Source organism: Anabrus simplex, chromosome 2, assembly GCF_040414725.1.
Source record: "Anabrus simplex isolate iqAnaSimp1 chromosome 2, ASM4041472v1, whole genome shotgun sequence".
NCBI lineage: Eukaryota > Metazoa > Arthropoda > Insecta > Orthoptera > Tettigoniidae > Anabrus > Anabrus simplex.
In genome coordinates, this window is record NC_090266.1 from 286439278 (window position 1) to 286583456 (window position 144179).

General features: G+C 40.0%; 1 protein-coding gene across 1 annotated transcript; it reads left to right on the forward strand.

The window, feature by feature from the left end:
* Positions 1-3507: 3507 nt before the first annotated feature.
* On the forward strand, positions 3508-112059 carry LOC136863515 (uncharacterized). The gene is made up of 8 exons (XM_068225979.1): positions 3508-3674; positions 60563-60693; positions 61104-61346; positions 79003-79233; positions 83783-84022; positions 88529-88784; positions 104368-104527; positions 111946-112059. The coding sequence occupies exons 1-8, from the start codon at positions 3508-3510 to the stop codon at positions 112057-112059; spliced, it is 1542 nt and encodes a 513-aa protein (XP_068082080.1).
* The last annotated feature ends 32120 nt before the right edge of the window (positions 112060-144179 follow it).

Consider the following 144179-nt stretch of genomic DNA (forward strand, 5'->3'; position numbering starts at 1 on the left):
TATTTGTCTTTAACAACCACTTCTTATGGTTTTAAGCTTATATCGCAGCGCGTTCATATTGGTGTCCCTGCTGCTGCCTCATTTTTTCCTCGCGAGGTCTTTTGTAATTCGCTGGTTTGAAAGTTCTGCCATCTTAATTTTAATATCTCTGTCGCATGTTGAGCTCACGTTTCTCTCTCTAGAGGGGAAGATTCCATCGCCTTCTTTCTGATGCAATATCCACTGTGCGCTGTCGAAGATATAATTTTAGCAAGCTGGATTGCGACATATATCCTGCTTCAAATTCTACCTCATATAATATAACTTTCGTCCAACTACAACAATTATATGCCAATGATATGAACCAATTGGTATCAGTATGTATGTATGTAAGTATATAAGTTCACCGGACAAATAATTAGTTAGTCACCCCAGTGCGCAGGTGGAACATTAAGCCTTTACAGTTGGCGCAGTGAACGAGTTCTGTGCTCAACCACACGCGTACTGCCTCTACGTGAGCATAAGGCAGTAGTGATCAGTGATAAATTGATGTTTCAAGCGGACAGTGTATGTCAACATGAGTAGATGTAAGGATGTGACAGAGTGGCAAAAAGGACAATCGTGTTTGGCCGTGCCCATGGCCATACGTTGCGTGAAGTTTCCTGATTTGTTAGTGTTTCGCAGCAGACTGTTCAATGTGTCTACAAGCAGTGGTGTATTACACGTGTCCACGAAACACGATGTGAGAATTGTGGTCAGAGGGCGAGCGATGGTGTGTTTCACGGCTTGTGAATGCAAAATCGGTTCCAAACCCGACAGGAATTGCTGCAGGCAGTGAATGAATGTCCATCCCAACCTGTTAACAAGTGAACAATGCGACGGGTACTGCATGCAATGAACATTGGGAGTCGGTCATTTCGCACGAGTCCATTGCTCACACAGGCACATAAAGCTGCGCGTCTTCAATGGGCTAGCAATCACCGCACGTGGACAGCAGCTGGCTGGCAGAACGTAATGTGGTCTGACGGATCAAGTTTTTGCCTGTATTCCAATGACGCACGTCGCTGAGTGCACCGAAGACCAAATGAAGCATTTCATCCTGGGTGTGTACAAGGTCAAGTTCAAGTCGGAGGTGGGTCTGTGATGTTTTGGGGGTGTTTCTCGTATCATGGATTGGGCCCGCTCACTGAGGTGGCCACTAACATGAACCAGTATGTTTATTTAAACATTCTGGATGATCACCTGTTGCCTTTCAGTCAATATCTGCCTGATGAGTATGCCATTGATACCCTGATTTTTCAATATGACAACGGCAAAGAGGCTGAACGAATATTGACTTGTTTTATGAACACTCCCCCACCATATTACATCTCAATTGGCCTGCAAAATTACCTGTCTTGAACCCCATTGAAAATCTGTGGCACATGTTGGGACAGCGGGTAAAACGCCCACATCTGCTTCCCCAAAATTTGGTGGAATTGTGCGATCAAATCCTCAGCGAGTATATTAACCCATATACGACGTACCTGCACAACCTTGTAGGCACTCACTTCCTAACCGAGTCCAGGTTGTTATCAGGTCCAGAGGAGGAGTTACGCCGTATTTAATGATGCCTGTAATGATTTCTCCAGGGTTGACTAATTGTTTGTCCGGTGAGCTTATGTGTGTATGTTAAAAGAGACTTCATTCAGAATTATCCGATGTTCAAGAGCCCTACGAATCATAGTTTATTTGTTTATAACCATTAAAACGATTACTTACAAGGTCAAATATCAAACTTAACATTTAGTTTACAAGATAGTGGACAGATAAATTGATATTCAACACTATGGATTGTACAAGCATGATTTATCTTCTACATGAGTTCACTGCTGGCTTTGGCAACAGCTAAAAGGAAATGTTATTAAGTTGACGTTACAATAATCCATTCTACAAAAAGGGAAAAACTGTAGAAAGCCCGTGAACTGAAAAAAAGTGTTTGCATTTAAAATCCACCAGTTATCCATGATCTCATCAGCAACCTGAATGCGTTGTTAAAAATGTATTCCTCAATTTCAGAAGTAAACCTAACTTATTTCGCTAATGTTACTTAAAACCATAATGGAACATCTACCGTCAAAGGAGTCTCTTCGTCAATACAAAACTGCTTAATTTCAATTAAGAACATTTTCTTATCATTTTATATTCAGTTCACATCGTCAAAGACGTCACTTTTCTAACTCATAAAATAATACTCGAGTTAATGTAATTTACTAACCTAAAAGGCATCCCGACTACTGTTGGGCTGTTGACTGGAATATTTAGTTTTAAGGCGGACTAAGTGGCACAGACGGTGGAACATGATCCCCATCCTGCATCAGTTCGATGGCATTTCGACGGCTTACTTCTAGTACCTCGTATCTCCCAATGTTCTTCCTATCCATTATTTTCCTTAAGAGTGGTCACGCCTCCCAGCCACAAATGGATACGCAACCCATCAGAAAAATTTTCGTTGTGTTCATTTTCCTATGAGAATATGTGAAGGAAATTGGATCTTCAATACATTATACTAAAGGAATGTGTAAATTCGCCACGCAAACAATATCCCTACAATACGGTTTAATAAGGTCCATTTTCTTTTACATATCAGCATAGGAAAATGAACACAACCAAAATTTTTCTGATGGACTGCATATTCGTATGTGGGTGGAAGGCGGAACTAGTCTTAAGGAATATTATAGGTAGGAAGAGCATTGGGACATACGAGGTTTTAGAAGTAATCCATCGATTTGGAAGTTTTATGCTATTATTTATTTATTTATTTATTTATTTATTTATTTATTTATTTATTTATTTATTTATTTATTTATTTATTTATTTATTTATTTATTTAATTGATTGATTGTTTATTATTTTCTAATAGACCAAACTAGGGACCACGATATGTTTCATTATATATGCTGACGTTTACTCAGTTTTAGATTGATCCAGTAGGTATCCATTAGCTCGCTGTGTCGATCACGGCGTTCATCCCACCACTTTGCATTAGCTGTCCACTTCACATCCTGGCAAGTCCCAAAAGTCACGTTGCTTGTTCTGGAAAGGTATCATTTGTGCGCGTCTTCTGGTCGTAGGCCCATTACTTCGAGGCATTTCTTGATGTTAACTTACCAGGAAATTATTGTTTCTCGTTTTGAGTCAAAATGATGATTATTATTATTATTATTATTGATTATTAATCATTTATTTATTTGGAACTTACGTCAGAATGATCAACAAGCGATTAAACGAGATTCTGACGGAATCATATAACCTGCCACCAACTCAATTCGTGTTCCCCTATCAGTCTTCACTGACTCTTCAATGGATAATACGTATTGCACGACACATTGCGCGGAGTAGACTTTGAGGAATGTGAAAAACTGAGCTTGTTGAACACAATATATTGTGGAGAAGAATAGTCAAAATATTTCTTGTAAATCAATTTCTTTGAATCTCTTCCAGATGATCCCCTGTAAACTTTGATTCAAGTAACCAAGAGTGGCAGCCATGAATCCGTTCCTCAAGGTGATGAAGCTCTTCCTGATGATGACGGGGACAGTCCTGGGAATGCTGCTCCTCCTGTTGGTCACTCCGGACTTGGAGGACTCCATGCTGAGGGCTGTAGAGCGATATCACCGAAATTACCGCGTGCCTGACCCAGTTCAACCTCCGCCGTAAGTAAGAATTTCATTTTCTTTTTTAAAAACTTATGTTACGGACAGGTTCAGCAGTGGAGTCCCTGAAAGGTAAGTTCTTGACAATTATTAAAAAATAGTTAGAAATCTCTCAAGAATACTGTATCAAATTTAATTCCTTAACATGTCGTGTATGTGACAAGCGACATGAAGGGTTCCATATGTATTCCGTGATTTCGATTTGGTACATGCGGCAGTTAGTAAGGAAAAACGTGTTAATTTTGACAGGGGAGGCCTTGTTGTTGTATGGAAATGGTCCGAATTTTAATGCACATGCAAATATTTTCCAAGCGACTCCGAGTAAACAAAATTCATTGACATATTGAGCAGAGAAGGTACACACACATCTGAATCACGCATGTATGGACAGTAAGGAATCCAGGGTGTAAGGCTGTCAACTAGATGATTCCTGCTATTATATTGGATTTTATGACATACCTCACTGAATTTCAGGTTTTAGGACGAGCGCTGTGAGTCAGGCCCTAACATTGTAACCTTCGTCTTTGGTAGTGATAAAAATTCTCCATGTCGTAGAAATAATATTTTTAGTGCCTCAGTGAGACTCACCGTATTGTTACAACAACCGTCTTCCCAGATTTACATCTCCTACAATCTCCCGTCACCCTTCAGTTACTCTACCTAAATGAGGATTGCTATAAAATGTTTTGCTCATTTCCTGTTTTGGAGACCTCAGTTACCAAAGTGATCACATTCGTCCACTTATTGAGCTCGTGAGAGCTACCTGATAACGTGTACCCTTGAGGTGTTCGTGGTGGTGGAAACTAGCGACCGCATTTTTAAACTAAGAGAGGAAAGAGAGAAGGAGATGACCGTATTTTTGAGAAATGTCAGGATAAGAGACAGAAATCGAAGAAAAGTTATTTCTGGTATGAAAGACAGTGTGATTCTCAATAACACTTCGTCGCTTAAGAAACAAAGCCTCGTATCTCACAATGCTCTTCCTATCCATTATTTTCCTTAAGACTGGTCACGTCTTCCAGCCACATATCATCCCTTAAGAAACAATAACGCGTATCTGACAGTGCTCTTCCTATCCATTATGTTTCTTAAGATTGGTCACGCCTAGCAGCGACATATGGATATGTAGTCCATGAGAATAATTTTCGTCAAGTTCATTTTCCTATACCACCCCTTAAAGGAAAATGAACCTTACCGTACCATACCGTACAGAATATTGGCATGTAGTATTTGCGAATACCTACAGTAAAATGAATTTAAAGTTAATTTTCCTTTATACACCCGCATAGGCAAATGAGCACAACGAAAATTGCATGTCCGTATGTGGCTGAGAGACGCGACCAGTCTTAAGGAACATGATGGATACGAAGAACATTGTCAGATATGCGGTATTGTTTCTTAAGGGGCGATATAGATATTCAGTGCATCAGAACAATTTTCATTGTGTTCATTTTCCTATGGTAGGCTACTGTGTAAAATAAAATTAACTTTTACCGTGCCATACTGTAGAAATATATGTTTGCATGACATTTTTACGCACTTTTACAGTATACCGTATTTAAGATTCATTTTCCTTTACACACATGCATAGGATAATGAACACAAAGAGAATTGTTGATATGGACTGCTTATCGATATGTGGCTGGGAAGCGTGACAAGTCTTAAGGAAAATAATTGATACGAGATTTAGTTTCGTAAGCGACGACTTGATTCCCGAATCTATAAAATTAGCCGCTCTGGACCGGTTATTAAGGGAACATTTAATTGGACACAGTGTTCAGTCTTACGCAACTTCGTGCATACCACCAATTCGCCCTGTGGTACGTGCATCACAACTTATTTCTCAACGTGAAGTTAAGTGAACCATTCAGAACTCCCCAGGACATAGCAGCACAGCACGTGAAGCACATTCCTAGAGAATGATATGAACAGCAAATAACGAAGACGAAGCCATAAGAATGCTTCATTCTAATTGAAATCTGGCCTTCTTAAAAGGAAACAAGCAGATGCTTCCTTTCTAGTGAGGATAAATAATTTTACTACTTAGAGGAGTATTATTAACTGACGTACTGCAGAATATAGTGTAGTTAAGTAACAGAGGAAGAGTGAAAGAATGATAAGTGTTTATTAGATTATGACAGTCCCTTCAGGCCCAAGACCAGACGAAATGGAACAAACATTTCTTTCTTAAAACTGAATGACCTAAATATCTTAAATTTAGCATTAGAATGAGTATTCATACCACAGGATCGTCGTGATAGATGTTGCACATATCGTCACTGCTGTGCCAAAACCTTAAAACTAGTCACGCCTCCTAGCCACATATTGATATGTAGTTCATCAGAACTGTTTTCGTTGTGTTCGTTTTCCTATGCTGATGTGTAAATAAAAATGAACCTTAAATGCATTATACTGTAGAACTGCGTAAATACGTCATTGAAATATACATTCCTGCAGCACGGTACAGTAGGGTTCAATTTCCTTTACACAGTGGCATACGAAAATGAACACAACGAAAATTCTTCTGATGGACTGCTTATCCATACGTGGCTGGGAGGCGTCTCCCTTCTTAAGGGAAATATTGAGTGGGAAGAGCATTGTCACATTCGCGGTTTTGGCACAGCTGTGACGACATGTCCACCCGAAAATTTTCATTGAATTACAATATTTTAGAATGTATTATTGAAGCCATTCTTGTAGTAATGTAGTAAATGTAGTAAAGAAATGGTAAAATGTAAGAAACAGTATCTGAAAGTTAAAACAACAAAAGAGCATTCAAATGACATCTCACCTGGAAGGGTCCCTATCCGTCCGTCATCTTGGATATTTCCCTCGAGTATGCTCTTGCTCTGCTGTAATCTGCTGCTGGTAAATATTTCATGAACTCAGCGGCTCGTAAATGTCATGGTTTATGTAACACAGACCACATGATTAAGAAGTAAATGTCCACGTTTTATCTGTCTAGGGTCTGAAGAGGATAATTAAATGAAATACACGGTATGTGCCTAATTTTCTGGCCTTACATCACCTGTTTAACTCTGTTACGTAAAGAACCATATACTAATTCATGATATTGGGATAACAAAAGTTCATAAAAATAGTCACCATTTGTTTCGCAAACATGACCTCCACTGATGAAATGTGTTTGACAGTTTGTACGCTATAAACAAACAGTTTTACTTCCTGAAATGCATATCCTACTCATATTCTATTCCTCTTGTGTGTTCACAATGTAATGTCAATTTTATTTATACCTTTCATTAATGATTCCTACTTATCAGTGAATTGTATTACATAGCACAGTCCTGCGTAGTTCCTTCTATGAACAAAATAGGGTAACCGGTGTCCGGCGCATTTCGTGACATATTTTTAAGGAAAAGTTCTGATTACGGGTAGACATTCTCTCGCAAATGTTCGACTTAATAAAAAGTATTATTATTAACATAAACTTAGACAGATTATTTTAGTCCTCCGTACAGAAATATATTTACGGAAGTGTCGACTATAAATTTTATGAAATAGTCATAGTCCATTCTCACCTCAAAATAATCTTCATCAAATATGAAGGAACTTTTCTGAAATTACAGGCGTAGAAAATCGAAATATATAGACACATAGAAGATCAGGTCAAACGCTGAAGGAGGAGTCAAACTATTTCACAGTAACCCCTTTATTGACCCTAAAAGTCTCAGTCGAATATCAAAATAAGAATTATTATACCTGGACACTCAGAAACACGCATATAAACAACATGTTGTCATGTACTACGTGATTCTAATAGTCAGACTCTCAATCCATAAATTAATTAACATTATATATGGAGGGCTTAGGTCTAAAACCTCGTATCTTTCAATGCTCTTCCTATCCACTATTTTCCTTAAGGCTGGTCACGCCTCGCAGCCACATATGGATATGCAGTCCAACAGAACAACGTTCGTTGTGTTCATTTTCGTATGCTAATGTGTAAAGGAAATTGAACCTTACGTACCGTACTGTAGGAATATATATTTTAATTACGTATTTACGTAGTCCTACAGTATAATGCATTTAGCGTTCATTTTCATTTACACATCAGCATAGAAAAACGAACACAACGAAAATTGTTCTGACGGACTGCATATAAATATATGACTGGGAGGTTTGACCAGTCTGAAAGAATTTCGTCGCTGCCGGTACAAAACCTCGTATGTGAAATATTTTAGCTTAGAACTTTGGCCGGTAAGGTTCTGTCATCTAAGGTGCAATATTGTGTGAATGTGTTCAAAGCATGCTCGCTCTTCATAATGTATGTACTGAGGGTCAGTATATCTCCAAAAATATTATCACATAGGAGGTTTTGCCCCGGCAAAGACGATATAATGGGTAGGAAGAGCATTGGGACATACGAGGTTTTAGAAGTAAGCCATAGATATAAATATCGAAATGTCTTCAATGCCAGTTCATGGTTTTCCTTCCAGGGAGATATTTATTGTACATTATTCAATACTAAGAAAGAAAACCTGGAAGATGAGCAATTCACAATCAATCCCTATACTGTAGGCTGTTCAATAGCAAGTGTCAAACAGCTAATACCTAATAGCTTCCTCTACAAACCTTGTATGTCCCATTGCTCTTCCTACCTATTATATTCCTCAAGACTGGACACCCCTCTCAGCCACAGTCCATTTCCCTTTACACATTAGCGTAGGAAAATGAACACATCGACACTTATTCTGACGGACTGGATGTAAATATGTGGCTAGGGGCGTGACCAATCTTAAGGAATATAATTGGGAAAGAGCACTGGGACATACTAGGTTTTAAAAGAAAACCATAGAAATACAGATAACCTTGTATTTTAGGAGCGCCAGTCTCAGCTGAACCTGTCTCAGCAGAAATGTCTTCTTCGAAAATGAGAATTTAATTTGCACGCAGAATTTTAATGCTCACAACTAGCCTTCGACAAGCAGAAAGAAATAACTGAGTAAGGTGCGGAACCTTAGATACACAACGCTCATATAACTAATTCGATATTCAAAGTGTATTCTCGCCTGCAACAAATCTAGACATTATTGTAAGTTCATTGAATGATATTATTATTATTATTATTATTATTATTATTATTATTATTATTATTATTATTATTATTATTATTATTTTACTCGCGGACAAAATCTCAACTGTGACTATCACCACAAGACTCGGAGATAACCGAGCTAAATGAACAGTACATTGAAGTGGGCAATAAATCCGTTAAATGGTATATGTAAATGAATAAATAGTCGTGGTAGGAATCCTCAGTAAAAATTTGTTTTCTTTTCTTAATTAGTGGTTTAACATCGCACTAACACATCGATGGTTTTCAGCTACGCAAGGATGGGAAAGATCTCGGTGTGGGAAGGAAGTGGCCGTAGCCTTAATTATGGCACTGCCTCGGTATTTGCCTGCTGTGAAAATGGGAAACCACGGGAAACCACCTTCAGGGCAGCCCACTGTAGAATTCGAACCCTCCATCCCCCGAATGCAACCTCACAGTTAACCGCACGGCTAACGCGCTCGGTATTTAAAAGTATGGAATGAAATAGAGATAGATACGAAATAGTATATTTTCTTCTCAAGTGAATAAAATTTGAAACGAGACTGAAATTCCATATTAGCTGAGTGAACCAAATAAATCCGTGAGCCTTCCATCTTATTTACCTCTGTTCCTTCCTTTCATTTTCTTATTAAATTCTGTCAGGAAAGGAAGAACTAATATTTTCTCTATCCTGTTCCTACCACATGTTTCCAGCTACAAAAAACATATTGTTTACTACGTCTTAGTGTCTTGTTATGAAGCTATCGGATGACACATGGGCCAGATATGATTCCGCTCTAGCTGCAAGTGAGATAGATTTCCGAAGGGGAATGTAGCCTGGACGAGTTGAACCGAATGCCCTTCCTTATATTTAGAGACGGAAGTTCTTCATGTCTGGATGACAAAATTACAATATCTCTAATGCAATTAGAATAATATTCTCTAAAAGGAGATTTAAAAAAACTAAAAATATTACCGTGCTACGTTACTCTGAATATTGTCGTGTAATACGAAGAGGCCAGCGTGATAATAATAATAGTGCTATTTGCTTTACGTCCCACTAACTACTTTTTACGGTCTTCAGAGACGCCGAGGTGCGAGAATTTAGTCCCGCAGGAGTTCTTTTACGTGCCAGTAAATCTACCGACACGAGGCTGACGTATTTGAGCACCTTCAGATACCATCGGACTGAGCCAGGATCGAACCTGCCAAGTTGGGGTCAGAAGGCCAGCGCCTCAACCGTCTGAGCCACTCAGCCCGGCAGGCCAGCATGATAAAAATATGTGACTTACATTCAGAAATGTTCAAAGACATGACATGTAATTGGAATTATGTTTACCTAGTTGGCTGTAGATTCACTGAACTATTTCGTCTTATAAATTTTCAGATCGTATTACCTTGGCATTGCACAAAAGCCGGATAGTTGTTGTTTTACAGAAGAAAAATTTAATTGAACAAGAGTCAGCTCAGTTAGAAATGGTCTATGAACGTAAAAGTCATCATCATCATCATCATCATCTGTTTACCCTCCAGGTTCGGTTTTTCCCTCGGACTTAGCGAGGGATCCCACCTCTACCGCCTCAAGGGCAGTGTCCTGGAGCTTCAGACTCTTGGTCGGGGGATACAACTGGGAAGTATGACCAGTACCTCGCCCAGGCGGCCTCACCTGCTATGCTGAACAGGGGCCTTGTAGAGGGATGGGAAGAGTGGAAGGGATAGGCATGGAAGAGGGAAGGAAGCGGCCGTGGCCTTAAGTCAGGTACCATCCCGGCATTCGCCTGGAGGAGAAGTGGGAAACCACGGAAAACCACTTCCAGGATGGCTGAGGTGGGAATCGAACCCACCTCTACTCAGTTGACCTCCCGAGGCTGAGTGGACCCCGATCCAGCCCTCGTACCACTTTTCAAATTTCGTGGCAGAGCCGGGAATCGAACCCGGGCCTCCGGGGGTGGCAGCTAATCACGCTAACCACTACACCACAGAGGCGGTCAACGTAAAAGTCCCGTGTTGATATCTAGAACATGTCCGCCGCCGTAGCGTAGCTGTTAGTGTTATTAGCTGCCATCCTCGGGGACTCGGGTTCGATTCCCGGTACTGTCAGAAATTTAAGAATGGCAGGAGGGCTGGTATGTGGTTGAAATGGTACTTGCAACTCACCCTCATTGGAGGTGTGCCTGAAAAGAGCTGCACAACCTCAGTATGAGGACAAGCACAAGAGTCTTTTTCCTCCATAAGATTTGAAAAAAATCTGTAATAAATCCCTAAGAAAATAGTAAAAATAGCATTATTATATTTATGAGTGGCCGATAAACTTTACTGTTCTGTATTGTGGGAATGTATTTCAACATGACCTATTTACCCACTTATAGCCTATGATGTATTTAAGGTTCATTTTCCCTTACACACCCGCATAGGAAATTTAACTCAACGAAAATTGTTCTCTTTTTTTGCTATTTGCTTTACGTCGCACCGACACAGATAGGTCTTATGGCGACGATGGGACAGGAAAGGCCTAGGAATGGGATAGAAGCGGCCGTGGCCTTAATTCAGGTACAGTCCAAGCATTTGCCTGGTGTGAAAATGGGAAACCACGGAAAACCATCTTCAGGGCTGCCGACAGGAGAATTGTTCTGATGGACTGTATATCAATATGTGGCTGGAGGCTTGACCTGTGTTAAGGGAAATAATGGATAGGAAGAGCATTGTCACATTCGCGGTTTTGGCATAGGAGCAACGATATATAATGTATACTGTGCATTAACCAGAAAAAGGAAGTAAATATAATGAGAATAAATGGTTTAGAGTCCTAAATATAATTACACACTTGCAATCTAACCTTTTCCCCATTTATTTGAATCTGAACGTTGATAAGCACAATAATTGCTCGGCTTCATGGTTCAACGATTAGCATGGTGATCTTAGGTTCAGCGGGCCCTGGGTTCGATTCCCGAACGGGTTTTAAATGGTTAATTCTGTTGGGTCTTTGTGCGGTCCTCAACATCCCTGCAACTCTATACTCCACCAAAGTCACATGCATTTTCCTATACACGACAGATGAAGCCCACCTTCGTTGGAGGGTCGACCTTATAAGGACTGCACCAGGCTAGCATGATAAATCGTCACTGTTCGGGCAAAAGGTCATATCATACAATGCTCTTCCTATCCATTATTGCCCTTAAGACTTGTCACGTCTCCCAGCCACATATGTATATTGTTATTGTTATTTATTGAACTGAACATAACAGGCTTTCGCCCAGTTACAATGTTCCAATAAAATAAACACTCACAAACTATTTATAGCTAGACACTAACTACTTACTACTTAACTACTTCTAAATCTACTTTGTAGCATCTTGCACATGGGCGGATCGCCAGCTCCACATGCAACACGCCACCTAACTAAACTAACTACTTTACTACATGAATATACTACTTAACTACTTCTAAATCTACTTTGTAGCATCTTGCACATGGGCGGATCGCCAGCTCCACATGCAACACACCACCTAACTAAACGAACTACTTTACTACATGAATATACTACTTAACTACTTCTAAATCTACTTTGTAGCATCTTGCACATGGGCGGATCGCCAGCTCCACATGCAACACACCACCTAATTAAACTAACTACTACCGGGCGAGTTGGCCGTGCGCGTAGAGGCGCGTGGCTGTGAGCTTGCATCCGGGAGATAGTAGGTTCGAATCCCACTATCGGCAGCCCTGAAAATGGTTTTCCGTGGTTTCCCATTTTCACACCAGGCAAATGCTGGGGCTGTACCTTAATTAAGGCCACGGCCGCTTCCTTCCAATTCCTAGGCCTTTCCTATCCCATCGTCGCCATAAGACCTATCTGTGTCGGTGCGACGTAAAGCCCCTAGCAAAAAAAAATACTAACTACTTTACTACATGAATATATACTAAATCTATCCTAAATCTGTCTGGCCGCGACATCACCCCTGGTGAGGAACTCCTACCACCCTTCCCTGGGATGTCACGACCAGAAATGTCTCATGAGGCTCGGAAACCGATACCTCATAGACCCTTTAAGCTGTCAATGTTATTTCCTCACCACTCCTTCCTGTAACAGCCCACATGTGTGCGGATTGCCTAGCTCTACATGTAGGCTGTCACACCTGCATTTCACTGCCGAGACGGATTCCATAACTCGGCTCATCTTTCACTGTCTCATTGACAACTTACTTCCTCTAACCTAACACTATTCACGATTTTACTCTACTTTACATGTGCAGACGTACCGAATCAACACTTTAGCTTGAGATAGGTCAGGCCTATCCCGCCCTCTTCCAACTCTACTGTATGTCAGCAGCCAAAAACAAACAAACAAACTAACAAAACCAAACTAAAATAAAACCAAAATAAAATAAAACGGACAGACAAACAACCAACAATCTCATTAGAAGGTATACAGTACGGCTTACATATCAATGAATTGAATCTATTAATTAGAAATATACAATATCTAAGGAACAAAGAGACAAAACTGAACAAATATTTTAAAAAAACGAAACATAATACTAAACTTATAATTATTGTCGCCCTTACTTATTCGTGAGTTATACTATATAATGTTCCATATCTGTGAATAAATCGAATATATTAATTCCACACGACCGATTGAAAACAATGAACGGACATAACCCCCTCCCCCTCCATCCAAGGATGGCCACCACTACGGGGGAGGGGCCGTCCGATCATCGCATCCATCACTATCACATGTCACTGGTTCTATTCAGTTTCGAACTGTCACTTACTTGTAACTTGTACCATATTCAGTTATAATCTACTACCACAGACATATTCATTAATAGTTGCTTACATATATCTTTGAACGTAGCTACATGCAATTATCTCTGTTTTCTTTACATTTTTTTCCCAAATACCTCTCATAATATTAAATAATTTGGCTACCTTTCCCGGTTTCTTCCATTCTCTGCTTAATAGACTAGAGAGTGTGTACAGTTCATTTTCATTTAGAATTTTATCCAATTCTTTCCTTTCTATGTATTTCTCTGTAATGTTTCTTTGCAGTCCTTAATCAAATGAGCCACTTCCATATTTGAATTACATAAAATACATTTATTTTCGTCATTTTTTTCTCTTAAAGCTTTATTTTTATACACTCCCATCAGCCACCAGATTATTCCTCTCATTACCCTTTTTGTTAACATTTGTGTCCTTATTGTCATATTCTCACTTATTTTACAAAATTCTATTAGTGTTCTCTTACTATTGCATTCTGTCCTAATTGTTTGTCTTTCTATATCTTTCACTCGTTGAACTACTTTCTTATGCAATCTCCTGTCATCCCTTTCAATATTAGTCACCCAGTATGATCCCAACATATGTATATGCAGTCCATCAGAACAATTTTCACCGGGCTGAGTGGCTCAGGCGGTTGGCCTTCTGACCCCAACTTGGCAGGTTCGATCCTGGCTCAGTCCGATGGTATTTGAAGGTGCTCAAATACGTCAGCCTCGTGTCGATAGATTTACTGGAACGTAAAAGAACTCCTGCGGGACAAATTTCCGGCACCTCAGCGTCTCCGAAAACCGTCAAAAGTAGTTAGTGGGGCGTAAAGCAAGTAACATTATTATTAATATTATTCTTTTAGAACAATTTTCTTTGTGTTCATTTTCGTATGCTAATGTTAAACAAAATATAAATAACCAATGAACAAAAGAAAATGAGCAGTAAATCTTTCAAACCAAGTAATGTACGGTGGTATTATATATTTGTAAGGGCTTCCTCTTCTCTAAGACAGTAACGTATTAAGAAATAAGCTATTATTGTATTGTAAATATTTTGTAAACTCTGCCGATATTTAATCTTGTGTTGCGCCGCAAGAACCTCGGCTCAGGTGCCCTTTCTTGAGTAACTAAATAAATAAAAAGAGAAATAGGAAAATGAGCCTTAAGTACATTACACTGTAGAAGTGAGTAAATAAGAGTGCGGTACGGTAAGGTTCATTTTCCTTTACACATAAGCATAGGAAAATGAACATATTGCACCTGTCCCGGGCTCATCAGGGCATCATTTAAGTAATTCAGTTCCACAAGTAAATATTTGAATGGAAATCTTTGGATGAGAAATTTCGGACATCACTTCCCGGGCGTCGAAGTCCCATCTTCCCTACTTTCACTGTATCAACGGCTACGCTCAGGAGCATATGGATCAGTGGTCTGTTCGCTAAAAATGGGCACTAATTTAAATATCGATGGCTTACTTCTAAAACCTCGTATCTCCCAATGCACTTCCTATCCATTGTCTTCCCTAAGACCGGTCACGCCCCCCAGCCACATATGGATGTGTAGTCCATCAGAACAATTTTCGTTGTGTTCATTTTCCAATGCTGAAGTGTAAAAGAAAATTAACCTTAAATACATCAAACTGTAGGAGTGCATGAATTCGCCATGGAAACAACATCCCTACAATACGGCATGTTAGGGTCCATTTTCCTTTAGAGAATGGCATAGGAAAATTAACACAACGAAAATTGTTCTGATGGACTGCATATAAATATGTGGCTGGAAGGCGTGACCAGTCTTAAGGAATATAATGGGTAGGAAGAGCATTGTGACATACGAGGTTTTAGAAGTAAGCCAGCGATATATTGAAAGTAGTGTGTTCTCTAATATAAGAGGAATACACTAATACTACTAAATGAGAAGATTTTTTGTTCCCAACATTTTCAAACATACAATTTTATAAACTGATAAAGTCACAACATCAAATCGTACGAAATAATGCCATGTTATTACATACATAAAAATCATTTATATGCAGAAAGCCTGAATGTCTTTGCCAGCTCATATTCTGTTTTGGCTATAATTTGGCATGCCTTAAATCGCCTTATCATACGCACTTATAATTTACACTTTATACAAATCACAGGTTTATCCTATCACCTCACAATGATACCCCATGGTATCTGTTCACTGAATGTATTGACAAAATATGAAAATGACATTTCTCGTGAGGCCGTACTATTTTATCTGGCCGTCATGGTTATGAAGTATTTTACAGATGTAGTTGTGCACATTTTCCTACCCACAAAATCACATCGCCGCATATTGAACATACGGTCTACTGGAACAAATCAATTACACATTACATTAATCGCATATACGTGTTTTTTGGGCTTACCTTACCCTATTATTTACAAAGCGGACCAATGGAACGTTGGTTTCCTGCCCGTCACCATAAAACACAAATACACGAACACAGTATACAAAGAAATAAACAATCACTAGTAAATACACTGACAAACAATACATCTTTAAAATATGTCCTAGTTAAGCAATGTGGTGTCAGCCAAATTCATCAGACGCAGGTCGAACCCGCGTTCATCAGTCTCTGAGGCGCAAAATCAGAAACTCCTATTACGAGCTAATTTAATATATAATAATGGGGAGGAATCCGTATTGTACAGACTTATTAAATTCACATCGCTGGTCATAGTATATCATATGCATGGGATTATTAATGCAGTGTTAAATGGAGACCACCAGTGCTAACATTCCGAGAGCTGTGACAGACGACTTAGCCCGTACCACAGGACCTGACACACCTTCATATCATAAATCTGTCCCTTTTGCAATGGGCAGCGTTCAACTAGCTGACCCACACGGACAACTTTCACTGTTTCTTCTCTCCGTAATTCTGACTTGCTCCCTTCCAGGTACATAATTATTCAGAGGCTGCCAATTCTTATTTCTCGCCATTCTGGCCATATTCAGCCTAATTCAATACGTCGCGATAATCATAATTATTCTAATTCTTTGTCATCTTTCATTCTGTCATCTCGAACATTTCACAAGTATCATATCCCCTGCCTTCACACTGCTGCATCTCAAATCCACCTTATTCAATAATTTAGAGGACTCTACTCAACAGGTAGTTAACTAATACCACCGCACTCGCGTAATTATACCTATAATTCATGGGTTGCACCTCGGAACTAGAAATCTTCGATGATCAGCATTCTTAAATATTAAGGGAATTATTAAAATGAATGGATTACCATGTGAAGCGAATATGTAATATGTGGTCAAAATATTGTGAAGATCCATACCGGCTAGTGAGATAAGGAATGAATTATAAAATCAGCTGAAGTGCTGGTTCCACCCTTAAAAATATGCTTCACATGCATCTGAGTCCAATGGAGTCTTGCATACTAATTTATGCAAATAAGTTCGCGGAAGAAATGAGTGATTATCATTAAATCACAGAGGAAAATACTAATAAAAATCGAATTAATAAATAACTTTTCCCATTAACACGCAGATAGCGTCCACCTACATTTAATAATATTAATTACATTATTTTCTTAATTTCGTGTGGCTATTTCTAGCCGATTGCAGCCCTTGTAAGGCAAACCCTCCGACGAGGGTGGGCGGCATCTGCCATGTGTAGGTACCTGCGTGTTACTCTGGTGGAGGATAGTGTTATGTGTGGTGTGTGAGTTGCAGGGATGTTACGGAAAGCACAAACACCCAGCCCCCGAGCCTTTGGAATTAACCAATGAAGGTTAAAATCCCCGACCCGGCCGGGAATCGAGCCCGGGACCCTCTGAACCGAAGGCCAGTTCGCTGACCATTCAGCCAACGAGTCGGACATTAATTATATATCAAAATAAAACAAAAATATGTACAAATAGTATTTTATTATGCGGCTATGCGAATTTCATGCTTAGTATTTTGAAAAAATGTACTCATCAATACTGTGTGCAGTCTGTTGTCATCTTGAGGGTTCACTTAGGGATTTTAGGCCTCCATCACTGCGGCCTCTTTAGTAGGTAGTCCTTGGTTCCTCTTCCTTTTGGTGCCGCCAATGTTGTCTCAAACTGTGGTCTCCTGCAGTTGGAATTTCTCGACGTTCCCTGAAGAGATGAACGCTGGCACTAAGGCGCGACTCTAGTTGATTCAAATCCTGGCTTCGATGACCACTCATGAACATATAGGCAAAAATGGGAAATGGTTAATAAATACTGTTTATGTGTTTTATAATAACCTACTGGTGATTAGACCCACTCATTAACTCAAGTCAACTAATCTGCATAGTAGTAAGTCTGTGTAAGTCACTATTCATTAACTTTTTGTCACACGGCCTGATTAATGGTTCCCGTAAATTAATGTGTCACTGGAGCAGGCAGACGCTCTTCTCTTAAAAACACCGTTCTATTAGTTTATTGGGTGTCAATCATTATTCAACTATCTTAATTTCGGCCACTACTAATCGCTTAAGTGTAGTCAGCGTCTCACTAACTCTCAGTGACTTTAATCGTTTGCTCGTTCTATAATTATTACTTTGTGAGCCGTCACTGAAGTTACAAAAATCTACGGGATTAAAGAAAACACCTCTATTCAAACGCAACCGTATTTGTCTCATACCACATAGCCTGTTTTCGCGATACTTGCACCGCGCTGATATATTTTATTCGATACTGCACCTCACACACTATTATCCATGTTGCACTGGATCACACTAACTACACACTCTGGTTCACAACGTTTCGTGCCGACACGTAAGTACTACGGTCGCACAGATTACAATGGACTGGTGGAGCTAGGTCTGGGTTTCATTTATAGCGATTTGGGCGGGTGGCTAGGAAGGTGGCAGGCCACGCCCCAAGGTTAAATTTCGCTTCGCTAATCATAATAATTCCGCGACGTGAGAGTAATCAAATTGTAGCTCTTGACTCCTACTTTACACTGATCTAATTTCATGTAGATCCGAACGCTGGGTCGCTCGTAATCTCGAAAGCTTCCTTTTCGTAAATCCACGCGTCCTGTATTATCTCCTGGTGAATCCCAGTTTTCTCTCGCACAGCTAAACCCTAACACTTAGCCTCAATCTACGCACTGCTGTATAACGCGTGTAATTACCGCTCCATTCATAAAGTATTACCTTTTCATACATCATTAATTTGCATAAATACGCCGGTTCAAATGAGTCCTTACTCGTAATTTTCCATAGGTTACAAAAATATTATTATTATTAATAACAGTTGAATACCGTGGGTTGGCACCAATGAATATGCGGGTAAATCGCTGAGAATTTCTATCTCTTGGGTTAACACGCCGTGGTAAACCCCACTTTCTGACCCACATACTCTTCTGCGCTTGGCGTGGTACCTGCCTTCTCCGTCTCGCAAAGCGAGAGCGTAATTCCAAGGTTCCGCTGTAATGAGCCTTCTCCCTCTCGGTACAAGCAATTAGACCTGCACTCTTCGAGCTTGCGTATGGCAACTTGCATCCCGGTCTGGGCATAAATAGATGAAATGAAATGAAATGTCGTATGGCTTTTAGTGCTGGGGTATCCCAGGACGGGTTCGGCTCGCCAGGTGCAGGTCTTTCTATTTGACTCCCGTAGGTGACCTGCGCCTCGTGATGAGGATGAAATGATGATGAAGACAACACATATACCCAGCCCCCGTGCCATTGGAATTAACCTGTTAAGGTTAAAATCCCCGACCCGGCCGGGAATCGAACCCGGGACCCTCTGAACCGAAGGCCAGTACGCTGACCGTTCAGCCAACGAGTCGGACGGCATAAATAGATAATTACGACACTATATGTCGCAGAATGTCGCAGAAAACGGCATATATTGTTAACTGGGCCTGGATGGTGATGAACGGTTACAATATCGAATATTGTTCTGATGGACAAAATATCCATCTGTGGCTGGGAGTCATGACCAGTCTTAAGGAAAACAATGGATAGGAAGAGCATTGTCAGATGCGAAGTATTGCTGGCGCACCGTCGATAAGCGTCTTACAATATTCTCCACAACCAGGCTTCTTTCAAGATTAGATCATTTAATCGCGTTGGTGTGTGTGTGTGTGTGTGTGTGTGTGTGTGTGTGTGTGTGTGTGTGTGTGTGTGTGTGTGTGTGTGTGTGTGTGTGTGTGTGTGTGTGTGTGTGTGTGTGTGTGTTAAGAACGAAGCCTTACTTTTCAGTATCAACTCAGTTAATGTAACTTCAAAGCTTTTCAATATGTCGAAAACAGTAATCATAACACATCGTCGCTATGCGAGCAATACTGCGTATCTGGCAATGCTCTTCCTATAGGCCCTACACGACTCCTAGACACATAGCCTATGGATATGCAGTCCATCAGAACAAATTTTGGGTTGTGCTCTTTTCCTTAAGCTTTTGTGTAAAGAAGAATTACATTATATTACAGCACTGTAGGAATGTATGTTTGCAAGACGTATTTACGCACTCCTACAGTATAATGTATTTAAGGTTCATTCTCCTTTACGCATAATGGATTAGAAGAGTATTGTCAGATATAACTCTATGACATACCTGTAAAATGTTACTTGTGTGTTATTTTACAGGTAAGATGTAGTGTCAGATGTGTTGTTATTATTAGCGTTTACTAGAGATTGAAGAGCTTTAAATTTAAATTACAGATGATGTTGTCGCCCAATATTATCATGCCCAAAACAAGTGAAAACTGTATAAAAGAATATAACCAAAGTGTGAAGTTGCAGCAATGTCCCAGATGATTAGAGTGATATTCTGAGCATCTTTCTTCGCAGTCCTCGTCTCCAGCCGTGAAGAACTTACTCTTCTATCCCGTGATTCAAATTTAAGCAATACAAATAAACATTCCATTCTAATTTCTGAGGTTGAGGAAAAATGGGAATGAAAAAAATATTATTATTATTATTATTATTATTATTATTATTATTATTATTATTATTATTATTATTATTATTATTATTATTATTATTATTACCAAATGCGTTGGTTCATGGCGTGGGTTACTCTAGTCACATCTTTGTTCGTGAACCATGGGCAACAGCTGAGTGGCCTGGTAAATGGTCCTGAGAGTTGGGGTACCAGTTGCTATGGAATGGGAGTGGGCATCTCGGACATATTCAGAATCATGGCCACTCTTGTGCTCAGGCGGCTATTACTATGCAATCCACCGGTGATCCCTAACCCGTTAGAGTAGAGATCCTCACTTGAACTATGCGCAAGTAGGGTAGCATTCTGCTTAAAAAAATGTTCATCGAGCACGCTCAAAACGTTTTAAGCAAGCCTCGGACCTATGGGAGTAAAGGAGCCCCACTCTCATTTGACAGGCCAGGAACTGATTGGAAACAAATTGATGAATGAAATGGAATTCGATGGGGAGCTATCAGTATTAATGGGGCTTATGGGAGAAATAAATTAGAACTGGCTGTGTCAGCAAAGATGATATGTCTGGATGTGTTAGGAGTTAATTATATTCGTGTAAGGGGAGATAACGAGGAAGACGTAGGAGATCATAAAGTGTACTTGACGGGTGTTATAAAGGGAACGACAGAATGTGGGGTAGGAATGTTCATTAGGAAAACTACTGCGCAACATGTTTCTGTTAGGCACATAAATGAGCGAATTATGTGGGTTGTAGGAATTAGGACGAGAGTTGTCTCAGTGTATTCACCATGTGAGGGTGTAGATGAAGATGAAGTTGACAAGTTTTATGAAACATTGAGTGACATCGTAGTCAGGGTCGACAGAGAGGCTAGAATAGTGGTAATGGTCGATTTCAGTGCAAGAGTTGGAAATTGAATTGAAGGATACGGAACGGTGATTGGTAAATGTGGGGAAGACATAGAGGCTGATAGGAATGGGAAGCTAGACTTCTGTGCTAGTATGGGATTAGCAGTTACAAATAATGTCTTCAAGCTTTAGGCTATTCACCACTACACATGGGAGAGTACGGGCACCAGATGCATAATAGACTATAACATAACCAACTTTGAATTCAGGAAATATGTCAGGAATGTGAGGGTATTCCGGGGATTTGTTGATGATACAGACCACTATCTCATATGTAGTGAACTAAGTATCTCTAGGCTAGGATAGAGAACCTAAAATCTGGCTGTAGACGGATAAGCGTAGAAAATCTTCAGAACGAGGAAATTAGACAGAAATCCATGGATGTGATTAGTGAAAAGTTTCAAACGGTGGACAGTAAGCAGATATACGAAACATAAAGGGAATGGGTGACATACAGGGATGCTGGAGTAGAAATTGTAGAGAAATATCTAGGAACAACCTTGTGTAAGGGTGAGGAAAAGCTAACCTCTTGGCGGAATGATAAAGTGAGAGCAGCTTGTAAACGTAAAAGGAAGGCTTATCAGTAACGGCTCCAAACAAAGACTAATGAAGACAGGGAACTGTACGTAGAGGAAAGAAGCAGAACGAACCAAATAGTTGTTAAATCCGAGAAGAAGTCGTGGGAAGATTTTGGTAAGAACTTAATAAATTGGAAAGGCTGGTCAAAAGCAGGAAAACTTTTCTGCACAGTAATAAAGAATCTTAGGAAGAGAGGGTAAAAGGAAATGAATAGTGTTTTGGGTAAATCAGGTGAACTCATAATAGATCCCAGGGATTCACTGGAGAGGTGGAAGGAATATTTTGAAAAATCTTCACAACGACATGTCGCAAACAAACGTGTTCATGGGGAGGAGGACAATGTTGTCGGTGAAATTACACTTGATGAAGTGGAAATGATGGTAAATAAACTCCATTGTCATAAAGCAGCAGGAATAGATGAAATTAGACCTGAAATGGTGAAGTATATTTGGAAGACAGGGATGAAATGGCTTCATAGAGTAGTAAAATTAGCATGCGGTGTTGGTAAGGTACCTTCAGATTGGACAGAAGCAGTAATTGCACCTATCTATAAGCAAGGGAACAGGAAGGATTGCAACAACTATCGAGGTATTTCATTAGTCAGTATACTAGGCGAAGTGCTCACTGGCGTCTTGGAAGGGATGGTGCGATCAGTGGTTGAGAGGAAGTTGGATGAAAACCAGTGTGGTTTCAGACCACAGAGGGGCTGTCAGGATCCGATATTCAGTATGCGCAAGGTAATTGAAAAATGCTACGAAAGGGATATACAGTTATGTTTATCTTTCGTGAATCTAGAGATAGAATATGACAGAGTACCGAGGGAAAAGATATTCCCCGCACTGGGGGCTATGGGATCAACGGTAGATAATAAGAATTAATCAAAGGCATTTATGTTGACAATTGGGCTGCAGTGAGAATTCACAGTAGAATGAGTTCTTTGTTCAAGGTACTTACAGGTGTTAGACAAGGCTGTAATTTTTCACCTTTATTGTTCGTAGTTTACATGGATCATCTACTGAAAGGTATTAAGTGGCAGGGATGGATTCACTTAGGTGAAAATGTAGTAAGTAGTCTGGCCTATCCTGACGACCTGGTCTTAATGGTAGATTGTGCCGAAGGCCTGCAGTCTAATATCTTGGAACTTGAAAATAGGTGCACTGAGTATGGTATGAAAATTAGCCTTTCTAAAACTAAATTGATGTCAGTAGGTTAGAAATCCAACAGAATTGAATGTCAGATTGGGAATTCAAAGTTGTAACAGGTACATAACTTCAAGCATTTAGGATGTGTTTTCTCCCAGGATGATACAGTAGTATAGTAGGTGTAAGTGAGATTGATTCAAGATGCAGTAAAGCTAATGCAGTGAGCTCGCAGTTGCGATCAACAGTATTCTGTAAGAAGGAAGTCAGCTCCCAGACGAAACTATCTTTACATCGGTCTGTTTTCAGATCAACTTTGCTTTATGCGAGTGAAAGCCGAGCGGTCTCGGGATATATTATTCATAAGCTAGAAGTAACAGATATGAAAGTAGAGAGAATGTTTACTTGTATAAACAGGTGGGAACAATTGCAGGAAGGTACTCGGAATTAGTAAATAAAGGCTAAGCTAGAAATGAAATCGTTGGATGAAGCTGCACGCATAAACCGGCTTCGGTTGTGGGGTCATGTGGGGCGAATGGAGGACGATAGGTTTCCTGGGAAAATAATGGTCTCATTATGGAAGATGAGAGGGGTAGAGGGAGACCAAGACGACGATGGTTAACGAGAGGTATAGAACTAATCGAAGTCACAGAACTAGTTGCAAATAGAGGATTGTGGCGGCGATTAGTAAATTCATAGAGGATTGCAGACTGAACGCTGAAAGGCATAGGAGTCTATAATGAAGGTGTATGTATGCATTGCAGTTGGGCGATATCCCGTGGGCATATGAAGACTATTACTGAGCATCATCGCTGACTGAAGTGGACTATGGCTCAGGGAAGCACAACGCTGTTACTATCTGCATTAAATGTCCCACGGAAGATGGAATGGCGAAGTTTACGTAGGTCAGGGCTTGGAAAACGTGTCAGATATAGAGGCAACTTGTGTTATTAAGGATTTAGTTTGTTCTCCAAAGTCACCCCCCTGAATCACCAAGCTTTCTAGTTCGGAGATCGGAGGGATGAATTTCTTGACAAGTTTGTCTGAGCCTTTGCTCCCTGAGATGTCATATTATTGGACATCCTACATTTCATTTACACTATTTTTGACTGTCATAGAGATTTTCGTGTCCGTTCCCCCAAATTCACATCAGGTCGTCTGTGCGAGCTGTCATGAGAGGAGACTAAGAACAATGTACACTGACTGACAGAGCAAATGCAACACCAAGAAGGAGTGGTTCGAAAGGGATGAAAGTTGGGGAAAAACAGAGACGGCACGGACGAATAATTGATGTTTATTTCAAACCGATATGCAGGTTACACAATGCGCACGGCATCGACTCAGTAGGATGTAGGACCACCGCGAGCGGCGATGCGCGCAGAAGCACGTCGAGGTACAGAGTCAATAAGAGTGCGGATGGTGTCCTGAGGGATGGTTCTCCATTCTCTGTCAACCATTTGCCACAGTTGGTCGTCCGTACGAGGCTGGGGCAGAGTTTGCAAACGGCGTCCAATGAGATCCCACACGTGTTCGATTGGTGAGAGATCCGGAGAGTACGCTGGCCACGGAAGCATCTGTACACCTCGTAGAGCCTGTTGGGAGATGCGAGCAGTGTGTGGGCGGGCATTATCCTGCTGAAACAGAGCATTGGGCAGCCCCTGAAGGTACGGGAGTGCCACCGGCCGCAGCACATGCTGCACGTAGCGGTGGGCATTTAACGTGCCTTGAATACGCACTAGAGGTGACGTGGAATCATACGCAATAGCGCCCCAAACCATGATGCCGCGTCGTCTAGCGGTAGGGCTCTCCACAGTTACTGTCGGATTTGACCTTTCTCCACGCCGACGCCACATTCGTCTGCGGTGACTATCACTGACAGAACAGAAGCGTGACTCATCGGAGAACACGACGTTCCGCCATTCCCTCATCCAAGTCGCTCTAGCCCGGCACCATGTCAGGCGTGCACGTCTATGCTGTGGAGTCAATGGTAGTCTTCTGAGCGGACGTCGGGAGTGCAGGCCTCCTTCAACCAATCGACGGGAAATTGTTCTGGTCGATATTGGAACAGCCTGGGTGTCTTGCACATGCTGAAGAATGGCGGTTGACGTGGCGTGCGGGGCTGCCACCGCTTGGTGGCGGATGCGCCGATCCTCGCGTGCTGACGTCACTCGGGCTGCGCCTGGACCCCTCGCACGTTCCACATGTCCCTGCGCCAACCATCTTCGCCACAGGCGCTGCACCGTGGACACATCCCTATGGGTATCGGCTGCGATTTGACGAAGCGACCAACCTGGCCTTCTCAGCCCGATCACCATACCCCTCGTAAAGTCGTCTGTCTGCTGGAAATGCCTCCGTTGACGGCGGCCTGGCATTCTTAGCTATACACGTGTCCTGTGGCACACGACAACACGTTCTACAATGACTGTCGGCTGAGAAATCACGGTACGAAGTGGGCCATTCGCCAACGCCGTGTCCCATTTATCGTTCGCTACGTGCGCAGCACAGCGGCGCATTTCACATCATGAGCATACCTCAGTGACGTCAGTCTACCCTGCAATTGGCATAAAGTTCTGACCACTCCTTCTTGGTGTTGCATTTGCTCTGTCAGTCAGTGTATGAAATAGGATTGCTGAAACAAGGATAATTGTACCAGTTACGTATGACATTTATTTTAGGTATTTCCGCTGAGAACCACCGATCTGCTCCGTGATAGAATGCTTCGATCGAGCTGAACCCTGCACAGTTACTTCCCCTTGAACTCTCGTGATAGAAATGTTGAAAGACCGCTATGGCCAGTAGCTGACCACATCGAGAGCTTGGGAATACCCCTTGCACCACGCGGTTAATAAACATGACGGTAATTTCAGGAAGCCAACATTGGGTAAACCAGTATATCGAAGTACTATGCCGCAGATGAGCACGCATAGTGAACTGTATGGTTTCTAGTACATGTACTGTACAGAATAGGGAAACACCAAGGGGTTAACAACATACACCAATGCTCAGAATGACTAAAAAAGTACATGTACAAGCAGTCTCGTATGCGTATCGTCCCAAATATCCGGCGCTCAAAATATCCGAATTTCCAATTATGGTACTGCTTCAAAACACCCTGCATGTATACAGTATTGTTATAATAAACATAAATTAATACAACAAGGCGCGAAAAGGTTCATTGTTAGCACCAGCTGGGGCTACGTGTTCGCTTCTAAAAATGATACCGCAATCTTGAGGTGTGCCAGCCGTAGAGCCTCCCACAAACATACACTACAGGGGTCAGTGGACCCACGGACGCCATAAACCCGCGCAAAGTTAGGCCTAGTCTCATTTTTTAAAATGCAGCTATTGTTTTGTCATATATGCAGAATCTTGAGGTCTACAAAGTCACACGTGGTCCCATTTCTTTAAATGCAGCTATTGCTTTGTCAGATATGAACAACCTTGAACATTCACAAATTTTATTACGAAAATATTTATAATAATTTCGTCAGAAAATTGCCACAGGTTTCAGTCCGTTTTGATGACGCAAGAGATTATTCTGAAAAATACTCGATGTCTCCCGTTTCCTCGTATTTACCTGTAACGATTTTGATTCTTTCGTCTAAAATGCAATATTTATTCCTTCTCTTCGATCCTTTGAGATTTATATCCATCCTGGCTATTTCAAAATCAGATGCTCTGACTTCTTTTTTTTTCGGAAACAAGATACCAACTTCCTGAAGCGGGGACGAGGTCTTTTTATCAGACGGTTCAACTTACAATTCCACCATTCAACGGCATTGTTTGTTCGGTGTCGTTTTCTTTGACAATTCCACGGCTCAAGTAGCATTTGTAGATTGTCCAGCCACTGGTCGTCAAAGAAGTCGAAAAACATTTCAAATAAAATTAATAGCAATTAAAACATTCACCCTCAACGTAGCGAAGTACGTCACCCGGCTAGTAAACTTAAGAACTGCTCCCTGTCACCTATGCAGCCACCTACACTTCTCGGATATTGTGAGACTGCAGCAGTGTCAGTGCTGAAGTAAACTCGACGTTTAACAATATCGATGGCTTACTTCTAAAATCTCATATGTCCCAATGCACTTCCCTCCCACTATATTCCTTAAGACTTGTCACACCTCCCAGCCACATATTTATATGGAGTCCATCGGAATAATTTTCTTTGTGTTAATTTTCCTGTGCTAACGTGTAATGGAAAATAGACCTTACCATACCGTACTGTAGGGATGTTGTTTGCAGGCGAATTTACGCGCTCTTACAGTATAATGTATTTGATATTCATTTTCGTTTACACTTCACAATTGGAAAATGAACACGTCGAAAATATTTCTGATGGGCAGCTTATCCACATGCGGCTGGGAGGCGTGACCAGTCTTAAGGAATATATTGGGTAGGAAAAGCATTGGGACATACGAGGTTTTAGAAGTAAGCCATTGATATTCAGTACTTTTAAAATATTTAGTGAAATATAGTGACTATTTAGTGAACTTCCTGAAAGTATGGTCTGAAGATTCTTGATTTCTCGTTTCGTCATATTTTGGCCTTAAAGTATATCCTCTTCTCTTTGAAAACAGACGATCGTCAAAATAAAGACTAAGCTAAATATTGGTTGAAATTAAAAAGATGAACATTGAAATCAACTGTCTTAATTAACTTTCAGTCCTTGAAACACTTTGTCTGGCACTCGTTTACTACTCGCGGCGTGAAGTAATAAATATGCAGCTCAAACTTTCCTTTTTACACACTCAGTCTACAGTATATGATCGGACCGGAATCTCTACCCGTCGACAGTCTTACGTCTACATATCAGGAAGTTTCTGGAAGTTACGCGATGACTCCTTCACCGCCGCCATCACCTGCGCGATCACGTTCACCCAGGTCGCCACCAAAGGACATGGAAACTACTCAAACAAAACAACCTCGTCGTTTATCGGAGTCTGGTTCGGGAAGTCCTGATGGAGAAAGGAAAAGAATTTGTCCGACACAATCCCTGATACAACGTTCTCCAGGCTCTGTCGAAACCTCACCGGGATCTAATGCTCGTCTGGAATCTTCTGGAACGGACCTTGGGATTCATTTGCTGGGCCCTGGACCATCGACCGCCCACCAACTGCCCAGCCTGCTGGACCAACCTGCACCGTACATGCCTGCACATGTACGTAGTTATGCTCAGGCGGCGCAAAACCCAGCAATACCACCTAATATTCGCCAGCGCAGTATTGTTACCCCAACGCTCCAGCCAACTGTTCAACCGCCTTTCTATCTGATAAAGCTTACAAATTTGGACATCACCAAGGCCAACGTCAGGTGCATCTATCAACTAATTGCAAAATTCACGCCCAATCTTCAGGATTATAAACTTGAAATCCAACGGACGAGAGATGGTTATAATCTTAAAACCTGCCAACCATTTTACCATCACTTCACGAATAACATCGGAGCTCATCAACTGGGGACACATGCACAGGCCACTAATGTCACCACACAGCGTCCAGCACAACGTCCTGCACCGCCCACCTGACCAGCAACAATTCTATCTGTGGTTGCTTATGGAGTCGATCGAGACTACACCGACGATGAGGTGGCTGCTCAAATCCAACTCGAGGGCCACCACATCTACCGAGTCATCCGTATTCGGAACGCTCAAGGACCCAATTCATTGGTTCGCATTCTATCACGCGACGTCTCGACGCTCGACGCCCTGCTCCGTGACGGCGCCATGATCTACGCCCGGCGCCATGGGGTGGAACCCTCCAGAACATCACCACCTCAGAAGATCCGCTGCGGGACGTGCCAGAGGTTCGACCACGCCCCAGGGACACCATGTGTTCATCCGGAGGTATGTGCCATCTGTTCACGTGAGGAGCATCCCACTCATGCTTGTCCCAATAAGTCGAATCCAAAGTGTGTTAATTGTAATCAAAATCATCCTGCTTTCAGTTATAAATGTCGTTCCAAACCTGCTCCTGAACCTGATCATCCTGAAACCGTTGTCCCTGTTCATTATCAAGACCTACCTACCCCTGCCTCTTCCTCCTCCCTCCCCTCCCCGAGTTCTGAGAACATCATTCGTTTTATTACGATGGTGTTACAAAACGTCCTCCCCTTCCATCGCCCACACATCCTAAATCAGATCCAGCTAGCGGCTCGATTGGTTTTGAACACTCATGTCGACGTGGCGTACTCGGGGAATAAAATGCATTTTGCATTTTTCCCCCTAAGTACTGTTCACTTTATGCGTTAGCGTATTGAAGCTCTACTATGCCAACATAAGATCTCTTAATTCCAATCGGCCGCTGCTGGATACCTCCCTTTCATTGTATGCCCGGATATTTTTGTTCTGAATGAGACATTTCTGACGCCGGCCCAAATGCCTCAATTTCCCCGGTTTACTTTCTATCGCGCTGATCGTCCGACTCAAGGCCGTGGTGGCGTGGCTATCGGCGTCAGACGGGATTTTACTGTTATTCAGCATTACTTTCACTTCCCTACTAATTTCTCTGAATATCTAATACTCGAAGTAATTACTCCTCAGAAAACTATTACGGTAGCTAATATCTACATACCGTCTAAACCTTTCATTCCCTATGATTTCATTAAATACATAGACGCTACATTTTCTGAATATATTATAGTTGCAGACCTTAATGTTACTTCATATACCCCTACTCAAATCTCCGAGTTCACTAATTTATGTACGTCTCTCCGGGGCATGTGCTTCCATTTTCCTTTCCACACCCTCCCAGCCAATAATTCCACCCCTGATGCCCTCCTTCTTTCTCCCTACCTTGCCACATCTATCACCATCCAGCAGCTCGTTTCTATAGGTAGCGATCACGCCCCAGCCCTTCTCACCTTTCCTGGTGTTCTTCCCCGTCAGACCTTACCCCCTCCTCGCCCTTCCCCTACTCATCGTTTCAATCACACTAATTGGAATGCTTATCACACTACTCTCACCAACTTACTCCGTGATGCTGTACCGCCTACTAATATTCCCACTCTATTCGCCCTAATTTCTAAAATAGAGCGAGCTATCCTTACCGAAGATTCTCTTCATATTCCTCGTCACTTCTACCACCCCTCCAAACCTCCTATACCCCCCAAAGCTCTCCGTTTATTGCAGCTAGCTCATGACTACTTTACTGCATATACTCGAACCAAGGACCCTACTACGCTTCAACAACACCGCCGAACTTTACGCCACGCGCGCTCATATATTAAAGCTATTAAACGTAAACTGTGGATGGACAAGTGTACTGAGCTAGCTGATTATCACGACCCTCGACGTTTTTGGACGACTTTTCGAAAACTAACCAAAACTACCAACCCTCTTCCTCGCTACCCTATTACACATCCCCCCAATCATCCACAAACTGACCAAGACAAGGCTAATCTTTTCTCTGACTATTATCAAACTGTGTTTTCCCCCTCCCACGCCCCTAATTTCCATCATCCTCACGAACCCACAATCATTGCTTACTCTGATCCTACCCTCCCTGAACTTCAACCTTCATTCCTCCATTTTTCTCATGTTGATTATACTCATCCATTAAATGCTCCCATTACACCCACTGATATCCGGATTTTCCTGAAACATCGGAAAAACACCTCCGCTGGCTCAGATACCATCTCATATCGTCATATTCAAGAAGCCCCTCCCATTCTTTTTGATCTTCTTAGCATTATTTACACCTACATTCTCTATACAGGCGCGTACCCCGATCATTGGGGTAACGCCAATCTTCTCTTATTCCTAAAACCCCATAAACTCCCATCTGACATTCGGTCTTATCGCCCAATCTCCTTACTCCCTGTCCTCAGCAAGATCCTAGAAGGGATTCTGAGTAGGAGACTTTCCTCCTATCTCGACTCTCTAGGTCTTATTCCATCCTCTCAAGCCGGTTTTCGATCCCATCATTCCACTCAAGATCACCTCTTTCACATCTCCTCTTCTCTCAATGCCTATCTTCGCCCCCGTAAAACTGCCGCTTTAGTTTGCCTCGATGTGAATAAGGCTTTTGATTCAGTCTGGCATGCTGGGTTGCTTTTTAAGTTACGCCATCTTCCCATTCCTATCACTATCATTCGATTTATTTTCAACTATCTTCAACATCGATCAGCACAGATCCTCATCCGTGGTACCCGTTCCTATTCCTTTCGTATGACTGCGGGCGTAGCCCAAGGTTCCCCCCTTTCCCCACTTTTATATATTTTATATACTTATGATATCCCACATCCCGACCCCCTTTAAGACTCTATCAATATGCCGATGATCTGGCTATCCTTGCATTTACACCTACTACTGTTACTCTTACCCGTTATTTACAGACCTACCTCTCCGTTCTCGAATCCTGGTTCGACGCCTGGCATATTGCTGTTAATCCCACCAAGACCCAATTTATTGTATTTCGGAAAAAATCCCGCCTCACTAGACCCCGTCACCGAGTTCTTTTAACGTTGTATAATACTCCACTAACAGAAACTAATACCCTAATCTACCTTGGTATTCAGTTCCAGAACAACCTTCATTGGAAACATCATTTAACACAAGTCTACAAACGTGCCCTTCAGCGCTTCCGAGCCCTCCGTATTCTTACTGGTAAAACGTGGGGCCTCCGTCCTTCCCAAATCCTCACAGTTTATAAATCTTTTATCCGCCCTGTCGTAACATACAGTTCATTGACCTGGCTCACAGCTGACAAACAACAATACGTGACCTTGCTTAAACTTGACAGACATGCTATGCGTATTGCATACTATCTCCCCTTTGGCACCCCTTCTGCTGACTTCCAACCTCTTTATTCTTTCCCCACCAACCTTACTCATGTCCATGATCTTCGTCTCAAATACTTACAACCTGCCCTAGCCATCAATCATTCTGCGATTAAAGAAGCCCTCAACCTTTCTCCTCTTGCCACCGCTATCCTTAATAATGACCGCTCTCCTGCTATCTCTTACCTTTTCCCCACCCCTATCACGTAACTTCCCCCGCTGTCCCACTGCCTTTTTATTCTAACTTTTCTTTTACTGGATATTATGATGCTCCTCGCGGCAGTGGTACCGGCCTCCAATATCTGTGTCTGAGTGCTTTACGACACTACCAGTGTCATCTCTATCCGTGTTCATTTTCAATCATTCTGTGTTTTTCGCGTCCTCATAGTTTCACTAGTGTTCGTCCATTTCTTTCTGCTTCCACCATAATGTTTTTCGTATCGTACGTCAAGATGAACTGAAGACATTTCTCTCTCAGTACGATGTGTTGGGCGTTTATACTTTGTGTGCTAACCGAAATCAATGAAAAATAGGCTGACATGGAAGAAATCACATAATATTTCCTTGTTCTATACTTGTTTATGTTTTACATTTTCTGTGTTTCAATCTGTATTTGATTATGTTTTGTTTTCAGTATGTACGAGACATACTTCTATGTATGTGTTCCAAAATTCAACTTTTATGTACTCACTCACCGGCCAAAGAGCTACATGTTTAGCTGGTGGCCCGCCTGCCCCTTACCGGGCAGGAATGAAATAACTATTTGAATAAAGAATGAATAATTCCTTTTTACGATCTACCAGTACTGCCCACTGGTAATACCTTTAAAACTGTCTTAATAATGAGTTGTTCATAACACGAGTTATCAAAAATCCATAAATCCTGACTGATATCAATATGTATATTGTTCCTTTTAATTTTGGAACATCTGGTACAATTTTTCATGCACCACCTGATGTAGATATGTATCTCCCTTCGGGCTGTCCTTTAGGAGGTCAGAAGTTAAATAAATCTATTTTGTCAATGATATTAGAGCGATTTCAGGATGATTTGTACGGTACTAATATGATATTAGTCTATAGAGATTATTCCTACTTCTCAAGATCTTGATACTTACCGCGTTATTAAAGAATACAATCAACCAGTACTGCACACTGGTAATACCAGTAAATTATCTACATAAATTCCGACTGCTAGCAATCAGCACACTAGTGCAGTGTATCCCGCTGAGAAATATAAATAGCCTATCTAAAATAGCCTACTCTCAAATAACAGGGAATTATATAAAATAAATTGAAATAATCATATGAAATATCTAATGACGTTGAGTTGACGTAAGCCTGTCCCGCGGCGTAGGGGTAGCATGCCTGCCTTTCACCCGGAGGCCCTGGTTTCGATTCCCGGCCAGGTCAGGAATTTTCATCTGGATCTGAGGGCTAGTTGGAGGTCCTTTCAACCTACGTGATTATAATTGAGGAGCTATCTGAGTAAAGATGGGCCACGTCTTCAAACACTAGACTCGCCTACGGGTGTCAAATCAAAAGACCTGCACCTGGAGAGCCGAACTTGTCCTCGGACACTCCCGGCACTAAAAGCCATACGTCATTTCATTTTTTACAGTACTCTTGTGTACTAATCCTTCAAAGGTGAGGTTTTCCATTCTCCACGAACCTTAGCCTCGAACTGTTCTGTCCTTCTCAACAGATTACATGTAGTTAATGTCATTACATTAACATCCGTAATAACCTACAGATTATTCTTTAATTACTCGGAGTTTTGAGCAGAAACAACGTGTTGTCAACCGACGCATCTCATCCCTTTTACTACGTTCAATTACATGTTTCTACAAAATTTCTGAAAAACTATGAGATACTTTATATGCTCTAACGTGAATATGCGTGTTCTCAATAGAGCGAGATTCATAATTAAAAGAAAACCGACCGAGTAAGTGGCCGTGAGGTTAGGATCGCACAGCTGTGAGCTTACATCCGGGATATAATGGGTTAGAACCTCTCTGTCGGCAGCCCTGAAGATGGTTTTCCGTGGTTTCCCATTTTCACACCAGGCAAATGCTCTGGCTGTACGTCAATTCAGGCCACGGCCGTTTCCTTTCCACTCCAAGCCCTTTTCTCTCCCATCGTCGCCATAAGACCTATCTGTGTCGGTGTGACGTAAAACAATTGTAATAAAAGAAAACCGAGCGAATTGGCTATGTGGTTTGGTTAACGTAGCTCTGAGCGTGCATTCGGGAGATGGTAGGTTCAAACCGTAATATCGGGTGTCCTGAAGATGGGTTTCCGTGGTTCACCATTTTTACACCGGGGAAAGGTTGGGGTACGAATTCATCACGGTCACGGTCGCTTCCTTCCTAGTCCTAGCCTTTTCCTATCCCATCGTCACAATAATACTTGTATTTGTGGATGCGACGTTAAACAAATAGCAATAATAATAATAATAATAATAATAATAATAATAATAATAATAATAATAGAAGCGCTGTGGTACCTTCTCTCTTCCCATCACACTTGAAGGCATTGACAAGTGCTAGAATTTCTGTTCCAAGGAATTCATTAGATAACGCTGTATGTTAAATTGCGCTGGATTCTTATACTTTTTCATCCCACATGTGTTTGATATTCAAATGGGAAATGTTAAACACAATACTGATTTAAAATCTCTTGTTTTGAATAATCTGGTTGGAGCTTTAAAGAGACCAAGCCAAGGTTACGCCGCAAGTTCCGACAAGGGGTTCAAGCCGGAAAAGGTCACGCCTGGCTTGGAAAGAAAGAAATCAATATATTAACATTTTTTGCACTGGCAAGTAGAAGGTATGCGGAGCGCTTTTCAATAGAATTCAGTTCGCAATTGTAGTAATGACAAAGGGAAGGATATCTTTGATAGTTGAGCCACTCCAACGAGCTCTGCGACAGGCGCCGAGTATTGAATCTCAAGGATAGGGATGGGATTATCTAACTTGCGATCGAGTGTGTGACAGAGGGAGTAAAGCGCGTTCTGTTTTCGTTTCTAAACCAAATTTGTCCAAGTCACTTACAAAGAGATTTTGTTAGTACAATTCACAGTTGGATTTCATCGTGCATTCGCTAAAACTGTAACTTTCAAAGTAGCATCGCAAGACATTCCATGGGGAAAGGAATATTAATGAACTCTACAGCTGTGAAAATTAGAGGTACAAAGTAATATGTGGCCAAATTCATTAAAATGTTTAAAATTGTTGTTTATATGGTCGTGTTGATAAGCAAACATTCTTCATTTAGAGTTTTACTTATTTATATAACCACGGCAAACCTTTCAAAGCACCGACCGAAGGTTAAAATCACGTGGTCATTGAGATGTTACGTAATGTCACTATCGTTTAATCACAATAGAAGCATTGAACAAATCGATGGCTTACTTCTAAAACCTCGTATGTCCCAATGCTCATCCTATCCATTATTCTTTAAGACTGGCCACGCCTCCCAGCGATATGTGGATATGCATCCCATCAGAGCAATTTTCGCTGTGTTCATTTTCCTATGCGTATGTGTAAAGGAAATTGAACCTTAAGTACATTATACTGTAGGAGTGCGTAAATTCGCTTGCAAACAACATCTCTAAAATAAGGTATGATAAGGTCTATTTTCCTTTACACACCAGCACAGGAAATTGAACGCAACGAAAATGATTCTGATTGACTGCATTTAAATATGTGGCTGGGAGGCGTGACCTGTCTTACGACCTATAATGGGTAGGAAGGGTACTGGGACATACAAGGTTTTAGAAGTAAGGCATCGAAATAAGAAACACACACTACATACAACCTACCGAAAATATTTCAATTAGTATATATATATATATATATATAAATGCTACTCAATTCATTTCCAGGTTTATTGTCTTAAAGGTTTGCAGCAGTCATTTAAATATGTATGAAATGTTCATAACAAATAAATAGGGTTATTCGGAAACTTATCAGCCAGTGTTACCCTACTAATTCTTCTTATTGTCGAGCAGTGTGTGTCCAGTGTCCTCCATGTGGCTCCACTGCCTCCATTTCATTCTGACGTGAGCGATAAATTGGGTCTTCGTCCATTAGAGTTTTGGAAGGCCACACCTACACTGTAAGGTACGACTGAGATACGTTAGCTTGTTCGTACCCCAGACGAATCATCTGTGAGAAATGTGTAACAGATATTGTACTTAATAATTGCCGGGAATGTACTGATAATGCTCCTTCTTCTTTTACCGCTTTTCACACACCTGTTTGGTAAAGGGTTCATTCACTGTTTTTGTTTTATTAGTTTTATTTGTGTTAGAATTGTGTTTATTCTTCATGGCTTTACCCATTTTAGATTTGTTTTAATCTTCCATGCCTTTAGCCATGTTAAATTCATAATGACATACCATCGATATATGTTTACCATTTTCCTGAACTCGACAAATAAAGCCATGCAAGTAAATGCCCGTGTTCTATTTTGCCGACACTTTCTGGTTTGACTCGCTTATTTAAACTATGCCATTACACTCGTCGTCTTCGTTAACGATACTTCATTCTACAACACTCTTAAAATCCCACAGGGAAAATGAGCGTAAACCTTTTTCCGCGCTTCGCCATGCGTGCGTCCTCGTAATGTGCGCAAGGTTGGATTGGAGTCGCGAGGCTTCATGCGAACCGACCCCGGTGGTCGGAGTCGATAGAGTCGACAGTCTCCAGTCCAGGAATCAGTCGGGCACATCCCTAGGACTCACACACATGAAATGTATGAGTTCAATTTACCACTGAGGTCATAACTCGAAATATATGTAGTCCCGCTTTCTGATGCGTGATCGGAGGCGAGGTGAGATAAATTATCCAGAAAATATACAAATGGTTTATTTATGTATTTTGCCTGTGTAAGTCCATATTATGTTATAACATTCACCTCTTTGAACGGTTCTAAGCAAGGATGTGTTACTTCGGAGAAAAAACGTTCGGATGTAACTGTCAACTCATACTTTGTACAATACTATCATTGTCAGACTGCTCGTTGTACGAACTCTTGACATGTTTTATTTCAGTAACTGCGAACCATTATGTTAGAAAAACCTAAACACTTTTAGTAACATATGTTTCTGCCTTATACTGATAGACAGTGTGAATCACTTAAAGATTTCATCCCAAATATTTCTGAAATGGAAGGTGCTATTGATGTGTTTTCACAGAATTGACATGTAACCAAGGACTCACAATTGTAGCGCGCAGGCAGATTTTAATAATGATCACAATGTATTTTTACTTTAGAAAGTTATATTTTTCAAAAGGAACAATGCCTATCGACATTAACAAATTAAGATTAGGTTAAATTATAATGCCAATAGTGTTCCTTTTTCAGGATTCTATTACAAGTATTTTACTAGCTATTGTAGTTTGAAATTTTAAATACCGGCAGTTTTCTGTTCCAAATGTCAGAACCAACTTAAGGAAAAAGTTAATAAAAACATCCTTTGGATTCTGAAGAAGAAAAAGAATTGGCCTTCAAACGTTTTGTTCAAAATGACGACCACCAGCTTCAATATCAGCTTACAGTCTTCCATGTAGAGTTACGCACACGTTCTAGCATTTCACCATTTCCTTTCATATCATCTGTTGTAGTCGGCATGTCCTCGTATACAGTGTCTTTTAGCTTTCTCCAGAGAAAAATCTAAAGGTGTCAAATCTGGCTAACAGGTCGGCCAAGGTACAGGTTCCCTTCGTCCCATTCAACGTTTTGGAAACAATCGGCGAAGACAAGATGTGATACGCTACACACTATGCGCTGGACAACCATCATGCTGATACCATATGTTGCTCCTATTCTGCAGTGGAACATATTCATGGAAGTTGATCTATTAGGAGGTTGAGATACTTTTGAGAATCTACTTGTCGCTGCGGGAGCAATGCCGCGTATCAGACAATGCACTTCCTATCCATTATTTTCCTTAAGTCTGGTCACGCCTATCAGCCATATACGAACATGTAGTCCATCAGAACTAAAACTAAAAAGTTATGTTCATTTTCCTGTTTGGTAAATTAATCCTACCGTACCGTACTGTAGGAATGTATTTGCATGGCGTATTTACGCACTCCTTTAGTATAATGTATTTAAGGTTCATTGTCCTTTACACGTTAGCATAGGTAAATGAACACAACGAAAATTGTCTAATGGACTGCATATCCGTATGTGGCTGGGAGGCGTGACCAGTCTGAAGGAAAATAATGGACAGGAAGTGAATAGTCAGATACGCGGTGTTGTTCCCACAGCGACGTAGTGTTCTTTCTATGAAAGAAGGTCCATGAGCTGATGGTTCACTTTTCCATACCACACATTTAAACTCCATGGGCGCTGACATTCCACCTGACGAAGCCAATAGTGCATATTTCGGAGGTTTATTTGTCCATGATTTGTGAATGTTACTTCATCACTTAACAAGATAGTGATAAATTTGGTGTATTTTGTCTCAATGCCCATGCACAAAAGTTAACACCATTCTCGAAATCGCGCTTGATGGAGGGAGTCATGATACGGATAGAACTTAAGACGGTGGAGAAAGTATAGTACAATAGGGATGTATCACGCAAAACTTGTCCGCAAGGCAGCGTAATGGTAGTACCCGGTATGCGATTTCCGCTGCTCGACTGTTTTACATGAGACTTATATGGAGTATTCCTACATTTGCGATCATCGAAACGAAACTTTTGCTTTAAATGTATTAAAATGGAGTTACCATATTCTGCTAATGTTCTCGACAAGACGGGATATGGTATAGGTGCAATGACGATTGCGGATTTGGAAGTAGAATTGAAGAAAAGGGGCGAAAAAATATCCGGAAAAATGCAAGAGTTGATTGAAAGGTACCAGTAAGGAATAAATGCAGCAACTCCTTCTTTTAGCGTTTTTGTTAAGATTTAATTCTTAAAGTACAAATAGCATTTTGAAAACATTCTTAATACGGTATTTTTTCTTTTCTTTGCCGGTTATAGGCGTACATAAGGCACGACATTGGTGTGACAGCAGTGCCTGGGGCTACATCCAGTACGACTGAACTTCATTTCCGTGTAGCGCACGAGTTTCAGGATTATTGTTTCGGACCATAAGACAAATACCGGTATAAAAATTTCAAATCTGGAAGTAATGTTCAGGAAGTCTGAAAATGATGGTGCTCCAGTGTCAAATTATAGGCCACTGTGTGATTCAGGTTCCGTACCGCACACGGTGTTATGGCTGCTTTTCTACTTCTATATCTTCTTGCTCTGCGAGTTATTTCCAAGGTACCGGTGCTATACCATGACAATATCGAAGGTACAGCGTTCTCCTTAAGTCTTCGTCTTTCGCCTAAAATTATTGAAATAGTTCATATTAACTTTTCAGCATATACTACCTTATTATAGAATTATTTCTTAATTAGTACTAATTAGCTTACTTGCCAGTTTCAGTAATGACATAATCTTCAACTATAAAATGTTTCGTGCAGACTTTGATATTAGGAGTCACTCCTAGGTCCTGCCTACGAATCGCATGCAACCACCTTTTACGGATAGCATCTTGCTTAGGAAACTGATGGTATGAATACGGTCGACCTTGATTTTGGGACATTGGGACACAGCAATAGTCAGGCATTACAATTTTCTTGTCATCTTTGTTGTCGTAACGATATATTAAATATTTAATTTCAGCATTTCACTAGGTAACTTCCATTAAAAACACATTCAAACAAATGACGATCGACAAGCGCATACCGGGTACCACACGTGAGACATCTATCGGTAGTGTTTCAGTACATCCCTATTGTCTGACTCATGCTAGCCACTTCCTCGTGCAATTGCACGGGAACTAACCTGCGGATCTAAAGCAACAACAGCTAGAACATGAATTTCACCCTCCTCTCCAGTCACGTTTCTTGTAATTGGTTGAAGAAGAGTTTCAGGTATAATTGTGGAGATAGGTGACGTCTATTGGGATATCGTTCCACGTACAGAGCACAAGAACGAACAGCATTCTTCATACACCGTTAATATGTTGGCTTTTTCAGCATTCCACAACGTCCTACTTCCTGAAGTATCACAAAGTAAGTGACAAGGAAGTCGCAACGCAATCATTGCTCTGTAAAGGAAACACACATTCACTAAGAACATAATTGCCTCGCAAGTAAGCAGTTAAATGGGTGTCGATATTTACAAATGGAGAGTGTTATACCATAGTGAACTATGTGAATCGATTTCAATTTTCAAATAAATCGCAATGAATTTTACGACTTCACTACTTCTTAAATAAGATATACCTATATTGACATAATATTTCGCACAAAGATAACTCTGTACCTGGTGTACAAATGCCGCCTTTACATTTACATTACTTACACAATTTGGCTTTAAAGAAGCATGTGTAAATCTTGATTCTGTATGGCTGAATGCAATATAACAACACTGTCCTCATAGTTCACTATGGCTTAACACAGTCTTAACACTTTTCAGTTGAATTAATAGAAGGAACATACTGTTATATTGAAATGTGTATATATAATAAATATTATTTAACACAACATACGTCTGGAAAAAGTCGTAATTTTATTACTTCCTCAGTGTGAATAGTTTATGTTTATGTTCAACCATGTACACACTGTCACTGTATTCTAATGGTCCGACGCCAGCTTCTTGGTGAGATTCATCCTCCAGTGATGGTAGATCCTAGTGGAAACGATGAGGTACTGGTGGCATATATTTCAGTAAATGGAGTATGTCATTTTCCTACCAACTGGAAATAGGGTGTCCAGCAGGGTATAACACATCAAGAAGAATTTCATTGAAGCAAGGCGATGATCCGCTTATCTTTTTCTTTACACTGAATTGATAGTATGAGACAAATTCTTGGTTTGAATACTTGTATTTAATCACACCTGTGTTTGATTCCTCAACACGGGTTTCTCTTATCTTCAATCAGTTCACTTTTTGTTTTTCTTCATCAATTTTCCGATAATTCACTCGCGTCTCTAATGCCTTAGTGCTTACAAAACCCTTGGAAGACATTCGATGTACCTGAAACCTTAGCTTCTTTTGACGACAGCCGGGCTGAGCGGCTCAGACGGTTGAGGCGCTGGCCTTTTGATCCCAACTTGGCAGGTTCGATCCTGGCTCAGTCCGGTGGTAGTTAAAGGTGCTCAAATACGTCAGCTTCGTGTCGGTACATTTACTAGAACGTAAAATAATTCCTGCGGGACTAAATTCCGGCACTTCCGCGTCTCCGAAAAGCGTAAAAGTAGTTAGTGGGACGTAAAGCCAATAACAATATTATTATTATTATTATTATTATTATTATTATTATTATTATTATTATTATTATTATTATTATTATTATTATTATTATTATTATTATTCGACGACATGACTTTACAATGTTTAAAAAGTCATCGAAAAAGTATATAGTTTCCTTTCGTCGAATTTTGTTCTCAATCTGACTGAAGTTCCTATCATTAGGTAAGTATGCCCACTTACGCAAAGTTTGTGAACAATGAAATCAAGAGGACAGTTTTCTTGAGTTATAAGGTATATCCACATCAAAGCAATTTTGAAGTTTTTGTTCTGGCCATCGCATGCATCAGACTAAGCTATCATCCGCAACAAATTTACATGTTGCGTACTTCATCACACACGGGCCTATCTTTCGAGGACCTCCCTGTAGCTATACCATTATGCCAGGTATACAGTACATGTACGCTTGTTGAGTTCGTAAGTCATGAATCCTAAATTGAAGGCAGAAAGTTGGTGTCGTTAATTTTGGAAGTGGGAATGTTTTCTCAAGATCACCCGAAATTGCATGGATCTTTCCTTCTTTTTGATATTTGCTGTCATTTTCTCAAGCTTTGTTTGCACATTCCACTTGCCTGTGATGCAATTCCTGTGTGGACTTCAGCCTTTTGAGTTCTTCTGCGTTCTTTGCAAGAGGTGTCTTATTGTCTTCAACGTCTTCCTGCACCTTCAGCTGGTCACACGTTTTGCAAGTGTCTTTTTTAGGAGACTTGAATTTCAAGTTAAAATCACGGAAAGTTATGCGTGTGTGTGTTATTTCCCTTACACATTCCTTGTTCAAGGATTGGTTACTTTTGTTCCCCATGGTTACAATCTCCTTATACAAATTGTACGATTTCCTTAGACTGAGGGCACATGGAAGGTCATTCAAATTTGGCACCTTGTTTCATTCATAATGGTTCGTATATTTTGGAAAGGATTGAATATGCTGATGTACAAGCAAAATTGCTTCATCTGAAGTAGCTTTTTGCTGGCACATGTTTTCCACGTTTGTCTACAAATGTACCATAACTACGTTTCTTGAATTCTAGCACGGTCAACCTGTAAGGTATTCATAAACATACCCTTGCACACACGAACATTTTCAGAATCAACCTTCAGGCAGTATTCTCTCGATTGTCCTTTTCGGCTATCGTCCACTCGTCATTTCTCTTTTAGAAACAACTTTCACAGCATTGGCCAGCACAGCTGTTTGAGTTTCCCCGAAGAGTTGCTGTAAGATGCATCAAAATTAGTTCTTTACTGTTTAGAATTAGTCTTTTCTGCACAATTCCAATGGCAGTTGCAGTCATAAAATTCAGAAAATATTTTCCCTGACTTTTTAACACCACGTACATTTTCTGAATTTTACCTGGTTTTACGTACATTATTTTTCCATTCCTGCGGTTTTACCATCCGTCTTTTTTATGGAGGTAGTCTGATTATCGAACTCAGAATCTGAAGGAAAAAGTGCAGTCGTTGAGCTAATATCATCAACATCATTATTACAATATATGCAGCCACAGTGAACTATGAGAAGAGTGGGTCTGAGTGTCCTAGACAGGCGAAATTTAACTGGAGGCTACAATCTGTTCACATGGCTGCTAAGAGAGCCTCATATGAGAAAGCAGAGAATGCGCGAGTCACATAGTTCACTCTGCCTGGTTTCAATTTGGATATTTTACACAACCTATACTGGGTGTAATTTCTCGGAATATCCTGGTGATTTTATACGAATTCATCAATTGCTTGCCATCATCTGATGAAGGTGAGTAGTCTTCTTCGTCAGAATATGACGACAAATCCTACGGGTTACAGCTCTCTTGGTCACTATTACAACCATAAACGACATTATAGCGTTGATAGAAGAATGTTCTCGCCAATTTAGTTCACTTTCCTTGAACAGTGCTACCAACTTTCAGTTAGCGATACTGCAGTAGCCGAAACCAATATCGATTCGACATGGCTTATTATAGCACCTTACAAACAACTTTTACTTCAGTCACATAGTGTGCTTCACTTGATTTTTTTGAATGTCGCTTATTTCACTATGGCACAACACTCTCCAATTGTCAAACTACGAAAGGTAGTAAACTACTTGTACGATAAGACTGAGAAAGCACCACTGACATTCTATTTTTTTTTTCTAGTTTTATGTTGTTAATGTCAATATGCATTGCTCGGTTTGAAAAATGTATTTTTCTAAAATAATGCACATTCTAATAATTATTAAAGTCTGCATATGGGCTACAGTTATGAGACCTTGGTTACCCTTCATTTCTGTGCAAAGAACACGTAATAGCATCTTCCATTTTAGCAAGTTTTAAGTGATTCACGGTATACACCAAAACTAAGCGGTCACTCGGAGAGAAGTACATGATTATTCCGATTTCCATTTCCATATTACGAGCTCAGAGATGGCCGATTCATACATTCTCCTGAGTGGAAGCATTGCAATTTGAATCTCCTCGCCGTGAGAGCGCGTATTTGATTTCTGTAACGATTGTGAAAAACCGGGTAACTGACAATGTACCTCCTAACCATTATTTTCCTTAAGACTGGTCACGCCTCTCAGCCACGTACGGATATGCAGTCCATCAGAACAATTGTCCTTGTGTTCATATTCCTATGCATCTGTGTACAGCATAATGAACCTTACAGGCATTATACTCTAGGAGGGAATTATGCATACATTTCTACATCAGGTCTATGCTAAAAGGTATGTACGGTTCATTCTCCTGTACACATAAGCATATGAAAATTAACACAATGATAATTGTTCTGAAGGACTGCATATCCGTACGCGACTGAGAGGCGTGACCAGTCTTAAGGAAAATAATGGTTAGGAGGTACATTGTCATATACCTGGTTTTTCACAATCGTTACAAATTTAAATACTTAAACAGTATCTCCTTCTTTACCGCTTTTTTCCGCACCTTTGGGGTCGGGGGGGGGGGGCGTGAATTGTGTCGCACATCTGGATTTAGCCGTGTTTTACAGTCGGATGCCCTTCCTGACGCCAAACGCTATGCGGAACGAAGTAATCTCTACTGCATGTTTTTGTGGTGGTTATTATTAGTGTGGTGTGTTGTGTGCATATGAAGAGAGGAGAGCTGGGAGAGCTGGGACAAACACATACACCGAGCCCCCGAGCCAGAAGAATTAATCAGACTCGATTAAAATCATCAACTCGTCCGGGAATCGAACCCGGGATCCCTCTGAACCGAAGGCTTCAATGCTGGCCATTCAGCCAAGGGTCGGACAAAGACTTATAAACAGCATATTTTTTCAAAATGTCATACCTTCCACACTCATGCAGAAGAATTCGATCACTTCTACTTCAACTTTTCAAATAAGGAGTAATTTAATCATAGGCTACATTTTGTTGCGTGTTGTTGTTTAAAGGGGCCTAACGTCTAGGTCATCGGCGCATGTATTTGGTTTGGAATGCTTATGCTCATAAATATAACTAGCTGATGAACCGTGCTTCGCTACGGAATTCTACATTGTATACAGAATTCTAGGGGGCTGCCTGGCCGAGGCGTAAAGGTGTGCTCGGTTCACCCGGAAGGACATGGGTTCGAATCCCCGTTAGGAAGTCGTAAAATTTAAGAAATGAGATTTCCACTTCCGGAGGTGCGTATGGCCCTGAGATTCACTCAGCCTACACCAAAAATGAGTACCAGGTTAATTCCTGGGGGAAAAGGCAGCTGGACGTAGAGCTAACCACTCTACCCCATCAAGTGCCGAGGTTACGGATAGTGGAAACCCTTACCTTCCACCCCTCCCAGGGCCTTCATGGCCTGTACCGAGAGGACTGCTTTAAACATAAATCTAGGTTAGGTAGTGTACACGTTGTGAGCAAGAATGTACTAAATTGCAAAGCTCTTAACGTTACCCTAGAAACGCGACGGCGATATCACCAAATACGTTTTCTCATATGAAGACTGAGTTAGGGAATTTTCACTGTAATGCACACCGCTGCATACCATCCGTCACAATCAGGTTGGGAAGCTTTCATTTTAATGGTAGACACTCACTCTCCACCTGCCTTTTTACATCCTCAGAAAGAGTGTCATACTGGTTTTCCCAACTGAAATGAACAAACATTACAATGACGTCAGTAGGAATGGCGCAGTTTAAAGCAATGCTATGATATGAAATACGCCATCAAATCACAAAACACACATTTTCTCGAACAGATCTAAGCTACCGATATTACAGTCCAAAGTTCCAGAGCTGGGATGACCAAGCCGCAGACAGCCGTGATCCGTGAACACACTTCGTCTTCTTTTCGGCGGGGAAGAGGTCGAATAGTGGAGACTCCCAGGGCAAAAACCATGCCCTTTTACTAATCTGTTTCCTACGACTACACGATGAGTCGGTAAATATCAATTTAATGCACTGGCGGCGGAAAAATCTATGTGACTTGGAGCCAAATTTCTCCTCCAAGCCAGAGGAGAAACCCACTCTTCACTGCTAATTTGGAATAAAATGAATGTAGAATTTAATAAAAGTCAAAAGGAATAAGCTTAAGAAACGGCTCTTTTCAGGGTTGAATTTTGATTCATTTAGTGAATTGTGGTGCTATAACTTGAAATAGGCCTAAATTGTTATTCTAGACCAGGCCATACTACTACTACTACTACTACTACTACTACTAGTACTACTAAAGTGAGCCTCTGACGTAAGTATGCACACTGCTCATTCAAAACAGTGCGTCAGAGTGGGGATCGAACAGCTGGAATACTATGATGAACCGGTGTGTTACGTACCAGCTGTATCAGAAAATGTATGAACAAGAGGAATGGCATGCTAAAGAAGAAATTTTTCTAACTCCCCGGCTATTTTCCGCCAGTAATCAGTCAGGCTATTATAGTCGGTACGCAGCAGTAATCCCATCTATCGGAGTTGAGAGGCAGCATAAGAGACAAAGAACACCCCCACAAACAATGGTCAAGGTAATGTTATCGTTCACTTTCGACATTGTAGGCCTTCACATTTAGTTTTCTTCATACTTTGAAATACCACTCCTATCATAGTCGGTACGGTAAAACTGAATAAAATATACATGATCGGAAACTGTATTCTCTGCAACTTTTGTTATGTAGTACTTTTCGGTAGGACCAATAACATAGGTATTTAAAAATTAAATTTTAGGCGCCTTCTCCTAAACTACATTTTAATCCAGTTTGAATAAAATTGTTTATAGCTTAGATTGTAGTTTCTTATTGTCCGTGCCTATATACCGATTTTCATTAAATTCTGTTACCCCATTTTCTCGTGGCTCGAAGTTGATATGGAGTTAGCAACAAAAATACTAATTCATGAATATCTGTGTTATCATAGCCGGTACGGTAAAAATGTATAAGAAATAATTAGTCGGAAATTTAATTCTATATAACTTTCGTTATGTAGTATTTATCGATACGACCACTAATAACATAAATATTTCAGAATTAAATTTTAGGCCTTCCCCAAACTACCATTTCAGTGAGCGTGAATAAAATTATGTATAGCCTAGATTGTAGCGACTTATTTTCCAACTTTGCATACTAATTTTCATTAAGATAGAACCACTAATAACATAAATATTTTAAAATTAAATTTTAGGCCTTCCCCTAAACTGCCATTTCAATCAGCGTGAATAAAATTTTTTATGGCCTAGATTGTAGCGACTTATTCCCCGACTTTGCACAGCGATTTTTATTAAATTCTCTTCAGCCGTTTTCTAGTGATGCGTGTACATACATACATACATACATACATACATACATACAAAAATACATACATACATACATACAGACAGACAGACAGACAGTAATTACGGAAAAGTAAAAATTGCATTTCCTTGTTACTGTGGACATGGCCGATACATAAATACCATTCTTTTCAATTTATGAGCAATGTACAGACAAAACTCTTGTTTTATATATATATAAATTTTACAATAGTTTTAACCTAAGTAATGAGTGTAATTATGCGAAATAATGCTGTTCATTGGGCCAATTCTCAAGTAACAGTCTGCAGTTCTTCTCCTCCAACACCTCGTAACATATAGCGCAACTTAAAAAATAATGCTACGTTACCTATCTTTCATTTGAAACAATGGCATTGTCGGAATTGTAGGGAGTTTACATGATGTACTACATTTTACGTTTATAGACAAGCCTAAAATCGTTTAACCTCTTCATTGTAGCCAAGTACAGCAAGTAATACGGAAGGTGCTGATTCCGTATGCAATAATGTACCATGAGATGATGTGGCGCAGTCCACAAAATGACTAAGAATAAAGTACCTTGAATACTATTCAAAGTATATTGTTTAGATATATACCAACATTTTTGCAATAATCTGAAAAAGTGGGTATTTGGAAAGGCGATAGTAAATTTTATTTTTCACTATTTTCTTCAATATCTCCACTTTAAAGCTATTTTACTTTGAAAGTAATATTGGTTTCAGTAACTAAATCTAGGCTCATTTCTGCGTCACTCTAGACTTCCTGGACTGGCAGATATTTCTAGACAAGGAGATGGAGGCCATATCGTCTTCTATGAACGCATGGACATCCAAACCAGAGGTCAGATAATCCTACTAGAATGCTATTTTGCTGGCCGCCAGCTATGTTTGCTTCAGCTTTTAGCCACTGTATGAGCTTCAAAGGCCACTGCTTCCACTGCCCACTAGCGTAGCTAATTTCTGTAGCATTTCAAACTACACATGTCAGGCAACACAATGCTCAACACACGTGTTTGCACTTTTCAAGTATATTGTGTATACGCAAAGCATTCTATTAATTCTTCTTTAAGATTGCAATTTGGCTCATTAGAGTTTGTGACAAATGGCTCCACTAGGAGTCCTGTAATACCTTTGATACTATTGTAGATCGTCTGTTCTCTCTCATTGTAGATGACAATTAACTTACTGCATATATACATATAAATATAAGTGACATGATATTCTGAAGAAAATGGGTGTTGTATTACCTTCACTGGAAGCTATACTATGATATGTTACACTCTAGATACACTGAAATGGGTGATGGAGCCGATCTTCTGAATGCTTTAGTACAAGAATTGGAAGTAAACAAAATGCTAACCCTCACTGCACATGTTTGTCTTTCGTATTGTAGAAAACAATTAACTATCGTATACCAGCACAAAGAAAAATAATCTAGCACGAGTAAACTTGCTGCACACCGCATGAAGAAACTATTCAATGAAAACTGAGATATACGATTCAATTTCTACCAATAACGATTTATTTTCAGTTTCAGGAATCAAACTACTTTCGTAATAACAGCCAGTCATTTTATAGATATTAATGTAAGAACATAGTTAAATAAATTTACAGCCCTATTTTCAAGTAAATGGCAGTTTCCATCTAATTACACCAGCTATATTACTTATGAGATTACAACATTCATTAATGTCTATCCTCAGTCCAAATGAGGTAGTTCTTCATCTTCACGTATGAGAAATTACGTTAGCAGTCTCTCTTCCCTAGTGACGTAATTCTGAGAATTACATACACCAAATCGCAGTTGCATTCAAGAAGTAATGGAACATGCATATCTGATTTACATACGTGTACAGTATGTTATGGCAAGGCTAAAGATGCAGAATGCCCCAAAAGTGGCTGTCAATAATTTTACGTTTAAGAACGTAGTCTAGAATAAATGAGAAGTGCCAAATAAAGTTGTGTCTTCAAGTTATACTTCGTTAGATACTGCACGGCTCAAGGTAGGCTCAACCAATTGCGTTTTTAAGGGTCCAAAATAAGGTTTTCTTTCTACGGTCCATGAAGATTATTTACTAATGTATATGGGTGAAAAGCATCCATGACCAACCAGATAGGTATCCTACGGAAAGTTTCAGAGAGGACCGATAGTGGACTTCCAACCTATTTAGGCCTATCTTCCTGTTTGTTAGATTGCTGGTTTCATAGATGATGTACACCAATAATTACAATAATGAACAAAACCTAAATATAATGCAGCTTAGTATATCTCCGGCGTAGTGGTATTAAGCGCGCATCAGACTTCAATTGGTATAACTTCACAAAATATTTCTCTGAACATGGTGACGCATAGTTAGCCATTGAATAAACAATGAGGGTATCAAGATTTCAAATGAACAGTGCTGACGGTTAATTCAAATCTCTTGGCATGTTTCTTTTTCGAGAAAGCGAATCAAAAACCTTCACGAAACGTTACAATTTTCAGTCAGTTTTTCCTGTTTCACGCTACATAAAACCGGAAGAACTAATGAAAGATATTTCATTGCATGTGTTGTAGGTAAATTACAATATTCGTGAAGATACTGAGAAGAAAGTAACTATTCGATGGCTTACTTCTAAAACCTTGTGTGTCCCAGTTCTCTTCCTATCGATCATAAGTTGTTCCTTAAGATTGGTCACGCCTCCCAGCCACATGTGGATATGCAACCCATCAGAACAATTTTCGTTGTGTTCATTTTCCTATGGTTATGTGTAAAAAATGAACCTTAAGTGCATTATAACGTAGGAGTGCGTAAATTCGCTTACAAGCAACATCCCTACAATACGGTACACTAAGGTCTATTTTCCTTCACATACCAGCACAGGGAAATTAACACAACGAAAGTTATTCTGATGGACTGCATTTAAATATGTGGCTGGAAGGCGCGATCAGTTTTATGGAATTATAATGGGTACGAAGAGGATTGCGACATACGAGATTTTAGAAGTAAGCCATCGTATTAATGTCTTAAAGAATAACATTTATAATATTTCAAAACATGGCGATGTTCCTATAATTATAAATGTTTCAAACTGCATTCTAAATAAATACGTAATATAATTACTACTGTGTACCATCGCTGGGTGAGGAATACTGCACATCTGACAATGCTCTTCCTATCCATTATTTTCCTTAATACCGGTCACGCCTTTCAGCCATTAGAACAATTTTCGTTGTGTTCATTTCCTATGTTGGTTTGTAAAGGAAAATGAACCTTGCAGTACCGCACTGTAGGAATGTATGCTCGCATGACGCACTCCTGCAGTATATATATATTTTTTTTTTAATTTTTTTTTTTTTTGCTATTTGTTTCACGTCGCACCGACACAGATAGGTCTTACGGAGACGATGGGACAGGAAAAGCCTAGGAAATGGAAGGAAGCGGCCGTGGCCTTAATTAAGGTACAGCCCAGGCATTTGCCTGGTGTGAAAATGGGAAACCACGGAAAACCATCTTCAGGGCTGCCGACAGTGGGGCTCGAACCCACTATCTCCCGATTACTGGATACTGGCCGCACTGCAGCTATCGAGCTCGGTATATTGTATTTAAGGTTCATTTTTCTTTACACATAAGCATAGGAGAATGAACACGACGAAAATTGTTCTGGCGAACTGCATATCTATATTTGGCAAGGAAGCGTGGCCAGTATTAAAGAAAATAATAGATGGGGCGTGAATTGTCAAATAGATCGTATTGTTCCCGCAGCGACTCTATACCTATAATATACAGTACGTAACAATATTTCAGTTCTAGTACTGGTTTATGCCCTCAACTCTGTGTCAGCAAATTTACTTGTCGCATCGGTAAATACACTGTACATGTTTCTTTGCGTGATAGATTGATCGTTGTTCATAATTCTCCGGCATATCTTTCCCATTCAATTTCATTCCTGGCGTATTCCTTGGCCTCTTGAGGGATACATAATAAAACATATCACTACCATTTAAAATTTTGTTAGCCATTTAGATCACTGTATTTTTAAAGATACTTCTCTCTTTATCCTCAAAGTTTCATTTAATCTTCATTAAGAGATTAAATAGTCCGTGCATAAAATTTTCCAAAAGAGTACTTTCAGTTCTACAGACTGTTGTACAACCCACGATAGCAACAGAATTTACTATAGTACAATGAATTGTTGGAACAAAGTGCGGAGGTAGGGCAGGTTAGAGACGTTGCTAAATGTCTCTCTAAAGTGATTACGATTCCGGTCAACACATGAGTGAGTATTCTGAAATGGAAAGGCACGTTCATGTTTTCTGAAAATCACGTAAGACCGCAGATAGGTAGTAACAACCATAATAAAATTCCAAGTCACTTAATGTTGTTTTCTTGTGGTTTTAATAGCGTACAGTGTACCGTCGCTGCGCGAGCAATGCCGCGTGTCTGACGCGTTATGCACCTTAAGGCTGCTCACACCTTCCAGCCACACATGGATATGCAGTCCCTTAGAACAATTTTCGCTGAGTCAAATTTTTTACGAGCGCGTGTAAAGGAAAATGAACCTTAAATACATCATATTCTAGGAGTAGGAAAATATGCCATGCAAACATACATTCCTACAGTACGGTACAGCAAGGTTCAGTTTCCTTTAAATACGCACATAGCAAAATGAACTTAGCGAAAATTGTTCTGATGGACTGCATATCCATGTGGCTGAGAGACGTGATCAGACAAGGAAAATAATGGATAGGAAGAACATTGTCAAATAAGCGGTATACTGTAGCTCGCGCAGCTACTACAAACACACTACACCTTATTTCCTAGATGTATTCCGTTGTGCAATACAAGATATAGTATCCTTCTCTAATTATTAAAAAAGTCCGTTACACATACAGCCCATTGAGAGTCTAGGTTGCCAAGACGATTGCTGCCCAGCCAGATACCCTGCAGGTAAATGAAATGAAATGGCGTATGGCTTTTAGTGCCGGAAGTGTCCGAGGACAAGTTCGGCTCGCCAATGCAGGTCTTTTGATTTGACTCCCGTAGGCGACCTGCGCGTCGTGATGAGGATGAAATTATGATGTAGACGTCACATACACCCAGTCCCTGTGCCAGGAAAATTAACAAATTATGGTTAAAATTCACGACCCTGCCGGGAATCGAACCCGGGACCCCTGTGACCAAAGGCCAGCACGCTAAACATTAGCCATGGACCCGGACAGCCTGCAGATATTGGAGATTCAGTGGTCAACTTGATGATATCCTTAGACGAGCCTACTGCCTCTCATATGACAGCTCCTCAATGGGTCTCACGAGGCTAAATTTACCCTGTTCTAGCTCTCACTCAAGGATGAACTAGTCGAAGCCTCCATACACCACGCAACAGGTGAACAGTACTGTCACAGGGCAAGTCATGAATATGACAAACGTATTAGAAGGTGTAGGATGTAGTATTTACGTAGAAACGAAAAGGTTAGTGCAGAATAGGGTGGCATGGAGAGCTGTATCGGGACAGTCTACGGACTGATGACCCAAACAACATTTTCGTAGTCAGTTCTGTCACTGATTATATTCCGGTAATAATTGCTTGGGTGGAAGCTTCACCAGGGGCGTTACAGTTCCTTCAGCATGAGTAACTTAAATGACAGCGAGACACCAAGGAAAGACCGTCGTTCAGAGTGAAGGTAAGTAAGCACTCAGAATGCTGCGAAGGTGCATTCGACAATTAACTACGAGAGTTTTAGACAGTCGACAACGTTGGACTAAGAGCATCCATGTGACTGGGAGTCGTCACCAGTCTTATGCTCATTTCGGATTATTTTCCGTCACTTCGGCCGTTCCGACTACACTGTGTGATCGTGTTGAAAGTATGATGATGATGATAATAATAATAATAACCATAATAATAATAACCATAATAACAATAAAAATGATAATAAAATATACTATAGGAGTGCCTAAATACGCCATGCCAACATACATTCCTACTTGTACACACGCACAGGAAATTGAACAGAACGAAAATTGTTCTGATGGACTATCCATATGCGGCTGGGAGGCGTCACCAGTCTCACACAGCGACGGTATGTCCATAGTTTATTTTAAGATATCGAAATAATCTAAGAAATAATGGAAATACCAGTATAATAAAGATGTTGGGTTCTAACACGATGTGAGTTCAATGTGTCGATGAGTCAATCAATTTATTAAACAGTAACCCTTGTCAACACTGTTTTGCGGAAGTTATCGAAATGAAGGTATTTCCGAACTATTTATTTATTTATTTATTTATTTATTTATTTATTTATTTATGAGCAGCGAGCTAGTGAGTTGGGCTTGACTGGCCTAAAGTCAGAGCCACATAGCGTCTCTGTGCGAGCAAAACGTCGCATCCCACAATGATCTTCCTATCTATTACTCTCCTTAGTCTGTTCACGCCTCCCCGTCCATCGGACCACTTTTCGCTGAGTTCATTTTCCTATGCGCTCGTGTAAAGGAAAATTAAACTTACTGTACCGCGCTCTAGGAATGGATGTTTGCATGACTTATTTACGCACTCCTACAGTAGGCTATAATTATTCAAGGTTCATTTTCCTTTACAACTAGCATAGAAAAATGAACAAAACAAGAATTCTTCTGATGGACTGCACATCCATGTGACTGGGATTCGTCACCAGTCTTAAGGAACATAATGGATAGGAGGTTCATCGTCAGAAATGCGGTATTCCTCCCGTAGCGACGATATGGACATGCGGCCCATCAGAACAATTTTCGTTGTGTTCATTTTCCTAAGAAATGAACCTTAAATACATTATACTGATGGAGTGTGTAAATACGCCATGCAAACCTGCATTCCTACATACAATGCGGTACGGTAAGGTTCATTTCCCTTTACACGTAGGGATAGGAAAATGGACACAACGAATATTGTTCTGATGGACTAAATATCCATACCGTATGTGACTTGAAGGCGTGACCGGTCTTAATGGCAATAATGGGGAGGAAGAGCATTGGGAGATATGACCTCTTGCCCGAACTGCGACGAATTGCTCCGGTGGAATGCATATCGATATGTGACTGGGAGCCGTAACCGGGTTTAAGGGAAGTAATAAATAGGAAGCGCAACAAACCTCCATGGCTCAGGCGGCAGCGCGAGTGCCTCTCACCGCTGCGTTCTGTGGTAAAATGAAATGAAATGGCGTATGGCTTTTAGTGCCGGGAGTGTCCGAGGACAAGTTCGGCTCGCCAGATGCAGGTCTTTTGATGTGACTCCCGCAGGCGACCTGATGTGGATGAAATGATGATGATGAAGACAACACATACACCAAGCCCCCGCGCCAGCGAAATTAACCAATTATGGTTAAAATTCCCGACCCTGTCGGGAATCGAACCCGGGACCCCTGTGACCAAAGGCCAGCTCGCTAACCATTTAGCCATGAATCCGGACCGGTTCCATGGTTCAAATTCCGGTCGCTCCATTTAAGATTTGAGCTGGACTCGTTCCAACAACACTCTCCATTAACATTTCATTTCAACTGTCAGTCATTAATCATTGCCCCAGAGGAGTGCGACAGGTTTCGGCAGCCGGCACAATTTCTACCCTCGCCGCTAGATGGGAGCTTCATTTGTTCCTTTCCTGAGCCAATCGAATGACTGGAAACAGGCTAAGTATTTTCATTTCATTGTCAGATACGCGGTACTGTTTCCGCGGCGACGATTTCCTGATTAGTCTTGCAGCGCAAAGTGAAAATATTTGGAATGTTTACCTCCTAGTTGAACTCAGACTCCGTTTGTTCAGCAGGACCAAGCAATGGGCTGTTGATAATACTTTACATGACAGTCCTACAAGGTACAGAGGACGCAGTATATTTCTTAATGCCCTGTACACTGGGCTAAATTCACAAAGTTGTAAAAGCACTTGGACCAACTAGCGAACTCGGTGATGAGAGTTGTTCAAAAGTTGTTACAAACCAATTTAACGAGCGACTGAACAGAGAAGTACTTCAGTCAAGTGTTACGGACGTTCGTGACATTAATTAATGAGCAAGAGCCCAACTTCATATTGAACAAATTCTCTTAAAATATATACAGTACGACAATTTCCCAATGCTAGTGAAGATCGTAGCATGCGGTTATTCCAAAGTAACACTAAAGAGTGAGCAATACTATCTTTGTAAGCTTGCGCTTATCACCTTGACCAGAAGTTTATGAGAGCTTAAGTAACAGAGCCGAAATAATACCATGAAAAATTATAATTCATCTGAATGATACTGGAAATTTTGCAATAAAAATAAGAGATATGTACAGCATAGAACCTTTAAGAATGAGTGACTTAACATTCATCGAATTGTAAAGCAAAGGTGATCTCAAATAAACTAGAGGGTAACCTTGTATTTACTCTGACACTGCAATGCGATGCACACTTGTTGAAATAGAATAATTTTAACAATATGCATTTAGGTGGTGATGTGAGAATTTTAAAGATGTTGTTCAATAGAGAAAATTACCCCTCTACGAATGAACTAGAATCATTTCATAAGAACTAAGGAATTCTCAAGCAATATCATGTAATTCTTGGAGGGTTTCGAAACATTGTTGTAATTAAAATAACAAGCAATATGAAAATAAATAGCATACTTATCCATTTAAGTTACATTTAACTGAAGTTATAAAAAAGTATTTCTGGGAAGAAATATGATCAACGTGATACGAAATTACAGATACAAAATATGCGGTACCATTTTTTGATTGAATAAATCGAAACGGGAATCTTAAATCATACTATGAACCACTTGAAATAGGGATCAAAGTGAGTTCAGTTCTGTAATATATGTTCTAAGAGACTTCTCAAGACATATAAAACTGTATCAATAGCCACACAAATGATGCAAGACATTTAGATAGAGATCATCCCATTAACATAAAATTATATATGCCTGAAAAGAAGGTTCTACAGACCAATCTAGTTTGGTCTATAATTCACGAGACTTCGTCCGTGATATATACCGCAGATTCACTTCTAACAATTTTTAAAACTGAAGAATGTACTTCACGAATAATAACTAATGAAGGGATTGAGTTGAGATTTATTTTTTATTTTTATAATTTGCTTTACGTCGCACCGACACAGACAGGTCTTATGGCAATGATGGGATAGGAAAGGGCTAGGGGTAGGAATGAAGCGACCATAGACTTAATTAAGGTACGCATTCCAGGCGGCATCAACTGCCCCTCATACTGACAGAGACGTTATTCTACCTCAAATCACTATTGATTTGGTGAAGTGTTTTCTTATTTATTTTGGGCCCTTTGTAGACTTGAAAACATACTTAGCGGAACTATTCACCAATGTTCACGAATTATCTGGGACATCTAGTGGTTCCCATGACTATACATAGGTCCACTGAATACGTAGGTATGAATTTAATTTCTGTATACCACGAATATTCCAAAATAACAACGAAGTGAGCTAATCTTAGAGCAATAACAAGTGAAACCTACCTGTTAGTTTAGAACTAATTGTTTACAACGCCTTCAAAAATACATCTAATATTACTATCCATTTTAGTATATCCCTTCTGGCAGTCCAAAGACTAAGGAACGACGACGGAAGATCATGAAGTAACTCTAGTCAATACGCACAAATTGATATGTCCTCTTCTGAATTTGTCATTCGTTGCATTCATTATTAAGCCTCTTATCCGATAAATAATCCCCTTATTTCATATGTTCAATTTCTTGTAACATAAAGCTAGATCTGAACATCTTGATGAATATCGATAGCTTTCTTTTAAAACCTCGTATGCCCTAATTCTCTTCCTACCCATTGCATTCCTTAAGACTGGTCACGCCTCCAGTCACATATTTATATGCAGTCCATCAGAATCATTTTAGTTGGGTTCATTTTTCTATGCTGATGTGTAAATGAATATGGATCTTATCATACCGTTTTGTATGGATGTTGTCTGCATGGCGAATCCACGCACTCCTAGAGTATAATGTATTAAGGTTCATTTTCCTTTATACGTAGGCATAGGGTAATGAACACAGTGAATATTGTTCTGATGAACTAAATATCCATATGTGGCTGGAAAGCGTGACCAGTCTTAAGGAAAATAATGGATAGGAGGAGCATTGGGAGATATGATCTTTTGCCCGAACAGAGACGAATTTTCGTTGTGTTCATTTACCTACAGTATGCAGATGTGTAAGGGAAAATGAACCATATCGTAGTACCACACTGTAGGAATATATGCTTACATGACGTATTTACGTACTCCTACAGAATAATGTATTTAAGGTGTAAACCTTAGGCGCACGAAAATGAACACAACGTAAATAGTTCTAACGCACTGCATATCCATACGTGGCTGGGAGGCGTGGCCGGTCTTAAGGAAAATAATGAATAGGAAGTGCTTTCTCAGATACGCGGTATTGTTCACACAGCAACAATTTAATGTGCGTAACTGAAGAACATATGTTTTCAGGACGTATAGAAAAATGCTGTTTGCATAAAACAATATTGGTAGGGGCAGCTGGTTAACCTTGGAGACATGGTGATACTAATTAATGGTGATCTAATGGTTCACTTTTCATCTAATATGTTACAATCTGAATCTACAATTCACTTTAAATATGGCAGCGGAAGTGAATGATTCATCCAGTAATTTAACGCGTTCCATGACGAAGAATCCACAGTTCATTGTGCACTTACGATCATTAAAATTTCGACTGAGAAGGGAATCAGGTAACGTTTGGCCGTAGATTTTGGCCAAACTTGAACATGGAAAAGAGACAAACAGGGCAACATCACATGTGTTCGTCTTCGAGGAAGCGTGACTTGTCACGGCACGCACATATAAGATGCTCACAAGTCACTCCTAATCCTCTGGCATTTTCTTGAGAACTGATTCAGATGTTTCTATGTTTACGAACTCTGGCTATAGGCTACTCGCTTTTCCCGATCAAGGAACATGATTAATTAACTGCAACTTAATTGAGAAGATATGTGCACGATATAGTCCGGCCACAAAACGAACGGCATTTCAGTGTTTAATCAGCGCTGCTGATAACTGCATATGAACGGTTTTTCATACGCACTTGCGTCTCTGATGATAATGAGTATTTAATGGAAGGTTATTTTTAGGTTGGTTGTTGATGAAAAATAATCAATAATAATAATGCGCCTTATCCCCTTCGCTTGTTGTAAATTCAACTCCGTATTTATTTTACGTCTGTTGAGTTGTGTGGTAGCAATCTCCGCCTGTTTTGAACTATTTATAAAGTAACATATCGTCGCTGCCGGGACAAAACCTCCTATGTGAAATATTTTAGCTTAGAACTTTGGCCGGTAAGGTTCTGACATCTAAGGTGCAATATTGTGTGAATTTTGTCAAGGTATTCTCACTCTTCATAATGTATGCGCTGCTGGTCAGTATATCTCCAAAAATATTATCACATAGAAGGTTTTGTCCCGGCAACGACGATGTATTCTCTGTTACAGCAAAACCTCGTATCTCCCAATGGTCTTCCTATACATTATTCTCCTTAGGAGTGGCCACGTCTTCCAGCCACATACGGATAGGCAGTCCTTCAGTACAATTTTCGTTGGGGTCTTTTTCCTATACTGCTCTGTAAAGGAAAATGAACCTTACATTATTATACTGCAGGAGTGCGTAAATACGCCATGCAAACATACAGCGCGGTACGGAAAGATTCAATTTCCTCTAGGAACAACCATTGGTATACGAACACAACGACCGAGCTCGATAGCTGCAGTCGCTTAAGTGCGGCCAGTATCCAGTATTCGGGAGATCGTGGGTTCGAACCCCACTGTCGGCAGCCCTGAAGATGGTTTTCCGTGGTTTCCCATTTCTACATCAGGCAAATGCTGGGGCTGTACCTTAATTACGGCCGCGGCCGCTTCCTTCCCACTAATAGCCCATTCCTCCCTCATCGTCGCCATAAGACCTATCCGTGTCGGTGCGACGTAAAGCAAATAACAAAAAAAAAAACCCAACACAACGAACGTTGTTCTGATGGACCACATATCCATATGTGGCTGGGAGGCGTGACCAAGCATTCCGCAGCGACGATAATATGTGAATGACTATTCCTCTGGTGACCATTAGATCAGAATTGGACTCTATCTCCAGACAAGTACGACAGGTTTTACCGACCAATTCAATACGGGTTGAGACTCCAAACGGAACGGACGTGACTTACCAAACAAAAAGCATATTGGTGTGAATGAAACTCAAGTGCATCGAGAACTGTTTACTAGACCTCCTTCTATGTGAGGTGTTTAACAAGTAATTATAGGAAGAAAAGATGCAGGTTTTCAGGAGAAACATATTAAAATGTTTATTCCAGCGGAATTTGACTCGGCCATAAGCAGCTACTAACTGTGAGAGTACAAAGAGAAAAATAGTTGGTATTTCCAATAGCGGTTGATTGAGGTTGCTTTATGACACTACTATGCACTACACGCCGACAGAAGAAACAGACATGCTTTTATGAGTGAGAGTCACCAGTGTTATCACGTGGTAGCAAGACATACCTTAGTGCACTATTTACTTGTTGTTATTGTCGTGGATATTTCTGTCAGAAGGAGAGACCTAACCTCACGTTTACGGCCAGTTGCCCTTCCCGACGTGGATTTTGCATTAGAGAGCAAGCCTAACCCCACAGTCCCCGTCTTGGAGGGGGTTAACCTCAATTTTACAGTCAGATGCCCTTCCCGACGTGCACAGTCGCTATCTTGGAGGGGCCTAACCTCAGTTTTACGGGCAGATACCCTTCCCGAAGTTAACAGCTGCTATCTTGGAGGAACCTAACCTCACTTTAACGGTTAGATGCCCTTCCCCACGCCATCTTGAGTAGTAGGCTAATGGGGATTCTCGCGACGCCATCTTAACTAGCAGGGCAATGGGAATTCGCATAAGAGAGCACACCTAACCACATGGAGGAACCTAACTACACAGTGACCTAGTTTTACGGTCAGATGTCCTTTCCGACGTGAATTGCACAAGATAGCGGCTATACACAGGCTCTTATGAGACTAACTCCTGGAACCTGGGTCAGGGGTTACTGTGCAAGATGGCGGCTACACATTAGCTCTTACGAGACGGCCTAGGGGCGATTGCGCAAGATGACGGCTATACACGGGTCTTATGAAGAAAGCTGGCCCTAGCGCTACTGCGCAAGATGGCGGCTATAGATAGACTCTTATGGAGAAGGCTGGTCTAGAGGAGGCATAGGATTTAAGAAGACGGCCTACGGGCTCTTGCGCAATATGGCGGCTTTACACAGGCTCTTGTGGAGAAAGCTGGCCCAGGGTTTACTGCGCAAGATGGCGGCTATAAATACGCTCTTATGGAGAAAGCTGGCTCAGGGGAGACAGAGGACTTAAGGCAACGGCCTAAAGGCGCTTGCGCAAGATGGCGGCTATACATAGGCTCTTATTGCCTCCTTCTCCTCCGACGGGGCACAGCCGCGTTCCTCCTCCTCTTCCTCCGACGGGGCATAATAGGTCAGTTCATGGCTCTGTCTCCATCCGACAAGTCTAAACATGCATAACTATGACGACGCGATCTTATGCTTAAGGCTTTTTGCACGTGTTATTATTGTTTTTAACATGCAGCGATGACGTCATCAGGGTTATGCATATTTAGACTTGTTCGTTATCAAGGTCACTTCTCAAGCCTTTATAGATGATAAGAGCGTGAACTTGTCTTTAGTCTCTCAGATACTGTGATAGAGAGTAGATTCCTTTATTCCAACATGACAAGAACATCAACAGTTGATGTACAAGGCTTCATGGTAAACGGCAGCAAATTTGTGTTCAAAGAGGTGGCTGTGTTGGATTGCAGTGTGTTGTGGGCGCCAAAACTCGTCAGTTTAGTATTTATTCCACCTTTCCCTTACTGTTTACAAACAGATGAAGATAAAAAGTAGACTCAATGGATTGAAAAAATTAGGTCTGCAGTGGGAAGGAAAAGGAATAACTTATCGTTTTCTATCTTTAACCATGAACGCACATTTGTCAAGAGAAGGTCTTGATTTTTAAAGGGTTGTCAAAAGAAGGAATGGCTGCGTGAGTATCTACCACCATCATGTGAAATTATCGATATGCATGAATTAGAGCGTCCATCATTTAAATCTCTCCTCAAGGAGCATAGTGGAGAAACAATTAAACAGTCTTGACTACATGTGTGCATGCTCTGTGATTGGTTGTGTTGCAGTGCATGCCCTGAGGTGAACAATATTTGTAAATTGCAGTGTCACCTCCGCAGAAAAACATTGGGCGCTCGACGGGCTACTGTGAGTCAGATCACTGCCCAGTTGAATGTTGTGAGTCAGATACCTCTTTCTACCAGGACTGTAAGGAGGCAACTGCATCGCATAGGCTACACCAGCCGACGACCAACTCGTGTCCCTTTGCTGACACACCGACACAGAGTTCACCGACGTGCCTGGACCAGCGAACATCGGCAATGGACCATGGAACAGTGGCGGCGTGCGGTATGGTTCGATGAATCCCGGCACCAGTTGTATCGAGCTGATGGGCGCATGAAGCTAAGGATTCTGAGTGAAAACAATGTTGTGTCCAGGCCGGAGGTAGCTCAGTTCTGGTCTGAGCGGCGTTCTTATTCAATTAGGCCACATTGTCCGACTGAAGGGAGCGCTGACATGTGCACGTATGTGGACATGATGGAGATGCCATGTTTCGACAGGACAGTGCGCCATGTCACCGCTCTGTGATGGCACCCAGGTATTTGGAGGAGCACTCCAGTGAAGTCACGACCAATGACTGGACCTCCACATTCCCCCGATCTTAATCCAATCTAGCAGTTATGGGATGCTGTCGATGCTGGTGTACGCTCCATGAACCCTGGACCAACTACACAAGACAAATTTTACGTAGTAGTGCAAGATGCGTGGGTTCAGATCCCTTCAGAACGATTCCAACACCATGTACAGTCGATTCTTCGCCATATTGCTGCCGTTTCGAGGGCTCGCAGAGGAGAAAATCGTTATTATCATCACATTCAGTGTCTTCTCATGACTTTTGGCAACTCTGTGTATGACTGTGGTCATTAGCTTAAGTATGCAGCATTCTACAAATGACCCCGAAGTCAATGTTAGAAGATATAATACTGAACTTGGAATTTAATTTCATCCATGTTACGGTTAATATTTTACTTCAGTGGATAATGGCGGCAACCATCTATTATATTCTATAAAACACAGAGCACTCAAACCAACAGATTATTCACAAATGTATAAGCTACAGGATATCAGAAGAGAACGCTGGACCTACACATGTAGTAAGCACTCGGCTGCAGCCTTTGAAAGACACCTCAACATGAACTAGTGCCAACGTACTGCGAGGGTGGTGTTGATATTGTTCATATTTCTGTTGATTGAAAACATATTTAATCTAGGTTTATCGGTTGAACTGAAAAGTATGTTGCCAATGTTAATACTTGAATATGTAAGGTAGGTGTGTTCAGCAAGTGTGTGCTGCTTATGCTTACTCTGAAATGATTATTCAATGTATGTTGTTTATGCACAGTTTAAATGATTCTTCAATGCATGTTGTTTATGCTTTGTCTGAAAAGTTTCTTCAATGTATGTTGTTTATACCTAGTCTGGAAAAATCTCCAAGCATTCTTGCAATAAATTCTTATGATTTTATGCAGTGCAATGTTATTCCTTCAGTAATCCACAGCTACTTTTGCTTGCTTTAATGGGCAATGTGTCCTATACTAGCAAAACCGAGGCTGTGTCAGCCATTAAGTTAGAATAAGAAATCATTTAAAATATAAAATATTAAAATTGCAGATCGGTGATTGATTGATTGATTGATTGATTGATTGATTGATTGATTGATTGATTGATTGATTGATTGATTGATTGATTGATTGATTGATTGATTGATTGATTGATTGATTGATTGATTGATTGATTGATTGATTGATTGATTGATTGATTGATTGATTGATTGATTGATTGATTGATTGATTGATTGAGTCTAAATCCGGCTTCATAATATACGAATTCACACACAACTTGAATATTTCCAGTGCTAAACACTACGGCTTACAATGCTACAGGTTGATCTTACTACTAGCTTAGCATTACAATGATGAAGTAAAGTTAAAAGCATAATTACCCAACAACAACAACAACAATGGTACAACAAGCAAATCCATGGGGAAAAAATATTACAAGAAATACCACTAGTTTAACATTCTAAATCCAGCATCATCATTTACAAATTCTCACACAACTGAAGTATTTCGAGGCCTTAACACCACAGATTACAATGCTACAGGTAGGGCTTCCTACTAGCTTAACATTACAGGTGATAATAAGTTAAAAACATAGGTAATTACCCAACAACAACAAAAAACAACAACTACAACAACATGAGTACAACAAACAATTTCCTGGAAATAGAATACTACAGGAAATACTACTACTATAACATTCTAAATCAAGCAGAAAATCACAAATTCAGTGCCCGTAATTTACAACTTTTACTTTTCACTTTACACTAGCACTAATGATCTTCTTAAATTACTTGGTACCGGAAGGAAATGTATTAAAGACTGCTGCAGTTAATTTATTCCAATCCCTCATGGTCCTTTTTACGAAGGAAAACTTGCCCACCTCCGTATGCTGGTTTCTGGTCCTAATTTTATGCTTGTGATCATTTCTCTGCAAGTAACGCAAAACACCCATTGTCATTCAATAACACCCATTTTTGGGTGGCCTGTCATTTTATTTCAACATACTAATTGGTCATAGTTTACAACTCTGGTCGGTAGGCCAGGCTGGGAGCAAATATATAGTACAGGAAGGTCCGACTTCGTGCTTAAGCTGTTAATCAAGACGAAGGTACATTGGAGGAAGTTGAAATTGTGGAAAAAATATTGTTTGCACTGAATGTACAGTAAAATGGGACCCTAGACCCGTAAACCTTTCTCGTGTTTTTCTATAAGTGATCCAGAGTAATACACTAATGTCACTCACAAGACTCGATATGTTATTCCTCCATTTATAAAATATCGTCGCTTCACCGGTAAAAAGTTGTAATCCACAAAGCTCTTCCTATCGATTATTCTCCTTAAGACTGGTCACGCCTCCCAGCCACATATGGATATTTTTTTTGCTATGGGCTTTACGTCGCACCGACACAGATAGGTCTTATGGCGACGATGGGATGGGAAAGGCCTAGGAGTTGGAAGGAAGCGGCCGTGGCCTTAATTAAGGTACAGCCCCAGCATTTGCCTGGTGTGAAAATGGGAAACCACGGAAAACCATTTTCAGAGCTGCCGATAGTGGGATTCGAACCTACTATCTCCCGGATGCAAGCTCACAGCCGCGCGCCTCTACGCGCACGGCCAACTCGCCCGGTCACATATGGATATGCAGCCCATCAGAACAATGTCCGTTGTGTTCGTTTTCCTATGCCGACGAGTAACCGAAAATGAACCTAACATGCATTATACAATAGGAGTGCGTAAATACGTAATGCAAGCATACATTCGTATAGTACGGTACAGTAAGGTTAATTTTCCTTTACACATGGGCATAGGAAAATGAACACAACAAAATTAGTTCTGATGGACTGCATAACCATATGTGGCTGGGAGGCGTGACCAGTCTTAAGGAGAATAATCGATAGGAAGAGCTTCGTGGATTACAAACTTTTACCGGTGAATCGACGATATATTTTCGACTAATGGGAATTGTGTGACCATCGATTTTCAGTGAGAGCCAGACCTTACAACTTTTCTTATTTTCTAAACTGGTGAATGTTGTTCAAAAGGCGCTATTTCAACTTTCAAAAATTAACCACTATTTCATCCACATGCATTACAGTAGTTGAATATTATCGATTGCATTGAGCAACCAGACTATTTGTAATTCCTTGAAAGTTGTACCAAACCCGATCAAGGGTACTTTTCATGTGCCTTTTATTTTACGTTTCTTGCGCTATTTCCAAAACTTTCTTAAGGTGAAAATAGCACCTTTTGTCAGACACTCCTCACCTGTCAAGATGTCCTGTATTCCATGGTATTACAACTATATGAGTTATATTCGTTTAACTCAATGACCCAGAAGTCCATTTAAAAAACTGATATTCATTTCATTTATGTAAACTAGAGCAGAAAATTGTGTACAGAATACCAAGAATTCTGGCATCGACTTAGTTGTAAACTGGTGGCATGTATAATAAAAATGTGGCAGTACTTAATTTCTCCTGAGAGCAGTGAACACCCGCAAAATCGATATGCTGCCAATCAATTATACAGCAATCGCCTATAAAACTACCTGGGTTTATGGCCTGGTCAGTGGAAATTCGCAGCATGCAACTGCAGGAAGCGCATCAGATCTGAAAAGCTTGCTTGACTAACAGTACAAATGATATGGTTAGAGAAACCTTTCCGCCATTTGGCGAAGCTAGCATACACTCTCCTAATTCAAAACGACTATCAATATAGAGCATTTTCAGTAACTATCTAAAAAGCTGCTATGGATAATAGATAATAATAATAATAATAATAATAATAATAATAATAATAATAATAATAATAATATCGTCGCTGCGCGAGCAAAACCTCGTATCACACAATGCTCTTCCTATGCATTATTTTCCTTAAGACTGGCCGAGCCTCCCAGCCACATGTGGATATGCAGCTCATCAGAACAAGTTTCGTTGTGTTCATTTTACTATGGTTACGTGTAAAGGAATATGAACCTCGAGTACATTATACTGTAGGAGTGCGTAAATTTGCTTGCAAGCAACATCCCTAGAATACGGTATGGTAAGGTCTATTTTCCTTTGCACGCTAGCACAGGAAAAAGAACACAGCGAAAATTATTCTGTTGGACTGCATTTAAATATGTGGCTGGGAGGCGTGGCCAGTCTTAAGGCTTATAATGGGTGGGAAGAGGATAGGGACATACCACGTTTTAGAAGTAAGGCATCGATATCCAAAATATTTAGAGAAATTAACACCACACTCCTCACCCTTTAACGGTCACTAACAACTGAGACCACAGCTGCAACACGGCAATAAAACTAATGTGCGTTGTCTGTCCGACCCCGGTCAACTCCTTTACCCCTCTTGTACTTATTTTCACATTATGAGTAACAATATCAGTATAATTCACATTAACTAAGTACACAATAATTGTCCTTTGCTCAACACCAGAAATATCTGGTGTACAGTCCAAAATTATATTGTAATATTTATCAGCTTTCAGTAGTCATTGTTGCGTTTTTAGCTTGTTAATGGAGAATGCTTTTGACTTCATTTTGTATTTTTTTCCACATATAATGGTAAAGCTCATTATCGTCACGAGTTGTTCTCCTTACCTTTTCGCGTAACACTGAATAAAATTTCCCAAATAATTCGACGAACTCTAAGAAATTCCGAAGCCGGGCTGAGTGGTCAGTCGGTTGAGGCGCTGGCATTCTGACCCCAACTTGGCAGGTTCGATCCTGGCTCAGTCCGGTGGTATTTGAAGGTGCTCAAATACGTCAGCCTCGTGTCGGTAGATTTACTGGCACGTAGAACAACTTCAGCGGGACAAAATTCCGACACCTCGGCGTCTCCGAAAACCGTCAAAAGTAAATAGTTGGACGTAAAAGCAATAACAATATTATTTATTTATTTATTTATTTATTTATTTATTTATTTATTTATTTATTTATTTATTTATTTATTTATTTATTTATTTATTTATTTATTTATTTTAATGGACACTCAGGACTTGCATACAATGATCTGGTAGACAATCTCACTAATCAAGGCGCACGCAGAGGCCTGTTCCTTTCATTATGCCTCCCCTGTTCTGATTTTTACGTAAATAGCAGAAGGAACACTTACGTTGAATGGACAGCTCTGTGGAACAGGACTACTATGCCTCTATTCAGCCTAATATCCCACACAAACCGTGGTATCAAGACGACAGATGGGCCAGGGGCCATGTAACCACCATCATCCTGATTAAATTCAACCATGCGTCATTCCACGCTCACCTCAAGAGGATTGGAGCATTCCAATCAGCGCATTGCCCGTGTAGCGCAAGAAACACAGGAGATGTGAATCACATCATCTTCGAGTGCAGTAGAACTATATCCTATCGCACAGAATTGTTCGACATCCTTGTGCACCTTCGGGTTACCTTTCCAAAACATATCCAGCTGTTCCTGACCACCGGAGATCTCCGCATCTACAGTGCAATAGAATAATACTTGACGAAAAATGGCATAATTATTTAAAGAATCAAGAGGATTTATTTATTCCAAGTGTATTTTTCCGTTTTTCGCTCTGTTCTAGGTCCTTCCTGCCATTTTATGTGTATTTTATCCTGTCATCCAATTGTTTTTTCCTCTTCTTGCTGTAATATTTTAATCATTGTACATTGTTGATGTACTAGAGACGAAAGCTGTAAGTAAAAATAAAAGATAATGTCAACCGTATACGCTTAGATTCGATACCACAGCTTACACCAGCCAGGATCAATTTCGAATTTTCAAATTGTGATCTCAATTCTGTACGCACAGAATTTTAAGTTCGTCGGAGAGTTGTACTTGGGGACTTCTGCAGTGATATGCCATGTAAGAATCCACATTTACGGTATCATTCGAGGAAGCACTGAGGATGCTTTTTTTAAATTTCGTGTTGCATGAGATTTTCCAACTTATTCTATATATTTCTGAATCGTTAATTCCAAATCTGAAATCCGTTTTATGTACATAGACTTGGAAGAGAGACAAAGAATAAAGCTCAAGGCACGTACTGGAAACGTGGGTAAGTTCATTGAATCTTTGATTCCCATTGAGTTTTGCACTGCTGTCGATGTAAATACAAGAGGCAGTACCTGTTACGTGATCTGACTACTAAACAACGATGACGTACTTTCAATGTAGGACAAAATACTCAACTGAGAATCAAACATAATTCCTTTCGTCACATTTTTACAACCAAGTACAATATAAGTTTCAAGACTCCGGCAACAGGAAAATGTTCGAAGTGTTTTGAGATAGAAGAATGTATTAACTGGGCAATGACTGATAGGAATATAGCACTGAAAGATAAGTTGATAGCTTAAATTGATTATCACAAACTTCGTGCAATGGCATTTTGCAAACTCTTGCGAACACAGAATGAGGCTGAAATTACTTACTTTTTCGACTGTCAGAAGAACAATGTGCTTCCAAAGCTTCCTGATCAAGCTACGTACTACACTCGCCAGCTTTACATGTTTAATTTAACAATATGCGAAGAAACACCAACGGCAGCTCAATCCAAAGAAAACACTTTTATTTATTTCTGGACAGAAAGTGACTGGTTTGAAAGATCCATCGAAATGGCTACTTGTGTTCATCACACGTTAAACAACACGGCTCTGCCAGTCTGTACACTATTAACCTTTCTTCCGATGGTTGTGGGGGCAAAACAATAATAAAAATATTGATGGTTTACTTCTAAAACCTCGTATGTCCCAATGCTCCTCTTACCCATTATATTCCTTAAGACTGGTCACGTCTTCCAACCACATATTTATATGCAGTCCATCAGAATAATTCTCATTGTGTTCATTTTCCTAATCTAAAGTGTAAATACCATGCCGCATTGTGGGGATGTTGCGTGCATGGCGAATTTAAGCACTCCAAAAATATAATGTATTTAAGGTTCATTTTCCTTTGCAGGGTTGCATAGGAAAATGAACACAACGAACATTGTTCTGATGGACTGCCTATCTATATGTGGCTGGGAGGCGTGACCAGCCTTAAGGAAAATAATGGATAGGAAGTGCATTGAGAGATACGAGGTTTTTGAAGTAAGCCAACGATATGATGAATATTTAAACAAGTGTTTGAAAAGTGACGCTCCAAATCACATAAAGACAGTCCTTGTAGTTTTTCCGGTAGCAAGACGTTCTCTTATACCACCAGAGCATTTATTCGGATTGAGAAAGAAATTCGAAGATGGGAAATAATTCTAAAGCCAGGAAATTTTAGAGATTCGTTTCAGATATTTGGAACTGTACTCTGTCCCGATATTTTTTTTTTTATTTGGAAGAAAGCTGTCAGTGAAGATTTAAAACCACCTGCTAACTGGCATTTCAATTTTGCTCCCGCGGAAAGATTCATCATACAATAGAACAAGGCCACAGTAACTTTTCGGGACGAAGCAACGTATTCCATTAATCTGGGGGAGCCGAAAGGTGTTTGCAGAAGAGGCAAGAATATAAACCAAATGTTTAGTGAACCAATACAACTCGGTGTTTTACTTAATGTTGCAAAAGTCAATGACGTTCTAAATCTACTCAAAAAGCATTATGATAGTGAATAGAATCGAATCCAGGACTGAGCTACTACAAGGAACTCTCAAGTTCTAGACAACTGAATTTCCAAGAGCAGGAAGAACAACGGGAGGAGGAACATGAGCCAATGATTGACAGCGATGATATTTGATAGTGTTTTCAAAGAAGACAATATTAATTTAATGTTGGAGTAATTATGGAAGATTAATATTTTCCCATTTTTCCATAGTACAAATAACGGCTATGTTAAACCTAACGTGAAAATACGTATGTTTAGTAGTATTAAGTCTGCAACTTCCCTCAGAATCCGTTCCAAAACACACTGTGTCTATTGTTGTTTGCTCCAGTACTAAACATGTCCACTTGTACTTTCCAAAACTCAACATGTCCAAACAACTTTCATTACTATTTAACTATAATGAAATACTGCATTATTTTCATTGCTTTTATGTCAATCTTAACAAATGACTTTATCATGATACGGATTGTCATGGGCTTAATCCGGAATTAACATTGATAATCTTCAGTTTTTTTCAATTCACTATTTGGAACTATTTGGAACTAAGAGATTCATTTGTCCCTTGCCCTTCAGCAAACCATTATTCGAGTACTCATAGATCGGAATCACCTCATATATAGCACCCTATGCCAGGAAAAAGTAGAAAGTATTTTCATCAATGATTAAGCATCGCTCGATATAATGCATGTGTGAAATTCTCGTTTGAGGTAGGCCCTAATACATACACTTTGCGAACTTCTAGGTCAAAAACTGAATTTAAATCCGATTGAATAGATGTAAATTATATTATTAAAACAAAATACTTTATCAATAAACAATTCAAATTTAAATGATTTATTTCAAGACTTGTATGTATATAATGCAACCGTTAGGGCTTAAAAGAAATTTCACAGATGGAAATGGAGAATATTATCAACTCCGACTACACACGTTATACCGTAAAGTGGACATACAAGCTATATTGGCATGAAATAAACAATGTCCGCGAATTTCTCTTTCTCTGTATTTAAGATTTTCCCCTGATTGAAACATTTATGAAGCCTACAATATACAGTAGAAAGTAATTTTCTATTTACCGCCTGAACAGGAAATACATACTTGGATTTATTACATTCTACTCTGGACACTTAGAGTTACAAAAGAATTAACATGGGTACTATGGGTATTATGACCAGAGTGTGGTATTACTGAATAATAATCATAAGAAGAAGAAGAAGAAGAAGGATTTTGTTTTGCTGTTTGCTTTGCGTCGCACCGACACAGATTGGTCTTATGGCGACGATGGACAGGAAATGCCTAGGAATACGAAAGAAGCGGCCGTGGCCTTAATTAAGGTTCAGCCCCAGCATTTACCTGGTGTGGAAATGGGAAACCACGAAAATATATTTTCAGGGCTGCCGACAGTAGGATTCGAACCCACTATCTCCTGGATGCGAGCTCACAGCTGCGCGCACCTAACCGCACGACCAACTCGCCCGGTAGAAGAAGGAATACGAAGAGATGAAGGAAAATAGGCACCTTCTTCTAAGACGAAAATGAACACTAAATCAACTTCTCCTGTATTAGATATCCAGAGATAAGGAACAGAAGAAGAAGAAGAAGAAGAAGAAGAAGAAGAAGTGCATTTCTTTCCAGGTAGATTCCAAGTGTTCTAAATGTTACATTTCGTTTTTCGACAAATTGAACGTAAAAGTTATATTTTCGAACAGACGATACGTGTTTTGCAGAGATACAGCTAGTTATACACGTATTTTATAGATCGGTATGTTTTGAAGTTGTGAATATAGTAACATTCGTGCAGAGTAGAAATGAAAAGTTAGTGCTGTTGGCCTTAAGACACCGAGTAATAAGCATTTCCTGTAGGCTACCAAATTTGACTGAAAACACTGCAAGATTTCAGAAACGTGTAAAGGAAAATTGTTTGCTTGGCTATGACGATCTTATTTTCATGAACGATTGAATTACTCTAAATACTCTCCCTATCTTTTCATAACCGGATTTCAGGCCAATTTCGGTTTAGAAAAAGAAAATAGGCACCTTCTTCTAAGACGAAAATGGACACTAAATCACTTTCTCCCGTATTAGATATTCAGAGATTTTGTCACTACAATACCATGGTTATGGCGAGTGGACAATGACACCACATAATACTTGTCGCCATTGTATAAATGGAGGAAGAAGGCATTGCTCAACACGCTAGCAAGCAGATCTTTATGCATGCAACGAACGTGAAGGCGGTGCTCTGTTCAACACACACATCGAACAAAAGTTATAATAATCTTTATAGAGATCTAGGTCTGCGTGAATACTAAAGTGCCAGGCACGTCATGCAAATTCCTCATTTCCTTCTTGGGCCTTCGTCCTTCTTAAGGCGAGGTTGTGTAGAGAGGTCAGATTTGAGCTGACTCACAACTCTGCGCGCAGCGTTATTCCGTATCTCCATCCGGTTCAGGGAAACAAGCCGACTGAACAGGAAATACACGCTCTAAGCTGGCCACTTAAAATTACAAAAGAAATAATATAAATAGTATTATTATAATACTTCTGGTTTGATATTACTTACTTACTTAATCTGTTTACCCTCCAGGTTTGGTTTTTCCCTCAGACTCAGCGAGGGATTCCACCTCTACCGCCTCAAGGGCAGTGTCTTGGAGCGTGAGACTTTGGGTCGGGGATACAACTGGGGAGAATGACCAGTACCTCGTCCAGGCGTCCTCACCTGCTATGCTGAACAGGGGATGGGACGATGGGAAGGGATAGAAAAGGAAGAGGGAAGGAAGTGGCCGTGGCTTTAAGTTAGGTACCATTCCGGCATTTGCCTGGAGGAGAAGTGGGAAACCACGGAAAACCACTTCGAGGATGGCTGAGGAGGGAATCGAATCCCCCTCTACTCAGTTGGCTTCCCGAAGCTGAGTGAACCCAATTCCAGCCCTCGTACCACTTTCTAAATTTCGTGGCAGAGCCGGGAATCGAACCCGGGCCTCCGGGTGTGGCAGCTAATCACACTAACCACTACGCCACAGAGGCGGACTGGTGTGATATTACTGAATGATAATAATAATAATAATAATAATAATAATAATAATAATAATAATAATAATAATAATAATAATAATAATAATAATAATAATAATAATAATGAAACATTTTACTGTTACTAGGCGCAGCAATGATATATGGAATGGCACAGAAGATTTCCTACCCGGTGATCCGAATTCTATTTCCGAATCAACAATGAGTTTAATACTTTCTAACTTATTATCATATGCCGTAATTTTATCCCCGTGACACCTTGGTAATTTGCCTCTTGATTAGGAACAAGAATTCGGATCACCCGGTAGGAAATCTTCTGTGCACCGGGCGAGTTGGCCGTGCGGTTAGGAGCGCGCAGCTGTGAGCTCGCATCCAGGAGATAGTGGGTTCGAACCCCACTATCGGCAGCCCTGAAGATTGTTTTCCGTGGTTTCCCATTTTCACACCAGGCAAATGCTGGGGCTGTACCTTAATTAAGCCCACGGCCGCTTCCTTCCCATTCCTAGGCTTTTCCTGTCCCATCGTCGCCATAACACCTATCTGCGTCGGTGCGACGTAAAACAAATAGCAAAAAAAAAATCTTCTGTGCCGTTCCATATACCATTGCTGCACATAGTAACAGAAAAATGTTTCAGTATTATTATTATTATTATTATTATTATTATTATTATTATTATTATTATTATTATTATCGGCAGTATTGGAATAGCTCAACAGAGCCAAACATTACTGAAACTTGTATGTTATCGTCGCTGAGGGAGCAATGCCGCGCATCTGAAAATGCACTTTCCTTAAGGCTGGTCACGCCTCCCAGCCACATACGGATACGCAGTCCATCAGAACAATGTTCGTTTAGAAGTAAGGCATCGATATAGAGCAAGCGTACGCCTCTTTCTCTGACGTCGTCAGAGAATATCGACTACAAAGCCCTTTTGGGCTACCATTTCAATAATCTCGCTGGAATATATTTACCTGTTTGCAGGCCTACGCTGTGCATAAGAGGAGACAGAAGTCTGAGGGAGTAACTTACAGTCCAGAATAGTTTTAATGCAAGTAGGTTTCTTAAAACATCCCATAGCATTTTCCTAGCTTAAAATACTTACTGTAATGCGACAGAGTTCTTAGTAGATTCACCTGAAATTTTCTGATAACATTTCAATATATAGCCTAGAGAAATTGAAAGTAGTTCTGCATTTCATTATCAGCTGAATATTACCTTTATCCATTTGTTCCTAAAATAGCATCAAACTAGAATTTGGTTATTGTAGGAATAATGAAAAATTGAATAACTCATATCTCCAATAGTTTATACCTGACTGCAAAACCCAGAGTTATTATTCAGTATATGAATATTTTTGACAACTCTCTCAAAGTATAACCCAAAAATAATGTAAACTGTGTCGCAAGGTGCATTTTCCATGCAAGCTATAAAAATTAAATATTATTTGTTAATAACTTTGCAACAAATTAACTAATCAACTTCAAATTTTGTGCCGGGCTGAGTGTCACAGACGGTTGAGGCGCTGGCCTTCTGACCCCAACTTGGCAGGTTCGATCCTGGCTCAGTCCGGTGGTAATTGAAGGTGCTCAAATACGTCAGTCTCGTGTCGATGGATTTACTGGTACGTAAAAGAACTCCTGCGGGACTAAATTCCGGCACCTCGGCGTCTCCGAAAACTGTAAAAGTAGTTTGTGGGACGTAAAGCAAATGGCATTATTATTATTATTATTATTATTATTATTATATTAAATTTTGTGTGGTGCTCTATCATATTCATAAATGCTTGTGTTTTAAATTTGTTTGTGTAATGTGGTAAATTGTAGAAATTCCTAATTTCAGTCATAACTCCCCTTAAGGGACTGAGACGGAGAGCCCTTAGCCTCAAGTAACACAACTACAAAGAAACATGGGATAAATTCCACTCTCAATCCGTGTCCTCCAGTTGAATATCAGAGTGGTACCAATCAGGGTTCTCCCGGGAGAAAGAGGTTTACAGCGTACACAAGAGTCCAAGTGTTTTCCTAGGAAATAATTTATTGCCATAAATAGCAATCCGGTACTTCATTTTTTCGTGTCCATTCTTAACTCTAATACATGAATGAGTGAGAAATAAAAGTGGAAACTTGTAGCTGGTAACAAGCTTTGTGACAATATTAACTGTGCTCAGCCTAGCGGATCATCCCGTTGATGATATCAGTCACTGATCTACCGGGCGAGTTGGCCGTGCGCGTAGAGGCGCGCGGCTGTGAGCTTGCATCCGGGAGATAGTAGGTTCGAATCCCACTATCGGCAGCCCTGAAAATGGTTTTCCGTGGTTTCCCATTTTCACACCAGGCAAATGCTGGGGCTGTACCTTAATTAAGGCCACGGCCGCTTCCTTCCAACTCCTAAGCCTTTCCTATCCCATCGTCGCCATAAGACCTATCTGTGTCGGTGCGACGTAAAGCCCCTAGCAAAAAAAAAAAGTCACTGATCTCTGCTCTTGTCTCGACCATGTGGCACGCTGATTAGCCGCACTGATCCAGTGATCTTATGCTTCGTCGGTAATGGAACATTCTCCTGCCTGTACATGTGTGTGTGAAAAAGCTCTATCTGTATCACCCTTTTGTACTTTTGGATCCATAAGCATTGTTTCGAAGCGAGCACAGTAAGTCCCCACCATGTTTGTGTTTCATAGAGAATGGTTTGACTGAAGAGGCGATAAAGTAAATCAAATGGGAATTAGGAAAGGATTATCACAATCCGAGAAGAGGAAATCAAAACTCTGAGATTCCCCAGTGATGTTGCTGCTGTGCCAAAACCGTGAATTTGGCAATACTATTCCGATACATTATTTCCCTTAAGAATGGACACGCCTCCCAGCCACATATTGATATGTAGTCCATCAGAACAATTTTAGTTGAGTTCATTTTACTATGAGCGTGTGTAAACTAAAATGATACTTTATACTCTACGAGCGGGTAAATATGTCATATAAACATAAATTCCTGCTGTATGGCACAATAAGGATCACTTCCCTTTACATACGGCCAAAACTTAAAGTTGTCCGCATAAAAATCGCGCAGTATAACGGTTAGTTGAGGAGTGACTGTTCGAAAGGTGCTATTTCCATTTCCGAACAGTAAATCAGTATTTCGGCCACATGTGTAGTTGAATATTATGGATTGACTTGAGCAATCCAGACCAGGAAGATATAATTCCTAAACGTTGTACCAAACCCGATCGTGGGTACGTTCCATGTGCCTTTTATTTTCCGTTTCTCGCACTTTTCCCACAACTGTCTTAAGGTGGAGATAGTCTTTTGAACAGACAGTTGTGCTTTACGGTAAGTTTCATCCCAGTGACTGATGCCCTTTAAACAAAAAAAAAAAACATACAAGTACGTTTAAATAAAAAGGTACTTATATTTTATGACTAATTGTTACTAAAATTTGCTGAAGAGGATTCCAAACAGGAGTAAATTAGTAGGAATCAGTCATCTAGAGCCTCCAGCGACGTTCCAGTTAAGAGCAGCATATCGTCACTGCGCGTTAGGTATCTCGTATCTGACAGCGCTCTTCCTATCTATTATTTCCATTAAAACTCGTCACGCCCCCCAGCTGCATATAATGTTCTTGTGCTTGTGTGTAAAGGGAAATGCTGTTGGCGTGTCAGACGCGGTGGGAGTACGAACGAGTCAATGATTGTGTCTCTTATGATGCCCAAGGATACGAAAATGAACTCAACGAAAATTGCTCTGATGGACTGCATATCCATCTGCGGCCGAGAGGCGTGACTAGTCTGAAGGAAAACAGTAGATACGAAGAGCATTGTGAGATACGAGGTTTTGCTCGCGCAGAGAGGAAATCAATGTCTTACTTCTAAAACCTTGTATGTCCCTATCCTCTTCTCATCCATAGTCCTTAAGACTGGTCACGCCTCCCAACCACATACTTAAATGCAGTCCAACAGAATAATTTTCGATGCGTTCATTTTCCTGTGCTGGTGTGTAAAAGAAAATAGACCTTACCATAACGTATTGTAGGGATGTTTCTTACAACCGAATTTACGCACTCCTACAGTATAATGTATTTAAGGTTAATTTTCCTTTATACGTCACCATAGGAAAATGAACACAACGAAACTTGTTCTGATAGGCTGCATATCCACACGTGACTGGGAGGCGTGACAAGTCTTACGGAATATAATGGATAGGAAGAGCATTGGGACAAACGAAGTTTTAGAAGTAAGCCATCGAAATGCTGTTGGCGTGTCAAACACGGTGGGAGTAGGAACGAGTCAATGATTCTGTCCTTGATAATTCCTACCCGTACATTTAATGAGAACCTATGCAGAAAGCAATTTTTAACATGATGGGGATTTTCTTCACTCCAGATGTGGGTATTAGAGATCTTTAGTATTTCATCACGTTATTCATGGGCAGTTAACATTCTTGTGAGAAAATCCGGTTGTTGCTGTTGTTTTCTCAAGAACCACTGGCTAAATTGTATCTATTGGGAAGATATACTGCTTGGAGATGTTTAACACGTTGCATGTGGTAAGGTACAACAACTGCTCCCTAAATTTTCAGTGTACAAGTATTGAAACACATCCACCTCACGGGCAATGTTCCTGCTACTCCTCATGGATCTGTGTCTACCGAGTTCAGGATTTCTTCCTTAGCTGCCAACACACGCTCTGCCTTGAACGGCCCCTCCCCTCAAAACTTGGCTGTTGTACTTCAGTGTCTAGAAGTCTTTGAAAACCGTAACAAAAGTCTGGTCACATGGATGCCTTCAATTTGAAAATCGTTCTCGGTAAAGACGAACTGCCCTTCCACTGTCATATCTTGCTTCACTATAAATTAATAGAATGCCACACGTCTCATGGTTCTAGAACGCTCCCACTTAAAATGTTCACTGTGTTCGTATCTGACCTAAAGTAGTCTGACTGCGACGATACCCTGCATGGCGCAGGCAGAGACGAATGTTAGGAGAGGATATGTTTACGGAACTTACTCTTCTTACTTTGGACGTAACAGTTCATTTTTTATATCTAGAGGGCAATGAAAGTAACAAACGTTAAGTAGCACATAACACGAGGTATTGTGCAGAGTAAACACCGTATCTAAACAGCAACATCTGGGCAGATTATTTTACTGGTTGTTAAATTATAACCCTACTATTCTCTTGTAAAGTGCTGTAGGGTTCCAAATGTTTAGGACATTCAATAAATAAATAAATTATTAAATAAACATATTTGCTTACAAGGACGAAGGAAAGGATTAGAACTGAAAAGACTGTAGGCATGACCTAAAAAACATAAAAATATGACCTATAAAACTCAAATATGACTTAATGAATAGCATGTATATTACATACAGAAACATTCTTATTACAATTGCCACTGGCTAGAATTAATGTAGAGTTAAAGTAGTTTTAATTCTTAGAAATTTTGTAACCTAAAAGTTAACTGTAATGCTGAATTGTTCATGAACTCATTTATGTTACATTGAATACTCATATGCAGGGACGGACGGACTCTGTGAAAGACAGAAATATTGTAGTTACTTTCACAGTTCAATATTCGATCAGTTTTACGTTATACACAAAATGTATGTTATGTGAATGAAGCTTGCGTACATGGTCTAGACTCCATCATCAGAAATGCTGCAATTTATGATCATATGTATCTTAAGATCGTTGAATGAAGATCCTCTCCTGTTGTCGCTGAGTATCGCCTTGTAGCGAGAAAAAGTTCTTTCGTCATCACATGATGTAACGGTACCGTACTTGAATAGAGTTAAATCACTTGGAGAAAATTCCAGGAAATCCGCAGGTGAAGGGTTTTCACAAAGAATGTTACTTATTCCATTCAGGGACAAAAGTCCGCTTTTCTTTTCCAGTGCATATTCTAATTTTCTACACACCCTAGACGCCACTGGTCCTGTAGCATGCTCACACAATTTACACAATAATATCACTCCATCCGTACTGCATATGTTTTCACCGAACTCGTGAACCGAACTTCACAACTTCTCACTAACTGAGACTTTCGTTTTAGGCATATTGAAAGCAACCGAATTACTGAAACTCCTTCGATATTCAAGGTCATTCAGTGTGTTGAAGGAGGAAGAGGGAAGGGCGAAAGAGAGAGAAATAAACAATGTCAAATAACTGCAGAATTGCCTCCGATTCCGTGTAAATAATAGCCCAGTTTCCAGGAATTTACCAAAAAGCAAACAGTACGCTTACTTGATAGAAACATTCCCTGCACTACTTTTCAATGGTCCTTCAGTAGAAGTATTCCAGTCTATACTGAAAAGTAATTTCAAGAGTTTATTATGATGTATATAAAAAGAAATTCAAATGAATATTAAAACATGTCGTTACAATGCGATTTTGTTCAAAATATTCTGTAAAAAAAGGCCAAAATATGCATTTAAATGCCCAAAAAACCTGTTTAATTTGTATTATCATGCTTGGAAACGTGTTGAAAATCCAACACTACGTGATTTAATGAAATGACTGGAATGACTCAACAAAATCGATCCGAACGAGGGAAAAATTTAACATGTTGCACGCTATATCTGCAACTGGAGGTGCTTCGACCATCCATCACCATACATTTTGTCCACACCTAAGCGTGCGACGTACCTACCATCCTCTTAGCATTCACCATAAAAACTGAATTCTTCACAACCCACCTACCTGAGAATGTTATATAATGCTATAACGTCACAGAAATCCGCCCCCTAATATTAGTAATACTAATATCACATTATTCAATTCCAGGTCGACCAATGCGAGTGGAGTTGGACAGAAGTCGCAAGAGTTTTACGCCCTGGCCGTACTCCGAGGATTGCAGAAGGTACCACGTTCACTTTGCACGCCAGAAGTCTCTCCCAATGACGGCATTAGTGTCTTTTCCAGGCAGTGGCAACACCTGGGTGCGATACCTCCTAGAAACTGCTTCGGGAGTCTTCACTGGCAGTGTCTACACTGACCGACAGATCATCATCAAAGGTAAACGTCTCATCACCGAGCAGTGACTCTAGCACTGCTAATATTCGGCGTTCACGGGTAAAGTACAGTACGTAGTTCAGCAGAATTTTTACATTTCAGAGGATGTATTGTGAATCAAATAAAATAGTCATTAAATGTGAGTATCTATTACTTCAAGAGGAACATAAAGTATTCGAGTGAATATCAACGCGGGTCGCTTAGTGCCATACGTACTAGAGCAGCACTCCCTGCAGCCAAATCCACCTAACTGCATCCCTGCCCTGTTCATCTCTCTCTTGGGAAACTTCGTTTTGTGCGTGTGTATGTGTGTGTGTGTGTGCGTGTGTGTGTGTGTGTGTGTGTGTGTGTGTGTGTGTGTGTGTGTGTGTGTGTGTGTGTGTGTAGGGTTTAACTTCTAGCAAAGTGAATTATCATCTGACATATGATAGCAACGCAACTTAAAGTATACCGGGATATCCCTAGAATTGTACACATACCAGGGAGCAGAATACGTTAAAAATTATAAGGAAAATGGAGTTTTCCTCTACTACATTTTTCTTACGTATAATAACAGTCATATTGAAAAAACTAGGTAAACTCGTGTCTCGCATTTCTCGGGGTTGTGCAGTTATTTACAGGCACAACCCCATGGGAGATGACCTGTGTATACATTTTCAACTACTCTCACCGCTGTGCAGAGATTTTCTCTCCGGCTCGTGGTATTTTATATTGCAGTAAATCATTTTCCTCTAGTCTCTTAGCTTCTCTGATACACTTATTAAACAAAACATTATCATGTCCATTTTATGCTCTCCATTTTCCACCTTTCTACCATCGTTGTTTTCCTCCAGCTTTTGTCTACCCTCGATAGCCAACAATAAGAAATCAGATCTTACATCTACCACTGAAAATATAATTGCTACTTAAAAAATGATCTCATAATATCTGCTCAACTATGATGTGATTGTCTGGTCTCATCAAAACGCATATTCTACTTCCTTGGATCTGAAGAACTAGTCTGCTTTCTCTTTCATTCCTTTCACCACGTTAAATTCTTACATCTGTAAATAGAGCTGAAAATAATTATTTTTCCCCGCAAAGTAACAATAAATAACACATTCATTACCTCTGTAATAGCTTCTCTTCCGTTTCCAATTTCAGTGTTTTAGATTCAAGAATTTCAGGCTCTTCAGTGGATGAAACCGCTGGGTTACTAACCCAATCAATTGAAATCCCTTATTGTATACCGTAGAATGCATTAGCTGCATTTTACTTAGAACGGAACTGTCCATACTGCAATATCGAAATCGACAATGAAAGAAAGCAATGTACAAAGATTCAGCTGCCATTTCGATCTGTAAGGTCCTGAAATCGATACGGAAATGTCTAATAGAATTACACACGTTAGCGTAAGTTATAGCTCGACGTGGACAGCCCTGGTGACCAGCTGAAGCAACCGGGTTACCTTGAGCTTTCTGCGCTAGCCAGTTGATACCTGTTCCTTTGAAAGGGCAGTCATGAACCCGGCGAATGTTCTAGAGTATGGTTTCCGTTATTTCCGTGAAAAAGGTTTCTCCTCTTCTCGTGAAATAACTTCGGAAGAAAGGGAGATGGGTTGACATGAGATCGAACTAATTGAAAATCATCCTATGGGTGCCAGCATTGTCTCGGAGTCGTGTCTGGAGAGAAATAGTGACAGTGACAGTGACAGTGATAGTTGAAGCAGCGACACCTCATCTGCATTATCTGAAAGTGAAGGCAGCACACCATTGCCAGGAACAAGATGTGTTACGGATCCGAGTTTGAGCCCCAAGTCTGATTCCCGTCAATCCAGTGAAGAGACACCGTAATCACCTAGCAAATCTACTAGTTCAAGCTATGCTTCCAATTCACAGAAGAAAGTGAAACAAACTGTAGATCTTGCGTACAAAGTAAAATCTGTTAATTTATGATTAAATAAGGTGGGGGGGGGTGTAAGAAGTGGTTTTAATTAACCACCGTTCGCAAAAGTTGTCGTAAGGTGACGTCACTACAAATGTACAGGTGGAAGAACACATTAGAATCTGCATCAGTAACCCCATTGAACACAGGAAATTGATGTATACAGAATTATTTTCTCGCTTTACAGAAGCAAGAAGACTGAAGCGGAATGTGTGCGATGAAGACCTGCGAATGTGGACCTCGGAAATTTCAAGAGAGCTTTTAATGGGGCGAACTAATTTCAGCGCATGTGCTAGTTGGTTGAGTCGTTTTAAGTAAAAGTACATAATAAAATGTAGAAAAATTACGAAGTTTGTATCCCGTATGTATCTGCAAGAAGAAGACGAAAAAGATAAAACTCGCAAAGAAATTTGTGGAAGCAGCTACAGAGCGATTTGTAGACTACAACCATTCTTCCAGTATACAATACTGATCAGAGTGGTTTCGTGCGCGAAATGAGATTGAAAAGGAGTCTATCCCTTATTGGTGAGAAACATACAGAAACAGTTGCTCAATCAGTTACTGCACAATTCGTACACAATTATGCCTACAATTAGTATGGCTAGTGTACTTTTCCCGAAATTATTCATTGTACTACAGGAGGCAACTGGAACGTTCGGTCCGAGAGTTTCAAAAGAAAAGTTTCATGCCAGAAATATAACTGTAACAGCCACAAAATCAGGGTAATGGGGGGAAATGTATTAAAATATTGGTTCAAATGATCTGTAGTGAAATACACAAATTACAGTACATAGTGAAGTACACAACAGACTGATTCCACCTTAGGTAAACTTTATTTTGCACCACAACTATTGTTACACAACTATGCAAAAGCAGCTCACTCCATCTTCACTTTCTCTCCCGCCTTTCTCTCTCGACAAAGATCGGTTATCTTCGGGTTTTAGTTCAGTCAAAGTCCACTGGGGGCGGCCTACACCGTTCCCCCTCCAGTAAGCAAGTTACGATACAAAGACAGTATAGACATAAACAAAATATACCATAATTATAAGAATATTAAATATATACGACATCATCTAAATAGCGAGTGGGAAACCTGACAGTCCTTCCACTACGTGATTTTGTTGTTATGTGAAAGGTACTAAGAAGAAAGATAAACGACAAATTCACTGGACACAAGAAGCTAACACGAAATTTGAAAAATGTGAGCAGGACTTGGCATATGCAGCACTGCTTACATTTCCAGACCCAACATACCAGCTGGCCCTGGCAGTAGATGCAAGGGACTTTGCAGTAGGAAGTGTCCTGCAACAATATGAAGAAAAAGGATGGAAACCTATTTTCCATCCTATGGAAACCTATTTTCTTCTGTGAGGGGAGTGAGGGGGTTGGGGAGGGTGAATGTGGTTTGTAGACTGTGCAGCGGGTTGTGCAGATGAAAGAGCCCATGGATGTGATGCCAACAGTACAATAATTTAGTCATTATCAATACAGATTATTATTATTCATTACTAGATTCATTGTTGAGGGGTAATAAAGTATTTTGTAGAAGGCCCTTACACAATAAATAAATATATTAAATAGTAAAGGGACTAATATTCAACTTATACATTCTGAACGATTGTTACGTTGTAGGACAAGCACGCATGCCTTTTTAGCAATGGCGGGAATGATTTTTCAGAGTGGATTAGAACATTACCTAAGAACAAGAATGAATAGGTTGCACAGGAAAATTTAATCCTTCCCAATATTAGTACGCTGACTGGTTTTGTGTGTGTGTACTGTAATATTAGGAACGCATTATTTTGTTGCATTTGTTTCGTCATGAGTTACAGCAGCCCTGCGTGGGATTTGTAGGGCGCTTCATAAATTCGTACCTTAGTGAGAAATTAAACACTTAGGGTGATTAAGAAACGTATACATGGTGATATTGAACGTGTGATGTGTGAGAAAATAGACATAAGCTCTCGATTAGGTTCTGCATACAGACTCAAAACAAAACACTTGAAAGAGGTAGGTAAAGGTTATTCTACCCGAAGGCAGGTCCGAACCTCCGCAGAGGTGTTCCTGAGCCGGAGTTTACGTGCGGTAGGGTGGCCAGTTCCTTTCCGCTCCTCCATTCCCTTACCCCACCAACAGTGCGTTGCAACCCATCCATCTCCTGACCACGCCCAATGTTGCTTAACTTCGGAGATCTCATGGGATCCGGGGTTTCAACACGGCTACGGCCGTTGGCCTTGAAAAAGGAAGTGGCTAAAATTGGATACATTCTTAGAAAACCGATCGACGCATTTAATTTTGGCAGGAAATTTGTGGTTTGTGGAATTTTTCCTGTTTTAGTTAACGTAGTCTTATGTAGGATAACATTGTTTCTCTCGTTTTGTTCGTGTTATTTAACTGTTAACTTTGGATAAATGTGATGAAAAGCTATTGTTTAACAGCGTTTACAGCCCCTCCAGTCAGAGAATTCACCAGCCGCCACTGATTATGGTGAGGAATAAGATCCTCAATCGCACCCAGAGATCTCATGGCGACGTGAAGACCTTCATGGCGATTATTATAGAACATAACTTGATCACGTATCTGAGGTGTGTGGAATATGGATATCCTGATGGAGTTCGTCTCGTTTCAGGTTTCTATGGTGAGGCTGTGCCGCCTGACTGCGGTTGTACTGCTGTCCAGAAGACTCATGGCTTCTCGCTGGCTGGGCTGGTCCCCATCGGCGTGGGCCAGAGAGCTGCAGAAGTGAAACTGTTTCGAGGAAGGGGTATACTCCTTGTTCGCAATCCCTATGAAGCTCTCCTCTCTTACCGAAACTTCCTGTACGGAGGCCACACAGGGTTCGCTCCGCACAACAAGTTCATAGGACCGGGTAAGATTATAATAGTTGTTATTTACCTCAGACTCGTCCTGTTGTTAATGATTCAACCTTTAGCAGCTTTCAAAATTAACCAAGGGAACACCAGTCCGTTGATGAATAGTGCATGCAGTACTTTAACCAGGTAGGTATACATTCGAATGACAGCTTGTCGTCATCACTAGCTTACGGAGAACGAATTCGCACGTGCGAAATTCATGATATCCCCCTAAGAAGTTTCACCACCCCAGTGAAAATTTTGCTCTGTATATAGAGCTTCAATATACAGTCACACTACAGTGGACGTCAAACCTCAAGCATTCCTGATACTCCTCCCTGCATTCACGAATTGGAAATTCGCTGTGTTTCCCTTTTGGAGTAAGAGCTGCGCCTCGCTGCTATGCGTTATTATGAAAATCATCCCCACGTACAGATGTTAATGAAAGAACAAGAAGAATTGGTAGATACAAATAAAGAAAATGTTTTAGGAGAGGATCGGGTCCGCCTCTGTGGTGTAGTGGTTAGTGTGATTAGCTGCCACTCCCGGAGGCCCGGGTTCGATTGCCGGCTCTGCGACGAAATTTGAAAAGTGGTACGAGGAGTGCTGGAACGGGGTCCACTCAGCCTCGCGAGGCCAACTGAGTAGAGGTGGGTTCGATTCCCACATCAGCCATCCTATAAGTGGTTTTTCGCGGTTTCCCACTTCTCCTCCAGGCAAATGCCGGGATGGTACCTAACTTAAGACCACGGCCTCTTCCTTCCCTCTTTCTTGTCTATCCCTTCCAGTCTTCCCATGCCCCCGCAAGGCGCCTGTTCGGCGTAGCAGATGAGGCCACCTAGGCGAGGTACTGGTCATCCTTCCCAGTTGTATCCCCGACTCAGAGTCTGAAGCTCCAGGGCACTCTCCTTGCGGTTGTAGAGGAGAGATCCCTCGCTGAGTCCGAGGGAAAAAGCGACTCTGGAGGGTAAACAGATAAAGAAGAAGAAGGAGGGAATCAGTGAAATCCGCTTATTTCTATCTTCTGTGTTTCCTGACTTCTAGTCCGTTTAATACTAAGCGATAACCGGGCACGAAGGTTATAACTAGAGCTAGGAATTTTAGGTGCTGCACCTTAATTCTTTTACACTACTAAAATGCCCAAATTAGCTTGTCTTGCAAAGAAAACGTAACACCCCTAACTGTGTTTTAGTTGCACTTTTTTGCAAATTTTCTCAATGCAAGCACCTTTTCTTAATGCCAGCACTTTTTTCACTTATTTAATGTTTTTTGGCTCATATTCTGCATTTTATTCCTAAGGAAATGAAATTAAACAAGAAAAACCGAAAGTTTCGTCTGTAAAGCTTGGTTCTATGTAGTTCTCTCAATTCGCCGCTAGGATCGCAGATACTACACTAATCGGGAGCTTAAGTAAGAGCCTGGTTATTGTTGAATTATTAATTTGCCTCCCTCCGTCAGCTGCTTATCTGACGGCCTTGTTAGTATTACGTAGCTAACGGTTCAGAATACGCTTTGACTGTATGTGGTGTCTGTCATTTTCCTTTGTTGCCAGTATGCTGAAACCGAAAATGAATGCCGAGAAAATACGTGGTAGTGCTAAACAGTTTAGTGCAGATGGATCTGTTCTAAGGTGCAATGTTTATGATATATCAATAACAATAGATAAAAAACACCAAAGTAATCACATTATGCGACATATAGCTAGAACAAAACGTGTTAAGGATATGGAACTACAATGTAGTAAGTGTGGAGTGCTACAACACTTCGCTGGCGAGGCAATGGCTTCTTCAAATTCAATATATATATTTAACTGAAACAGAAAAAAACACTTGTGGCGTGTGGTATTCCTCTTTCCAAGCTTAACACTCCTATTATAAAAAGGTATTTGCAGGAATATGCTGGGAAGTCTGTTCCTGACAGAAACACCTTATGAAAATCATATCCTCATCTCTGCATGAAGACAAGTGACAAGTGGTCAGGAAAGTAATAGATGAAAAAAATATCAGTAAATATTCTACTTGATGGAACCAGTGACAGGCAAAAAAAAATATATCCTAGACAGTGGAGCGCCCCTAAATGAACAGAAAGTGAAACCCATGTTGTTGAAAATGTACTTTCTAAATTAAGACAACAACGCCAGTGTGACCCGAAGTTTTAATGATGCATGTATTGTATTGTGGCCTCAATGAATACAACATGATCGAGTGTGGCTCGTACTTACGAACCCAGCATTTTAAAAGTTACCGGCATTCGCCAACCTGAAAGCTATGTAGTATAATCTAAAGCACGTGATCTGCATTGCACATCCACTGCATCGAGTTTTTGAACCACTGAAAGATGAATATTCATATGCCAATACATTTTCTACTAGGAAACAAAACAAACGCATGTTGAAAATACAAGAGGACCGATGACCTAGATGTTAGGCCCCTTTAAACAACAAGTATCATCAATCATCAAGATACAGGACATATTCTTCCTACTTCTTCAATAAATTCTTACTAGATGGGGTACATGGGTAAGGGCTGCATTGTTTATTTGTAACCAAGTTAAGGCTATATGAAATTTCTTAAATGTGCTGTTGTGTTGGATGTAAAGGAAACACTGGAAGGTATTGCAAAGCAGATACTAGACCAGGGCTTAGTCAAAAACCCTGATGTTAACACACAGGCGTGTAATATCAACTGCGAACAAAATATGCACCACTTGTGTCTCTTTACGCTGAACATTCCTTTTCTGTGTATAAGTATTTACTTAGTGACCGGGGATGTAATCTCACTGAAAATATCACTGAAATGTTAAATGTTTTGACTGTTTTCTGGACTGTGATTTTAATAACGTTGTGATCTGGGACTTGTTTTAGGCAGACCTTTTAACACATGGTAACGAGTGAATTTTGTGTTCTTATATATGATGTAAAATTGGTTTTGATGACGTTTGAATGAGTATTTACATTTGAAATTTGCAGCTTTTTCGACTAAATTAAAGCACATTTTTGCACGTTTTTAACAAACATTTTGCACCTAAAATTCCTAGTTCTAGTTATAAGTCCACAAAACACGCATGCTATTTTTCTGCAATTAATATTATGAGATTCATAAACTAATGGCGAGTGAAACAGAGTACCGATCTTTCAGTTCGGTCTATTTATTAATCATTGTCAGGAGGTTCTACGGTACTGCTCTAACAAGGAAGGGTCACGGCAGTTGTTTCGGAGAACAAAACTTTTTTCGTTTCGTTAATGATTTAGCTGCTATTGTGCCGCGACATGGACAAGAGAGGGAGTAATAGGTGGACTGATGTAAGTTTACCCCATCTACTTGCAAGCAGAGCAGTAGTCACAACTCACAGGACAGGTTTGTGTTTTCCGCTAGATTACATCACATTGCCTGTGTGGTGTGGAAATGCGTTTACAGAATGAATAAATTTGTACAGTAAAGTCGCCGTTCGACAATGAGACAGGCAGTAATTGTGAAACTGTTGGTGGGTTATTTTGGTATTTCGGAAGATCCACCTACAGGTGAAGAGCGTATTACTTGTGAAGAAATGAAGAAACAGTTGTCTGAAGAAGAAGCTGTAATAGCAGAGGGGATAACACTTGCAATCGATGAGGAGGCATTCTATGATGAAGTTATAGTGTTGTGACGGTGAGTGATGAAGCAATGTCATCACTCATCAGTGGTGAATGTCCAGGAAAGGAGCAGTTAATCTCACCAGCCCTCACCTCCAAGAACAACAAAAACGTTTCCAGAAGGATATATGGCGTATTTTTATCTTCAGTAGTTCCTGGCTTACAGTCCGTTTAATATTAAGGGATGACAGAACCGATTTCTTTCCAAATCCACCTACAACATTAATATGATGTAAGTTATGTAAGTTGAGAACTTGATTATGAAATGCTAGATACCGTACGACAATCAACACAACAAATAGGCAGTAACTTAGAACAGTAAACATCGCTTGTGAACGGTACAATGGACAGGAATTCAGTTCAAAAATCAACATTAGGGGTGTTTTTAATTTTCCCGAGAAATAGTACGACTACTCAGTTGTAAATGTCCTAATAAAATACTTACATACAGTATACCTTCCGCAATGGCTGTGAGAAATTATTATTATTATTATTATTATTATTATTATTATTATTATTATTATTATTATTATTATTATTATTATTATTATTATTATTATTATTATTATTATTATTAGACAATCAGGGAACCAAACTTACAATTTTCAAATTTCGTCTGGGACGAATTTCTGTCCTCTCCCGCAGCCAAGCATGTTTTTCTTTTATTATGTTTCCACATTCACTCTGGGCAAATAGCAGTAACGCACAACTCCTCTTTTCATATTTCGAACACCTTCCCCATACCAGGTATCAATTGGTTACAGATATAAACATCACAACAGAAATTGCTTTAGGACAGTATCAGTTGTGACATTAGTTTAGAGGGCTGATGACACCATTTTCCTTGCTCTTATAGTATATGAAGGTGTTTATTCATTCATTCTTGTTCCAGAATGGGAGAGATTCGCATCGCAGCTGGCTGTCGTGTGGCGGGATCTGGCAGCAACATGGATAAATTACACAAGAGGACGAGAAGCAATGGTTCTACATTTTGAAATGTTACGTTTAGACCCGCGTCATGACTTACGTCGAGTTCTTGAATATCTGGGCATCGCCGTAGATGAGAGAAGACTGACCTGTGTTCTGAATCATGTTGACGGGCCCTTTAGGCGGCCCCAATCAACTCAACAACTCTTATTCAGCTCCAGGTGGGAAAGGCTTCGCAATGAAGTATATAGATATAAGAAGTTAATTAATAATTTTCCAATAAAATAAAATAAAAGTTTTGTTTAGTACAGTTAACTCTCAGTTTATCTACATTCTTGTATTTTGTTAGGAACTACAAAGTGAATTATTTCCCGTCGACCTTAGAGGAGCAGTCGGTCTTCCGTTCCCAACAATCTACTCACATTCACATCCATCAGGATGAAAAATGGTATTAATGAGATTGAAAATTGTGAATTGTCCATGGGAAACGATACAATTCCAAACACTGACACTGTCAGGAAACAAAATAAAAATTACACCTTAATTACGAATGATTTTACATTTCTGGAAGGTCTTTTGATATTTAAGACTGCCATCCCATATATTCCCATATGAAATTATGATAGTATATTAATGGGAAAAGCATAACATAAAGCGAAATTTCCCTTGTTTGTAAAATATATAAGTGCCACGTAGTTCTTCATCGAGATAGATATAAGTAACAGAAAATACCACTTAATGCAAGAATATCAGTAGCAGTAACTTATTACGTGGGACATAAGTAAATATTACATAAAAAGAATGAATAAGAGTTTCTTTGAATTTATCCTGAGCCTACAGTCTTTGAAAAATATTACTTCATGCATGCGAGTGAAAACAGCTTTCAAATGTGTTGAAAAATAAAGTCACTTAAAAATATCTCCACGGAATTTATGTTCTATATGCTTGAACTCCAACGTGGATAGACAATACTTCCTCTTCCCTGCAGTAATTCCTTATTTTACATTTGTATTTATTTTGTTTTACTCAACAGTATGCACATGTCCAAATTCGCTAGATTTCTTTGTTTGTGGTGTATTGGGAACGGCAGAAGTGACCCTAAACAAGGTACTTTAGGGATCTGAAACTTGGAAGTATTGATAAACTTATCAGCGTCAGCAGCAATATTTAAGAAAAGTCTCCACAATCCATGCAACTACTTTACTTTTTTTAATTTTCTAGCCGTTACTAGGTGGCGGGGGCACTTGCATCCTTTCCTTTGAAACTTCCACTGGCAGATACATTAAGTGTCATCTAACGATCGGTTTTTCAACCGCAAAGAGAAGTAAGAACTTATTATACATTTTACTGGGCTGTCTCCATCTCCAAGATTAATAATTCTGTTTTTTTTTTTTTTTTTTTTTTCGTGACACTTGTATCGTTTCGCACGGAATTGACGAGGTCTCTCCACTACTGTCGATCGCCAGCGAGGGATTCTGCTTAGAAGTTACCGTTATAAGCGGAGATATTCGTCATTCCTTTATTGATAGGATTTTAAAGGGTAGAGCTGTTAGCCCACCGACCAACTCTCCTCCCATACCCGGGCTTAAGACCGGCTCTAGGACTTCCAAGAGTTGTGGTAGATGCAAAATTATTTTAAGGAGTGGATAATGTACTAATAATAATAATCATAATAATAAACGATCATAAATCATGGTTAATACGACAGTTGCTACTAAATCTCTTGGCAAAGCAACACAAACACAATGAAAAATGATATATTTTTCCCCTTTGATATATAAACACACCTTTTTTTGTGATATTTGAAGGCATCCCTTTTCGGTTTTGACTCAACTCATTTATAATCGTTAGATTCTTCGGTCTGTCGAAATTAATTTATGAATAAATACACTTAGAAACTATCCGAGAAAGAAAACGTATGATAACAGAACTATACCAGGAAAAAGTAACAACTTCATTGAAAATAGAATGACATATTTCGTTCTTGAAATAACATCATCAGATTCCATAAAATCACACTCAATGCATTTTATGCCAGAGTGGAGGGAAATAAGGACTTCATTAAGATAAGTTCCAAATTTCAATTATTTAAGGATTTAACCATAATTTAATCATTAATGTCTATACATCGCTAATGCAACTTTAAAGCTTTCCATTCCGTCGAAAACACTAATCATAACACATACAATACTACAAGATACCTGTAAACACAGGCACACTATTAGACGAAGGATTGCATGTTTCGCTCTACAACGACATCCTCAGATTCTGTCGAAGCACGTTAAATCATTCGTTTATATGTACTGTATTGTTTACATTGCGTAAGCATATCAGTGAGTGAGAGTTGGTGATATTATGAAGAAGTAATAACAAATAATAATTGTATGTAGTTGTGTTCTACTGTCACATTATTAACTTACAGAAATGTTTTCTAAACTGCTAATCAATCGTCCGGCACCTTCAGCAACTGCTTCCGGACTGTGATCAGTTTTCTTACCCAGCGTTTGTAGCTAAGCAGAGGGGTGACTGGAAATTTCCATGGGCTACTCTGATTTAAATGTCTGGAATATAGGATATGACATTCTAATTTGTCGTAACTTTCTGAATTTACGCAGCGTCTTTCGCCATTCGAGTAGTATGGAACTATGTTCCATGGAGAGGGGAGGGAATTACGCGAGTGAGGGGAGTGTTGTGGGCCATGATTCTGTGCATTGGAGGGGCGAGAGGAATGCTGCTTCTTCGTGTTATAATGTACTTTTGACTATTAGGGGGTACATTAAAGTTAATCATTTGATTAAATAAAACTACTGAATTGAATAATAGAGTATGTCGTAAGACATAATTTTTAGGGATAAATAATAACCTGAAAATCCGTCTCGAGTGGCGAAAGACGCTGCGTAAATTCAGAGAATCTACGACAAGTAAAAGTATCCTAACCCATACTCCAAACATTTAAATCCGAGTAGCATCCTGTGGTATTAATTAAACGCTAATGCAAGAAGTGCAGAATGCTTCTCAGAAGTTAATTAAGTACGGCGAAGAAGGGAATTTTTTTAAATGTGTACGATCATCAAAGTTAATTTGGTTAACTCATTTTGTTATGTAAATGTTGATAGTTTCATTAATATTCAAAGATTTCCTGTTATTTTCGATGTGTAAAATTGCCTATGTTGCCCACAGAATTTTCCATTCACCCTTCTGCTTAGCTTCCAAGAATGGGCAAGGTCACTGACCATAGTCCGGACTCAGATGAAGGTGACGGACGGTTGATTTGCAGCTTAGATAAGTACAGATATATGTCTGCAGTATAACACAGGTCTACATAAATATCTTCCTTTTTATATCTTTCTACCTGTATACAATATGAATGCTCTAAATTCAAATCTGTTTTCAGTACTGCTCTATGGGGATATGTTTTCATTCAAATTCAAATCAAATATAATAACGTGCGTGTGTTTCCAATGAAATATTACAAATAAATTAAACACACAAAACTATGACAAAATTGTTTCTGTACGATTACTTAAATATTAATGAATACATTGAAAAAAGAGAACTATGAGCCAATAATTATGAATAATTACGAATTTACGCTATTTTTCATCGTTGGGGAAGAGAGAACTTCATGATGGCAAGCATAATTGGCGGCCATACAAATTATAGTGAAAAATGGAAGAGTATGTATAGGTACTTTAAGACAGAAGCAGGTTCCACGAGGACATTCCAGGAATCATTAATGAACAAGGGGAGTGTGTATGCGAGGATCTTCAAAAGGCAGAAGTATTCAGTCAGCAGTATGTAAAGATTGTTCGTTACAAGGATAATGTCCAGATAGAGGAGGTGACTAATACTAAAGAAGTATTAAAATTTACCTATGATAACAATGGCATTTACAGTAAGATACAAAAGTTGAAAACTAGAAAAGCAGCTGGAATTGATAAGGTTTCGGGGAATATACTAAAGACAATGGGTTGGGATATAGTACCATTTCTAAAGTATTTGTTTGATTATTGTTTGCCTGAAGGAAGTTTACCAAATGAATGGAGAGTTTCTATAGTAGCCCCTGTATATAAAGGAAATGGTGATAGACATAAAACTTAAAATTACAGACCAGTCAGTTTGACATACATTGTATGTAAGCTTTGGGAAAGCATTCTTTCTGATTATATAAGACATGTTTGCAAAATTAATAACTGGTTTGATAGGAGGCAGTTTGGGTTTAGGAAAGGTTATTCCACTGAAGCCCAACTTGTAGGATTCCAGCAATATATAGCAGATATCCTGGTTTCAGGAGGTCAAATGGACTGTATCGCGATTGACCTGTCTAAGGCATTTGATAGGGTAGATGATGGGAGACTACCGGCAAAAATGAGTGCAATTGGACTTGACAAAAGAGTGACTGAATGGATGGTCCTTTTTCTAGAAAATATAACTCTGAGAATTAGAGTAGGTGAAGCTTTATCCGTCCCTGTAATAATTAAGAAGGGAATTCTTCAAGGCAGTATTTTTGGACATTTATGTTTTCTTTTATACATCAATGACATGTGTAAAGTATTGGAATCGGAGATGAGGCATTTTGCAGATGATATTATTCTGTATAGAGTAATAAATAAGTTACAAAATTGTGAGCAACTGCAAAATAGCCTCGATAATGTTGTGAGATGGACAGTAGGCAATGGTATGTTGATAAACGGGGGTAAAAGTCAAATTGTGACTTTCACAAATAGGAAAAGTCCTCTCACTTTTAATTACTGCGTTGATGGAGCGAAAGATCCCTTTGGGGATCATTGTAAATACCTAGGTATTAATATAAGGACAGATCTTCATTAGGGTAATCACATAAATATGATTGTAAATAAAGGATACAGATCTCTGCACATGGTTATGAGGGTATTTAGGGGTTGTAGTAAGGATGTAAAAGAGAGAGCATATTTGTCTCTGGTGAGACCACAACTAGAGTATGGTTCCAGTGTATGGGACCCTCACCAGGACTACTTGATTCAGGAACTGTAAAAAATCCAAAGAAAAGCAGCTCGATTTGTTCTGGGTGATTTCCGACAAAAGAGTAGCGTTACAAAAATGTTGCAAAGTTTGGGCTGGGAAGACTTAAAAGAAAGGAGACGAGCTGCTCGACTAAGTGGTATGTTCCGAGCTGTCAGTGGAAAGATGGCGTGGGAGGACATCAGTAGACGAATAAGTTTGAATGGTGTCTTTAAAAGTAGGAAAGATAAGAATATGAAGGTAAAGTTGGAATTCAAGAGGACAAATTGGTGCAAATATTCCTTTATAGGAAGGGGATTTAGGGATTGGAATAACTTACCAAGGGAGATGTTCAATAAATTTCCAATTTTTTTGCAATCATTTAAGAAACGGCTAGGAAAACAACAGATAGGGAATCTGCCACCTGGGTGACTGCCCCAGATGCAGATCAGTAGTGACTGATTGTTTTTCGGAGATATTACATGTTCTTCACTAGTGTCTCTTTTCAAACACCAACAGTATTCAGCTATCATTGACACGTCCCAATGGGCTTTTTTAGAGTATTGATGAAACCGCTCAACTTGTTCATCACTCACTGCGCCAAGATGTGCCGGAAAGTATCCATATGGCTGTTGAGAAAATGCACTTTAAAACTCACCCCAGATTTCTAAAATGTCGTAACATTTCCTCCACAATGTTCTTATAGTTCTCAGACTTCTTTTTGCCAAGAAATTTTTTTTCACTATTTTATATGCCTGCCATGCTAACTTCTCTAACTCCGACATAGACTGAGGAAAGGTCTCATCCCACATACGTTCACGAATCCCGGGCACCTCGAAAATACCAGCTGCTATCTCAGCTTCAGTTTCTGTGGGAACTTAACCCCAAGATATTTGAAACAATCACTGTCCTTACTCAGAGCAGTTGCAAATTGTTTCATCTAGCCTAATTTGTTATGGAGTGGTGGAAGAAGGACTTTAGAGGGAGAAACCAATGGTTCATACTTCAGAAACTAAATTGCTCCGTTGTGGCCCATTTTTTCTGTCCCAATACTCTGATTTAGCCCTACTGTCCTATTCACAGAGGAAGCAGGGATATTTTGTCAATCTCGCTTGCTGGCCTAGAAGAATATCAATCACTTTCAGATCGCCACAAACACTCCATTGATGTTCCACATAACTGACCTTCTCTAGCAGAACTTTGAAAGTATCGTATGATTATTGTAAATGAACTGAATGACCTACTGGAATTTTGGAACGGAGCCGCCTTTAAACTTTTCCTTGAACTATCAATAAAAATTCTCCACTCATGAGATTCATATAAGGAATTCATAGCATTAAAAACACCAGCTATGCTGTTACAAAACACCAGTTTGTCATCATGTGAAAAGAAGGGTAAGAAATATTTATCACGCTTCCTGTAAAATGTAACAGAAGCTCCAGGTGTTAACATGTTTCTTTCCTTTAATCTTGAAGCAAGAGGTTCCGAAGTGCTCTTCGGTATGTAGGCCCTACAAATCTCTTACCAGATCGTTTGACTCAGCCTGTGTAAATGGTTGATTCGGCTTTGACTCTTGTATTTCACCAGTAGTTTGGAAGTCCACGTCTGCTGATGACTGGGGCCCATATTCTTCAGTGCTGGAGCTTGAACTGCTTTCACCAATATTTTCAGGCCGTGAAAGACAGAAACTTCCTCACTGTGTTCAATGGAACGAATTGCAGAGTCCAAATTAGTGGGATATTTTAAAGGAATTTTATTCTTTTTATTCAGATCAACGAGAGGCATGCCAAAGTAAGCTTCATATGTATGTTTAATAAAATTTTGTTATATTTCTTCTCTGTTTTTGTGGAGTATGTGTACCACACGTACTGCATCGAGGTCAGTCACACATTTTTCACGCGCACTTGCACGTCCAAACTATCTAGCATTCAAAACACGACTGACTGTCATCAGTCCATCTACAAAACTGAAATATTTCTTATGAATAGAGCTTTACAAGGTAAACATTCCGTCCTTCTCTTTTGTTACTGAAAACAAAATAAGGGACCTGACTGCTTTCACCAAGATAAGATAAGATAAGATAAGAACACGAAGCGCATGGCTCCTGTGATGTCAACCGCGCGGAGTTCAAACCTCTCCTCAGTCGGTCCATCAATGGGGTAATTATATCCTCTTCCTCCGGAGAAAATTATTATTATTGTTATAATCCCTTGACTACCTGTAAAAGAAAAGTAGATTCCGTAACAGGAAACGAAATCGAGAGGTGGAAAGGAACGTAAGAGGAACTTGTGAGTAACGACAATTTCTGGAACAGAACTAGGGATGGTTTCAGAGCTTCCATCTGGTAAAGAATCAGAATATATCAACAGTTTTCTTTCAGCAAGAATTGTATACACCAGTGTAACATAATAAGGTGACATTTGAAGACTACAACACTCGTTATCAGTTATTACTTGTTCCATATCACCAACTCTCAATTACTGACAAGTTTACGCAACGTGAACAATACTGCACATATATACGCATGATTTAAAGTGATTTGATTTAATCTGACGATGTTCTATCAAGAACGAAACTTTTAATTCTATTTTAATTTTTTAGTTTCTTTTTAATTCTGAGTCATTGTTCTCGATTTCTTCTGTAATTTTGGCTCTTTTGGCGTTACGGAAGGTTTTATCAGTCTGCATCCCCACTTCCTTGTACTCTGAGAGCTTATCTTCTGTTTTGTCTGTGTACCATATTTTAAAGGCCATTGCTCTTTGGTCGACTGCCTTATCACATTCTTCAGTCCACCATGAATACTTACGCCTCTTTCGTAAGGGTGCAACTTCTTTTGCAATGTGTAGATATTTTCTCGGATATTATGCCAAGTCTCTGTTTTCCTTAGCTGTAACAGCTCTTGAAAAGTATTTAGCTTATCCATGTCAATCCTCATAACTTTAATCTGAGGCAGTTTTTTATTTAATGGAAGAAGTCTAACCTTTATGTCCGGCTCCATGGCGTGCTGGCCTTTGGTCACAGGGGTCCCGGGTTCGATTCCCGGCAGGGTTGGGATTTTTAACCATAATTGGTTAATTTCGCCGGCACGGGGGCTGAGTGTACTGTATGTGTCGTATTTATCATCATTTCATCCTCATCACGACGCGTAGGTCGCCCACGGGAGTCAAATCAAAAGATCTGCATGTGACGAGCCGAACTTGTCCTCGGACACTCCCGGCACTAAAAGCCATACGCCATTTCTAACCTTTATGCCGGTCAGGAAGTGATCTGAATCAAGATTCGCTCCTTTTCTTCCTTCTTCGTTCAGGATTTCTCTAATATTCCGTTTGGATATCATTCGCATTTTCTGACATCACTGGTACATGTTTCACTTCAGGAAAAAGTTCAATACGTTCTAATGATAAATACTTGGAAAGTGACTTAATGTCTTTTATCATTTTTGCATCAATTTTACGGCTTGCATTGCTAATTACAGTATAATTAGAGCTCGTCTTCCTTAACATCAGTACCTGAAAATGAGCATGTGTATTTCACTGAACTACTACATTCTTCACATTGTACATGCTTTAATTGTTAGTATGGCACTTTGTTGATTTAAAATCAACATCAAAAGCATATTTTGGCACCATTTAGCTAACTTTGAATTTCGTATTTGACCTACAGTTCAGAATAACCATGGACACAGACAATTGACTGTGGGGTTCCATATATCTAAAGTGTCGTTATATAACCGTATGCATTGAATTGATCTCTTGAACAGCGCTATGACCAGTATTTCAAGACACTGTTAACTGGAAGAACCCACAGTAAAATGGCCCAGAATAATTCCAGAGCAAAGAAACAACGATTAAATTGTCCAATACCTTTTCAAGCACCAAATCTGCTCAACGCAGAACCTCCCTTTCCTAAATCCACCTTGACATTCGCTAAGTTGATCATATATCATTAACCGAACGGATAACTCCGTTTTTAAAGGAAACACTATCAAAGCAGGTAGAATGAGAGGAATCAGATCTCGATAATGAAGTCTGTGTGAAGGTAGTTAAAAGATAAGGATGATGAAGAGGATTCATTATTATTATAAGATTCTGCACCGAGCTCGATAGCTGCAGTCGCTTAAGTGCGGCAAGTATCCAGCATTCGGGAGATCGTGGGTTCAAACCCCACTGTCGGCAGCCCTAAAGATGGTTTTCCGTGGTTTTCCATTTTCACACCAGGCAAATGCTGGGGCTGTACCTTAATTAAGGCCACGGCCGCTTCCTTCCCACTCTCAGCCCTTTCCTATCCGATCGTCGCCATAAGACGTATCTGTGTGGGTGCGACGTGAAGCCAATAGCAAAAAAAATAAGATTCTGCTATAACTATCCAGATGTATCACCCTTTTTCAAAAATAAAATTCTTTGATGACCTTAGAGGAGAAGTAAATCAGAGTAAATGGGGGGTTTTAATGGAAGGGTGAGTGAGAAAATTCCAGTATACGACAAAGGAATATTAAGTCAGGGAAGGAGAAGTCAAGACAAAGAATAACAAGAATGGGGAGAAACTATTAGAAATGTGTATAGCACAGGAACTAAACATCGATGGTCTAGAACCAAGCCGTTCTAAGTCCATTTTTATTAAAAAATTTCTTATGAAGCTTAACGAATATTCCATATCCAGAGTTATGCTGGGAATAACAGGGAGGGAGAAGATCATTTTAAAACACCCAATATCAACAGGACCGTTTTGTTCTATGTCAATATTTTCTATTGATTTCCTGACCATACTGCTCCATGTTCAAGAATCACAGTACCAACGATTAAGCTCCTCCTACTCTTAATGAACTTTGGAGGATAGTTGAGGAACTGAAGAACAACAAAGCCGCCGAGGAAGACTCAATCACAGCAGAAATGTTGAAAAGTGGAAGAGAAATGACCATTAATGCCGTAAGTCGAGAGATGGAAAAGATCTGGGGAACTGGAATAATACCTAGTGAATGGACAACAGCACTGATTCATCCTCTATAAGAAAGGGTGATAGAACTGACGTCAACAATTACCGTGGCATTTCTATCATACCTCAAGGTACTCTCCAAAATACTGCAGGCTAGGATAGTAGAGCAGATAGATCACCTTTACGTAGTTTTGCTCTGTTATGTTTTATTCCAGATGTTGTAACTTGGTACCTCTAGTTCACATTCTACTGGGATCCATGTTTCAATCATTCCCGTAATCTTATTTTCAGACATTTATTCCATAACCTCATCATTTCCCAGCTTACTCAAGACACCCTATATCTACACAGCCTATGTTCCAGACTAGTTGTTTACCTGCCGGAATATCCGCAATACTCACTGCTCTGCTGAGTCGTATTATTTTCCTAATTGCATAATATGAAGCTTTCAGTTGAGAGCTAATTATGTCGTCCTCTGTATCCCTGTCTTAACTTGTACTCCTCGTCCCCTTTCTACCTCAAACATCTTTCAAAATTAATTTTTTTGTACAATTTGTTTTTGGTCGCACCGACACAGATAGGTCTTATGGCGACGAGGAAATAAGAAAGGCCTGGGAGTGGGAAGGAAGCGGCATGGGCTTAATTAAGGTACAACCCCAGCATTTGCCTGGTGTGAAAATGGATAACAGCGGAAAACCGCCTTCAGGGCTGCCGACAGTGGGGCTCGAACCCACTACCTTCCGGATGTAAGCTCACAGCTGCGCGCCCCAAACCGCACGGCCAACTCGCCCGGTTCCATATTTAATGTTACTTTGAGTTTGTATCCTTTCCTTGTGCCGTCATCCGTTCATGAAACAGCTTCCTTTTCTGCTTCCTCAGTTGTCTGGACTGCTCATATCACGAGGTCGTCGCCCCAAACATTCTATCTACCCGACTTCAGCCGTTTCTACTCGGTCATCACTCACTGGTCTGCCTGCCATGGAATCGAACTTCCCTCTCACTGCTGATTCATCAGGATGTTCTTCCATTTCCTGTAGCTGCTTGACGGACCAAGATCTGTTCCAAGAATATCCTGCGCACATTACGCAACTGAAAGCATAGCATACTCAGATCTTTCATCTCTTCCGAATCCAGTTCTTTCCTGGTCCATATTTTAGTCCCTTCAAATTCCTCGCATTTTCCAAACCTATACGCGCCTTTAGACCCGACACTATACGCACTTTTACAGGTATACTTTCCGTATTCTTGCCTATCCTCTATGTCAATATCACCCTCGCAACAATCCACTTTCAATTTCTCCCTGATCAACGAGGTTACTTTGTTTAAAATCTCATTGAAGTTCTCCTTATTGGAGTCTTCTAGTCCATACATTATTACATTTCTCTTCGTATCCTCCCTGACTCGTGATTGAACCTCAAGTCTCTTAACCCTTTCGTCTAAGTCCAGCACTCGATTCTTAATTTCCTCTGCGTGAGACCTTTTTTAGTCAAGCTCGCCATTATGTCGCCCATTTCTGACCGTACGTAGCTTTTCATATACTTTATCCTCTTACTCTGATCTAGTAATATTTTCCTGGTTTTATCGATTTGGCATGCATAATTCATTATCTCCTTTAGCTTTTCGTCTTCCTCCAGGATAGTTCAGAACCGGGGTTCATTTCAACACCACGAACCTGTGAAAGAACCCTGACCACCACTGACGTAAGCAGTAAGGGACTGTTGATATCTTCGAAATACTTGACTTTTATCCTGTAATGCCACCTCCCTATGGCGCATCGGTATTTCTCGATACCTCCCTGTTCCTCTAGTTCACACGCTCGTGAAGTTTTTGGAAGCTCACTATCAACATTTCAGGTCCGTTCACCTCGCCGATTTATTAGACTGCAATTGTTCAGTCTACAACCATTGCCCGCTTTTCTCTAACGTTACCAATTACTTTACAACCCAAAAAGCAAAACTCATCTAAATTCTTTGATATCTAACATTCTAGTTCGTTTAACTTCATTCCGCAACACTCTTTTTTTTACATTTCTCATTTGTTCTCTTTATCTTGCCGACCCGAAGATCACGGACTAAATCATTTAGATCTGGCTGAATGAACAGAAGAGGGGCGTCACCTGTGCATTCTTCAAAGTCAGTATCATCCGTCTCCTGCACGGCATCCATGTCATAACTGTCATCCGTATCTAATGTCTGCGGAGGCTGTGGTATAGGTAAATCCGGGCCATGTGGAATAGGACGAATAGCTGAGCGAATGTTGTTCGGATACTCAATAGTCTTCTTGTTTTTCTTGTTGAAACCAGTTACCTTACAAGAGCAGAAGTAGCAGTCGTCGGTATGATCCTGTTGCTCTCGCCAGACCGTAGGGATGCCAAATCGTAATTACTTCTTCCTTCCTGCCCCTACCGTATAAATCTTCTACACACACAATGCACACGAACTGTGGAGCCCATGGTTTATCGATGTCGCCGAGTTTTACTCCGAAATAGGCATGGTAGACCTTTTTCACTAAAGTAGTAATGTTTCTTCGGTCCTTTTCCACCACAAGTTCACCACATATATAACAAAAACTGTTAGGAGAGTTTACACAATCTCGGGTAGACATTCTGCACTAAGACTAACAAGTACTTCCTTCCACAAATACAACACAGTGACGGAAAGGCAGCGTCATTTACAACATGACAGTTCGCTGTGTGCCACTAGGAGCGCAAATGTTGAACAGTTGAAAGCGATGTACCGCTTCTGAGCTTCATATGGTGTTTTCATGTCTATTATAATAAACACTAAAACCCCAGATGAAGCTCAGAATATCAATCAGAATATTATTATATACAATTAAATTGCATTACCATTAATTACAAATTTATGCTGTGGGCGACACGATGTTTTCAGTATCATTTCCGAATTCAGGAGGTCGAATTACATAAAGAACGAATACAGTTTCGAAAAACGTTTTTGTGACTTTAAGATTTGTTTCATAGTGTTTTTATCCAACGAGATGGGTAGCCCGTAGTGGGCCATATAAAATAATGCTTTCGCGCTCGGCCGATTTAACTCCCATTGACTTTTCTTGTTACGTGAAGATCGAAATAGAAGTGGGGAGGGGGATATTGAATATTTACTACGATCAAACCATTGGGCGTATTGTTTCCTTCGTTCAGTATTTCATTCCTGGTATAATGCTGTGAGTAAAGAAATACACAATCGTGTGGCAGCAGCGTTACATCTTCGCGCATATTAAATAATAAAGAAAGTTATTCAGACCAACAGATGAAAGAAGAATCAACAATTGATTGCATTCCTCGACTGACAAATGGGTCTTAATTACTGTGAGTTTTTGCTGCCTAATAAACAAAGTGTGGATATTGCCTGAAAGAGACAAGGACAATATTCTGCTCGAGTCGAACGAAGAAACTTGTGCTTTCGGGAGGAGCATTATCTCTGTCTCCGTCTATTATACAACCCGCTTCCCCTCCTCTCCCTGAAGCACAACAGTAGGCAGCAATTTGCGCTCTGGAACAGTAAATACAGCGAGTTCGTCAATTTGAATCGCGCGCCAGAAAGTGACAAAGTATTTCTCGAAAACATTTTTCTGTGCCAGTCCGTTTGTGCCATCGTTCTTTATACAAAACGAAGAGCAGCCCTTGTTTTTGGTCGGTATAATTTAGATGCACCCTGCATAACGTAGCAAGTCCGGTGATCAGGACATAATTGTTAAAATTGTGAAATATTTTTTTGTTCGTAATTTAATATTAGACTTCTTGATTATAATCCCAAAACATTATGTTTCAATGCTATCTCCAAACGTAAGAAAAACAAAAATTTGTGGCAGCATTAATTTGCCACATCAGCCGGTACAATTCCTATCCTCGGCGCTAGATGAGGATTATTTTAATTCCATTCCTGACCCGGTCGAGTGACTGGAAACAGGCTGGGAATTTTCAGTAATTTCCTTCATCCCCTTTTAAGGTGATATGTGTGACATGTCTAGCGTTATTCACTTCCAGAAAGAAATATTTTAGTTGTCTCACTTTCATACCTTGGAAAGTAGGCTGTAAAGAAATATACCTATATTTATTTCAGGTTTCCGGTTCCTTTATTTACACATAATGCATGTGGATTGAATGACGGAAATGTTAACGAAATTTATCAACCGGAAAACATGTGAGTGAAAAAGATAATAAGCAATGAATTTTCATTTCATGAATATATTAAGGAATTGAAATCATCTTCCGGATATAAATAATCTTCTTCTTCATCTGCCGGGTAGTAAGTCACTCATGACCTCAAGTGTTCGGACAATTTACTACTTATCGTGCATATTTTCACATCCTTCGTTAGTGGTTGCGACCCATGTCCATACTACAGCCTGTGACAATAAAGTTCGGTGAATAGTCCTGTACTATCAACATAGATGAAATATGCACGACAGTGACCTTACTGTCCTTCGAAATAGTCCCCTCCCATAACTATGCACTGCTGAGATCGGTGATACATGTCCTGGAAACGTTGCAAGAAGGCGTTCTTTGGGATCGTGTTCAAAAGCTTCGTCTCGTTTCGTTGGATGTCAGGAATATCGTCAAATCTCTTTCCTTCGAAAGCGAGTTTGAGTCGTGGGAATAGGAAGAAGTCTGGAGGATTGAGATCTGGCGAGTATGGGGGATGTTTAAGTTGCACCGCCCCCTTTTTTGCCATGAACTGTTTGACGATATTGGCTGTATGTGGGTAATTCAGCTTAATCTGCAGTTCATCCGCTACCATGCGCATAGTTAATCGCCTATCGTTCGTGATTCATGTCCTCGCCTTCTCAATGTTTTCGTCACTGACGGCGGTCGCCGGTCTTCCGCTACGGGGGTTGTCAGGAACACTTTCCCGGCCTCGTCGAAAACGGGCGAACCACTCGTACACACACTTCAAGGACAGTGCTTGATCTTCATATACACGTACCAGCACCGCATGCTTTTCTTTCGGTGTCTTGCCAAGCTTAAAACAAAACTGTACATTGATCTTTTGGACGTTCATGTTCCTGTTCGCAGTTCAGAACCAACGCACTACAACGCACTGAGTCAAACAGGTCTTACACGCCACACACACACACGATGCTCAAATGAATAACGTTGGTAGCAGGTGGTCAAAACCTGGTGCTACGCAGGTGCAGCGTTGCGTGTCGTCAGTGTCGCCGGATCGACCGTTCTGACTTCATTCACCGAACTTTATTGTACAGGCTGTATTTGGTAACCCACTGAATTTACTACAACATTCTGGCAAAGGTCCACGTTCCTTGCGATCAGGGAACAGAAAACTGACGACACTTCATAGTCTGTTGCCCACTGGATTGATTAAAACAAGTTTTAAAAAATAACAGTAATCGTTTGGCCTCAGCTACCATGTGCAGACTTTTTAATTTGAAGCCATCTGGTTGTCTGTCCGTCTGTCCTACTAGAAGGCAGAGTAAACAGAGTCTCTCTTGGGCGTCTATGGCTGAGTTACTAATCAATTCTGTCGGTGAACACCAAATGTTTCACAAGCAATCTTTTACACGCCGACATCGTACGGCATGGAGTGTCAAATGGACTTTTTCCCGCCCTTCAAAAATCTGATTACCTCTGCCGGGTTTGAACCCGCAACCCGCTACGGAGGTAGCTTACAAGTTTCAAACATAGAATGTGGTGCCAATTTAACCTTATAAAGTTACCTGTGGTTTATAAATGGATAAAGAAACTCATCATGTATTTTCACGATGTTAAGTCCAGAAATCCAGCGATATCGAGAAATTACTTTCTGGATAACCGACGTAAATTGTCTGAACGAAGATATTGTCACGTGACTTTGGAGTGATAATATACTGAACGGCATGTAAACTGCATGTAATCTTTCCCTTTTTCTTTTCCAGAGATCCATTTACAAATAAACTCCATGAAATTCTTGACTCGGTGATCCATGATTTGGACGAAATGCTCATGAAAAGAGGCTGGGGACACATGCCTGTCCATCTTTACAAGTTTTACAGCGGGAACTACACCAGAATGAGCTCCATCAACCCTTTAAAGAAGGTAACTACTAGGACACGTGCTATGATAATTTACTGTGTAAGTACTTGTAACAAGGAGATAGATTGAATAAGGTTTTTCCACGAATAGGTAATGTGGGATAATTTGCTTAAGCTAGTAACAGTTTAATTACATCGTGTAAGTGTTTAAATTTTATTTGCTTTTTCTATCTGCCCATGGCATGGTAAATTCTCTTCAACCCGTGTTAAGAGTAGTTAATGATGGGAGGAAGATATTAACACTGATACAAACTGGTTCGATAGAAGGCAATTCGGTTTTAGGAAAGATTATTCCACTGAAGATCAACTTGTAGGATTCCAGCAAGATATAGCAGATATCTTGGATTCTGGAGGTCAAATGGACTGTATCGCGATTGATATGTCTAAAGCATTTGATAGGGTGGATCATGGGAGACTACTGGTAAAAATGAGTGCAATTGGACTAGACAAAAGAGTGACTGAATGGGTGGCTATATTTCTAGAAAATAGATCTCAGAGAGTTAGAGTAGGTGAAGTTTTGTCTGACCCTGTAATAGTTGAGAGGGGAGTTCCTCAGGGCAGTGTTATCGGACCTTTATGTTTTCTTATATATATAAACTAGCAAGATACCCGTGCTTCGCTACGGTATTATACTGAAATTTATAATTGAATGCTTATTGTTTTAGATATATAATCCGCCGAAATTCGCGGTCTGACTCGTTTTCTGCGAGAACCCACCAAAATTCCCGATCTGACTCGTTTTCTATTAGATTACGGCATGTTTCCTCCCATTTTTCAATCTTCTTTTCCAGCAATCGATTTCGTTCTTCCCGGGCTAGGCTCAGGTATTCCTCCCGGTCAGTTGGGTCCGTAAATCTTTGCCATCTTTTCCTATAATCATTTTTAATATGGATAAAATCCTTCAGGAGATCCGGCGTGGTGTCATATTGGGTGCCTAGAAGGCACTGAACCCGCGGCCGGACTGCATTCTTAGTCATTACCCGTCCAGGAGCCGTTTCCAGCGTGGTCCGCACATTTGACGACGGTCCGGAACATTATTATTATTATTAATATTATTATTATTATTATTATTATTATTATTATTATTATTATTATTATTATTATTATTATGTGTGATGACAGGAAAACCGGAGTATCAGGAGAAAAACCTGTCCCGCCTCCGTTTTGTCCAGCACGAATGTCACATGGAGTGAACGGGATTTGAACCACGGAACCCAGCTGTGAGAGGCCGGCGCGCTGCCGAGGATCCTTATAAGTACATTAAGAACAGTAAAATCAATTGGTCTCACCTCCTTCTACACCCCACCGCCGTTAAGTTTATTTACCGGCACCCCCCCCCCCCCACAAACAAATTAAAAGAAGGCTTGTTTCTTATGTTTAAAGAAGATTTCAAACACCAATGTTCACGTCTATTACCTTCAGTTTTGAGATATAAGTATCCCCATAAAAGTAATTCACTTTTTTCACTTCATTTCACACTACTCCCCCCCCCCCCCTAAGTGAATTTTCCCGCAAAAAATACTTGTTTCTTTAATAGTAAAGGATCTTCTAAATACCAATTATCACGACTCTAACTTCATCAGTTTTTGATTTATGTGTCCTCATGAAAGGAATTCAACTCCTTTACACTCCCGCCCTCCAAGACGTTTTCCCCCCAAAACGCGTTTTTCTTTGTTTTTAAAGGAGATCCAAATACGAATTTTCACGTCTGTAACAACTTTAGTTTTTATTAGATGTATGTATTCTCATTCAATTAATTCAATTAATTTTTCAATTCTTTCACCCCTCCCCCCCCCCCCCTTCATTGGATTTTCCGAGAATACGTGTTTCTTTATTTTTAAAGCAGATTGCAAATATCAAATTTCACGTCTGTAACATCTTCATTTTTGAGATATCAGTAGCCTAATTAAAAGAATTCAACACCATTTTCAGTCACTTCCCCCCCCCCCCTCCCTCCACCCAAGTGGTATTTCCGAAAGCTAAAAATACACGTTTCTTTATGTTTAATAGAGATAAAAAATACCATTTTTCACTTCTGTAACATGTTAAGTTTTTTGAGATAAACTGTAAAAATTCTCATTTTAAAATTTCACCCCTTTTGAGTTCCCCTTAAGTGGAGTTTCCAAACACAAATCACCTATGTTTCTTTAGATTTACAGGAGATTACAAACACCCACTTTTTACGTCTGTAACATTTTACGTTTCCAAGATATTCTGTAGATATAGTCTTTCAAAAATTCACCCAATTTGTCACTCCTGTTTAACCGCCATTAATTGGATTTTCCAAAACTAAAAAATACGTGTTTCTTTATTTTTAAAGGAGATCCCATATACAAATTTTCAGTTCTGTAATATCTTTTGTTTCTGAGATATATGTATCCTCATTAAAGGCATTCAACCCATTTTTCACCCTTTTACACCCCTCCTATTGGGATTTACAGGAAACCAAAAATACGTTTTCCTTTATTTTTAGAGGAGATTCTAACTACCAATTTTTACATCTGTAAATTTTAAAGTTTTAAGATGTATACACACTCATTTTAAAAAAATTACCCTCCCCCTTTTTACCCCCCAATATTTGGATTTTCCAAAAACGAAAAAATACGTGTGTTTATTTATTTTTAAAGGAGATTCTAAATACCAATTTTCACATATATAACCTTTAAAATTTTTGAGATAGATACACTCATTTTAAAATATTACTCCCTTTTCACCCCCCCCCCCTAAATTGGATTTTCCAGAAACAAAAAAATACGTGTTTCTTTATTTTTAACGGAGATCCCAAACACCAATTTTCAGGTCTGTAATATCTTCAGTTTCTGATATATAAGTAGCCTCATTAAAGGCATTCAACCACCTTTTAGCCCCTTTTCACTCCTCCTATTGCGATTTTCCGAAAACAAAAAAATACGTGTTCCTTTATTCTTAATGAAGGTTCTAAATACCAATTTTTACATCTGCAAACTTAAAAAGTTTGGAGATATAGATCCACTCATTTTAAGAATTCACCCCCTTTTCACCCTCCCATTAATTGGATTTTCCAAACAAAAAAAAATTACGTTCTTCTTTATTTTTAAAAGAGATCAAAAGTATCAATTTTCAGATCTGTAATATCTTCAGTTTCTGAGATATAGGTACCGGTATCCTGATTAAAGGCATTCAACCCATTTTTCCCCATTTTCACCCTTTTTCACCCCTCCTATTGGGATTTTCTGAAAACAAAAAATACGTGTTTCCTTATTTTTAAAGAAGATTCTAAATACCAATTTTTACATCTGTAAACTTTTAAAGTTTTGAGATATAGAGCAACTCATTTTAAAATTTCACCCCCGTTTTCACCCCCTTAGCGAAGGAATATCCAAAAATCCTCTCTTAGCGAGCACCAACGTCTTAATATGAATATATCCCCAAAATTTCATCTCTTTATGTCCAGTAGTTTTGGCTCGGCGATGATGAATCAGTCAGTCAGTCAGTCAGTCAGTCAGTCAGGACAAGTTATATATATAGATGATATGAGTAAAGGAGTGGAATCGGAGGTAAGGCTTTTGGCGGATGATGTTATTCTCTATAGAGTGATAAATAAGTTACAAGATTGTGAGCAACTGCAACGTGACCTCGAAAATGTTGTGAGATGGACAGCAGGCAATGGTATGTTGATAAACGGGGTTAAAAGTCAGGTTGTGAGTTTTACAAGTAGGAAAAGTCATCTCAGTTTTAATTACTGCGTTGATGGGGTGAAAGTTCCTTTTGGGGATCATTGTAAGTATCTAGGTGTTAATATAAGGAAAGATCTTCATTGGGGTAATCACATAAATGGGATTGTAAATAAAGGGTACCGATCTCTGCACATGGTTATGAGGGTGTTTAGGGGTTGTAGTAAGGATGTAAAGGAGAGGGCATATAAGTCTCTGGTAAGACCCCAACTAGAGTATGGTTCCAGTGTATGGGACCCTCACCAGGATTACCTGATTCAAGAACTGGAAAAATCCAAAGAAAAGCAGCTCGATTTGTTCTGAGTGATTTCCGACAAAAGAGTAGCGTTACAAAAATGTTGCAATGTTTGGGTTGGGAAGAATTGAGAGAAAGAAGAAGAGCTGCTCGACTAAGTGGTATGTTCCGAGCTGTCAGCGGAGAGATGGCGTGGAATGACATTAGTAGACGAATAAGTTTGAAAGGCGTTTATAAAAGTAGGAAAGATCACAATATGAAGATAAAGTTGGAATTCAAGAGGACAAACTGGGGCAAATATTCATTTATAGGAAGGGGAGTTAGGGATTGGAATAACTTACTAAGGGAGATGTTCAATAAATTTCCAATTTCTTTGAAATCATTTCGGAAAAGGCTAGGAAAGCAACAGATAGGGAATCTGCCACCTGGGCGACTGCCCTAAATGCAGATCAGTATTGATTGATTGATTGACAAACTGGACAAGCGAGACACAACATACTGGCTGCACAATTTCCTTGTGTCCTTGAGATGTATTGCTGGATAACACGTGGTTCTAGTAAAATGTGTATTACACACTCACTCGCACACAAACACACACACTTACCGTTTCACTTTTCTTACTACAATGTTTTCTTACATGATCGACTACTGGCGAAATAATGAAATTTACCTATGATATTAAAGATATTTACAAAAGGATGCAAAGACTGAAAGCCAGAAATGCAGCTGGTATTTAAAAGATTCTTGGGGATATACTGTACTGAAAGCAATGACATGGGATATAGTGCCATATCTGCAATACTAATTTGATTACTGTGCGTATAAGGGAGCAGTACAGAATGAATGTGGAGTTGCAATGGCGGCCCCTGTGTATAAATGAGAGAGCGATAAACATAAACGGAGAATTACAGGTCAGTTAGCTTGACATCCGTTGTCTTTAAGCTCTGAGAAAGCATACTTTCTAAATATATTAGACATGATCGTGAAATTACTAACTGGCTTGATGGCAGGCAGTTCGAGTTTAGGAAAGGTTATTCCAGTGAGATTAAACTTGTAGGATTCCAGTAAGATATACCAGATATTTTACATTCAGGAGGTCAAATGGATTGTATAACATCTTACCTACCAAGGCTTTTGAAAGATTAGATCATGGGAGATTAATAACAAAGATGAGAGTTATTGGACTAGAAAAACGAGTAGTTGAATAGGTGGATATATTTATAGAAAATGGAATTCATAGTATTATTGTAGACGAAGCATTATCTGATCCCGTAACGATTAAGAAAGGTCTCCCGCAAGGGAGTATTATTGGACCTGTAAGTTTTCTTACATATATAACGGATATGAGTAAAGAACTGGAATCAGACGCAAGGATTATTGCAGATGATATTGTACTATACAGAGTAGTAAATAAATTACAGGATTGTGAGCAAAGCAAACCTTCAGATGAGTTGTAAAAGGGAGAAAAGATCATAATGCCCTATAAAGATAACATTGAAAATAAGGAGGAGAAGGTGGGGAATATATTAATTTATAGTAAGTGAAATAGGGATTGAAATAATTTTGCAAGGGGAATGTTTGATAAATTTCCAAGTTCTTCGAAATCATAGGAAAGACTAGTAAAAAACTGATAGCGACTCTGTAGCCCTAAATGCAGATCAGTGTCTCTCTTCTTAATCAATCAACATTCATCAATGACCAGCATTAAGGGCTGTCGCACAGGTGACAGATTCTCGATCAAATGATTACCTAGTTTTTTTAAAGGTTTCAAAGAACTTGAAAATGTACCGAAGGTTTCCCGTAATAAATTACTCGCATACCTTAATCTTGACATTATAAACCAATATTTGCCACAATTTGTCCTGATTTTGAGCAGCATTTACATGTAGGTACAAGTTTAAGGGAGAGTGCATAAGAAATTTGAAGCTTACCAGGAGCTGTAAGACGAAGTATAGGAAATAGAGAAAATACATAAAATTTGAACTGTAATGGCCTTTAACGTCTTCAGAACTTCTGCGGTGGGAAATGTTAGAATAAAGCAATAATAATCAAACACACGAAACCATCTGTAGGCTACTTACTAAGAAATCAACATGATCTGAAAATTGCAAATTTTCTCCTTTGCTTGGTGGTGTTGCAGCAAGTTGCTAATGCCAGTCATGCGGCTCCATGGCTACATGTTTAGCGAGCTGGCCTTTGATCACAGGGGTCCCGGGCTCGATTCCCGACAGGGTAGGAAATTTTAACCATCATTGGTTAATTTCGCTGGCACGGGGGCTGGGTGTATATGTCGTCTTCATCATCATCATTTCACCCTCATCACGACGTGCAGGTCACCTACGGGCGTTAAATAAAAAGACCTGCACATGCGAGCCGAACATGTCCTCGGACACTCCCGACACTTCAAGCCATACTATATTTCATTTTCTTAATAGCCAGGACTGCAGGGGTAGCGTACCTGTCTCTTACCCGGAGGCTCCGGGTTTGATTCCCGACCAGTCCAGAGATTTTAATTCTAACTGAGGTCTGGAACGGAGTTCACCCGGCCTCGCGAGATCAACTGAGGAGCTGTTTGATAAAACAGGCAGCGTACTCGGTCGACAAAGCCAAGCAGTACAGCTGAGAACGTCGTCACACATACCACACGGCACTCCAGTCTCTGCAGGCCATCTCGCTGGGTAGCAGTCGTCTTGGCAAGTCGTTCCTATGCTCACCATTTTCAACTAAGTTATGTATTGTGTACCGAGCTCGATAGCTGTAGTCGCTTAAGTGCGGTCAGTATCCAGTATTCGGGAGATAGTGGGTTCGAACCCCACTGTCAGCAGTCCTGAAGAGGGTTTTCCGTGGTTTCCCATTTTCACACCAGGCAAATGCTGGGGCTGTACCTTACTTAAGACCACGGGCGCTTCCTTCCGACTCCTAGCCCTTCCCTGTCCCATCGTCGCCATAAGACCCATCTGTGTCAGTGCGACGTAGAGCAAATTGTAATATGTGTATTGCGTGATTATTATTTCCTATTACAGAAATCGTCATCTTAAGTTCCCACAGTTAGGCTTGTCTATCTCATGAACTACTGCAATTTGTAGTCTGTTATGTTGGGTTAAATCACGTAGAATTCAGCTGAGAATGTGTCATTAAGGTGGTTCGCATTAAGTCCGGGCAGTGTATATATACAAAAATTTAGCTGAAGAACTCGTACTACAATCAGCAATGTACTTGTTAAATGACAAAGTAACATTGACTGAATTTTGACCAAAGTAGCCGCGGCTTGAATCGCGACAAATATAACCCAATGAAATTTTTGAAATGAGAAACTGCGTCTCAGGATCTCGGGCTCCGCACAGAGCCGGAAATCCTGTGGCTTTGATTATATCAGCAGTCACATTTAACTCCAAGTTTTCCTTTATTGTAACCAGTGTACCGCAGATAATAAAAACATTACTCGTATAAATATGATGCTGTTTCTGTTTCTAGGCTTCCGGGAGAAGATATAATGGACGGAGTTATGAAGAATCCAGATTATCATCAGATACAAACGGTACAACTGAAGATTCGTCGGGACCTGCATGGGAACTGACTGGAGCCTAATTTCTTTCTCAGTTTTTAGCTTTTCGCCTCTTATCAGTCATACGTACAGTACTTCTGATGATATGCGACGTTAATACGCACACACGATGTAATCGAGTGGGTCGTAAAGCTAAGAACTGATACTCCAGTATCGACAGCTTATCTACATCCCACAACATCCACTAACGGGTGGTAACATTCGACCACTACCGTGTAAGTCCAGAGGAAATATTTTTATGGACCATTATTGCCACCGGCCAATTTTCTATCTAATGACGTCAATTTAAAAAGTAACTTGGTGGATCTAAGCAAATTATGGACAATAACCCTTTCCTCACCTACAGCTTCTAAAGCTGCCAATAATAATAATAATAATAATAATAATAATAATAATAATAATAATAATAATACAAGTCCAAATGTGATATTTTGAACCTATTTTCGGCTGAATGTTGTGTTCCTTGTGGAAATAATGACGGTTGTTATTCGTTACGACGAAAGTTCTATATTTCTAATACTATGCATAAATTGAATTGTATTTATGTTATTAAAAGTAAAGCTATTTTTATTGAAAAAGAGAACCATTATCATGTTCAAACAGGAATATTCTACATAATGGATGAAAATATAAAAGTTTGCAGTTTTATTATACAACTGTGAGAGAGTTGCTAATATTATTTGAATTAGGAGTGGTCTTTTAAGCTCAATGCAGGTCATGAGGGTAGTAAAGTCGCAGTGTAGCTGTAATATAAGTACCTTTCAGATTGCTTCGTAATAGCAATTCATTTCTTCCGTAAATATTGTAATTATACATTACTTCTGGAATGCTGATAATTACAATTTATTTGATTAGAAGTACTAGAACGTTCCGCTCCAGGGGTAACCACAATGATTTTGCTCCAACAGTGCAAAAGAGATTTTTCTTTTGAAATTCAACTGACGGTGAGGAGGTATAACTGGGCAACCGTCCTCTCTTAACTGATATGCCCTGTGCACACGTTATTTTTTCAAGTGCCTACTACTTTCATCATGCATAGATTCGCACCCTAACGTCCGGCTCCATGGCTAAATTGTTAGCGTGCTGGCCTTTGGTCACAGGGGTCCCGGGTTCGATTCCCGGCAGGGCCGGGAATTTTAACCATCATTGGTTAATTTCTCTGGCACGGGGACTGGGTGCATGTGACGGCTTCATCATCATTTCATCCCCATCACGACGCGCAGGTCGCCTACGGCAGTCAAATCAAAAGACTTGCAACAACAATATAAATATATCTACCAGATAGATATATAGTATGCCTCCAAACAAATAACCTAACTGATATTATTCCTGGTAAGAATGATTGTATTGCCACAGCTTATCCACTTTCACTCCGTATCATTTTAGAAATGTTTTTAAAGCACCCCTTAAAATGTAATAGTGAAAATTGTAATTCATTGCGTACAGTATAAAAATATTTGAGGTTGTAAGCCTAACTCTTTATTGTATCCAGTCAAAATACATAAACTGTAATGAACGTAAATAACTTTTGTTTTTTTGCAACGTAAATTGAAAATGACTTGGATTTCTGCCCTCTTTCTTTCTTTCGTTACTTTCTGCCTCCATTTCAAACTAGTGTATGATCGCAGTGATTGAGAGTGACTGGGAGAACTTCGCCCAACCATTATGCCCTGTGAAGTAGTAACTGTGGTTGAATAACACGCTGCGCTCATCGCCTGCCAAACCGCCCACTTACAGTGCTGGGCGCCCGCGGGGCGGAATGCTCAGCGTGAGCACCACTGTCAAAGAGAATAGATCTCGAGGCTGACGTGAAGGACTATAGTAGCGTGGTCCTCGAAGCAGACCGGTGCAGTCACGTGACGTTTGCGCCACGGCCTGTCCTTCTCGTCGGCCTCGAGTAGAACGGCCACGTTGTACGAATGACGAACTTTTCAGTAATGCTGTGATTCTCACATTTTTGGAGTGTGTCATCGCAATTACCAACAATCAGATGTACTTCGTGTACAGTACATCAATATCCAGCGACACCAAATCGCAGTAACTTTCGGAATGCAGAGAAGAGACTACGTCAGCATGGCCTCTTTTACGTGGCAACTCTTCCACTGAGGACACAGCAAAGAAATCCGAAGGACGTGAATATGATGAGCGAAGTTGTTACCGCAGAACGTCATACAGGTTTACCGGGTTACCACTCCACGATAGCCTGATTTAAACCCCAAGGACTTCTTACGGCGTTTTTTGCCCGATGAAATGTATGCAACATTGCCTGCAAACACGGCCGACCTCGTGCGTAATCCTCGTGCAGCAACAGCAACTCACATGGGCAACGTTAACGAGAGTGCACCGGGCGAGTTGGCCGTGCGATTAGGGGCGCGCAGCTGTGAGCTTGCATCCGGGAGACAGTTGGTTTGAACCACACTGTCGGCAGCCCTGAAGATGGTTTTCCGTGGATTCCCATTCTCCCACCAGGGAAATGCTGGGGCTGTGCCTTAATTAAGGCCACGGCCGCTTCCTTCCCACTCCTAGGACTTTCCTACACTATTGTCGCCATAAGACCTATCTGTGTCGGTGCGACGTGAAGCAAATTGTAAAAAAAAAGAAAGAAAAGAGTGCGACAGACGTAATGATAAGCATGACGCAGTGTGCGGAACAGAGAAGGGGCTGTTTAGAACATTTGTTGTCATCAAACGTATAACAATATTTATAAATATTATGATTTTCCTTTCACTTGCCCTTCCGAATGAATGCACCTACCACATGCGGCAACCCGACACACTGTGTGAAGCAGCCGGTACAGGCTGCCAACGTCTTAGTTGTATGGGTAGTCTGATTACCTCGGACCGGGTAGGGGTATATCTGTCACCCTGAGGAAATAATAATAATGATGATAATAATAATAATAATAAATTATTAATATTATAATAAATTATTATTATTATGAAATGGCCTCGGCTACTACATGCAGGCATGATGCCATTTAGGTTGCCTAGGCTTCAATTTTACCAGATGGCAGTGAAAACTGGATACCTCTTGGGCGATCTGTGGCTGAGTTTTAATTCATTTTGTCGAGTAAACCCCAAAGTGTGCCTCGAAAACTCTTTTACATGCCGACGTAGAACGTCATGGCGTATGGAATGGACGTTTTTCCGCCCTACAAAAGTCCGACTCCCTCAGCTGGGTTTGAACCCACGGTCTTGGGATTCAGAGGCCGACACTCAGACTATACCACTGAAGCTGCCTTGGCAATGACTACTACAACGTACTCGAAACGACAGAGACCTATTCTGTACATAAGTTTCATAAAACTACATGATCCAACCCGGAAAAATAACTTAAAAGTAAATTAACAGACCGTGGAAGCATCACATCTGAAACTCTACTACGTATTTCTAGAATGTTGTCTATTCAAATATTTCGTTGAGTTTGAATTCACATACAGTAGTCGAATATAGAAAGGTTTAGACTATTCAAATCAGTTAAGAATTACTCGAATAAGTTTTTCGGATACATTGCTTGTTTCAAATAATTCCTTTAAATTTGTTAGTCTTTGCCGTGCTGAGAGGCTCAGACGGTTGAAGCATTGGTTTTCCGATCACAAGCTGGCAGGTTCGATCCCAGCTCAGCCTTGAGGTTAAAGAGACCGCTCAAATACGCAAGTCACGTGCCGGTACATTTGCGATACGTAATGGAACTCCTGCAGGACAATATCCCGGCACCTTTGTGACTCCGAAGTTCGTAGATGTAGTAGGCTGGACGAATTATTAATATTATTATTATTATTATTATTATTATTATTATTATTATTATTATTATTATTATTATTATTATTATTATTATTATTATTATATTAGAATCGCTCTCTTTCCCCGTGTTCAAAACTGCAGAATATAGTGTATAGAATCACAGGGGTAACTCTATCAGCGGCGCACACATGAGGCTAAAACTGCGACGATTTTAACACATTTTATATTCGAGTTGAATCTCTTTCTTAAATGTTTCGGCTTGCTGACGGTGAATAGAACCCACGTCCCTCCGGGTGAACCAACACGCCTTTACCGTCCGGAGAATAAAGATGATCATTTAGTTCTAAAACCAATTTTCTATTCATCCTTTAGGTCTTGTTCGTCTGTCGGCCTTGCGAACCTGCAGTATGCTTTCAGCCCATCTATTTGTGCCTTCTACCAAAATGAGCCATTTATGTGTTCCCTTTCTGATAATTTCTGGAGAATAAGTCAAAAGCCATATCCGTAGAGGACGTGAAGGCCCTTGGAGGGATGGAAAGTAAACGCTTCCACTCGGCACTTGGTGGAGTAGAGCGGTTACCTCTAGGCTCGGACGCCTTTACCTCCTCTTGGTACTCATTTTTGGTGTAGGCTGAGTGAACGTCAGAGTAATATGCACCCCGGCAGTGGAAAACTCTTACATTTTTCGGCTTGCTGACGGGGAATGAAACCCACGTCCCTCCGGGTGAGCCAAACACGCCTTTACCGTCTGGAGAATAAAGATGGTCATTTAGTTCTACAAGGTTACCCTAGGATACGGAACGTTTCTGAATGAAACCGCAGATAATGAGCCTTTGAATTTAAGAGAGAGGCTATGCATACAAAAATACTGTTTCTTCCTTATAAGAATATTTTTTCTTAGAATCGCGTAAAGAAATTAGGACACTTAAGTCGATTCAGTTAATTCAGAGAGAAATGTGAAGAGTTAGGGGTTTCAGGACAGATGGAATTAGCTTTGTACTGGTCATAAAATATTATCAGTATAAAATTATATTAGAAACACAAGCACTGTTATATTGAGGAAGTTATTGCTTAGCACCGGAGGACGTAAGATCAAGACCATGACTATCTATACTGTAGATATATAAAAGAGCCTTAATTATTTTCAGGTTTACACAAGTTTAAGGTAAAATCATGAAGCGCTTACATTTTTTACAGAATTTAATAATATGTAATAAGTTTAGGTACACTTAGTTTTGCAGTTAATGTCGTTTGACTCTAGTCAAATGGTATTAAATTCTTAACCCACAAAAACTACTCAAGATATTCAGAAACTGGTTGCCTTATGGATATTTATACCAGTAGACTTGGTATCTCACATGTACTCCTAATTGTTGCATTGCTCATATTTTGAACAGACTGTATATATAATAAAATGTTGATCATATTAAGAATGTGTTGCATATGTTTCCTTTCACCTCTTCTGGGAACTTTCTGGATCATCAGTTACTGTGAGTAGAGTCGATCAAAATGACGAAACACCGATCTACTACTCCTACTACTCACTACATCTTCCACTCCAGCCACCTTATTTTTCACTGTACATTTTTCTCGCTGTCTCACAGCTTTAACCGTTCTACTATTTTCACATTAGTTACCATTTGTCTCTGGCTATACCAGGAGATGCACTCGCGTCCTGTAAATGCGTCCGGCGGGAGTTTTTACAATTGGGGACCAAAGATGGAAAAGGGTGAAAGTGTTGAAATATGAAAAATGTGTTTTTTGTAATAAGGGGATGTATTGGCCATGCCTCATATGGTGGTAACTTGTACATGTGCCTGAGATCATTAGTTCAGTTAATAGGAAGTACAACTGGTAGAGCCATAGTCCAATGTGCCCAGCTGAGTTTGGTGGGGGAAGGGTGAATGTGCCAGCGTCTCGCCCTGAAATTCCTCTGTGCTGTGCATTGTGTCAGTGTGCTATCACTCATGCATTTTCTAATTTCTGAGCCAATAAATTAAAGAAATGAAATTTATATAAGGTAAATACTGTTATGTAATTATAAAAAATATATTGAATGTAGTATACTTGCACTTCAAAGGCCATAGGTAACCATTAGTTCCTGGTCTCCTTTGGTAGAGAAGGTTGAAAGTGCCATTGTGCTCTGTAACTCAATTATTGAAGTTTACTCGAAAACATTATTCGGGTACTTTCACCCTTTTCCATCCTTGTTCCTCAATTGTGTTTAGGTCTCCATTGCAGTTAACTTTTTCCAAAAGGGATTTGAACTGGACAGAGGAAATAACTCTTAAATTGGTTGAGTTATATGAAGAATATAAAAGTTTATGGAATATGAAAAGTAAATCGTCTCATTATCCCTTCTTGTAAGCATCCTCCAGTTCGAAGTCTTTGTTGTTTTCTTAACTCCTTTTCTCACAACAATACATTGTGATGTCAGTTTTATAAAAACACTTGAACAAATGTATATACCTAATTCAAAAGCTATCACTACTAGTACACCTGATTCCCTTTACTTGTTCAAGTAACTTGAACGGCTACTCGACCCATGTAAAGCAGCCTATACAGTTTCCTAAGCTGTTCAAGTATACTATCAGCGTCTGACGAGAAGTCGCGGCTGCTTGTAGGTATGGCACGAGTAACAGGTAGTACACTCTACGCTACAAACATTCGTCGTGACAGACAATGCGAATTCTCTGAAACAGAGACATGTTCACTATTCGATTGTTCATATGCAGTAAATGTGTAACTAAAGCACAAGTGCACTGCCACTTCGAAGCTTCAGAACAGCATCTCATTCCGCAAGAGTGACCGCGGTCGGAACAGATGTTTATTGTCAGACCTTGAGAATTGAGATAGGCGCATCCGCGGCAGCCATGTTTACCCCTTACAACCACGCGACTTCTCGTCAAACGACCGTAGTTTGTTGTCATACAATGCATATTCAATCAAACTGGTTGCACTTGCACTTGCCTCCTGTAAACGCATTCGGCGAGAGTTGTTACAAGTGTGACTTGGTCTCCGTTGAAGTTGAGTTTTTCCTTTTTTCCCCTCCGCTTAGTCAAGATATCTGCTTTTCGTCTTGAAAACTACTGCAATTATCGTTGAGATCACGATATATCTACATCCTTCCGACAAAATATTTTTATATTTCCTGTGGAGAATTTGTACTTCCTCCCATGAAATCTGTTCCTTTCTCGTATATGTTTCAATACAAGGCCGTAAGATTACTGCACTATGAAACAACAGAATGGAGAATCCTATGTTTATCAGCGTATCCATATGAAGAATCGATGCTTGTAATACACTTAAGAAAATGGAAATTGCAACACCATGAAGGCATTGGTCGTTTGTGTTGATTTTCAAGATAGGGAGCGATGCCATGTAGGTATGTAAACGATCAAAGTTTCAGACCCATTGGATTGTTGCTACAGGTCTCCTCACGTGATTGGTCGCGGAGGAATCAACTCCAGTATACGGACTCTGGTGTAGCGTAGTTGACTTGCAGTCTGTGCAGTGAAGTGTTCCCCATCAAACATGCCTCGACGACAGAGAAGAGCACGCTATCAACAACTGTCGCCGTTTGAGAGGGCTCGGATAATTGGGCCGTGTGAGGCTGGATTATCGCTAAGGACTGTCGCTGCACGTGTTGGCCGACAGGCATCTACGGTACAACGTGTATGGCAGCAGTGGTCAAATGAAGGTACCCACACTCGTAGACCTGGCACAGGCCCAGCGCGACAGACAACTGTGAGAGAGGATCGCCGCATCATTCGGATGGCCCGGATGGAACCTCATGCAACAGCAGCGCAAATTCGAGCAGCTGTGGCACCCCACGTTACACAACAAACAGTTGGTAATCGCCTGCGCGCAGCTGGCTTACGAGCCCGTGTCCCTGCAGAAGGTGTTCCATTGACCCCACAACAGCGACGTGTAAGGCTGGCCTGGTGTCGAGAAAGATCGACGTGGGTGGACGAATGGCATAGGGTCGTCTTTAGTGATGAATCGCACTTCTGTCTTGCCCGCAGTGATCACCGGAATCGTGTGCGCCGACGTACCGGGGAGAAGGGCCGCCCAGATCTTACTGTCGAGAGGCACACAGGGCCAACACCAAGCATTATGGTCTGGGGAGCTATTGGCTTTAATGTGAAATCACAATTAGTGCTTGTTGGGGGCACTATGACTGCTCGACAGTACGTTGATAGGGTACTTAAACCAGTGGTTGTCCCTATGATGGCGAACATCGCTAGTGGGATGTTTCAGCAGGACAATGCCCGGTTTCCCACTGCACGCATATCCAGAGAAGCTCTCCACGACATCACAACCTTAGAATGGCCCGCCACATCCCCGGACTTCAGTCCTATTGAGCATGTGTGGGACATGATGGGTCGACAACTGGCCAACCGTCCTCAGCCTCCCACAACTCTGGAACAACTGACCCGCGCAGTGCAGCAAGCGTGGCCCACAATTCCTCAGGAAGCGATACAGGGCCTTATTGACTCCATGCCTCGATGAATTCATCGAAGTTGCAGCTTGTGGTGGGCACATCCTGAATTGATTGTTGTCGAAACTTGCGGTCAGAGGGACCTGAAAGTGTAATCATCGAATCACAAGCGAACACTCGTCCTGCATGTTCAATTGCAGCAATGCAGCACCACTCTTTCTGGGTGTTGCAATTTCCATTTTCTTCAGTGTATTTCGTCTAAACGGTCTTTTATATATATTCAAAATGCTCTAAAACTATGATAATGTTTCAAAGATTTATTGTAAAATTACCACTACTCTATTCTCTCTCCTTTCCAAACAAAACCCAATGGCGCAATAGCCTACGAAGTGACCATTGCTCATCCCGACGGCCTGCAGATTACGAGGTGTCGTGTAGTGTGCACGAATCATCTCGGCCATTATTCCTGGTATTCTAGACCGGGGCCGCTATCTCACCGTCTGATAGCTCACCAGTTGTAATCACGTAGACTGAATAGATATCTAACTACCTATCAGATCTAGATACAAATACCTGGTCTGGCCAGGAATCGAACCCGAGGCCTCAGGGTAAGGTGCATGCACGCTACTCCTACACCATGAGGCCGGCTTCTCTTTCCTTTGCCCAGACAAACATATCTCGAAAATCATGAGGTCTAGTAAGCTGTAATTTTGCACGGTGACAACCCCTAACCTCAAAGGGCGCGTGAATAATTGGTGACCAAATATTCCCACGGATTCCCAAGGAAAGGGGGTTAAAATAATTAGAATTTCCAAAGAGGTAATTTTCATGGTCCTACAGAATGAATACTTTCTACTCATGGAATACTTTTTAAGACAATCCAACTGGGCAGTTTGAAATTAAGTATGTGTTAGTGGGTAACATGGGGCTCCAAGAAACTTTCTCTAAGGCTAGAAGATCTACGAAGTTTTAAGCACATGTTTACATTCCCTCGGGGATCCCAAGAAATTGGGTTTTCCGAAACAATCTGAAAGTGCAAAAGAAGTCCCATTGTCACGCTGATTTAATTTCGTCACTCAAAAGACGCCAGTTCCCCGTCATCTCGGATTTCATTATTACCATCAATAAAATACGTAGTGCAGTCATTATATTCGTGGACTAGCCACCTAGTGTTCCTGTGGTACACTTCAGCGGATTTGTTGCACAACAGGATAGTGCTGTGACAGCGGGAGGTAGTTTCATACATACAGCATAAGTGGAACAATGGTCTCCATTATGAAGGGCAGTTCATTGTGAGAGGCGGAACTTGAGAATGTCCTAGTTTGAGCAATGGGTAAATTTCAAGTTCTGCCGAACGTTAGGCAAATCCGCCAGCGAAACTATGAGATGATGAAGGCGAAATCGGCCGTATCACTAGAAAGAGTAGCCAAAAGTCACGTCGAAAGACTACGTGCTGATTGAACTAGTGTCCAAGAATTGATCGGTAGTAGTACGCAATTGTACGCTGTGTTCCCTACAGTGTAGGCGTTAGTCTACGAACTTATTAAAGTGCTGGAAACGGTAGGAGTGGAGTGGAGCAGTTGGTTCTGCTAAACCTCCGGAGTTCTCTGGTAGTCCTCCGATTGAATTCACAGTGGTGCGTACTTAAAATTATAACATCTGTGAACGGTACATTAAATGTTTTAAATTCTACCATTTACTGAAGTAATTCTCCTTCGCCGACGATGTTCAGCAGTACGTTTGGCAATGAAATGAACAGTTAAAGATAAAGAGACTAAAAATAATTATTTAAATATAAAACTTTACGATATGATGATAAATAAATCATTTGGTGTTATGAGACCATAATTGTTAAAATGTCTTCTTTTTTCAATACAATATTTCCAAAAGGAAGTATTTTATTATTTTGAACTTTCATTGAACTGTAACTTACAATATAACCCCCCAAACCTCATGGCGCAACAGCCCCGAAGGGCCATGGCCTAACAAGCGACCGCTGCTCGACCCGTAGGCCTGCAGATTACGAGGTGTCGTGTGGTCGGCACGACGGTTCCTCTCGGCCGTTATACTTGGATTTCTAGACCGAGGCCGCCACCTCACCGTCAGATAGCTCCTCAATTTTAATCACGTAGGCTGAGTGGACCTCGAAGCAGCCCTCAGATGCAGGTAAAAATCCCTGACCTGGCCGGGAATCGAACCTGGGGCCTCCGGGTAAGAGGCAAGCACGCTACCCCTACACCGCGGGGCCGGCACAACATAATAAACCTACAATTTTTATGCATGTAATTCCTTCGTAATTATTAAATTATGAAATTAATTGAAGAAATACAATAAACAGAATGTTTACGTATCCTACTGGTATTTTTTTTAAACGCTGGATATGCCCATGTGGTGGTGGACTGGGCATCATAACCTCCCCCCAGACCCGCCTGCCGTCGAATATTCCTAGATCTGCACCTGATAGCATAAAACTACGAACATTGCTTGCTTGAATATCATCTTTATAATTCTTCAATAGAGAAGAAAACTTCACAAGCTACACAACAAAACGTCACAAGACCCCCAGAGCGTACCGCATTCCAAATGAGTTTAGGGAAATATAATCACCTGTTATCTCTTTGAAACAACAACCGTCAACCTCAACACTATTCCACTCTTCCTTTAGCTGGTAGGATGACCAAACATCATCATATTTCTCTTTCTCCTATTTTCATGGTCTCTTAGCTGTCGGATCGCTACGGCCACGTCTTGTATGAAGTTCAGTTATTTTACTCTGTCTGGGTTTTCCTCCTTTATTGGTCCAGCCCATAAATGAAGTGATTGTCATCTAACCTGATTCGCCTTTTTCCTGCACTCAACTCTGTTTGGACTTTGAAACATTTTTTTCTCTGTTGGTTCATTTTGCCGAGATGACTCAGCCTTTGTACTTCCTTCCTCTCGGTTGATACCTGTCAGTGGTTCTTGTTCAGGCATCCTCCTCTTATCCTGGTATTTCTTAACATATCCCACCTTTATTTTTAGGTACTTATTGTACGTATATGAACTAACCTACAAACTAAATTATATGCTTACAACAGTCCTTATCATTTCGCACTCCAAAGGAAACGTTACTCATTTTACTACGCACTGCCGACCCATAACTGCTCTCATCACGGACTACAACATGTTTATCCGGTAAACAGAGCTAAAAGCACGAACAAGAGATAGTCTTTGACGAAACCCCACCATACCTGAGAAAGGCATCCTTCTGAATATTATTCTGCTTTAGCTTCCATTTATAACTAATGAGGTATTAAAAACATTGATATAGCACTACTTAAATAATGACAGCGAAAAACCCTTTGTTACAGCCGCAAAATTATTATCTTAGCCCAAATGTTAAAGCACTCCTAGCCTATTTCCTACAAGTAATTAATCCACGCCCTCAAAGAATGCACAGGTTCACGTTTTCGAAGTAAATGATGCCACCCACACACATACACACGTAATGTACAGATGGATCTGATTACTACGATGTCTAAACAGCTGGAGTGATACACCAACAATACGTCAACTATGTCATTACGTGTGTTCAATGAATAGAAATAAAAGAATAGAAGTCGTCTCTTGCGGTGACAATTTAATTCAAGACAAATTAAAAGTAGAACGCCCTCACCAGACGGCAATTTCAAATGCATATTTCATACCTTCAAGGAGAAGTTATAAACATCAACTTCCAGGAATGTTATTCAGTTTTTGGGTTAGATCACGTTTACAAAAGAGTAACACAGTGAATCTTACTGATTTCGAAATATCCAGCAATTTACCTCAAACGCACAAGTGGATAATCATGACCCAAAAATATATAATGCGCTTATGTTATTCTTGACACTCCTTTTACTTAATACCTGTTATTATGTTGTGCAACAGAGACATTAGCTATTAGGAGTGATGTAATAATGGCCATAAACTGAAAAAGAGGCTTTTTGTTAAGAAGGAAGCTGTACCGCGTATCTGACAATGGTCTTCCTAACCATTATTTTCCTTAAAACTGGTCACGCCTCCCAGCCACATATGCAGTCCGTCAGAACAATTTGTTTTGTTTTCATCTCCATATGCTTATGTGCAAAGGAAAATGAACCTTACCGTACCGCGCTGTCGGAATCTACGTTTACATAACGTATTTTCGCACTCCTACGGTATAATGCATTTAAGGTACATTTTCCTTTGCACACTAGCATAGAACAACAAAAATTGTTCTAAGGACTGCACGTCCCTATTTGACTGGGGGGGGGGGGGCGTAACCAGTCTTACTGAAATAATAGATAGTGCACCATTTTTAAATAGTTACGGCCTGATGTACTTCGTAGTTGTTACCTCGGCGCTCTGCTATAAATACGAAATGGTTCCTCTCCTCTCAGGGTCGCAGTTACGTCCTCACGTCCGTTTCATGGGGTGCAAGGAGGAGCCTAACTACAGCTAAGTCTACCGAATAAAACGGATTGGCCTCATAGTTTTTCATATTATTTATTCAGAAAATTCAATCATTAAATGAAATTTAGAAATGGATAAAATTTGTATTTGAAAAGAAAATAACTCGGTGATTAAATTAATAAAGATTGTGACGAGAACAGGTAGACATTCATGTTAAGGATTCCAGTAATCCTAATTTCGATTATTGGAACATAATTAAGGTTAGGTTACAAATAAATTGCCTAAATTAAAAAATTAAATTTAGATTGATTATGGTTTTTTACTAATTTGTAAATGTAAATTAACATTGTCCTAAATAATTGACATTGATCTTGATAGTAAATTTTACATGAACCATGATCGAGTTATGAAGTAATTTGATTCAGAATTGAACATGGGAGGAAATTATAATGGAAGAGTAATTAATTAATTATTAACTGGATTTCTAAAACTTGATACGCACAATAAGTGAGTTACAAATTTTAAATTCCAACAACTGATAAATTGTTAAAAAGCTACTCACTTCAGTGATCCTGCTGATCGAATATTTAATTAATTATAAATAGATAATCAAAGGTGTATCTCGACGTGGTTAGAAATTAGCCAAATAATTAGGTATAAATTGACTGGAAGGTTGTTCACGTATTAACTCAAGCGAGTGAACCAAAATATTAAAAGAAATAAACAGAGCTTTACCTAACTTAATTAATAAAAATAAATAGACATTTACTCCGCGACTCACAATTTAGTCGCAGGATTACATTATAATGTTGTTCAACTACCTCAGTCATTTGTCGACACAACAACCCACAAATATAAACGATATTCGATTAATCAATTTATTACTACAAAAATATCAGAAGAAAAGTAAATCGGAGTTGTGGCTCACTTTTACCAAATGTATCAGTTTACATTAAGTATTATCATTACAATATGAAGTGTGTCATCTCTCTTCCCTTACCTAAATACAAACACAATTCATCTTCTACCATCACTCCCCTCAAGTGTGCGTACTACACTGAAGAAAATGGAAATTGCAACACCCAGAAGCAGCGGTGCTACATTGCTGCAATTGAACATGCAGGACGAGTGTTCGGTTGTGATTCGATGATTACACTTTCAGGTCCCTCTGACCACAAGTTTGGACAACAATCAACACAGGATGTGCCCACCACGAGCTGCAATACATTGATGAATACATTGGAGTCAATAAGTCCCTGGATCGCTTCCTGAGGAATTGTGGCCCATGCTTGCTGCACAGCACGGGTCAGTTGTTCCAGAGTTGTGGGTGGTTGAGGATGGTTGGCCAGTTGTCGGCCCATCATGTCGCTGTTGTGGGGTCAGTGGAACACCTTCTGCAGGGACACGGGTTCGTAAGCCAGCTGCACGCAGGCGATTACCAACTGTTTGTTGTGAAACGTGGGGTGCCACAGCTGGTCGAATTTTGCGCTGCTGTTGCATGGGGTTCCATCCGGGCCATCCGAATGATGCGGCGATCCTCTCTCACAGTTGTCTGTCGCGCTGGGCCTGTGCCAGGTCTACGAGTGTGTGTACCTTCATTTGACCACTGCTGCCATACACGTTGTACCGTAGATGCCTGTCGGCCAACACGTGCAGCGACAGTCCTTAGCGATAATCCAGCCTCACACGGCCCAATTATCCGAGCCCTCTCAAACGGCGACAGTTGTTGATAGCGTGCTCTTCTCTGTCGTCGAGGCCTGCTTGACGGGGAACACTTCACTGCACGGACTGCCAGTCAACTACGCTACACCAGAGTCCATATACTGGAGTTGACTCCTCCGCGACCAATCACGTAAGGAGACCTGCAGCAACAATCCAATGGGTCTGAAAATTTTATCGTTTACATACCTACATGACATCGTTCCATATCTTGACAATCAACACAAACGACCAATGCCTTCATCGTGTTGCAATTTCCATTTTCTTAAGTGTATATGTTCTTTAAATTCGTAATTACATATTCATGAATGTGAACGGGATGTGATCCAGTGTCTGCACTTCCACATGACACAACCACCTGCCATGACAATTTAAGACTGTTCAGATTTCACAGAGAAACAGTGACTGAAATTACCACCTGAACGTGAGTCGGATCCTCAAATGTAACTATAACATTACAGCGAATTCTCAAATGAAATTATCACCACCTAAGATGGAAAATGGGACTCACAAAATTTAGACTCATGCTGTAACAATCACTCATGCTATTATTGGAGGTTTGGCATACGCCTCGTAATTCAACTTATTAAAAGAACGGAATCTGGCTGCTGGATAAATTTTTCCTCATCTAACGTTCACATGCAAATTAATACTCTCCTTCTTTGTTACCTTCGTGGTAACTTATTGCCATCACCGACCTTTTGTGATCAAATATTATCAATTCCACTTTTAGCAATCCAAAATCAGCTAGGATATTAGGCATTCTTTATTCTCATTATTCATTGAATATCCTGTGACCGTGTTCCAAATCTCTATTGTCGTAGTCACATATAAGAAATCAAACATGCCTGTCAAAACTACGGTCCCCAGTTGCTCAGCTGTTAATCCTAACTCTAAAAAAAATTCTACCCATAAGTCATCTGTACACGGTCTCCTTGACCAAAGAAAAAATAATAAAAAATCACATAAACTGTACACGAAAACCTAATAACTGTGGATTTTACTCGTCCAATGACCTCCAAACACCTGTAGAAGTAAGACAGAAATACTTTTGGATAATGGATAGATGTTTGAAATAAAGAAACACGAATGTCACTGTCTTTTATTGATTTGTTTTTGCTTCGTTTTTGCTACTGGTTTAACGTCACACTAACATAATTAATGTTTTCGGCTACGCACGCATGGGAAATGTGCTAAGACTAGGAAGGAAGCGGCCATGGTCTTAATTAAGGTACGCCCCAGGATTTTCCTGGTGTGAGAGTTAAAAACAACGGAAAACCATTTTCAGGGCTGCCAACGGTGGGAATCGAATCTACTATCCCCCGAATACAAGCTCACAGCTTCGTGACTCTAACCGCACAGCCAGGTCGCTCGGTGAATCCTGCTCTAATCGAGAAGAAATATCCAGATTATTGCTCACCCTTCTTCTGTATATTTCAATACCAAGGGTCAATACCTTATACGTCCTGGCGAATGAAATACATCCACCAGATACCTGTTGTAATTCGCAAATCACTTGTGCACCATTTCTGTAGATGTTAATAGTGATTGGTTTTATTTACTTAACTACTCAAAACTTGTCATCTTAAAAAAGTAACCTTCAACAGTAAATGAGCTGACTGGACATGTTAAACAACAAACCTCATGGTAAAAGTATCAGCTGAATGAACGAGAAGATTGTCAATAATTATAATATGTTTGTAGAATTCGGTAGCTTATAATAATTTAGTACCTTCGTGAACTGCTACATAAAAGATCACCTCTCAACATACTGATTCAGGAATTGGAGATAAGGCGTTTGCTTCAAAATATATCATCCTGGTCCCTGAACTAGGCCTTATCAAGTACACATTAACCAGTTTCATACAACGGTGTGGCTCTAGTAAATGAACAATCAGAAAATCACCACACCAATTTTGATACCTTGAGTAACATACATTGTAGAGTAGTGTTTAAAATGCTCTTGACGAAGTGTTTTGTTATGGTAGTTAGAAACAATCGAACAACTAACATCTGCAAAACAACTCCAAAACTAGCAACCAAATAATAATAATAATAATAATAATAATAATAATAATAATAATAATAATAATAATAATAATAATAATAATAATAAATATAATTATTAATAATTAATAATAATATAATTAATATAAATATTAATAATTAATAATAATTATTATATTATTATTATTATTATTATTATTATTATTATTATTATCATTGCTGTTTTAAGGGGATAAACTTTGAATTCACTGGCCTCTGAAGCAAGGAATAGTTAAGGAGTTTATCGAATAACCAAACAAAATTTTATTTCGTGCCCTCTGATTGTATTCAACGTATTCGTCTCGTGGAATGTGAGTGATTCAATCCACACCAGTAAATGTGTACCACTGAAGATGGTACAGTCATGCTCTAGGGATTTTCCTCCCTCAGAGGACCCTTAGGATAATCAAGAAATTACTACACCAATTTGGACACTTGAATAACATACACGGTTGAGTAGTGTTCAAAAGATGTTTGACGAAGTGTTTTGTTAGAGTAGATGGAATTAAATGCCACTGAATTTAAAAAAGTATTATTTTGAAAGTTAATTTTCTCTGTGTCCGCTCGCCTATCCAATAAGGTCATTTATCTTCGCTAGTGTCGTAGATTAGACAGAGATATGACAGTTTAATATTTTATCCTCAACAGCATTATGACCTTAAACATTGTTCTAAAGAATTCCTGGAGGAAAACCATCTTCAGGACTGCAGACAGTGAGGATAGAACCCGCTATCTCTTGGATGAAAGCTCACAGCTGCGCGCCCCTAACCGCAGACCAACTCGCCCAGTACATACTTGGTTTATAACTGGTTGAACACCTGTGGAATGCTGTATACTGAAATGACGCATTCAGTCACGAAATTACTCAAATTCAGATGATTTCCTTGGGTGTTATTAAGGGTAATCTAAATACAGTAGATACAAGAAACAAATAATTAATGGATCTTATCAACTCCATGTCTGCAAGATGTAAGACATTATTAGATACAATGGGAATAATAAATCTATTGTACACATAGTACACACATATCTATATACAGTATATAAAATAACCTGTCCTGACTGACTGACTGACTGACTGACTGATTCATCATCGCCGAGCCAAAACTACTTAACATAAAGGAATTAAATTTTGGGGATACATTCATATTGTAATGTAGGTGCTCGCTAAGGGAGGCTTTTTCGATATTCCGTCGCTAAAGGGGGGGTGAATTTTTAAAATGAGTGTATCTATATCTCCAAATCCGAACAGTTTAAATAAATGAAAATTGGTATTTGGAATCTTCTTTAAAAATAAAGAAACAAGTATTTTTTTGCCTTCGGAAAATCCCATTAAGGGGGTTGAAAAAGGAGGAAAAGTGGTTGAACACCTTTCATGAGGAGACGTATATCTCAAAAACTGAAGATGTTACAGACATGAAAATTGATATTCGGAATCTCCTTTGAAAATGAAGAAATACAAATGTTTGTGTTTTTGGATAATCCGATGAATAGGGAGTGACAAACGGGGTGAATTTTTAAAAAAGACTATGTATGCAAATTATCTCAGACACGTAACATATTACAGATTAAGAAACTGGTGTTTGGAATTTCCTGTAAAAGTAAATAATCATAATTTCTTTTCGGAAAATCCACTTAACTTGGATAATGGACATATTCGAAAAAATGTATATTTAATTAAACACTAAATGTGTTTCTATTTTCCAGACAGTTGATCACCATAAAGAATATGAATCGTCCGACTGAAAGGGTTAATGTAAGTAAACACTTACTGCATACCTTTCCACCTCCATATCAGGCGTAAGGAAGTGAAAAATTTTAATTATTTTTATGGAAAAACTTATATTTCCAAAAACGTAATAGTACACATGAGAAAATTTGTATTTGGAATCTCCTTTAAAATAGGAAAACACGCATTTTTGGAGGGGGGCATAAACTTCACTGGCTGGGGTGAAAAAGGAGTTGAATTCTTTTAATGAGGATACTGAAGTCTCAAAACTGAAGATGTTACAGACGTGAAAATTAGTATTTGGAATCTCCTTTAAAAATAAAGAAACATGCATTTGTTTTTCTCGGGAAATCGGCGTAAGGGATGTGGGGTTGAAAATATGTAAATAAGGAGTTGAAATATATTTATGAGGATACTTTATCTTAAAAACTGAAGCTGTTACAGACGTGAAAGTTGGTATTTTGAAATTTCTTTGGTTTTCGGAAGAAAACCCTTAACGGGGAAGTGGGTGAAAGAATTGAAAACATTATTGAATTATAAGTATGACAATATATATTTATACCAACAAATCTAAAGATATTACAAACGTGAAAGCTGGCATTTGGAATATCCTTTAAAAATAAAGAAACACGCTTTTTGGAGGGAACAACGCGGAAGGGGGGGGGGATATAAACGGATATGAATGTCATTTACGAGGATACATATATCTCAAAAACTGAAGATGTTACATTAGTGACAGTTCGTATTTGGGAGCTCTTTTAAAGAAACGGGTCCTTTTTGTTTTTGGAAAATTCACTTAAATGGCGAGTGTGAAAGGAAGTGGAAAAAATTGAATTATTTTTCTGGAGAAACTTATATCTCAAAACAGAAGGTTACAGACGTGGAAACTGGTATTTGGAATCTACTTTAAAAATAAAGAAACACGCACTTTGGGAGTGGGGGAAACCAACTTAAGGGACGGGCGTGGAGTGAAAAACAGTTGAATTCTTTTCATGAAGATACTTACATCTCAAAAACTGAAGATGTTACAGACATGAAAAATTGTATTTGGAATTTTCTTTCTAAGTAAATAAGCACGTAATTTTTTGTCTTTGGAAAATTCATTTAAAATTGAAAAATTAATTGAATTCTTTGTATGAGGATACTTATATCTCAAAAACTAAAGATGTTACAGACGTGAAAATGAGTATTTGGAGTCTCCTTTAAAAATAAAGAAACACGCATTTTGGGGGAGAAATCAACTTGGGGCGGGGGCGGTGAAAAAGGAGTTTAATTCCTTTTTATGAGGATACATATATCTCAAAACTAAAGATGTTACAGTCGTGATAATTGGCATTTGGAAGCTCCTTTATAAATAAAGAAAGAAGTATTTTTGGTTATCGGAAAATTCACTTAAGTGGGGAGGATGAAAGGAAGTGAAAAATTTTAATTCTTTTTATGGAAAAACTTATATTTCCAAAAACGTAATAGTACACATGTGAAAATTTGTATTTGGAATCTCTTTTAAAATAGGAAAACACGCATTTTTGGAGGGGGGCATAAATTTCACTGGCTGGGGTGAAAAAGGAGTTGAATTCTTTTAATGAGGATACTGAAGTCTCAAAAACTGAAGATGTTACAGGCATGCACATTTGTATTTGGAATCTTCTTTCAAAGTATAGAAACATGTGTCCTTTACTCTTTGGAAAGTCCACTTAAGAGGGTGAATGAATTGAAAAATTAGTTGAATTCTTTGTATGAGGATACTTATATCTCAAAAACTAAATATATTAAAGACGTGAAAATTGGTGTTTGGAATCCCCTTTAAAAATACAGAAACACGCACTTATGGGGAGGGGGGAATCAACTTAACGGGTAGGAAGGGGGGTGAAATAGGAGTTGAATTACTTTTAAGAGGATACTTATATCTCAAAAACTGAAGATGTTACAGACGTGAAAATTAGTATTTGGAATCTCCTTTAAAAATAAAGAAACGTGCATTTGTTTTTCTCGGGAAATCGGCGTAAGGGATGTGGGGTTGAAAATATGTAAATAAGGAGTTGAAATATATTTATGAGGATACTTTATCTTAAAAACTGAAGCTGTTACAGACGTGAAAGTTGGTATTTTGAATTTTCTTTCAAAATAAAGAAATTCGTATTATTTATTTTCGGGAAGTCCACTTAAGGCGGGAGAGGGGTGGAAAGAAGTGAAGAAGAAGAAGAAGAAGAAGAATTGTTTTTATGAGTATACATTTATCTCAAAAACTGAAGATGTTACAGACGTACAGACATGAAACCTGGTGCTTGGAATCTCCTTTAAAAATAATTGAACACGTATTTTTTTGTTTTCGGAAAATCCAATTAAGTGCCTGAAAAGAATTGGAAAAGCGGATGAATTTTTAAAATGAGTACCGGTATATCTACAATATATGTAAAAAATTAACATGTTAGACACAAGAAGCTCGGTATTTGGAAAGTCCTTTAAAAATACAGGAACATATATTTTTGTTTTCGGAAAATAAATCTAGATGGGGTGGGGGTAGGGTAAGGACTGATCAAGGGGTTGAATACTTTTTATGGGGATACTTATGTACATCTCAAAAAGTGAAGGTGTTGCAAATGAGGGAATAGGTATTTGGAAACGTTGAAAATAAAGAAACATGTATTTATTTCTTCGACTTGAGAAAAGACTGTTTTTCACATGTACCCCAACTTGGCAAGTTCGAACCAGACTTTAGTTCGGTGGTATTTAAAAGTGCTCAAATACGTCAGCCCCGTGTCGATAGATTTACTGGCACGTAAAAGAACTCCATCGGGGCTAAATTTCAGCACCTCGGCGTCTCCTGAAACGGTAAAAGTAGTTAGTGGGACGTAAAGCCAATAACATAATTTTCATTTCCGCGTTCAGTCCACAAACCTCTGTGAATTTAAGCCGCTGTATTAAGAAACAAGTATAATATTAAAATTTAGTTTTCTCTGTGTACGTTCGACTTTCCGACAAGGTACTTTTAACTTGGATAATGGACATATTCGAAAAAATGTATATTTAATTAAACACTAAATGTGTTTCTATTTTCCAGACAGTTGATCACCATAAAGAATATGAATCGTCCGACTGAAAGGGTTAATGTAAGTAAACAGTTACAGCATACCTTTCCACCTCCATATCAGGCTTAAAATTGTAGTCGTGCAATATATATATATATATATATATATATATATATATATATATATATATATATATATTAAAATTTCAAGTGAAATGTATCGAAAATTATACACATGGTGTTCCCAAATTGGTGGGCGGAGTAGGTAGTAGACTATATCTCAAATATGTACCTATGAACACATACCTTTGAACCCCACTGTCGGCAGCCCTGAAGATGGTTTTCCGTGGTTTCCCATTTTCACACCAGGCAAATGCTGGGGCTGTACCTTAATTAAGGCCACGGCCGCTTCCTTCCCACTCCTAGCCCTTTCCTGTCCCATCGTCGCCATGAGACCTATCTGTGTCGGTGCGACGTAAAGCAACTAACAACAAAAAAAAAAATGAACGCATACCCACGGTCGATTGCATACGAGCTAAGCCTCTTTCAATTATCAGCTGGAATGAGGGAAGAGTTCCTATTTAGGATTTACTTTGGAGTCAGGCGTGCCGTTACGAACATTGCAGTACTTTACCAGCCTGCAGAACAGGTTTGCATCAAAATACGTGTAATGCCAGAAGTGTTCGAACGTATCCGACAATCAATGAGATGGTGTGTTCAGGCGCATGGTGGATATTTTAAACCTCTGGCATTAAAATGCACCATCCCTGCTGGTACACCCACTTGGTGATAGTTACTTGACGTGGGAAAGATGAGGAAATATCTTCATTGGGGTAATCACATAAATGGAATCATAAATAAACCAGCATGTCGAGCTTATTCCATCTAGTGTGTAAGATGTGTGATACAGGAGCAGTGCCATCCGATATTCGACAGAATGTTGTTATAACTATTCCCAAGAAAACCGGTGCTGACAAGTATGAAAACTACCGCACCATTAGTTTAGTTTCTCATGTCTGCAAAATTCTAAGACGTATTGTTTAAAGAAGAATGGAAAGACAAGTTGAAACTGATTTGGGAGAAGATCAGTTTGGCTTCAGAAGAAATGTAGGAACACGTGAAGCAATCCTGACTTTACGTCTGATCTTAGAGGATAGACGTACATCGCGTTCGTAGACCTAGAAAAGGCATTCGATAATGTTGATTGGACCAAGCCATTTACGATTCTGAAGGTGATCGGGATCAGATACTGAGCACGAAGACTTATCTACAATCTATACTATAAAAATTCACGACGCGCAGGTCGCCTATAGAAGTCAAATCAAAAAGACCTGCATCTGGCGAGCCGAACTTGTCCTCGGACACTCCCGGTACTAAAAGTCATACGCCAATTCATTCTTTTTTACTATAAAAATCAGTCTGCAGTGATAAGGTCTATGAATGAATGAATGAATGAATGAATTTATTGAACTGAACATAACAGGCTTTCGCCCAGTTACAATGTTCCAATAAAATTCACAGACTGTTTATAGCTAGATACTAACTACTTACTACTTAACTACTTCTAAATCTACTTTGTAGCATCCTGCACATGGGCGGATCGCCAGCTCCACATGCAGCACACCACCTAACTAAACTAACTAGATAAGGGCTATGAAAAAGAAGCAGCAGTCCAGAAAGGAGTGAGACAAGGCTGCAGTTTGTCTCTAACCCCCTATTTTTCAAAGTTTATATAGAACGGACAGTAAAGAAAATCAAAGAGGAATTTGGAAAGGGAATCACAATCCAAGAAGAGGGAATCAAAACCCTGAGATTTGCTGATGATATTGTTATTTTATCTGAGACTTCAGAAGATCTGGAGAAATTGCTGAATGGTATGAACGGAGTCTAGGGTAAGGAGTACAAGATGAAAATACATAAGTCCAAAACAAAAGTAATGGAGTGCAGTCGTACGAAGTCAGGTGATGCGGGAAATATTAGATTACGAAACGATCTCTTAAAGGTAGTGGATAAATATTGATACTTGGGTAGTAAAATAACTAACGACGGCAGAAGTAAGGAAGATGTAAAAAGCAGGCTAGCAAGGGCAAGGAAAAGAAATTAGCTCACTTCGATCATTGATATAGGAATTAGAAAAATGTTTTTGAAGTATTTCGTCTGGAGTATAGCATTGTATACAGGTGAAACATGGACGATAATTAGCTCAGAAAGAAAGAGAATAGAAACATTTGAAATGTCGTGTTACAGAAGAATGCTGAATGTGAGATAGATAGATCGAATCACGAATGAAGAGATACTGAATCGAATTGGTGAGAGGAGATCGTTGTGGTAAAATTTGACGAGAAGAAAAGATAGAATGATAGGAGATATCTTAAGACACCCAAGAATTGTTCAATTGGTTTTTGAAAGGACGGTAAGGGTAGACCAAGGTATGAATATGACATGCAGATTAGAGCAGATGTAGGATGCTATTATTCCTTTTCTTTTTTGCTATTTGTTTTACGTCGCACCGACACAGAGAGGTCTTATGGCGACCAAGGGATAGGAATTGCCTAGGAGTTGGAAGGAAGCGGCCGTGGCCTTAATTAAGGTACAGCCCCAACATTTGCCTGGTGTGAAAATGGGAAACCACAGAAAACCATTTTCAGAGCTGCCGAAAGTAGGATTCGAACCCACTATCTCCCGGATGCAAGCTCACAGCCGCACGCCCCTAACCACACGGCCAACTCGCCCGGTGATGGAGGATGCAGCAGTTATATAGAAATGAAAAGTTTAGCACAGGATAGAGTGGCATGGAGAGCTGTATCAAACCAGTCTGTGGACTGATGATTCAAACAACAAATAAAGGGTACAGCTCTCCGCACCTGGTTATGAGGGTGTTTAGGAGTTCTAGTAAGAATGTAAAGGAGAGGCCATTTATGTCTCTGGTGAGACCCCAACTAGAGTATGGTTCCAGTGTATGGGACCCTCAACAGGATTACTTTTCGAAAACTGCGAAAAATCCAAAGAAACGTAGCTCGATTTGTTCTGGGTGATTTCCGACAAAAAAGTATCATTACCAAAATTTTGCAAAGTTTGGACTGGGAAGATTTGGGAGAAAGGAGACGAGCTTCTCGACTAAGTAGTGTGTTCCTAGCTGTCAGTGGAGAGATGGCGTGGAATGACATTAATAGACGAATAAGTTTGGGTGGTGTTTTTAAAAGTAGTAAAGATCACAATATGAAGATATATTAGGAATTCAAGAGGACAAATTAGGGCAAATATTCGTTTATAGGAAGGGGAGTTAGGGATTGCAATAATTTACCCAGGGAGATGTTCAATAAATTTACAAATTCTTCGCAATTATTTAAGAAAAGATTAGGAGAACAACAGATAGAGAATCTGCCACCTGGATAACTGCCATAAATGCAGATAAATATTGATTGAAGTGATTGAAGTGGGATCTGCCAGATAAGACTATTACCAATATTTCTTGTAGAAATTTGGAATTTCTGCAACTCGCAATCAGGTGACTGTAGGATATATGTTCATAGGAATTGCCTGTGTCGTATTGGTGTGTATTATTCACTCCCATACTTCCCAGATGTTTTGGATCACCCTGTATAATAACGGCGTGTTCGAGATAGTTTCTGCATTAGAATTATTGTCCTTTGCAGCATAACCATAGATCGAAGGCCTAAAAGGATGGAGCTGCCAATACATTTTCGAGAAATGAATTCGATAGTGAATATCGTTAAACCAAAACCAAACCCCATGGCACTACAGCCCTTGAAGGGCCTTGGCCTACCAAGCGACTGCTGTACAGCCCGAAGGCCTGCAGATTACGAGGTGTCGTGTGGTCAACACGACGAATCCTCTCGGCCGTTATTCTTGGCTTTCTAGACCGGGGCCGCTATCTCACCGTCAGATAGCTCCTCAATTCTAATCACGCAGGCTGAGTGGACCTCGAACCAGCCCTCAGGTCCAGGTAAAAATCCCTGACCTGGCCGGGAATCGAACCCGGGGCCTCCGGGTAAGAGGCAGGTACGCTACCCCTATACCACGGGGGCCGGCAAATATAGTTAAGCTGCAGTTTATTCACTTACTCTCCAACAGTTATTTCTGCATTTTTAAAAAATAGGTCATCTGTCTAGCAGGGTTGAAATCATTTACTAATATTTGAGCAAGTTTCTTACACAGGCGTTAGCAATTTAAGTAGCTAAGAGAAAAAAAACCACTGCTAAGACAACTCTCAATCAGAAGGAGCTATCGGAGCACAGTCCGACTCGTTGGCTGAATGGTCAGCGTACTGGCCTTCGGTTCAGAGGGTCCCGGGTTCGATTCCCGGCCGGGTCGGGGATTTTAACCTTCATTGGTTAATTCCAATGGCCCGGGGGCTGGGTGTTTGTGCTGTCCCCAACATCCCTGCAACTCACACACCACACATAACACTATCCTCCACCACAATAACACGCAGTTACCTACACATGGCAGATGCCGCCCACCCTCATCGGAGGGTCTGCCTTACAAGGGCTGCACTCGGCTAGAAATAGCCACACGAAATTAAATCGGAGCACAGCCACATACGCTAGTTCTCTCGTTGGGTATTGCATGTCATTGTCATGCTAACTACGGGTCCGACTCCTTGGTTAAATGGTCAGCGAAGTCGCCCTCAGGTTCAGAGGATCCTGAGTTCGAATCGTGGTATGGACGGACATTTTACACGTCTCGTTAATTCCTCTAACTCGGAGGCTGAGAATTCGTGTCCGGCATTATACACATCCTCATTTACGTATAACACATCACACTACCAGAAACGCACAATAGCGAATATGTCGCTTCACATAGAGTTTACGTCAGTGGCCTTAATCAACATTAGCGCCAACCCCAGACAATTGGGAATAGAGGCCAGGAAAAAGAGTGAATTTCATTCTAAACTAGAAACTAAGGAGCAGATGTTTAGCAGAAACCGATGTTTGAAAGGATGAAGAACAGCAAAATGAGTATGGAAGATAGTCCAAAGAAGAGAGAAATAATAATAATAATAATAATAATAATAATAATAATAATAATAATAATAATAATAATAATAATAATAATAATAATAATAATAATATGTCCTCAACTACTACGTGCAGACATTTAATATGACGTAACAGTCAGCCTGCATTCTGGAGATAATTGGTTCGAACCCCATTGTTGTTTGCCGGCCTGAGTGGCTCAGACGGTTGAGGCACTGGCCTTCTGACCCCAACTTGGCAGGTTCGATCCTGGCTCAGTCCGGTGGTATTTGAAGGTGCTCAAATACGTCAGCCTCGTGTCGGTAGATTTACTGGCACGTAAAAGAACTCCTGCGGGACAAAATTCCGGCACCTCGGCGTCTCCGAAAAAACCGTAAAAGAGTAGTTAGTGGGACGTAAAACAAATAACATTATTAGAACCCCATTGTCGGCAGCCCTGAAGATATTTTTCCGTGGTTTTCCGTGGTTGTTCATTTTCACACGAGGAAACTGCAGGAGTTCCACCTTAATTAAGAAAAAGGCCGCTTCCTTCCCACTCCTAGCCCTTCGCTATCCCATCGTCGCCATAAGATCTGTCTGTATCGGTGCGACGTACAGAAAATAATAAAAAATAAAAGAATTGTCGCCATTTATGCTGTCTGTTAGTGAGACCTGGTGCTTTTACAGTGCACAATGTCTTCTGCATAGTTTTTAATTCGATTGACCTGTCTAATCCTTGGCTTTGACAATATGAAAGTAACTGACATGTGAGCGATTCTAGCAAAGCGGCCAGTCCCTATGATGAACGGTGCGAAAATGTCAGCCAAGGGGTCGATTGGTCCATGCATTTCAGTGGGCTTGGCAGACTGGCTCTATGAGGAAAGCAACGGAATACTACCTCACTCCTCATTTCCTTAGCATATCTCTTTAGTGATGCCTAAGCCACCTACAACAGCTGATAGCGGAGCTGTTGAGCGTCCAACCAGCCTTCGGGATGAGTACTCAACGTACATTTAGGCTACTTGCATGTCAATTTCGACGTCCTGTTTCACTCTGCCATAAGGCAGAGACACCAGACCTCTGCTGGACGATCAATGGCTGAGATTTTTCTATTTTGTCGGGAAAGTGTCACCCGAGATCATTAACATCCCGACTTTGAGTGCCCTCCAAGAATCAGACTACCTCCAACGGTCTTGAATCCATAATGGTAATGTCCTGAAAAACAGTGAATGAAATAAATGTTTTAAGGAATGATGCAAGTAAAACGGCTTGAAGCTAGTGACTAGACACAGCACAAGACGGAATCCGCACCTAGAGCTCACCGAGAATTAGCAGGCACCACCTGCACGTTGGAGCTTCCAAACAGTCGGAAATGCCCTGTGGATTGTGTTTCTAAGCTGGGAGTCAGTAATTAACCACATTATTGAGAATAATAATGTTGTTGACTTTACGTCCCACTAACTACTTTTACGGTTTTCGGAGACGCCGACATATCTCACTGGAGATCTTTTACGTGCCAATAAATCTACTGACACGAGGCTGACGTATTTGAGTACCATCAAATACCACCGGAGTGATCCAGGATCGAACCTGCCAAGATGGGGTCAGAAGGCCAGCGCCTCAACCGTCTTAGCCACTCAAACATTATCGATACGAAAATAATGTAAGAGAATGGGCTTTGCTTCCTCAGTGGGCACAAAGTAGTCCTGGGCGTGTACTCGAGACATTCCTTATGATATGGGAAGCCGCGAATCTAAACGTGGACCTAATTATTTCGGTGAAATGAAATGGCGTATGACCTTTAGTGCCGGGAGTGTCCGAGGACAAGTTCGGCTCGACAGATGCAGGTCTTTTCATTTGACTCCCGTAGGCGACCTGTGCGTCGTGATGAGGATGAAATGATGATGAATACAACACATACACCCAGACCCCGTACCAGCGAAATTAACCATATAAGGTTAAAATTCCCGACCCTGCCAGAAACCGAACCCGGGACCCCTGTGACCAAAGGCCAGCACGCTAACCATTTAGCCATGGAGCCGGACAAGAAGATTGAGTCAAAAGAGGTGAACAAAATTGCTTGCTACTCGGGGAAGGACATAGTTTCGACGGAACTGAGAAATTTAGAAATAGAACTACTCTTTCGGAGTGACGCTGGTTTAGAAGCTTGCGTAGCTTACAACTTATATGAGCCCTTTTCTCCTGTTTCTCCAAGGATTCTCATAGCCGGCACCTAGATGTGTCTTCTCAATGACGTCATACCTCGAAAATTACTCTGGCATTCGGAATGAAGGAAAAATTAGTTAACGTACCATTTCTCACAAAATTAAGCCTTCACAAAGATTAATGTAATATGGCATTTAATGAGAGATTCCTCAGAATAACTGGCTCCTCAGTGCGCGCCGCATATCTGCAAAAGATAGTTTTCGGGAGATGGAGGTTTCGAATTCCACCATCGGCAGCCCAGATGTTTCTCCGTGGCAACCCACTTTCACTACACCAAAACTCTGGTCTTGTTCTCTTTCTTCCCAGTCCAACGTTAAACCACTAGGACCGAGCTCGATAGCTGCAGTCACTTAAGTGCGGCCAGTATCCAGTAATCGGGAGATAGTGGGTTCGAACCCCATTGTCGCCAGCCCTGAATATGGTTTTCCGTGGTTTCCCATTTTCACACCAGGCAAATGCTGGGGCTGTACCTTAATTAAGAGGCTACGCGGCCGCTTCCTTCCCATTCCTAGGCCTTTCCCATCCCATCGTCGTCATAAGACATATCTGTCGGTGCGACGTAAAGTAAATAGCAAAAAAAAAAAAAAAAGAACCACTAGGAAAAATGCAATTCCAGTGAAATGAAGACTTGCTTATATCGTGAAGATAATTTATATTATTCTCTTTGAGAACTTCCTAACTGTCTGACTGAATTTTGAAACATATAAAACTGCATTTAAACTTGAAAAATCTGAATATCTGCATTTAAAATGGAAATTATGAAAATTAACCTTCATTAAATAAAATACACACTCATCGAACCTTGTACTCACACTTACTTGTTACCTGCTTACTTACACATACGTTATTTGAAGGGCGCCAGCTGTCACTCAGTACAGCAATAATAGAATGAGACTCTTGACCATCTCTAGGGTGTGGGGTAATAAGCTTACTTTTGACAACATACCATATAAGTTCTGGGAAAAGGAGATTGGCGTTCGGTTTCCCCATTAATTTTGAGGTTAAGATATTTTACTGTCAATGAAATGAAACTCTGAATTCGTTTGATAGAACAATATATATTCTTTAAATAATATATCAAAAAATAGTGAGTCTTGTTGCGATAAAACAGATGAGAATATGAAATTATGACATTGCAACTGACAGAAACTAGGCATGAATTTAGATTCTTCTTGACCGGACATTTAACAATTTATACGAAATATTTCCCTCACTGATTCACTTGACTGTACCTTTAACACTTTGAGTGTAATTACGACGTAATCCATTGCTCTGGTGTTTACTGTAGATGTGTCACGCCTAACGTGGTGATACATCCTTGCGACTGCTTCTTCTCCATATCATCTGACTTCTTTGTAAGTCAATATGGTATGACCTCTTGGCAGGTCCAGGGTTGCCCTCTCTGACTCCTTGGTAAGCCTTTCGTCCGCGTCTTCCACTAAGTGACGGACCAACCATTTGGTCTCACTCTCTCAATGACCAATAATGGCTCACTGAGTCTTCACCATCTCTCGTTCACACTGGTTGGCTGACCACTTAAGGCCTCTTGATCTAGTAGACTACTTCACTGTACTGCATCCGTATAAGTAATGACTGACGCTACAATGTGCACCCACCTTATATAGACTTTGGTTGACACAGCTACGTAATCTCCAAAAATAACAATGACATACTCCCACCTACGCGACAAATATTACATACAGTGGTGAAATAGCCCCGCGGCGATGACACCGTGCGCGCATATTCTAAATAAATACGATGACATAGCCAAGGCGCGGCGATGACTTGGCAGAATCGCCACCAATATTGCACAATGCACCAACGTCACATCCGATCTCTCATATATACAACAATTCTCACTGTACAGGTATCGAGTGTTATACTACACATACGTATATATGTATACATCTAAGTGCAATCTTGCAAGCAACAGGCAATTGCAAAATTGAATAAAACGGATAATTACAATAATAGTACAATATCACAGATAACATAATAATAATACTGACATAATAATAATAATAATAATAATAATAATAATAATAATAATAATAATAATAATAATAATAAAATACAGATAAAATCATACAATAATAAAAATACAGATATCATCTTGTAACGGGATTTGAACCGTTACAATTCGCCTCCCTCATAAATAAATCGAAGAACAAAGAATCGATTGATTTATGAACAAAATTATATATATAACACTGACACAGATAAACACTTTAAATGAGTATACCACAATAATTTTCTTTTTCAACATCCATACATTTTATAAAATATCACAAATATGAGAATTCTTCTCGCACATTGCCATCGTAGATAACTGTCCAGTGTCCCATTCTCTCTCTTTCTCTCATACAAATCACAAGAGTATAGCACTTGATTTAACACACACAAATAATTTTCAATCAATATACAACATTCTTCTCTTTTTTTTTAACATATCAAAATATTTTGTGAAATATCACTTATATGAGAACTTTTCTCGCATATGGTTATCGCAGATAACTGTCCAATGTCCTGTTCTCAGTTTTGTCACACAGAACATGACAATGTAGCACTTATTCTTCCAATGTACCAATACGACACTTGGTTCACACGCTAATTCATGTATGTTAATTTTATTTTGCCACTTTCTTACAAAAATTTAATCATCTTACTCTTATTTCAACAAATCTCACGTGAAATACTCCTTTACATATATAATACTACAAATACCGACAATATCCCCTTCCTGATCTTTTAAGGAATATGCACACTTCCCGATACGGTTCACAATAGTGAAATACCCCTGATACAAAATAATAACTTCAACATATTTCCCGCCTCTGCAGATGATGAAATGGAACTCTGAGTAGCACTCTGTCACGCAAACTGAATCAATTTTGCCCTCATTGACTTACATATATCAATAAATCACATCCCTCTTGGCAACAATAATTAAAGGTTCAATACCATAGCTACAAGATGGTTCAATTATTCCGTAATCCAGCATAATGTTTATTTGTTCTTAGACGTCACTAGCATTTTTAAGTTGAATGGGGTACTTACCTCCCACAATGATGAATGGTCATGTACTACAAATTTATATTCATATACGTGTTCTTCCTCACTTACCACTAAATACATCTCGATGCTTACCTAACATCGACCACAATTACTCCTCCTGTAATTCACTCAAATTACCTCACGTCACTGCCTCATACCGACGATCCCTCAGATCCTGGTCGTTATAGACACCTGACACACTTCAACAAATTTCCTCTCACTAGGAACACCTTCACTTACCTCTCATATATTTCAAAGAACACACGTCACCAACACACTTACCTCAGACCATCATAATTAACACGTACTTCTTTGCTAGTTTTCCTCCCAGAACAAACACACACTACCTAAATTAAAGTCTATTCTACTTCCATGATTTGCAACCAAGTCAGCTCCTAAAACAACTGAATACACAAGTTTTGGTACCACAAGGCATGGCTGAAACTTACAATTATCTACAATTGACTGGTACCTCTATCAACTTATTTACTCACTTTGACTTACCCAACGGCTGTTATAAGATCTGATAGTACCTTCTTCATTTCACAATTTATATCGTCGGAGTTACTACCTCACTACTTACATCACATTCTCGGCATTACAAGTACTTACATCACTTAACAGAACACTTCTTACGTCTACCTTACTACTACTATTAATTACTTCATTATCTACGACTACGTCACTATTGTACTTAAATATCTCACTTAACATTACTTAGGTCACAATCACACTATACTCTTAAATCTACTTTCACTACATAAC

Coding starts and splice junctions, on each gene's coding strand:
- LOC136863515 (XM_068225979.1), top strand. CDS start 3,508: ATGAATCCGTTCCTCAAGGTGATGAAGCTCTTCCTGATGATGACGGGG. Junction 61,347..79,002: donor TGGAACAGTGGCGGCGTGCG/GTATGGTTCGAT, acceptor ATTCAATTCCAG/GTCGACCAATGCGAGTGGAG. Junction 104,528..111,945: donor CCATCAACCCTTTAAAGAAG/GTAACTACTAGG, acceptor TTCTGTTTCTAG/GCTTCCGGGAGAAGATATAA.